This window comes from Ranitomeya variabilis, chromosome 4 (genome assembly GCF_051348905.1).
Source record: "Ranitomeya variabilis isolate aRanVar5 chromosome 4, aRanVar5.hap1, whole genome shotgun sequence".
Classification (NCBI taxonomy): Eukaryota; Metazoa; Chordata; class Amphibia; order Anura; family Dendrobatidae; genus Ranitomeya; species Ranitomeya variabilis.
Window position 1 is genome coordinate 36952790 of NC_135235.1, and position 121896 is coordinate 37074685.

The window sequence follows — 121896 nt, forward strand, 5'->3', positions numbered from 1 at the left end:
AAGGATCCGCACAAGAAGATCTGTGGTCAGTTCTCCAAGATGTTTGGAACAACCTCCTGCCGGGATCCTTAAAAATCAGAGTGCAAGTGACGAGAAGAAGTGATGAAAGCAAAGAACCAAATATTGATTTAGATTTCTCATTTGTTCACTCACTTTGCATTTTGTTAATTGATAAAAATAAACTATTAATATTTCAATTTTTTTTTTTTAAAGCGTTCATACTTTCTTGAATGTTTTCCACACCTACCTAAAATTTTGGTGTACTCTACATATATAGTTATTTCAAAAGCAGAATAGTGAGTGCAGCTCTGAAGTATAATACAGGATGTAACTCAGGATCAGTAATGTAATGTATGTACACAGTGACTGCACCAGCAGAATAGTGAGTGCAGCTCTGGAGTATAATACAGGATGTAACTCAGGATCAGTAATGTAATGTATGTACACAGTGACTGCACCAGCAGAATAGTGAGTGCAGCTCTGGGGTATAATACAGGATGTAACTCAGGATCAGTAATGTAATGCATGTGCGCAGTGACTGCACCAGCAGAATAGTGAGTGCAGCTCTGGAGTATAATACAGGATGTAACTCAGGATCAGTAATGTAATGTATATACACAGTGACTGCACCAGCAGAAAAGTGAGTGCAGCTCTGAGGTACAATACAGGATGTAACTCTGGATCAGTAATGTAATGTATATACACAGTGACTGCACCAGCAGAATAGTGAGTGCAGCTCTGAGGTACAATACAGGATGTAACTCTGGATCAGTAATGTAATGTATGTACACAGTGACTGCACCAGCAGAATAGTGGGTGCAGCTCTGCTCAGCTGCTACTCACTGTGCTGATTGTGGGTGCGGTCGCTGCTGAACCTGCAGTGTGCTCCTGAGCTCCTGAGAACCACCACCTCTCCACCCGGGGACCTGCTCTCTCTCTTACCCAGGGAGGGAGTGGGTTTCCTGGGATGAGTGAAGGAGCCAAGTCCCAGGCTTCTGCTTCCCGGACCAGGCTGGCGGGGGGCAGAAGGAACCAGCAACCAGCCTGCACATCAGAAGATTCGGGGGTGAGACGCTCCACCAGGAGTCGCAGCAATGTGGCTCCTACTCCCCCCAGGTCTGCAGAGACCCAGAGAAGCCGCAAGGCTTCCATGGAGGAGAAGCCTGCTAGCGTGCAGGATGACGGCCCTTCCGGAGGAAAGCTGAGTGCTCACGGAGGTGAGGCCGACCTCACTGAGGAGGGTTGGGTGCTGCAGAGACCCCGGGAGTCTGTGTCCACCTATGCCTCCCGGGTCATGAGCCACCTTCGTGAGTATGAGGAGGCAAGCATGAGATTGAGAAGGCTCCGGGAGGAGCTGCACTGCACAAGCGCAAAAGCTGCAGGCGCCTCCAGACCCAGGAAGACGCAATTCCAGGCAGAGGTAAAGAGGCTGAAGCATGAAATTAATGACCTGGAGGTAAGAAAAGCCTTTATCCAAGAAAAAAGTGGACCATTTAAAGAAAAATTGCAAAATGAAGACCGATTCAGAGAAATGGCTGATAACAGAGAGCAAAGGCAGAAAGGGCTGCAGCCTGGGAGCCAGGTGGATGATGATGATGATGATGATGATGAGAAGGAGGATGACCAGCAGAAAGCCCCACCTGGCAGCTTGCTTAGTCACTCAAAGGCCACGTGCAGCGAGCTCCCTGCTGGACAGGCGACAATGACATCTCGTCGCAGTTCTGCTGGCTCTGGGGAGGACAGTGACATCGACCAGGGAGGGGCACTAATGGCAGAGATCAAGCTCCTGGAGTCCCCAGTGTGCCTTCAGAACTTCCATCTTGGTGATGATTTGCCAGAGGAGGCACCTGGGGGCCGGAAAAAAAAGGTGAAGAAGATCAAACCTAAGCTGCAGGAAGCGGTAAGCTATGTGTATGCCCCCCTCCCTGTACCCCCTGAGTCGGCTGCAGGGTCAGCTCGCTGTATAAGCCCCGTTGCCCAGCCCAGCCCGGGTTCTGCTGTGGATCCGGTGCAAAGGCGCGGGGAGACTACAAAGCAATGTAGTGAGGCGCAGAGCTCCGTCTCTGCTTGTAGTAGCGGGGACGTAGCAGCAGGAGCATCAGCCGAGAGGCTGGACAGTGAGGGCGGCCCGGCGGCGGGCGAAAAATCAGGCCACGATACTGTGGTGCGCTCCCCAGTGGGAGGGGGGAGCAGCCCGGTGTCAGGGGCAGCTCCGGTAGCCTCGGTGCCCCTGAATGCTGTTGCCGCTGATCACTTAGTTGAGAAGCGGCGGCAGTGTGAGGGGGTTACCGGGGCTGGGCGTTCCGGTCCTCCCACCAAAGTCCTGTTCTGTGTTGGCGCCACTGGTCAACAAGATCCTGATGCTAAGGATCAGCGGTGCCTCACAGCAGCGAAAGATCAGCGGCGCCTGGTAGCAACCATGAAGCAGCGGAAAATATCAACTGATGATGCGGAGGGCACACATAAAACCAGGGGTGAGGTCACCTCCAGTTCTGTGGAGGAGACTCAGCCCCTTGTGCCTGATGATTCGGAGGCCAAAATGTCACCCCCTGTTGTCACTGGTCCAGCAGGAGTGAATGTGGTGGTGGGTATGGATGAGGAAAACTCTTTGTCTAGTGGTGTGGTTGCTGGTTTGGTGGAGGGTGAGGAGGTTATGGAGGTGGGTAATGGTGATGCTGTTGGTGTGGATGTGGTCACTGGTCCGGTTGCCCCCCCGGTGGTGGCAGCGCCTGTCAGGAGTTATGCCGCTGTCACCTCCGGGGGAAATAGGGCGTCCTCCTCGTCTCCGGGCTCTGGGGACGGCATGTTGCAACGGCGTCTCCTGGAGGCTCTAAAGAAGGGAGAGAGATCACTAATGGTAGAGGGACGAGAGGTTGATCTATCCTTCTGGATAGAGAGGCATGGCTTCGGGGCCTTCCGAGAGCAAAGAGGGGGGGATACAGTGTGGTCCCTCCCAACAGCCGGGCCGGGTAGTGTGCGTAGGAATGTGGTCCGTCTTCGGTGGAGGGGCAGTGATGCGTGTCCTCCAAGGTCGAAGGTTGTGCAGCTCCTGCTGAGGATGGGCTTCAAGGCGATTGACATCTACGCCTTGATACATCCCTATTCCACACCTGAGTTTGATGTCAGCTTTGTTCGGCCGGAGGGGCTTGAACTTTTCTGGTCGAACTATGAGTTGGCAAAAAATTAGCCCGGCTGGCGAGACTCTGCCGTTCAGGCGGTGTCTCGCCAAAATCAAGTCAAGAAAGTGACCGTGATGACATGTAACGAGTCGCTTTCTTGTTATGACATCATGACGTGGCTTGGCCGGTATGGAGAGGTAGTGGAGATGCCAAAGAAAAACCGTGACGAGTTTGGTATCTGGTCAGGGGCCTGGACGTTTATGGTAAAACTTAAGCGTTCAGGTGGTACGGTTGCCCACATACCATCATCTGCCTTCCTGGGTAGGGATCGTATCCTGGTCTTCTACCAGGGGCAACCGAAGCTCTGTCACAGGTGCGGCGACCCCACACACTTCAGCGCAAACTGCACTGTGCAGAAGTGTGCATTGTGTGGGGATGTCGGCCATCTTGCTGCATCTTGTGTGGAGATTAGGTGCCACCTGTGTGGTGAGTTAGGTCACCCATTCAGCCGTTGTCCTCGCTTCTTCGCTAACGCAGTCGTGACCCCGGTGGGAGAAAGCCGTGAGGCTGATTCTGCTGGGGAAGGGACTAGCAAGGGTGAGGGAGCTGAGGGGCCAAGGAAGAAAAGCAATAAAAAGACGCCTGCCCAGCTAAGGCGTCTAGACAAGCGCAGACAGGATAGGGAGCTGGGCGAGCCTCGGGCTACTGGGGCGGCCCCTGTCCTGGATGCCAGTCTTGCTGCTGAGGCCCCAAGGGATGATGAGTTGGATGAGGAGGTCAGGAGGATCCACAGGGAGGAGAGTGCCACTGCCTCAGAGTCCTCCCATTATGAAAGTATGGATGAGGATAATAGGCAGTGGCTAGAGGACAAGCGTAAGCTCGGCACCAAAAAGAAGAGAAAGAAGGGAGAAAAAAAAAATCTTCTCTCACTCTGACCAAGGTACCTAAGGAAGGAAAAACCGACTCCCCTCTGGTCTTTCTAACCGGTTCCAAGCCCTTGAAAACATCTCTTCCTCTGAGGAGGAAGCGGAGGGTGAGGTTCTGGCTTCGGCGGGGCTCACAGGGGGCGCTGAGTCTCCTCCTTCTGGGAACGTAAGATCTTTGGAGGGAGGGACTGGCCCAGAGTCCGGAGACGAGGACGAAAAAAATAAAAAACGCGTGGAAATGGATACCTCCATGTCATTAAAGAGGGGGAAGGATTCCTCCTCTGAGGCAGAGGATAAGGGGAGTGGGAAAAAGAAAGCCATCTAACTCAATCACCAATGATGGTGGAACCCACTCCGTTGACGCTGGCGTCCATTAATGTCGCCAGCATAAAGTCAAATACAGCTAGATTTGCGGCCTTTGATTTTCTCAGCCGGGTTGAAGCTGACATTTTCTTTTTGCAAGAGACCAGGCTGCCAAACATGGCAGATGTGTTTAAAGCTAAGAGGGAGTGGAGACTCGGGCCCTCCTATTGGTCTCTTGCGGCCGAGCCGTATAGCGGAGTGGCGGTCCTTTTTACCGAACCGGTGGAATGCCGACGGGTTATTGAGTTAGAAATGGGGAGGTGCCTGATCTTAGATGTCCTCATGAAGGGACAAGAGCTCCGGCTCATTAACATCTATGGTCCCCAATCTAAGTGGGACCGGAAGTGTCTCTTTATGAGGATCAAGCCCTACCTTTTTACAAGTCGGCAGGTTGTCTTTGGAGGGGACTTCAATGCTGTCACGAGGCCCCGAGATAGAGGAGGTTCCAGAGACAAGCTGACTTATGATAGCGTCGCCCTTAATAGTATAGCTAGTGAGGCTCGCCTGGTGGATGTCCACATTCGGCACACCCCAGGCCACGAGGGGTTCACCTATCATAGAGGTAACTGTAGGTCCAGAATAGATAGGTTTTATTTAAAGGAGGAAGCTGTCTCTTCAGCAGTGTCTGTTGTTGAGGTGGAGTTCTCCGACCACTGTTTAATTTTGTTTTCTCTGAATGTTACAGAGACCCTCCGGATGGGAAGAGGCTTTTGGAGGCTCAATTCGTCTCTCTTGGAAGAAGCGGAGATAAGACAGTCCTTTGAGGATTTTCTTCAGAGCCAGGTACCCTTACTGGATCTTTGTAGTAGTAGGTCAGAGTGGTGGGAGATGTTCAAGGAAAGGGTGGCGAGACTCTTCCGCCAGCTCTCGAGCCTCAGGAGTCTGAGCAGGTACCGCCTGTATCAGGGTCTGAGGAGGAAACTCGAGCATCTTGTCTCAACTGGAGGTAGCCGCGAGGAGATCTCCAGAGTGAAATCTTTGCTTATGAGGTGTCAGTACGATAGACACGCATGTTTGGTTTTTGAGAGGTATTACGGGAAGTACCGCTCGCCCGACCCTTACAGAAACTGCAAGATGTCAGTGAATAGTAAAGTGGTTACAGGACTGGTCGACACTACAGGGTCCTTGAGGCGATCCAGATCAGGGATCCTGGAGGTTGTCAGATCCTTCTACTCGCACCTCTTGGGGAAGAGGGATCTTGATTGGGATGAGATGTCGGCTTTCCTGGCAGAAGCTGTCCCCGAACCAGGGGTAGACCCCTCTCTTGACGTTTTGACATAAATGATCAGGGAAGAGGAAGTTCAGTTGGCGATTGAAGGGCTTGCCCCCAAAAAATCGCCTGGTCCAGATGGCTTAACATCTGAATTCTATAAGACCTTTAAGGACGTTTTGGTTCCCCTATTGACTGAGGTATTCAATAAGTGTCTTTCCTCGGGCACTCTGCCAAAGTCAATGAGGAGGTCTGCTCTGATCATCTTGTCAAAGGGTAAGGACCCGTCTTGCATTGAGAATTGGCGTCCCATAGCGCTTCTCAATGCAGACAGAAAGGTTCTGGCAAAGGTGCTGTTTAATCGGCTGGTGAAATTTGCACCCCGACTCCTTTCGGGGGCCCAGCATTGCTCTGTTCCAGGCCGCAGCACATTTAGTGCTGTGCTCTGTGTCCGAGAGGCAGTGGAGCAGGGTAGGGCTGGTCACTGGAAGGGGTACATGCTGTCACTGGACCAGGCAAAAGCGTTTGATCGGGTTAATCACGAGTACCTCTGGTCCGTCCTTCTGAGATATGGCCTGCCGGGGGGGTTTGTTGATTGGCTTAAGACCTTGTACAGTGGGGCAGAGAGTTTCCCGCTTGTGAATGGTTGGATTGGCAGCTCTTTTGAGGTTGGGTCCGGTGTTCGCCAGGGTTGTCCCTTGAGCCCGCTGCTGTACGTGTTTGCGATTGACCCTCTTCTTAGGAGGGTGGAGCGTGGACCGTTGGCCGGGATCGGGATGGATCAGGCAGCACCGGAGGCCACTCTGAGGGTGGTGGCGTATGCCGATGATGTCACTGTGTTTGCTTCCTCTCACGAGGAGGCAGGGTGGCTGATGTCAGAGGTAGATCGCTACTCGGAGGCATTCGGGTCCAAGATCAACCGGGATAAGTGTGAGAGTCTCTGGCTGGGAGGAGGAGATCCTGGTTTTGAGCTCCCGGACACCCTTCCAGGACCCAAAGTCTCTGCAAAAGTCCTTGGCATCGAATTTGGCCAGGGGGATTACCCCAAACAAAATTGGGACAGCAGGCTAGAGATCGCCACTCAGAAGGTGAACCAATGGAAGGGTTGGTCTTTGACCCTAAGGGAAAGGGTAAACCTGATCAAAACTTACCTGCTCCCTTTACTGATTTATCTGGGCAGTGTGTGCATCTTGCCGGAATCTCTCTGGACTCGGGTCTACAGTTTGTTCTTCCAACTGTTATGGGGGAATAGACTGAACCTGGTCAAGAGGGAGGTTACTTACCGTACGAGGAGACTAGGAGGGTTGGGTATGGTCAACCCTGTGGTATTCCTTGTGGATACCTTCATTAAGATCAATATCGCAAACCTCTGGAAAGAGAGGGCTCCTCCGTGGGTATTCTCCTGTAGGGGATGGTTTCAGCCTTTCTTCCAGGATTGGGAGACAGGAGGGCAAGTGAAGGATCTTCGCACACCGCATGGACATCTTCCGGCTTACGCTACCTTGGTTCTGAAGGTAATTCGTCGGTGGGGTCTGGGAATGTGGGAGATCAGGACTCTGCCAAGGAAACTACTTGACAGTAGGGTTCTGTTGACCCATTTCCAGAGGCCTCTGGCGCTCAGGGACTGCCCAAGTCGGGATCTTGGGGTGGGTTTGCATCTTTTGAATACTATCAGGATCCCCTCGAAGTTTTGGGACTTGGCTTGGCGCTGCTTCAATGGGAAACTGTGTGTGAGGGACAATCTGAAGTGTAGGAGCTCTGAGGACAGGAATTGTCCTCAGGAGCATTGTGGTACCTTGCTGGAAAGCATGGACCACTTCCTGCTTCATTGTCCCTTCAACACAGAGGTGTACAACAGGGTGGGCGCCTTCATTGGCTGGTCTCGGCTGGCCGGTCTCTCCTATGCGGAATGGGCCTATGGAGCATTCGGAGACCTGGGTGGTCGGGACCGCTGCACCTTATTTCTAGTTAGCGCAGTGGTTAGGTATCACACGTGGAACGCACGGTGCTTAGTATCGACGCAACGAAAAATCCTCCCAGTGGACGATGTGTTTAGGACCATACTCGGTGACCTGGTGAAGGTGCGCTCTCTGGAGTATGGGAGACTGGGCGCACGGAGGGCCGCGCTCCTCTGGAGGGGCTTTTCTTTTAGTGTGCCCTAGTCTGGTCATCTCCTTTCCTGGTGGTGGGCTGCTGCTGACACTGTAGATTTTTGTTTTGTTTGATTATACAGTGATGTAGGGCTGCAGGCGCCGAACTTGAGCTTCGTGTTTTGTAATTATTGTGGTGTGTGCTGCTGTATATATTGTATATATTGTATATGGGGATATAGATTTGGGTGTAGGTGTTAGGTTTGGTGGTGGGAAAGGGGGGGAGGTGGGTTTATCTTGTGGGACTATGGGACACTGGGTTATTTGGGGGAAAAACTGGCACTGCCTGATCTGGCCTATGGACGTTGGACATGGACTGAGGCATGAGACGCAGGACCAGCTCTCAGGTCAGAGCTGTGGGTTGGGAATGGAGGATAGCTTGTAGTATTGTATATACACTCACTGGCCACTTTATTAGGTACACCTGTCCAACTTCTTGTTAACACTTAATTTCTAATCAGCCAATCACATGGCGGCAACTCAGTGCATTTAGGCATGTAGACATGGTCAAGACAATCTCCTGCAGTTCAAACCGAGCATCAGTATGGGGAAGAAAGGTGATTTGAGTGCCTTTGAACGTGGCATGGTTGTTGGTGCCAGAAGGGCTGGTCTGAGTATTTCAGAAACTGCTGATCTACTGGGATTTTCACGCACAACCATCTCTAGGGTTTACAGAGAATGGTCCGAAAAAGAAAAAAAATCCAGTGAGCGGCAGTTCTGTGGGCGGAAATGCCTTGTTGATGCCAGAGGTCAGAGGAGAATGGGCAGACTGGTTCGAGCTGATAGAAAGGCAACAGTGACTCAAATCGCCACCCGTTACAACCAAGGTAGGCCTAAGAGCATCTCTGAACGCACAGTGCGTCGATCTTTGAGGCAGATGGGCTACAGCAGCAGAAGACCACACCGGGTACCACTCCTTTCAGCTAAGAACAGGAAACTGAGGCTACAATTTGTACAAGCTCATCGAAATTGGACAGTAGAAGATTGGAAAAACGTTGCTTGGTCTGATGAGTCTCGATTTCTGCTGCGACATTCGGATGGTAGGGTCAGAATTTGGCGTAAACAACATGAAAGCATGGATCCATCCTGCCTTGTATGGAGCATCTTTGGGATGTGCAGCCGACAAATCTGCGGCAACTGTGTGATGCCATCATGTCAATATGGACCAAAATCTCTGAGGAATGCTTCCAGCACCTTGTTAAATCTATGCCACGAAGAATTGAGGCAGTTCTGAAGGCAAAAGGGGTCCAACCCGTTACTAGCATGGTGTACCTAATAAAGTGGCCGGTGAGTGTATTTGTTTAATTTGTAGTTATTTTATTTAAAACTAAAAAAAAAAAAAAAAAAAGTTCATGTATATAGTCTGTTTGCCATTGTTTATTTTATTTGTTATTATTATTTTGTTTGGTGACCGGACCTGAAGGTCAAAGTAGTTATTATTCTGTATATACTGTATAATATGTGTGAGAGGAGAGAATGAGCGGCTGGACCGGTGTTCAGTATACTGATTATTTTCTGGCTAATATTTTTGTTATGTTTTCTGCTATTATTGTTGTTATGTTTTTCATTTTTATAATAAAAGATCTACAGGATGTAACTCAGGATCAGTAATGTAATGTATGTACACAGTGACTGCACCAGCAGAATAGTGAGTGCAGCTCTGGGGTATAATACAGGATGTAACTCAGGATCAGTAATGTAATGTATGTACACAGTGACTGCACCAGCAGAATAGTGAGTGCAGCTCTGGAGTATAATACAGGATGTAACTCAGGATCAGTAATGTAATGTATGTACACAGTGACTGCACCAGCAGAATAGTAAGTGCAGCTCTGAGGTACAATACAGGATGTAAATATGCAAGCCGGGTACTAATTCCAATGGAAGTAATGTGGTAAATAGCAATTGGATAAAACTTAACCTTTAATAGGTATATATAAAATATGGTTACATAAAATAATGACAAAATAGGAAGAAAACCCCTAGTTGTGCAAGTGAACCCTACCAAACACAGATGAAAAAGGACAATGTAAAAACCAAAAACAAACACAAATGACAGTAAAAGGAGTCACTTGGGACCACCCGTATAGTGGAAACGATGGTTCTGTGAATCTCCTTCCTTCCGTATCCCAAACAGGATACACTATGAAATATATACTGGTCTATGTCCCAATTCTCCAAGGCCCATGTGTGTGGGGCTATACTGGAGATATTAGTTGAAAACCCGTGGTGGATTTCCACAATACCTGTGACCAGTTGTATCTTATATCATGGATACATAAATGTGGCAACCAAAAAAACATAATCATGTATGGTCAGTATGTACCCTAGTAGTCATCTGGGCGTGGTCAGACCTGATCAGTCATGAACCAAAAAACCACATGTATCGCTTGTTGTATAATGGATACTGTCAAAAATTGTAGCAGCATGAAAGGGGCTATATAAGCATTATGTGGCTAAATCAGAAATCACTGTATTGGACAAAAATCCGGGACCATGCCACCCCATGTACACTTAACATAGGCGTCCCTATTCATTACCACAGTGCAGCCACCATCTTGATAATGCAGGCACTATTTAGCCCTGGGCCTCAATATGTGTGTGTCTCACAACATAGAGCCCCACTACCATTATTAGATCTCACCCACTGTTGGAGAGAGTTAACGTATCTCTCAAGAGGATGAGCTTGCCCCTCGTACACATAAGGCGTCTCCCGACGCGTTTCGTCCAATTGGACTCATCAGGGGAGTGAGGAAAGAATGCCGCTTTACAGACCTTCCCTCATCTGTGCTTTAAAAACACTCAGTGCGGCAGCGCGTCAATCGGGCACCGCCCCCAGCGTGTGACGCGCTTCCTGTCCTGTGCACCCGAATATTGAGTACAGCTGAGCAGGTCGTACGGGCTGTGAAACGCTGATCGTCATGGAGATGGAACGCAAGCGCTCCACTCCACCATCAAGCGCCGCCCGGCACAGTAATCATATAGGCTCCGTACTCACATGTTTTTAGGACCATTCAAAATTGGTCTCAAATAAACCGAGTGACACACAAAAAAATGCCCAAGTGTATATATAGTGAGCATATCTGTGAAACTAGGTACATGTATGGATGGACCAACCAATAAAGAAAAGGTCACATCCCTCCCATCAGATATGTGCAGTGTTTAACCCAACTGAGATATCGACCAAGTTCATAATGGATTGCCGAGACCAGATGATGTGGACTGTTGACCAGTACCTATAAACCCCAAAAGCCCATGCCTAGGCGATCAGACCTTATGTGTACGAGGGGCAAGCTCATCCTCTTGAGAGATACGTTAACTCTCTCCAACAGTGGGTGAGATCTAATAATGGTAGTGGGGCTCTATGTTGTGAGACACACACATATTGAGGCCCAGGGCTAAATAGTGCCTGCATTATCAAGATGGTGGCTGCACTGTGGTAATGAATAGGGACGCCTATGTTAAGTGTACATGGGGTGGCATGGTCCCGGATTTTTGTCCAATACAGTGATTTCTGATTTAGCCACATAATGCTTATATAGCCCCTTTCATGCTGCTACAATTTTTGACAGTATCCATTATACAACAAGCGATACATGTGGTTTTTTGGTTCATGACTGATCAGGTCTGACCACGCCCAGATGACTACTAGGGTACATACTGACCATACATGATTATGTTTTTTTGGTTGCCACATTTATGTATCCATGATATAAGATACAACTGGTCACAGGTATTGTGGAAATCCACCACGGGTTTTCAACTAATATCTCCAGTATAGCCCCACACACATGGGCCTTGGAGAATTGGGACATAGACCAGTATATATTTCATAGTGTATCCTGTTTGGGATACGGAAGGAAGGAGATTCACAGAACCATCGTTTCCACTATACGGGTGGTCCCAAGTGACTCCTTTTACTGTCATTTGTGTTTGTTTTTGGTTTTTACATTGTCCTTTTTCATCTGTGTTTGGTAGGGTTCACTTGCACAACTAGGGGTTTTCTTCCTATTTTGTCATTATTTTATGTAACCATATTTTATATATACCTATTAAAGGTTAAGTTTTATCCAATTGCTATTTACCACAATACAGGATGTAACTCTGGATCAGTAATGTAATGTATGTACACAGTGACTGCACCAGCAGAATAGTGAGTGCAGCTCTGAGGTACAATACAGGATGTAACTCAGGATCAGTAATGTAATGTATATACACAGTGACTGCACCAGCAGAATAGTGAGTGCAGCTCTGGGGTATAATACAGGATGTAACTCAGAATCAGTAATATAATGTATGTACACAGTGACTGCACCAGCAGAATAGTGAGTGCAGCTCTGGGGTATAATACAGGATGTAACTCAGGATCAGTAATGTAATGTATGTACACAGTGACTGCACCAGCAGAATAGTGAGTGCAGCTCTGGGGTATAATACAGGATGTAACTCAGGATCAGTAATGTAATGTATGTACACAGCGACTACACCAGCAGAATAGTGAGTGCAGCTCTGGAGTATAATACAGGATGTAACTAAGGATCAGTACAGGATCAGTAATGTATGTACTCAGTGACTGCTCCAGCAGAATAGTGAGTGCAGCTCTGGAGTATAATACAGGATGTAACTCAGGATCAGTAATGTAATGTATGTACACAGTGACTGCACCAGCAGAATAGTGAGTGCAGCTATGGAGTATAATACAGGATGTAACTCAGGATCAGTACAGGATCAGTAATGTAATGTATGTACACAGTGACTGCACCAGCAGAATAGTGAGTGCAGCTCTGGGGTATAATACAGGATGTAACTCAGGATCAGTAATGTAATGTATGTACACAGTGACTGCACCAGCAGAATAGTGAGTGCAGCTCTGGGGTATAATACAGGATGTAACTCAGGATCAGTAATGTAATGTATGTACACAGTGACTGCACCAGCAGAATAGTGAGTGCAGCTCTGGGGTATAATACTGGATGTAACTCAGGATCAGTAATGTAATGTATATACACAGTGACTGCACCAGCAGAATAGTGAGTGCAGCTCTGGAGTATAATACAGGATGTAACTCAGGATCAGTAATGTAATGTATGTACACAGTGACTGCACCAGCAGAATAGTGAGTGCAGCTCTGGAGTATAATACAGGATGTAACTCAGGATCAGTAATGTAATGTATGTACACAGTGACTGCACCAGCAGAATAGTGAGTGCAGCTCTGGGGTATAATACAGGATGTAATTCAGGATCAGTAATGTAATGTATGTACACAGTGACTGCACCAGCAGAATAGTGAGTGCAGCTCTGGAGTATAATGCAGGATGTAACTCAGGATCAGTAATGTAATGTATGTACATTGTACACAGTGACTGCACCAGCCGAATAGTGAGTGCAGCTCTGGGGTATAATACTGGATGTAACTCAGGATCAGTAATGTAATGTATGTACACAGTGACTGCACCAGCAGAATAGTGAGTGCAGCTCTGGAGTATAATACAGGATGTAACACAGGATCAGTAATGTAATGTATGTACACAGTGACTGCACCAGCAGAATTGTGAGTGCAGCTCTGGGGTATAATACAGGATGTAACTCAGGATCAGTAATATAATGTATGTACACAGTGACTACACCAGCAGAATAGTGAGTGCAGCTCTGGAGTATAATACAGGATGTAACACAGGATCAGTAATGTAATGTATGTACACAGTGACTGCACCAGCAGAATAGTGAGTGCAGCTCTGGAGTATAATACAGGATGTAACACAGGATCAGTAATGTAATGTATGTACACAGTGACTGCACCAGCAGAATAGTGAGTGCAGCTCTGGAGTATAATACAGGATGTAACTCAGGATCAGTAATGTAATGTATGTACACAGTGACTGCACCAGCAGAATAGTGAGTGCAGCTCTGGAGTATATTACAGGATGTAACTCAGGATCAGTAATGTAATGTATGTACACAGTGACTGCACCAGCAGAATAGTGAGTGCAGCTCTGGAGTATAATACAGGATGTAACACAGGATCAGTAATGTAATGTATGTACACAGTGACTGCACCAGCAGAATTGTGAGTGCAGCTCTGGGGTATAATACAGGATGTAACTCAGGATCAGTAATATAATGTATGTACACAGTGACTACACCAGCAGAATAGTGAGTGCAGCTCTGGAGTATAATACAGGATGTAACACAGGATCAGTAATGTAATGTATGTACACAGTGACTGCACCAGCAGAATAGTGAGTGCAGCTCTGGAGTATAATACAGGATGTAACTCAGGATCAGTAATGTAATGTATGTACACAGTGACTGCACCAGCAGAATAGTGAGTGCAGCTCTGGGGTATAATACAGGATGTAACTCAGGATCAATACAGGATAAGTTAATAATATCTTATGTAGATTAAATATCTGGTGAATTTACAAAATGCTAAAATTTTAAGAATTCAATCAATGAGATGCTAGACTATTAAGATCGATGGGATTTATGGGAACAGTCAAGCAATTTAATTGGATAACTATGATCAGTGGCAGAAAAGGGTCGCTGTGCAAGCAGAAGAAAAAGAAGAATGAATTAAATAGTCTACAATCACTAAGGAACTAATAATAACAATATTTGGTAATTGTGTTTTAAGTGTTTTTATTGAATTTTACATTGTAACCTAAACCACTTGCACTTCACTGCTGTGTTATTTGTAGTTGAACACTCGTCTGATGTTTTCCTTTTTTTCCCCATGCTTCCGTCACTGCCACCTGGCACTTGCACCACTGCGCTGCAATGTTGTCATGTTGTGGCGACATGATAACAGAAAGTACATGCTGCTTACTGGGAACCTGACCTATTCTAAATGTACAGATTGTCCTCTAAAAACAAACGTCGGCAAGAAAAAAAGAAAAACTAGTCTGCTTTGATATAAAGTTTACAGCTCTGTCTGTATATTGGTGCCATTGGCGGCATTTTATTGTTATCTTTACTCAAGTTATTGTATTTTGGGTTAAAAATAATTTTCACATTTGGGTTTAAAAAAAATGTTGCATTTTTGTCTTTTACAAACACTTTACTTTCTAATATAATAAATGCCCTGTTTTGGGACCTGCAGACTGGATTAGGGACTTTTTATTTTCCAGCATTCTAGTATGCTGTGAACGAGGCCCTAATGGTGGTGACCCCACTTTATATGGGAAAACCTGGTGACACGATCCCTTTAAACAATATGGAGTCAACGTCTAATCTCCCCCTAGTGGTGGCTGTAGGCAGTAAGGAGTTTGGCATTTATGTCTCTGGAGGGGATTTGGAGCTCTGCGGCAGAAAAAAAGGGTTTTATTAAGAAATTACTTAATTGTAAGGATTATTTCTATAACCAGTGTCAGATCTTGACAGGTTGAACATTCACATTAATCTAGACTGAAAGTGAGGAAGGGTTTGTATATTTTATATTATAGAATGGCAACTCTATAAATAAAGGGGTTGTCCAGTGCTTTCTGCAGATATCGATGACTTATCTGGAATGGCCCAGCTCTGTACACTGTGTAGTGCCCGTTCTTGGGTCCCTACTAGAGAGCGGCCATTACACAGGGTGGGGCGCCACACTCTTCTGGCCCTTTACCCTGTGTACATTATGGGAGCTGCCTATAGATGGTCAGTGGAGGAGCCTGAAAACTGCCAGGAGCTGACATCTTGCTATGCATCATGTTTGCAGCAGGTTATAACAGCCAGAGGTGCTGTACTAGGTATAAAAGACACTTGTTATTAAGGGGTAGAAAAAAACGAGACTGAAGTAGTCATGAAAAGTCAGGAAGACACTTGTTTATTACTTGTTTTATTAGTTTCATTCATTGTTTGTAAATAGCAGAATGTTTGTAAATTAACCTAATTCACAATGGAAGGTGAATACGATTGTAACTGCCCATGTAATACTTCTGGGTACCAGGAGCAGCTCCATAGTCTGCATGGAGCCATACAGGACAGCAGCAGTCAGTGGACCCCCAGGAGCGGAGCAGGGGTCTGGGGTAGGCTGCGATCCCACATATACACCCTGTATGTGTCCCTTAGGGTCCCTTTCCACTTGCGAGAGAAAAAATGGTCCGTAATCTGGACCGAAAAAACGGATGTAACGAATGCGATTGTCATGCGAGTGTCATGCGAGTGCAATGCGATTTTTTATTGGATTGCACTCGTCCGTTTTCCTCGCAAGTGGAAAGGGGCCCTTATACTAGGTTCAGTGGAAGTGGTGATTAGCGGAGACAATGCAGTTGTATCTCGCAGCTCTTAAAGAATCCAAGTTCCAGTTCCACTGATGCAGTCCCACGGGGAGCGGACATGAAAGACCTTGTCGGATGTGTTGTTACTAACTACAAAGAAGTGACGGTAATTGGTAAAATCATTAGTCTGTAGACACAACTGAGTGTAAGTGAGACACAGCTGCGGCGGCCTGGTCATCAGTGCCCACTACACACCAGACACAGCATCCCCCCGGAGAGAAACCGTCTGCCCACCATAGAAAGTCGCCGAGCGCCTCCACATTTCATCGCCAGGGCAATGTGTGGGTGTTCCACACAGACTGATTTGGGGTTACAGTAGACTATGACACCGCCCGTCCAGTGTAACACATTCAGGATATTAATATAATTAAATAGGACGGAGTTGCAATACCGGACAAGGCCACCTCATTGAGAGCGGCGCTGTGCTGGCTATTTTCAGCTATTGCATTGTTTTTGGGGTACCAGATGTTGAACCCCTATTCTCACAACAATGAAGATGTTAAAAACTTGGATAAAAAGTTCCAAGACTTTCTAATACTGAACAGAGAGGGGAGTCTCCTTTCTGAGCTTTTGGAGCATAAGGCATTGGCTGTGTTCCCATAATGGGTTTTTTTAACGCTGCTTATTTTCATAAAAATTAAAGTAACCTATTTTATACTTAATGGATGCAGAAAATCTGCAACATCAAAAACTCACAAAAGTTAATTCTTGGAACGTTTCCTACGGCTGTGTTCACATGATGAGTTTTTGACTGTTCAGCATCTTCCGGGTCCACTAAGTGGATGGGATTTGTTTTTGTTGCACTTACACTGGCTCAAATCTGCAACATGTCAATTTCTCTTGTGGTTACATTGCACTTTATGTGCAGATTTTCCCAAGACATGCAGCTGTGGCGATTTGGGCTTTTTTTTTTTTTGAGCATGTCGAAATCACTCAGCTAGGACACGAGCATGCCCAGATAACACCTTTTCCGAGCACGCTCGCTCATCACTACCAGAAACAATTCATAGAAATCTATAGGATCAGTTTAGTTTCAGCATTGCCTGGGAACGCAAGGTAACAGCTTTTTCCTTGGGATCCAACAGTTTACGTTACATCTCTGCAGTTTTGAGATTGTTACGTTTGTATCTATAGACAATCCAGCACAATCATCTCCACTGTCCTGAGATTGCAACAATGTATCAGTGCAGGTGAAATGTATCAGCCAAGAGTACAGAGTGTTCAGTAGTTCCCAGGGGATCGCCCAGGGCTCAGTGCACACGGATTTCATGCACTTAGGCTATAGCAAATGTCCGGAGCGTTTCCCTCTGTATATTTCACCGGACCAAGGCCAAAAATGGGTCCTTTTGGCCTCAATCCTGCTAGCTCTTGAGCGTATGTGTCCGTCAGCGGCCATAATCGCAGTGTGTGCTCTGGGTCTACACGGGAGCTCGGCCCTTAGATATAAAGTCTATTAGATTTATGGAACATTGGATGGGATTTACAAATACAACAATGGAAAGTTACATTTAATGGGTCTTGTAATTAATATTTACTACCCATCCTCAGGATAGATGACAATGATAGAAGTGTAATCGCTGGGGGTCTGACCTCCACTGATCCTAAGAATAGGGATCCTCAAAGTCTCCAGAATGAATGGAGCGGAACTGAGCATGTGCGACCACCAATCCCATAGACAGTGAATGAAGCAGCGGTCGTACGTTCACGGAGGAGACTTGGATCCCTCGTTCTTGAGATCTGTGAGATCCTAACGATCATAACATCATCATACGCTCTTGTTGTGGCTTTTTGTCTTTTCTCTTGACATGCATTTTTTTTTAATTGCAGCCACCATTTTTCTTTCATAGACATGTTTTTTTTTTCATGGTTTTGACATTGTAAATCATGTGATTCCAAAAATCTAGATCTAGGATTCGGAATCGCGTGACTTGAAACGTTAAAAAGTAAATAAATAAAACGCGTGCAACAAACAAAAACACAGATACTAAAATAATTTTTAAAGAGGTTATCCAGGATTAAAATATTTTATTTTACTATGAACCAAAAAACTAGCAGGCAGGTAGTTGCTAACTAGCTGGAAACTACCTCCCTGTTCTATCGGACTCATGGAGGGGTCACTGACCGCTCCTCCTGCCGGCGATCCAGCTGATCCACATCGACAGAGCAGCTCTTCTTCCTCCGCTCTGCTCTGTTGATGGGATGTGACTGCTGACATCATACTGATTGACAGCGGCTCCCAGCAGTTATGCAGCGGGGAACCAACTGTCAATGAGAATGCCGTCAGCCGTCAGGACCCATCAACAAAGCAGAAGAATGAGGTCCTGGGAAAGACAGGATGAGGGGAAAGAGAGGGAGAGCGCTATCTAAGCGTAGTAAATGAGAAAATCTTGCTTAAGGATGTTTCAGGGCGCTTCCTTCAGAGGATCCTTAACCCAATCTATATATATAATTGTCTAAGCGTTTTTCTGTCTGTCTGTCCTGGAAATCCCGCGTCTGATTGGTCGAGGCCGCCAGGCCTCGACCAATCAGCGACGGGCACAGCATGGCGACGATGATGTCATAATGGAAATCCCGCGTCTCTGATTGGTCGAGGCCGCCAGGCCTCGACCAATCAGCGACGGGCACAGTCTGCCGCGAATTCTGGAATGATCATTGTCCATATACTACGGGGACATGCATATTCTAGAATACCCGATGCGTTAGAATCGGGCCACAATCTAGTTTGGAATAAGAGGGCTATATAACCAAAGAACCAAGTATCTCTGATGTGGAATCAGATGATATTTTATTGGCTATGTGCAGCAAATAAAAAACTTTGTAAAAGACACTAAAAACTTATTTTAAAAAACACAACGCGTTTTGGCCTTGTAGGCCTCCATCAGGGTCCTATACGGTAGTTATTGCATAAGGCACCAATGCAGATCTCACCAATTTTTCACAACTCCTCTAAAAATGAATTTAGACACCGTCTTCCCAAACCTGAAAGTGAGCGCCGGGGGGATAAGGTCCAGATGTCAGAAATGTCCTGAAATGGAGAAACCCTTTTCTTAATTCTCATAACCAAGATAAGTTTATAGAGAAAAGCGAAGGAGTGAAATGGATTAGTGAGGGCCTCCTTTGGCTACTGACTACTGTCATATTTCGTTTTATGTACATAGCACAAAAAAGAAAGCGTTTCTTGGGGATTAAGTTATAATATACATATTCTAATTGCTAAACGGTTTGATAGATAGCGACTGGTTCCTCAGTTAGCACAACCACAACCATCAGTAATGAAAATGGGGAATAAATAGCTCCTACGAAAATCATATTATTGTACACCTGATGAAGACCTACAAGGGCGAAACGGGTTGTTTTTTTTATAAGTTTTTATTTGCTGCACATAGCCAATAAAGTATAATCTGATTCAACATCACAGATATTTGGTTCTGTGGCTATATAACCCTCTTATTCTAAATTGGGTTAAGGATCCTCTGAAGGAAGTGCCCTGAAACATCCTTATTCACAAAGCAGAAGAAGAAGAGCTGCTCTGTCGGTAGAATCGCCTGCAGGACAGAACAGACAGGTAGCAACCTACAGAAAAAAATAATAATATAGTCTTGGAAACTCCCTTTAAAATATGCACCAAAACAGCTAAAAAAAGTGTATTTATAAGGAAAAATTCCTAATTACCCAAGGCAAATGCAACCTATGGAATGTGCCGTGCCTCCGAACCAATGCTGAGTGTAAAGAAGGGTTTAAATATCTTTAAGTAGACAGGTCAAGACGTTGCACATCAGGATCCCATCGCCATGATCCAGTAATGGATATAAAATGTGGAAACTGCAGGACAATTAATACTTGTGTTTACAAGAGCAATGGCTGGAAGTGACCTCTGCTCCATTTGCACATGGCCTCACATAAAGCCGGGAATCTCTTGTTAAACACAGACAGGAAAAATATTGGATTCAGCGCCAGTCAGCCACAAAAAGGGATCGTCTGTTTGGAGTATGGAAGGAGGGGAGGCTTCAATGAAATAGCAGGAGAGGTAAACATTGTATCCCTGATTTGAATGCTAAGTATCCAGACCCCAATGAATGAGGTCCGACACGTTAATAAGGGGGAAAGACTAAATAACTCGTTCCATCATCGCAACACCCAACTCTAGTGCCGGACCCCTAACTGCGCCTTATCAGTGACACTATCAGCAATATCTGTCTTCTTAGCACATTTCTGTCCATTTCTGCAAGAGCCATCATTAATTTTCCTGGCTGCAGACAATCCCATCATAATAATTACATAGGCGGACGTATATGTGTATATATATATCTCCATTTAAATGCATTCAGGGCAAAGTAGCGGTCGTTAATAAATGTCAAACAAATGGATTCTTTCCCAAACTGGAATTAAAGCATCTGTAAATTTTAGAGAAAGGGAACTAGTGCAGTAATATTTAGGACTTGCCACTTCCATAAAAGAAAATGATAAAAAAATGAAAGTTACAAACATAATAGAAAAGAAAAACAAAGCTTAAAAAAATGTATATAAAATTTTTTAAAATGGTAAAACCAAAAATAAACAATCTGTTTGAGCTTTGCTGGGTATAATGGCAGCTATACTTTTTGCAGCCACAGGTAGGGGACCAGTACTCTAGGGGCATGTCACTTTCAATCATCAGTCCTTGTAACCCCCTTTTTAGATATGTGGGTGAAGCATTGTGTCCCCAAGTGAGTTGGATCCTGGAAGCGTTTGGTCCTGAAGAGCAGTCGTAATTCAACATGGATGGATGATGACGCAGGTAAGTGAACTAAAGGAGCAATGGAGGCTGGATTGCATCTGGAGGAACCGAGGCAATAGGGAAGTCAGAGACTCAGCAAAGGAAAACCGAATAAGCAGAGTCAAGACAATGGCACAATAGAGTAGATATGAAGATGAAGCAGAGGCCAGAAAAGTAATAGAGTTGAATGATGTAGCAGAGCTCAGCAGAACTGAGTGTGTCAAGAGACTCACTTGTAGCAATGTAGCAGAGTCCAGCAGAGCTGGGAATACCAGGAGACTCTTATAGCATAGGAGCACAGACCAGAGGAGCAGCAGAGCTGGATGTGTAAGCAGACCTACTTTTAATGATGTAGCTGAGGTCAGCAGAACAGCAGAACTGAGTATGTCAGGAGACTCACTCTTAGCAATGTAGCGGAGCCCAGCAGAACAGCAGAACTAGGAATGACAGCAGACTCTTTTGTAGCAATGTAGCAGAGCTCAGCGGATCAGCAGAGCTGAATTTGTAGGAGGCTTGCTTTTAGTGATGTAGCTGAGGTCAGCGGAACAGCAGAACGGAGTATGTCAGGAGACTCAATCATAGCAATGTAGCAGAGCTGGGAATACCAGGAGCCAGGAAAGGTGATCAACACATGGATCATGCTTGAATTGCAATACCCGACCTCCTGACCTGAAACAACTGTATAACCTGCCTAAGAATACCACAGACAAAACACTACATACAGTTCCCCTAGCTTAGAAAAATACCTGCCAGACAGCGCTACTTAAAAATGCTATACTGTGCTCAAAAACATGTGGTGTAAAATAACAGAACTCCAGATCTAAAGCACCCCCCAATCAGGGGTACACTGAGGGATTCAATACTTTAACGGGTTAGTTCTACATAACCAATACAAGAGAAGGAGGTGCGTAGAATTCCAAAATGAAGGTTAGCCTAGAATATATGTGGCGCCACAGGGTCCTGGTCGTCGCAGTGGTATTGCTTTCCTCTCGGGGAGAGTGATGCTACGTTTGGAGGCAAGAAAGGATAACTGCATCCAGGTATCACAAACATGCAACGCATTTCATACTCCGGGCCACCAGGGGGAGCTTCTGACCCTATTTATTAGGTCACTCCCTGGTAGTCTGTAGGGAAAGTTAGTCAGTTGCTGGCTGAGCTCAGCTCAATTAGTTCCAGACCGGAGTCTGAGGAGGACAGAAGGACACGGAGCTGTGCATGCCCTCAGAGCTGCAGCTCCCAGAAGGAGACATTGAAAGGCAGAATTGTATTGAAGCGAGCGTGAAGGAAGTTGAAGCAAAGGAGAGGATACCAGGAGGGGACCGGCCCCGCTCAGGCTGCCTCCTTCTGAGGCGCAAAATCCCGTTAGCCAGAACACCGAGGGAGTAAGGACCTCTACGCCTTATTTCAGAGACCGGCAGGACAGCTAATTGCAGGTTACCTATCCGCACCTACACCCAGGAGGCACGGTGACACTTACAGAGCCGGATTATCTAAGAGACCCTATAAACAGGCTCACGTCACCAGTCATACAGATTTTGTCCTATCCTAAATGGGGGACAGAGAGCACATCTGTGAGACCCTTATGTGAAGCCATAGGCAGTAAGGGACTACACCACCGCAGCGCAAGGGAAGGCTACTGATTTCCACCTGGACAAGGGAACTCTGGACTTGCCTCCAAGCCGGCCGGACTCTGCCTGCCCTGTGGTCTGGTGCCCTGGACTGTGGATGCTGAAGTCTTCAGTAAAGGTAAAGAGACTGCAACCTTGTGTCCTTGTTCTTCTCTGCGCCTCTCACCATCCACCATCTACACACTGGGAAGCCCTGGGGACATACTTCACCTGTGGGAAGGTATACCATCTAGCTGGCATAACATCACCCCAGCGGACCCCTTAAAGCAGTGTCGGTCATTCTGACCGAATACTACAGGTGGCATGATGAGCATAAACTCTATCCCTTTAAAGACCTTTCCCCTTTTATACGGACGTCCTAGGGCTACGGACCGGGTCAGCCACCGTGACATCCCCCAGTGAACATTGGATCCAGTACCGAGTACCCCACGGCCCTTGGGGGCGATCCAACTTGGCATCATGAACAGGATCCACTAAACCCCGTAAACCGGGTCATGTGCGCCTAAAGACTGTGCCAGAACTGTGCCTTAACCATACTTTATTGTGGGACTGTTCAATGTAAAAGACCGCCAAAAATTGCTGCCAAAACCGCCGCAATTGCAACGCTGCCAGGAACACCAGAAAAGACAAGTGCACCATCGTGGGTGGGAACTAACTGAGAAGCATGAAAAATAATGGGCGCCCAGTCCAAGTATCTTTGTACCCTGAGGACCTGTCTGTCAGCAGCAGAGATCCGCCTCCTGATCCTAAATGGCGGAAGGAGACCAAGAAGAAGAAACCGCCTCGAAGGAGAGAGCGGGAAAGAAACCAGGACGAAGGGAGCAGCGTGGAGGACGCCATGGCCAGCAGCCCGGAACCAGAGCATGGGGTGGAAGATGAGGATTCCCCCAGCCACCTGGAAAGGAGCCACGGCCAGATCCCACCAGTCGGCCCTGAATTCCTGCAGTCCGGAGTGGAAGCTCTCATCGACCAACTCCTGCAGATGCAGCTGGGCGCCAAAGCCACATGTCAGACGGCACCCGCGGAGGATTTACCAGTGCCACTCCCTGTCCAACAGCCTCCGACACCGACGGAGAAGACCGGCACCGGAGATACCGCAGCGGCAGGTAAGGACGCCAACCCTGCCTCGGTAGGCGATGAACTTTTGATAGGCCCCGTTGCAGCGCCACCTCCCTACGGGTCCAGCCAGATCCAAAACTTGGGGCCATGGGACCAGCCTACGGGGATGGAGCAGTTCCTAAAGGCCCCAATTCAACCTACCAACTTACCTGGGGAGGTATACGCAGAAAAGACTGTTTACCGCTGGGTCAATCCCGGACCTGATCTCATGGGGTTCCCTGGGAGGAGGAAGAGCGAGGGGGAAACCCTGGAAGTCCTAAGCTGGGACGAGTACCCACGCAGACTCAACAGTAAATGGGAGGTAGAGGAAGAGGAATATCAGGCCCAGCGTAGAGCCTTTGACGAGCGGGACTTGCAAACTAAGGCCCAGACCCGAAAAGATTATCAGGCAATCCAGGTCCCACTGAAGCAGGGCACCGTGGTAGCTTTCAGACTACAAAAAGGCTGGGGGTTTATAAAGGAATCCGGTCTCTATGCTGAAATCTTTGTCAACAGGAGGAACGTGGAGTCCCACCTTTGGAAAGGACACCCGGAAAGGGATCTTTACAAAGGAGACCGTGTCACGTACACTAGGCACTTTGGCGCAAAAGGGTGGTACACTTTAAGCATACACAAGTGTAAAGACTCTACATCAAAGCCGTCCAGCTCAAAGACACCAGCCATGCCACCTCGTGCTATAACAGCACCCCCTTGTGCCAAAGCGGCCACAACCACTACCACACCCACAGTAACTCCTGCTAGTACCACCACGACAACCAAGGTGTGCACCATTACCACTACAGGTACGGTAGTGATATCCTTACCGGCTCCTATGTGTACTCGGGGTTCCCAAACCGAACTAATTACCACGAGCAGTTGCACACAGACCTGCATAGTAGGAACTGATAAAATTTACATCATCCCTGGAATCAGACTAGAACCTGATATGCACGAGCGCAGCGTTCAGGTGCTACACCAAGAGCCATAAGAAAAGAAACTCTGAACAAAATGACTGTACATAGTTAACTGTTTGCCTTTTGCTGCTTAAACCCGACCAGGGTTATTCCTTAAAGGGGTCCTCAGTTTTTTAGAGGATCCTATGTTTGCACAAGTTGCCTTAAAGAAGTGTGAACCTTGAACTGAGAATCGTCAAAAACTTTCCACTGTATATAGTTTGCACCTTCTTAAAGGTGCTTCCTACTGGTTTTACAAAAGAAGCTTTTAAAGACACTGTTTCTGATCTTGCTGTGAAAGTTGCTCTGTTTTACAGAGACCTGAAGAAAAACCCGTTTGACGCGGCAGGATTCCAGGTCTGGATACACATCTTGTAGCCAGCCCATGCCCAACGTTGGGGGTTAATGATGGGTCCATCGCATCGTTGCTGCTGTTCTAAAAGTATTGATTGACTTGAGTATTGATAGCACTTACCTCAGTAGTAAAAGAAAGAGACTTGAATATTGTTGGAATCCTTAAAGGGAATGTTTAATTGCTGCACTTTGATAGACTTGTATGTTGCAAGAAAGGAGGTTAATATGTTAAAGAGTTAATATAGTTAATAGTAATGGAAGTAGAGGCTGGAAACTAGATAGAATCATGTTTTATATACAGTAGCTGATATCCTGATGCACTTTTGAATAAAATGAAGAGAATAAAGTAACCCGCGGGGGTCGGAAGAAGATTTTGCACTTAACAGATAGTGTACCCGTGAGGGTCATAGCACTTCATAGTTAGTTAATGTACTGTTTTATTAGATTGTTGCTAGAAGTGGATCCACAAAGTAAATATGTTATGGAACGTTCAAGTGTCCTCACCTCCCATAAAGGGAAGCATCAGTTTATTTTAACTTGTTTTATTGCATTTAAAAATTTGCATGTCTTTTGCTAACCTGTAACTGTTGTTTTCTTTTCCAAGTCCGGGAGTACTGGATTTAACGGGGGGGGGGGGGGGGGAGTGTGGCACCCCAGGGTCCTGGTCGTCACGGTGGTATTGCTTTCCTCTCGGGGAGAGTGATGCTACGTTTGGAGGCAAAGAAGTATAACTGCATCCAGGTATCACAAACATGCAACGCATTTCATACTCCTGGCCACCAGGGGGAGCTTTTGCTCCTATTTATTAGGTCACTCCCCATATATATATATAACTGGTAGTCTGCAGGGAAAGTTAGTTAGTTGCTGGCTGAGCTCAGCTCAGTTAGTTCCAGACCGGAGTCTGAGGAGAACAGAAGGTTAACGGAGCTGTGCATGCCCTCAGAGCTGCAGCTCCCAGAAAGACTTTGAAAGGCAGAATTGCATTGCAACGAGCATGAAGGAAGTTGAAGCAAAGGAGAGGACACCAGAAGGGACCAGCCCCGCTCAGGCTGTCTCCTTCTGAGGCGCAGAATCCCGGTAGACAGAACACTGAGGGAGTAAGGACCTCTACGCCTTATTTCAGAGACCGGCAGGACAGCTAATTGCAGGTTACCTGTCCGCACCTACACCCAGGAGGCACAGTGACACCTACAGAGCCGGGTTAACTAAGTGACCCTATAAACAGGCTCAAGTCACCAGTCATACGGGTTTTGTCCTATCCTAAATGGGGGACAGAGAGAGAGACACTACATCTGTGAGACCCTTATATGAAGCCAAAGGCAGTAAGGGACTACACCACCGCATCGCAAGGGAAGGCTACTGATTTCCCCCTGGACAAGGGAACTCTGGACTTGCCTCCAAACCGGCCAGACTCTGCCTGCCCTGTGATCTCGTGGCCCAGACTGTGGATGCTGAAGTCTTCAGTAAAGGTAAAGAGACTGCAACCTTGTGTCCTCGTTCTTCTCTGCGCCTCTCACCATACTACCATCTACATACCGGGAGCCCTGGGGATACACTTCACCTGTGGGAAGATATACCATCTAGCTGCCATAACATCACCCCAGCGGCCCCCTTAAAGCAGCATCGGTCACCCTGACCGAATATCACAGGTGTCACGAGCATAAACTCTATCCTGTTATGACCTGGTGGTTAGGAGCACCTGGAATGACCTGATGGTCAAACTAGAAGACAGGACAAGCTCTGGGGAGTGGGATCTCTGCTGACCGCAAACTCTAATCCTATCGCACACACTAGAAATAGCCGTGGAGCGTACCTAACTCTCCCTAGACGCCTCTTCACAGTCTAAGAGCTAACTACCCCTAAAGATAGAAAATAAAGCCTTACCTTGCCTCAGAGAAATTCCCCAAAGGAAAAGGCAGCCCCCCACAAATATTGACTGTGAGTTAAGAGGAAAGTCACAAACACAGGAATGAAACAGGTTTTCAGCAAAGGAGGCCAGACTTACTAAATAGACTGAGGATAGGAAAGGGATCTATGCGGTCAGCACAAAAAACTACAAAAAGCCACGCAGAGTGTGCAAAAAGACCCCCGCACCGACTCACGGTGCGGAGGTGCCACTCTGCACCCCAGAGCTTCCAGCTAGCAAGGCAATATCATGTTAGCAAGCTGGACTAGAACTTAGCAAGTACTAATAAATATATTCAGTACACAATGAACAACAAATGAACTAGCAGGGACTTAGCTTCTGCTGGAGTAGACAGGTCATCAGAAAGATCCGAGAGAGATCTGAACCAGTACCGATACATTGACAGCTGGCATGAAGTAACGATCTGAGTGGAGTTAAATAGAAAAGCCAGCCTAGCCGCAAACGAGGGCAGCTGAGGAAACAACCTCAGAACCAGCAGTTCCACTCACAGCCACCAGAGGGAGTCCACGGACAGAACTCGCTGAAGTACCATTCATGACCACAGGAGGGAGTTCGAGAACGGAATTCACAACACTATCCCTTTAAACACCTTTCCCCTTTCTTACGGACGTCCCAGGGCCACGGTCCGGGTCAGCCACCGTGACATCCCCCAGTGAACATCGGACCCAGTACCGAGTACCCCACAGCCCTTGGGGGGAGATCCATATACACTGCTCCAAAAATAAAGGGGACACTTAAACAACAGAGTATAATTCCAAGTAAATCAAGCTTCTGTGAAATCAAACTGTCCACTTATGAAGCAGCACTGATTTACAATCAATTTCACATGGTGTTGTGCAAATGGAATAGACAGCAGATGGAAATTATTTGCAATTATCAAGACAGCCTCAATAAAGGAGTTGGTTCTGCAGGTGGGGACCACAGACCACATCTCAGCACCAATGCTTTCTGGCTGATGTTTTGGTCACTTATGAATGTTGGTTGTGCTTTCACACTCGTGGTAGCGTGAGACGGACTCTACAACCCACACAAGTGGCTCAGGTAGTGCAGTTCATCCAGGATGGCACATCAAAGCGAGCTGTGGCAAGAAGGTTTGCTGTGTCTGTCAGCATAGTGTCCAGAGGCTGGAGGCGCTACAAGGGGACAGGCCAGTACACCAGGAGATGTGGAGGGGGCCGTAGGAGGGCAACAACCCAGTAGCAGGACCGCTACCTCGCCTTTGTGCAAGGAGGAACAGGATGAGCACTGCCAGATCCCTGCAAAATGACCTCCAGCAGGCCACAAATGTACAAGTGTCTGCACAAACTGTTAGAAACTGACTCCATGAGGATGGTCTGAGTGCCCGACGTCCACAGATGGGGGTTGTGCTCACAGCCCAACACCGTGCAGGATGCTTGGCATTTGCCACAGAACACCAGGATTGGCAAATTCGCCACTGGCGCCCTGTGCTCTTCACTGATGAAAGCAGGTTCACACTGAGCACATGTGACAGACGTGACAGAGTCTGGAGACGCCGTGGAGAGCGATCTGCTGCCTGCAACATCCTTCAGCTTGATCAGTTTGGCAGTGGGTCAGTAATGGTGTGGGGTGGCATTTCTTTGGAGGGCAGCACAGCCCTCCATGTGCTCGCCAGAGGTAGCCTGACTGAAATTAGGTACCGAGATGAGATCCTCAGACCCCTTGTGAGACCATATGCTGGTGCGGTTGGCCCTGGGTTCCTCCTAATGCAGGACAATGTCAGACTTCATGTGGCTGGAGTGCATCAGCAGTTTCTGCAAGATGAAGGCATTGAGGCTATGGACTGGCCCGCCCGCTCCCCAGACCTGAATCCGATTGAACACATCTGGGACATCATGTCTCGCACCATCCACCAACGTCATGTTGCACCACAGACTGTCCAGCAGTTGGCGGATGCTTTAGTCCAGGTCTGGGAGGAGATACCTCAGGAGGCCATCCGCCGCCTCATCAAGAGCATGCCCAGGCATTGTAGGGAGATTATACAGGCACGTGGAGGCCACACACAATACTGAGCATCTTTTCCTTGTCATGAGGCATTTCCACTGAAGTTGGATCAGCCTGTAACTTCATTTTCCACTTTGATTTTGAGCATCATTCCAACTCCAGACCTCCGTGGGATAGTAGTTGTGATTTACATTGATAATTGTTATGTTTTATTGTTATGAACACATTTCACTATGCAATGAATAAAGATTTACAACTGGAATATTTCAGAGATATCTAGGATGTGGGATTTTAGTGTTCCCTTTTTTTTTTTGAGCAGCGCATATACCGCTCGCTACATGCAGTTACCAAACAAATTGTCCCTTGTATAGAATAAATTTCACAAGTCAATTAATAAATTGAACATATCATAAATACTCAATTATAAAATGACTTTATCCAAATACATTAAAGACAACACAGAAGACATTTGGACACAAAGTTAAAAATATTCTATGAGAAGAGGGGAGAGCAGAGAGAAAAGTTACCGAAACTACAGACAGTAATTTGTCAAAATGACTGAATAAATTGTAAATAAGTGAAAAAGAAAATAGGTATTAGTGACAGTAGGGAATTAAAGAATAGAAAGCGCTGTCCTACGTGCGAGGCAAAATAACACTGGTGATATTATATGGTCACAAATTGCAAAAGAAAAAACCCAAACACTGAGATACAATATTGGGCAAAAATGTGAGCGAGCTCACCACCCAATAAAGGTAAAGTGATGTGAACAGAGTCCTTGGTTTACAGGTAATCCATCCAGTAGGTAATCTGTAGTGAAACAGCAAATATCTCTGTAAATGTCACGATTCAGGTGAAAGAAAGAGGATAAATCCAAGTGACAAGGTACCTACATGGATAAAACGGATTATAGCGTAGATCCTGAAACTGGATAAAAGGTGAAAAGGTAGTTATTATACTCACAAAACAGCATCTAAAAACAAATGCATGGAGCAATCCACCCCATGGTATACGCAGAATGTGTAACTGAACCCAGGGTTTCGCCTTACAAATAATGGCTTCTTCTGGTGCTAAAAAACTGCATCAGCTCCTTTGGGATTGATGCACTAACAATAATTTCTTTCTCTACATTCTATGCTAAGCTAAACCATTATATTCTTATAATTCATGAATTATAGAGATACAGACTCCAGTTTATGGATGATGGTCACGTTGCTCCTCCTCACTGTGTCCTCAGGGGGTGAGGGGAGTCTCTGTTTCCCAATTCCGCTAATATTGGTGGGTTCAGCTGACTTTAGTCTAATGTATACGGGGGTTCAATCTTCCATCTATCCCCAACAGACGATGTCGGAGAGGGAAGGATAGGTGATGCCTTTGTTCTGCGGGAAGATAAGATGATGGTAGAGATGTCTGGCAGTCGATTTCTAAGTTAGATAGATCTCACAACTCTCATGTAGAAACCTTTGTGGGTATTTCCATCCCTCTGTGCCAGTGTTATGGCAGAACAGAAGTACTAAATTTGGCACAAGGGCATAAGGACAAAAGGATTGCAGAGAGTGGGAAGAAAAGAGTGTCTTTCACTGTGGTGGATGTGATATGACAATAGAAGCCCCCACTGATTTCAATTGGAAATGTGTAATGCCTTATTTCCCCTGCGGTGGCGCTGTAGGAAATTTGAACACTAAGTGATCGCTGCTGGCTCCAGTTACAGGATGCTCATCATTAGGGGACCCTTTTACCAAAAGGAGAGTGTCCAAAGGAGGGAAGCTCTCTGGGGTATTTTTTTCTTATTATTTTAAGGCCAGGTGCGCTCTCATTCAATCCCGTCCATAATAATTAAAACTGATGAAATCACTATTTTGAGCGTTTCGCCTGTTACTGAACTCCGATCCAGGACAATTGTGTTTGTTTACAGAATATTTTCAAAGCAAATGTTACAATTCTCAAATGTGAAAGTAGCGCGGTGCAGATAGCGGTTTCCTCCCCTCGCACTCTCACACAAGGGCCATATTAGATGTTATAATTGTCGGAGATAACATTGACTTTATTCCTGACTCTCAACACTCCCCCTCTCTTTAGGGAGAAGGGTTTCTGAATATGCTCGATTGTCTGAACTCAGAAGGAATGTACAATGTCCTTGCCTACTGGAACATAACAAGCAGCGACCTACTCCCTCTTCAGACTAAAGATAAAATCAGCATTTTCCCATGGATTCTCTGTGACTCAGGTAATTCTCCAAGCTGGAGGCAAGATTATTGCTTAAAGGGGTTATCCAGCATTTATCCACCTTGGAATAGACCACCAATATTAGATGCCTCTCTGAAGGGTTTGTGGCTGTCATGTGATCGCTGCAGCTTCTTCACCGTTTTCCGTGGCTGGCCAAAGCGGTACATTTTGTTGCATCCTTGATATTTCAGCTTTGTTTCATTAAAATGAATGAAACAATCCTGTACCTTTGCATTGCATAAGAAAGGAAGGAGGGCACTCACCGATCTGAAGCTTGATTTTACTTTATTAAATGTTCATTAAAACATCATGGCCGGGAGAGTAAACAAGGAGCTCCTGTGAGCAGTGTGAAGACGACGGCCGTTTCGCGCTCTCACTGCGCTTCCACGGGTCTGTACAGGCCATGATGTTTTAATGAACATTTAATAAAGTAAAGTCAAGCTTCAGATCGGTGAGTGCCCTCCTTCCTTTCTTATGCAATGCACTGATTTTCATGTGATTTCAGGAGGAGCACCCGGTAGCTTGTGGTGGAATTTGGACTGCTTTTCTGCATGAAAGCACTTGATGTGCACAGAAGCTGAAGGTCTCCCAGTGGAAGGTAGTGCCGTCCCTCTTTTCTTTTTCTTTCGTCAAAGATCATTAATCCTATACCTTTGACCACCACTAAGAAAAGTGCAACCCGAGAGAGTACAGTCCAACTTGCAAGACAGAGGCTGCAGCGATCACATGAATGCAACAGGACCTTCCAACACCAAATTCTCAGGAGGCCAAGAGTTTGAACCTATCAATCCAACATTGATGGTCTATCTTAACGGAATGTTCTATTGATGATCTATCTTAAAGTAGTGTTCTATTGATGGTCTATCTTAAAGGAGCGTTCTCATCTGACTTCATGAGCACACCACTCCTCTGCTGCTCATGAAGATTGACAGTTCAGACCAGCAGAATGGCAGCGCAACATGCAAAATTGCCAAGCTGCAGTCCTCTGCAGCATCGTAGAAGGTCAAGGGGACTGAGGTCGGTCAGTTCCACCATAGACTTGAAATAAACTGCACATACAGGAGTCACCTCGGTATTTGTTATCCTCAGCAGGGGCTCCTGTTCTTCTGATAGCTAGTGGCCACAGAGGTGGTAGTAGTATGTCATAGATATATATAGTAGAAGAATTCCTTTATGTAGAGATGGTATTTGGCCAGAGAAAGGGAACCAGCAGATTTAGGCTGGTCCTACACACGAAATAAAAATCAACCAGAATTTTGCTTAGCAAATTGACTATTTAGACTATATGGGCAAATCAGATAAATGGTTGGAAAAGTCTCGCCAAAAGTGACCAATTATTATTTTGATAGCTCGGGATCATGCTCTTCACCTGAATGGGCTAAAAAAAGTGACTAAATGGTGGCACAAGAAAAGTGCACTAGGATGCGGTCTCTTGCAGCACTCTCCAACAGGAGAAAGGCCCCCAATAACCGCTCCTCATCCCTCCTACGGCAAGGGTCATGGACCAATACCTAACCGAAGCCAAAGGAGACCCAATCTTGCTCCTAGCATCTGCCTGGACTGCTAATGAAGCAAGAACTAGGAGCCATCGATGGTTGGATCTCCTCTCAAAAGAGGAGAGCCAGGGTCCGGGGGATGAAATATGATGGCCACACACTTCCCCCATAGAGCAATGAGGAGGGGATCTGTAAGGGACCAATGGTCATACCCACTGGGCCAATCATGTTCACTAACATTTTTACTGACTTTATGTCAGCATGGCCATTAGTAACTGGCACGCACAGTCTATTAATGATTTAGGAGAAATGGACAAATAGAAAATTAATTACTTTAGGAAGAGGACGCTGTACCTGTACATATATAAAATTAACATTTCATACTCACCAAAACTTTCTGTATTTGCAGGTGACAGTTGTAGCAGGGCAGCTCCATTTTGCAAATATACTATGGTGCTTCTATGCAAATAATACATCAACATGACCTGACCACTCAACATTGACCCGTGCTACATATTACATAAACGTCAAAGCATTCATCCTCCATTACATTAATAAGGTCCTGCCAATCACCTGAGGCTATCATCCCTGTCCAGTAACATAGAAAAGCTGACAATTCATGACTCAATGGTAAGTAATGCCCAAGTGTAAGTTATTAGCAGCAGCAACATCAATGGTTGTAGAAATGATATTGATGCCAGGGCACTGGCAAGAAGCTGTTCAGTAACACTGCTTCCTGAGGAGTTTTAGGATGCTTAGGCTTGTTTCACATTAGCGTATCTGTGCGCAGCATATGATCAGCATATGTCATGCGTACATATCTTTAACATGGTGAATGCAGGGACATGCGTACGCATGCGTCATTTCGCGGTGTGTGGCGAACTCAACTTGTTGCATTTTTTGAGGCTTCAGATTTTGCACAATCATGCGCATGTGGATGATTGCAGATGAATGCGTCAAAACAACGCATTACTGTCTATGGGAACGCATTGGTACGCAAGGACATGCGTACGCATGAGTTCGATACGCATGCATACTTCAGGATGATCAGGTCCTGCTGTGCTGATGCACTACTGTCTGTAACGTAAGTATTGGTGTCCATTGTGTTTTTAATTAAAAAAAAAAAAAATTGTTTGGCTCTTAAACAAGTTTAAATGTTCTTCTCTGTTCTTTTCTATAGTGACGATGATTTCATCAGTGCAGTGTATCTTTATATAGAAATCACATGAGACACGCCTATTGGGTGTCTGGTGTCAAGGAAATTCTACTGGAAAAGCATTGAAAATATCGAACGCATGCGCATAAATAACGGAAACGCATGCAAAAACGCATGCACACTTTTTTTGGCATCATGCGTAATACGATGTAGATAAAAACACTGCGTAAACATGCGTTTGCATGTGTTTGTGTATGCAGATGATACGCTGCGCACAGAAGCGCTAACGTGAACCTAGCCTTAGGCATGCATCCATAGATTTTCCTACTCTTTTCAGGCGCGCAGGAGGTCATCAGTAAATGTCTATTGGATCATTTCCTGTTATTTGGCACAATAGATGTTTTGTGGGAGTGGACCTAGAGCCGGATCAAAAATCTTTGCATGCAGTAGTTTTTTCTGTTGGGTACAGCTATGGGTGCCCTACCAATGCACAAAGTGTATAACTTGCATAACTTTAGCATTAGTTGTGTCCTTCTTTTTCTATATAACAGTATCTTTACATAAGACGCACAGTATTTTAAGAAAAAGTTTGGTATTTGGTTTTAAAACCGTCTGGGGCCTCGCAAATGTTTGTATGGTTACATTTCGGCTGGTGCAGCGCTTTATCCAAAACAAATGGTTGACTTCAGCAGCCAGAGAACTCTATGGATGAAAGATTTTCCCTTGCATTTGCAAGTAGGACACATCTTACAGAAAGAGAAGGATGCTATAACAAGTGGAGATAAATATGTACGGAGAAAACAATGTGTGAATGAAAACAAGTAACACATCGCAGTAGGGCAATAACTCTCCAAGACATTTTTTTTGTGTTGTGTGTAGAGAATGACACTGTTCTATAAGTACCATAAGATATAGGTAAACATGCCAGGTTATGGGAAAATCAGCATAACATGCATAGACCTGTAACACAAATACACCTGGGTTGTATTAGCTAATATGACACCTTCACATTGTATTAGCAGCAGGTTAACCCCTACAACTTTACAGCTTTGCTCTGTCTTACACAAAGATATACAGTACAGACCAAAAGTTTGGACACACCTTCTCATTTAAAGATTTTTCTCTATTTTCATGGCTATCAAAATTGTTCATTCACACTGAATGCATCAAAACTATGAATTAACACATGTGGAATTGTATACTTAACAAAAAAAAGTGTGAAACAACTGAAATTATGTCTTATGTTCTAGGTTCTTCAAAGTAACCACCTTTTGCTTTGATGACTGCTTTGCACACTCTTGGCATTCTCTTGATGAGCTTCAAGAGGTAGTCACCGGGAATGGTTTTCAATTCACAGGTGGGCCCTGTCAGGTTTAATAAGTGGGATTTCTTGCCTTATAAAGTTGGGACCATCAGTTGTGTTGTGCAGAAGTTTGGTGGATACACAGCTGATGGTCCTACTGAATAGCCCCTTCACCCCCGGAGCTTTTTCCGTTTTTCCATTTTCGTTTTTCGCTACCCTCCTTCCCAGAGCCATAACTTTTTTATTTTTCCATCAATTTGGCCATGTGAGGGCTTATTTTTTGCGGGACGAGTTGTACTTTTGAACGACATCATTGGTTTTAGCATGTCGTGTACTAGAAAACGGGAAAAAAATTCCAAGTGCAGTGAAATTGCAAAAAAAGTGCAATCCCACACTTGTTTTTTGCTTGCCTATTTTGCTAGGTTCACTAAATGCTAAAACTGACCTGCCATTATGATTCTCCAGGTCACTACGAGTTTATAGACACCTAACATGACTAGGTTATTTTTCACCTAAGTGGTGAAAAAAAATTCCAAACTTTGCAAAAAACAAAACAAAACAAAATTGCGCCATTTTCCGATACTCGTAGCGTCTCCATTTTTCGTGATCTGGGGTCAGGTGAGGGCTTATTTTTTGCGTGCCGAGCTGGCATTTTTAATGATAGCATTTTGGTGTAGATACGTTCTTTTGATCGCCCGTTATTGCATTTTAATGCAATGTCGTGGCGACCAAAAAAACGTAAATCTGGCGTTTCGAATTTTTTTCTCATTACGCCATTTAGCGATCAGGTTAATGCTTTTTTTTTATTGATAGATCGGGCGATTCTGAACGCGGCGATACCAAATATGTGTAGGTTGGGTTTTTTTTTTATTGATTTATTTTGATTGGGGCGAAAGGGGGGTGATTTAAACTTTTATATTTTTTTCACATTTTTAAAAACTTTTTTTTTTTACTTTTGCCATGCTTCTATAGCCTCCATGGGAGGCTAGAAGCAGGCACAGCCCGATCGGCTCTGCTATGCATCAGTGATCATAAGATCGCTGCTACACAGCAGATTTGCAGGTGTGCTGTGAGCGCCGACCACAGGGTGGCGCTCACAGCCACCGGCAATCAGTAACCATAGAGGTCTCAAGGACCTCTATGGTTACAATGGAGGAGCATCGCAGACCTCCGATCATGTGACGGGGGTCGGCGATGCGCTCATATCCGGCCGCACGGCCGGATGCGGTAGTTAAATGCCGCTGTCTGCGTTTGACAGCGGCATTTAACTAGTTAATAGCGGCGGGTGATCGCGATTTCACCCGCCGCTATTGCGCGCACATGTCAGCTGTAAAAAACAGCTGACATGTCGCGACTTTGATGTGCGCTCACCGCCGGAGCGCACATCAAAGCGGGGGTCCCGACATGTGACGTATTATACCGTCACATGTCGGGAAGGGGATAGACTGTTAGAATTTGTATTATGGCAAGAAAAAAGCAGCTAAGTAAAGAAAAACAAGTGGCCATCATTACTTTAAGAAATGAAGGTCAGTCAGTATGAAACATTGGGCAAACTTTGAAAGTGTCCCCAAGTGCAGTGGTAAAAACCATCAAGCGCTACAAAGAAACTGGCTCACAGGAGGATCGCCCTAGGAAAGGAAGACCAAGAGTCACCTCTGCTTCTGAGGATAAGTTTATCCGAGTCACCAGCCTCAGAAATCGCAGGTTAACAGCAGCTCAGATTAGAGACCAGGTCAATGCCACACAGAGTTCTAGCAGCAGACACATCTCTACAACAACTGTTAAGAGGAGACTTTGTGCAGCAGGCCTTCATGGTAAAATAGCTGCTAGGAAACCACTGCTAAGGACAGGCAACAAGCAGAAGACACTTGTTTGGGCTAAAGAACACAAGGAATGGACATTAGACCAGTGGAAATCTGTGCTTTGGTCTGATGAGTCCAAATTTGAGATCTTTGGTTCCAACCACCGTGTCTTTGTGCGACGCAGAAAAGGTGAACGGATGGACTCTGCATTCCTGGTTCCCACCGTGAAGCATGGAGGAGGAGGTGTGATAGTGTGGGGGTGCTTTGCTGGTGACACTGTTGGGGACGTATTCAAAATTGAAGGCATACTGAACCAGCATGGCTACCACAGCATCTTGCAGCGGCATGCTATTCCATCTGGTTTGCGTTTAGTTGGACCATCATTTATTTTTCAACAGGACAATGACCCCAAACACACCTCCAGGCTGCGTAAGGGCTATTTGACCAAGAAGGAGAGTGATGGGGTGCCACGCTAGATGACCTGGTCTCCACAGTCACCAGAATTGAACCCAATCAACATGGTTTGGGGTGAGCTGGACCGCAGAGTGAAGGCAAAAGGGCCAACAAGTGCTAAGCATCTCTGGGAACGCCTTCAAGATTGTTGGAAGACCATTCCCGGTGACTACCTCTTGAAACTCATCAAGAGAATGCCAAGAGTGTGCAAAGCAGTCATCAAAGCAAAAGGTGGCTACTTTGAAGAACCTAGAATATAAGACATAATTTCAGTTGTTTCACACTTTTTTGTTAAGTATATAATTCCACATGTGTTAATTCATAGTTTTGATGCCTTCAGTGTGAATGTACAATTTTCATAGTCATGAAAATGCAGAAAAATCATTAAATGAGAAGGTGTGTCCAAACTTTTGGTCTGTACTGTACTTGCATAGATTTACCTACATATCAGGAAACTGTATCTTTAGAAAATTCATAATATGCATATACTAAGCAGATTGCTCTCATAGAGATATGGGATGTTCAAATACCCCATGGCTGTACCCTTGAAGTCATCAGCAGAATGTAAAAATGCTGATTACATTACCATGATAAGAAATGCAGTAAAGTATCCACCTCTACCTTCCTTAAAAAAATTCATTCACCTATTAAACCCATGTTGCATTTAGATAAGAAAGCTCTCTATTAGTTATTTTTTTCCCATATTTTTATAGCTGTTTGAGCTCTGTTTTTCCAATACAATGCACCAAATCCTTCAGAAATAAGTGGTAAACTACTGGCCACCACTAGAGGGAGCTCAAATTCTTATTGCATACTGGCTGTACATTAAAGTCAGTAATGAAATAGTATGCAGTAAGCTCCCCCTGGTGGTGGATACTGGATATTAGATTTTATTTATGCAGCCAATTTAGGTGATGTGGAGTCCTTAGTATCTCTGAGAAACTAGAAAGTGAATCAGCACAGACAGTTGGACATACTTCGAAAAACAATATTTTATGGTTGAAAATTCCTTTAAGAGAGAAGGGAGGTACATTGTGCTTTTTTATAGCTTATGAAACTTTTAGATAAATTCTGTATAAAGTAAGTATATCTTATTTTGGGAAAACTGGGGACAGTCAAGTGGTTGTCATTATAGGGGTGGTCCATTACTTTTTTTAGGGTCCAGAACTGCAAACCTTACAAGTTATACAGCAATGTGACCAGAGTTTATATATCACAAAAATATCATAAAATAAAGTTGGATGAGAACTTTAATGGCGTCCATAATGCTTTTCACTCAACTTTTCTAGAAAGAGAGATATTTTAAGGAAATTTTAGCAATTTGACAGAAGAGGACGACTCAAGGAATGAAGATTTTCTAACTTTAGGAGGAAATTTCTTGGAGCACCTGCTAAGGGAAGGTTCATTTACCTGGTTCACATGCATGCCCTTTGCATTTATAATCCAGGTGCTTGTCACAGAAGTGCACCTGCGGCTCTTTGTCCGTACAAGGGGCAAGACCTTGAGCCTTCACAAGCAAGAGGCTTATGGCAGGCGGGAAATCTCAGGCCTTGTCGGAGAGAATGGAGAGTGCAGGTAAGTGTTTGTTTTTACATGAATCAAAACACGTGTAAAAGGATTTCAGCACCTGTGTTCTCCCGGGGCTCTTGTTTGGGGCTGCTGCTTGTCAAACCTAAGATCCCTGTGTCCTGTTTAAGCAGATCTTCAGGGTGGGGTCACTTTGACTTATAATAACAAACCAGTGGAGATCGGCCAGGTATATGATGGGAGTTATGGAATGTTTGGGTTACAATCGCTTTGCAACAATGTAGACACTGGAGGAAATGCCTGCACCAATCATATGGGTCGGTATTGAACAAATAATATTTTTAAGGCAAGAAGTTCTGATCTTTACCTCTGTTAAAGGTGTTAAAATGTTCACCAGTAAAAAAAATGTTCGCCAGTCATTCACTCACATTGCAAATTCATTTTCATTCCAAATTTGACAAACTTTCTGCTATTTGTGACAAAACAATGAATCAAGAGCATTGTAAATATCTCAACACAACAAATATAACAAGTAGTTTCTCCAAACTCAGCACAAAATGTCACTTTCACTGACTCCTGCATTCTCAGAATTATCCACCCTCTTCATGACAAGGAACTTTAGTATTTAGTGGAGCACCTCTGGCTGTTATAATATGCTGTAAATGTAATGCACCAGCTTCTGGCAGTTTACTGGGGAATCTTAGCCCATTCGTCATGGTCCATGGCCTCCAGTTCACTAATAGTATTGGGTTGTCGAAAGTATGGTCCAAAAAGCTAGGAGAAGAGATAATTTCCTTGCACAAACAATGGAAAGGATACAAAGTAATACAAAGGCATTGAATGTTCCTAGACATAAAGTTGGAAGCAAAGTTCACAAGGTCAAAGATAAAGGAACACTTGCTACATATAAATAAGCCACAGAAGTTTTGGCATTCTGTTCTGAGGAATGATGAAGAAAAAACTGGAACTTTTCGGGACTGAGGATCCATGGTATATCTGGAGGTGAAAAGTAAGCAGTTGTTGAAAACATGCTGATAGTGAAGCATGGTGGTGGCTTTCTGATGCCTACAATGAAGCATGGCGGTAGCTTGGTGATGCCTTCAGGAAAGCATGGCGGTGGCTTGGTTATGCCTACAGACACAGTGAAGCATAGCAATGGATCGGCGATGCAGTGATCCAAGAGGGTAGCTCAGTGATGCTTCCAGTAAAGCATGGCGGTGGCTTGGTTATGCCTACAGACACAGTGAAGCATAGCAATGGATCGGCGATGCAGTGATCCAAGAGGGTAGCTCAGTGATGCTTCCAGTAAAGCATGGCGGTGGCTTCATGATAGCTACTGTGAATCATAGCAGTGACTCGGTGATGCCTACTGTGAATCATGGCAGTGGCTTGGTGATGCCTACTGTGAATCATGGCAGTGGCTTGGTGATGCCTACTGTGAATCATGGCAGTGACTCAGTGATGCCCACTGTGAATCATGGCAGTGGCTCGGTGATGCCTACTGTGAATCGTGGTAGTGTCTTGGTGATGCCTACTGTGAATCAGTAAAGCATGGCGGTGGCTTGGTGATAGCTATTGTGAATCATGGTGGTGGCTCTGTGATGCCTACTGTGAATCATGGCGGTGGCTCTGTGATGCCTACTGTGAATCATGGCGGTGGCTCTGTGATGCCCACTGTGAATCATGGCATAGGTTGCTGATGCTCTGAGGAAGCTTTGCTTCTTCTTGCACTTGAAATCTGCAGCATAGGCGGGATACATTTAATGAACTATCAGAAAATCCTAGGAGAAAACATGTCTTCTGTAAATAAGATGAAGATTGAAATGCACCTTCTAACAGGACAATAATACCAAGCAAAGTCCATCAAGGCTTGGTGTAAAAAATACTGGAGGATTCTAAAATGACGTTCACAGTCACCTGACTTGAACCTCCTAGAAAATCTCTGGTGTGATGTGAAGAAGGTAGTTGCAGAACAATAAATCCAAGAATATTAGTGACTGGAAGCCATAGCCCATGAGGAATGGGCTAAGATTCCTCAAGAACACTGGTGTCTGGCTGTGCATCATGTCTGCAGCAGGTTATAACAACAATTTTTTGCTTTATCATTTGGTTGATACATTTCAGAATTCCTCATGCTTTTCACCTCACCCAGTGTAGGACACATCTTTCAGAAAGAGACGGATGCTATAACAAGTGGCGATAAATTTGTACAGAGAAAACAATGTAAGTGATATTTCAACATTCAACATTCTGTAACCCGGACTAAGCATTTGACATTTTCTTTTTTCCTTTTTTGTGTTGGTGCTTTAAAACTATTAAAAACCAAATAAAAAGATTTTAAAAAAGAGAAAAAAAAAAAGTGACATTTTCTGTTGAAGTCGGAGAAACCACCTGTTCAGTTAGTCGTGTGGAGCTACTTATATTGTTCTTGTATCATTAATTCATTATAATGATGAGCGTAAGGCTCCGTTCCCACGATGAGTTTTTGGTAAGTTTTTTTTTTATCCTGCTTATTTTTGAAGAATTGCAGGTAACCTATTTTACTGAATGGGTGCAGAAAATGCGCAATATCAAAAACTCACCAAAACCTCATGGTGGGAACGTAGCTTTATGGCTTGAGGAACTGGAAAATCAAGTAAATGTGGCCAAACTGCAAAACTAGACACAGCTCCTGGGCAAAACATTAAATAAATTCTAATTTAGGAAACATGTCAGTGGGAAATCAGGAAGTCGTCTGGTGTCACATTATGTTAAACCTTTGTTACTTTGATTTTTATGATACACCAATGACCCCCATGGTGATCGAGTTAAAAGGAGTCTAATGAACTGAATGATCACGTAAGATGTGACTGGGGTTCTTTATCACCTGAGCCCTCGAGAGGTCCATAGACCCTGGTGAAAAAGTCCTAACCATGGCATGGGACCAAGAAAGTATCCATATAGCTGTAGCATAGGCTTACTGTGGGACTTAATGCAGTTTTCCACCTTTGAGGACATTTTCCTTTAAATTAAATATAAATATTTTTGGCTAAAAATCATTTTTGCTATTTACTTACATTAAAAAAAATGAGTCTTATATAGCCTCCGTGTTGCACCGTCTATTTCTGTCTGCAGAAGGACTTAACTGAAAATCTGCCAGCGAGCTTGTTTAGATGAGAACGTTTGTAGCTCTGTCTTTTTCTGAGCTTTCCTCAGCTGATTTGGGACCATATCAAATATGACGGGAAAGAATAAGCCTGTGAAAGCCAAATGTTCCAAATTTTGAATGAGAACCAATTGCAAAAACGATTTTTAGTCTAAAAACAAACAAACAAACAAACATGGATTTAAGTAAAATAAAAAAAATCCCCACAAAGGTGACCCAAGTCATCAGACACCATCTCATTGCCACAGTTCACTCCTGAGTCTACATTAGTCGAGGTGCCTCACCCATCTCCCAACACTACCATCAATATTCATGCTCTTGTGTGTTGGCTATAACTTACAGTTGGCAAATATTTAGGCTGTCACTATAGTCTTCGAAGATGTGAATAAATCTCTCAACAACTGAAATAAAAAATAAAGAACAAGAATAAAGATGATGGAGGATGATTTTCATTTCTCATGATCGGCGATGGCGGCACAATACGGAGCGGTGCTTGTTTGCTCCACGAGGCCATTACTCACTTCTTGCACAATGCACTTTTCAGCGCGTCATAAAGGGACAAATAATAATATTGCTGATGACTTGGTCAGTGCATGTATCCAACAAACATAAAACCGCCATGATGCCTTATTCCAAGTGCCTGTGAATAACGTACTGCCTAAAAAAATAGTAATAGTAAAAAAAAAATAAACCTGGAAAACCCCTGTAAGGCCCCTTCACGTGTCAGTGTCTCCAGTAGATGTGGTGACACTTTTCACACGTACTTTAGACACTTACACACATAGACCCATTAAAATCTATGGGTCTGTGCACATGTCCGTGTACGTATGACCCACCTGTGGACATGCCCGTTTTTTTCCGTCAGGGCTGCCACTAGGATTTCAGGGCCCCAAGCTGGCAAAAATTTTGGGCCCCCTTGAGACTTCGCCCAGGCTCCACCCCAGCTCCGCCTGTACCCCTCAAACCTTCCACAGTCCCACCACCCACTTGGAAAAACTTCTGCACCACATCCTCACCAATCACACAGTAACAGTTCCCATCGAACACCAGGTCACATACATGGTCATCAGCTTTTGTTTTGACCAAAAGTTTTTTTTAAGCCGCCACCACGACAAGGTAGACTCTTTTGGCCGGGCTTTACTCTACTGTAACTTATTAAACATTTGTTAAAATATCCAATACTATTTTTAGGTATATTTTTTCTTTATTTTTCTTTAAGGGAATGAGTCACATACAATTTTTTAAATTACCAATAATACCACATACAAATGACAAATACCTGTCCACTGTGACCAGACCACATATTAGCATGACATAGTGACCGAATAATACCACATACAAGGGACATATTACCACCACATAGTGACCGAATACTACCATGTACAAGGAACAAATACCATCACACCATGTATCACCAACACATAGTTACCGAATAATACCATACAAGGAACAAATATAGCCATACCATGGCCAGACCACAAGGTACCATTACATAGTGACCAAATAATACCACATACAAGGCACAAATACCTCCACACCTTGATCAGACCTTATATTAAAATCACAGTGAGCGAATAATACTACATACAAGGAACAAATACCGCCACACCATGACCAGACCACATATTACCACCACATAGTGACCGAATACTACAATACTGACCATTGTGACAGTCACTGGCAAGGTGATAGAGGGGAGATATGTGTCACTGCGTTTAACAGCGTCAGTGATATGAAACCAGAGCATTTTTCTCCAGCACACTACGTGTTGTGAGGGTTAATTTGTATAAAAAGGGCTGGTTTTATGTGGACCTTCATAGAGCAGGTGGGAGAAGGTCCACTTTATCTCCCCTGACAGACCTGCCAGGACCTGCGTGAGGTCATGATCACGTGATCAATCACATGATGGGAAAATCACAGGCTTGGATTTAAATAACTGAGCACTACAGGCAGTCTGGGTTTAGCTAGCCTGGAGAGAGGAGTCTCCAGTGGCTTTGTGGCTCGTCGAGTACAGACTGAACCTGTGCTGCTCCAGAGCGGGGTGACGCCCGCAACATACAGACTGTGTTGCAGCATGCTATTTTCCTTTTGTTGTTTTGTTCCTGTTTTAGGCAGAAAGACTGAGTTTTTGTTTCCCCATTAATTGGTTTATACTGCCTGACAATAAATCAACAAGGATTTAAAGAGACGGTGTTCCCATTTTTCCTACCTCTCTGTGCCAGCACATGAGTGAACTACTACACCATTAATAAAAAAAACACAATACTAAACGTTATTATACACAGGAGCTCTGTATATAGTGTCAGTGTACAGATATTACAGTGATCATCAGTGGCATTATACACAGGAGCTCTGTATATAGTGTGTGTACAGGTAATACAGTGATCACCAGTAGTGATGAGCGAATATACTCGTTACTCGAGATTTTTTGAGCATGCTCGGGTATTTTTTAGTGCTCGGAGATTTAGTTTTTATTGCCGCAGCTGAATGATTTACATCTGTTAGCCAGCATAAGTACATGTGGGGATTCCCTGGCAACCAGGCAACCCCCAATAATCACCAGTGACATTATACACAGGAGCTCTGTATATAGTGTCAGTGTACTAGTAATACAGGGATCAGTGGTGACATTATACATAGGTGCTCTGTATATTATATTAGTGTACAGGTAATACAGTGATCACCGGTGACATTATACACAGGAGCTCTGTATATAGTGTCAGTGTACAGGTAATACAGTGATCACCAGTGACATTATACACAGGAGCTCTGAATATACAGTCAGTGTACAAGTAATAGTGATCAACGGCGACATTATACACAGCTCTGTATATAGTGTCAGTGTACAGGTAATACAATGATCAAAGGTGACGTTACACAGGAGCTCTGTATATTACAGAGTTAATACAGTGATCACCAGGGACATTATACACAGGAGCTCTGTATATAGTGTACAGGTAATACAGTGGTCACCAGTGACATTATACATAGGAGCTCTGTATATAGTATACAGTATATAATGTCAGTGTACAGTGAAAACATCGGCTTGCTAATGTAGTCTCTAGTTGAAGCCCTTCATCTTTCTTTTTCTTCTTCATCCAGCACAGATCATCACTTCTTCCAGCCAGGACTCGTTTCTACATAAAATAACAGTTATCTAGAGCCCCAATTCCACAGTACATTCCCCACTTTTTCCCTTTCTTCTACACTACTCAGCTGAATACAGACTTGCATCCACAATTAATACATAATTAGTTATTATGCAACCCACCATTACAAATATAAATTGTAATCCACCACTGTGCCCCCAACAAATACAGATAGCCACTTTCCCCACCCAATAAATCTATAAATTAATACGTCCCTGTACTCTTTCCCCCAATTCAATACCAGTCACTGCATCCTCAACGGCCCCCACTATGTACCTCCAGATCCCCCAATTCATTATATTTACATTCATTATATCATGTCTTCTCTCCCTCCCACCCTCTATTCATAATCAACTTCACTTCCACACATTCAATACATCATTTACTCTGCCCCACCCTAAATTTATCATTATTTGCTGCCCCACCCCAATTCATCATTTCTTGTTCACCACCCTCAATTCATCATTTACTGTCCCCAACTGCCAGTCTCAATACATCATCATTTACTCCCCACACTCAATATTCATCATCATTTGCTCTCCCGACTCCCCCACCTTCACTTCACCATTTGCAATGTCCCTCCCTCACTTTATAACTTGAAGCCCCCCTCACACTCACTTCATCATTTGAAGTCCCCTTCCCCCTACTCACGTCATTTGTAGACCCCTCCCATCACTTGCAGTCTCACTTCACCTCCCCCCTCACCCATTTAATTCATTAAAAAAAAAACAAAAAAAAAACGTTTTTCATGCTTACCTCACTGACGATCCCCTGCTGGTGCAGCTCTGCTTCTGGTGTACTCATAGAGGACGGCGTGTATGCGATGATGTCATCGTGTAAGCGCCGTCACCTGGCTGGGAGTCTAGAGGGCCAAGGAAATGGGAGCTGCACAGCAGTTCAAATTAGTTGGCTGGGAAGCTTTCAAGAAAAACTCCCACTGTGAGGAGTGTGCCATGCACAGAATTTCATTGCACGATGGGGCCCAGTGAGCAGAAGCACAATGGGGGGGGGGCAGGTCCTCCTCTGTACTGCTGCTAACCAGGCCCCATACAGCAGTAAGGGCAGTAATGCCCTGATAGCAACCCTGGTAGCACATCCCGCACACGGATGACAAAAAGTATGTCATCCATGTGCCGCGTACAATAGAATGCAAAATAGAAATGACAGATATTTAGATGTGCAGATAGATAATAGATGGATAGATAGAATCAGTGCTTTGTGTGTGTAGCTTTCTGTACTTGTATTTAGCAAAAAAAATTAACTCAATGGTAAAAAATGTCGTGTAGTCCCCCTTAATTTTAATAACCAGCTAAAGGAAAGCAGACAGCTGTGAGCTGTTAATAGCTCACAGCTGTCTGCTTTCCTTTAGCTGGTTATTAAAAATAAGGGGGACTACATGCCATTTTTTCCATTGAGTTCCATTGAAGCTTCCAAGCCTATTACTAACAGCTCACAGCTGTCCGCTTAGCCTTTGCTAGTTATTAAAAAGGGTGAACCCTTAGAAAAAGAGACATGGGGTTCCCCCTATTTTTAAGGCTAACCAGACAGCTATGGGATGATTTTAAAAAGCTAAGAAGGGCATATTAAACATATGGTAGTCATGGTATGGCTGTATAGATGAAAATGAAACTTTTTTTTTTGCAGAGATCCGATGTGCCAGTCATGATAAATCAAGTAAAATATGAAAATGTAAAGCTGCTGTGGAAAGCATGGTGGAAAGACAAATCATCCTGGACAGCAATGATGACTCCGTATGGAAGGTTATAGATTCCTATTCCAGATCCCAATGTATAATGAGCAGATATGCCATTCGGGAACCTGGAAAAGCTGGATGACAGAGTTGAGAAGATGAGTCAAGGACTAATATTTTTTTTTTAAAGAGGGTTCAGAGGAAATGCTCTGTAATTTTCACAGACTGGTACATGATCAGAGTTATGTATATTATAGTGGAGGGCAGTAAATATAAAAACATAGTCCGCACAGTAGTCGGCTATCTGACAAGCGCTTACTAAGAGCTGAAAAAATCCCAATGTTTAGTCTGTAATACTTGTTCCATTTCTCGCTGACACATTGGAGGATGATAAAGAGCAGCAGTACGGTACCAGCTGTGGGGATAACTCCTGCCATGTGAAATCCCCATGATCAGCGCCACTCTGCTCCCGCAATCTGCAGCCTCATCTCGCAGCTCAGTAACATCCCTGCAGTGAAGAGGAATTTTACCTACTGCAGATTCTGACTATTATAGCTATTCACATGCGTTTCTTAAAGTAGGACTGCAAGGAAAAATATATGTCTGCCCACTGATTTGTGTGGGGAAAAAAATTATTTGGGCTTTCATTTTCTACTTATTTTTTTTTTTTACCTAAATTCATGTATTGTGGGCTAAAAATAATTTTTGCAATTGTGTTTCATTAAATATTTTGCATATTTTTCAACCACTCTGTTTCCTTGCACATTCAACTGCGGTCTGCAGTCAAAAAATAAGCTGAGAGGTGCTCTGAAAAATACAGATAAAGGAGTCACAAACTCTTCCATCCGACCATGATATTGTGCTTACTGACGAATTCTCAGAAAACTCATTCTTCAGCCAGCAGTAGACAGTGCAACACAGCGGCTATAGAAGGCAAAAGGTGCATGCATTTTAATGAAACCCAATTGCAATAATTATTTTGCCCCACTTTTAACTTTTTTACCCAGGTCCACATTTTTTGGGCGAGGGACATGACTTATTGTCACTTATTAACATAAACTCCTCAACATTGAAATCACAGCACCAAGAAGGAAAATTTGTGGAATTGTTATAACAGGATAGATAGACGTGTTACTGATATGGAAATTATGGGAAAAAAAAAAATGGAAACAGCATTTTTAAAACATCTCAATTTATTCATTACGGAGTATGAGCGCAACGTGCAGAAATCCCCGCGCTTACAGCCTCGGCTGCTATCAATGAGGTTATTAATGGTCATCTGAAGTATGTTCTGCTGAGCTGAATGTAATTGGGCAAATCATCAAGATCTGCTGCTGGCGGCTTCCATTGCAATTGATGACCAATGACATCCCAGATGTAAAAGAAAAAACTTATGGCTTTTGGAGGAAGGAAATAAAAAAAAGAAACACACAAAATGTCTTCTTTTCCAAGGAGTTCTAACTTTCCCCCATCCTCCAAAACACTGGTAAATGTGACAGCATTAGTGATGAGCTGCGGTGCTCTGGTACGCACCGAGTATCGTGGGTCCTTGAGCAACATTCTCGAGTCCTCGCCCCGCATGTTTCGCGGCTGTTAGATTCTTGTTGCCTGTTTAGCCAAACCCCGGCAATCTTTTCTAGACAATTATTTTAACACTTTTGAATAACACATTTCTCTGAATACATTTGCACAAAAAAATATGTATTTTATTTAATACATTTTGGTGCGATACCAATGGTAAAATTAAACAAATAAGATGTTCAGGTTATAACAAAGTTTCCATTATAACTAAAAAGTACTAAGTGTGAACCAGAACCTAAAGCCAGAACGAGAGATGAGCGGATATAGTGGATTGGATTTGAATATTACAAAAATTAGCGTTCTCCAAAAAATGTGGATTATTTTGTAATTTATCTCCATATGGATTCAGCCAACAGCTGCCATATTGCTGAACTGTATAGAGGGTTAGCAAAAGGAAGAACATTTAAAAAAAAAAAAAAAAAACACAGACTCACCGCTCAGGCTTCTCTTCTTACCGTCACCCTCCGATCTTTGGCGCATCTTATCACCACTGGTTGCACTGACATCTTAGGCGTTTCCGTTCATGTACGGTCCATCAGCGCACGCCATGGCGTCTTGACGCCCCCTGACTGGTGTGAAGAGGCGCGGGGGGTGAGCATGAGCAACGGTGATGGAAAGAAATGACGAGGACCGGACGGGGAATGGCGAAGAGCAGAGGGTCGGAGTGGTGAGCGGTAAGGAGAGTTTAAGAATTTATTTTTTACACCCTACGTCTATTACATTTTGGGGTCTGGAGAGACCCCCAGAGCATAATAAGGGACATTCAATTCCCAGAGAATAACTTGTCTGCGAATCGAATTTCCCAGAATTTTAGCGAATTTGGATTTTTTCTGAATCGCTCAACCCTAGTCAGAAGCAATGATACAAATATACATAATTAATAGTGATGTTCGAGTCCTCGCGGCTGCATGTCGACAGCCGCAATACATGCAGGGATTGCCTGTTTGTTCAACAGACGCGAGACAACCGCGGGAACTCGAGCATATTATTCGAGCATGCCGATGACACTCCGTTAGCACCCGAGCATGTGGAGAACACCTTATCCAAGCACGTTCTCTCATCACTAGTGTCGAACAGACGCGAGACATGCAACCGCGGGAACTCGAGCATATTATTCGAGCATGCCGATGACACTCCGTTAGCACCCGAGCATGTGGAGAACACCTTATCCAAGCACGTTCTCTCATCACTAGTGTCGAACAGACGCGAGACATGCAACCGCGGGAACTCAAGCATATTATTCGAGCATGCCGAAGCCACTCGGTTAGCACCCGAGCATGTGGATAACACCTTATCCAAGCACGTTCGCTCATCACTAGTGTCGAACAGCCACGAGACATGCAACTGCGGGGACTCAAACATATTTTTCGAGCACGTCGAAGACACTCGGTTAGCACCTGAACATGCTCCGATAACGCCTTATCCCAGCATGTTCGCTCATCACTAATAATAAAGTCTAATAGTATAATAAAGTAACATGAACCAAAGGCTCAGACAATCATCGTCTTGAAAGTGTTCGGCGCTCCAGTTACTTATTTAGAGTTCTGCCTACAGCAACTGAGCTCAGCAGCAGATACTGATCCCGCCACTTGCTCCACTATCGCCATCAAGTTCACTCGCAGCTGTCAAAGGTGTAACTTAATTCCTTCACTTGTCAAAGCTGGAATGATATTTTGCCAATAGGAAGGTAGAGATGACACGGGATTAGAGATGTTTGCTCAGATGTTGATCTTTCAGCTGGAGGCTATCCTTTCCCTGGGACCATGAATGGGGATCACATGCACCTAACCCTCAGCCGTATCAGATGCCCACAATGGCCCAAGGGGCGGCCATTAACCTGCATTTTATTGTTTAATATTTGACCTGTATAGTGACTTTTCTTATTACTTTCTATGAGATCGAGGGTATATTCAGCCATTTTTTACTCATGGTAAAGTTGGATGACAGTCAGTTTTCTCACCATTATAGCACCAGCTTTATCGTGGTTGTCATTGACATATCTGCCAAGTATTGAAGTGATATCGTAATTTTGAATGCTTTAGTGGGTAAATAAATTACAAACTTTGCTTAAATCAATATTATAAGCAAATTGAAGAAACTCTGCATCCGAGAAATCAGCTTTCTCCACTTATGAACCACTTTTTTCCCCTTTCCTCCTGACTTCATTCACTCTCAAAAACTCGGTGATGCTCAAGACAAGATAATCTACCATCATACTGAGGGATAAGATTACAGCTTCCTATTGAAATCTATGGGGAGATGTGAAGGAAGGAGGAGACTAGTGCTGCTGATTTCTGATAATTGTTTATTTCAAGCCAGAGTTGGATTCACAGCTACACTGCTCAGTACAGCTGTATAAGGTCTTTCATGCTGCTGCTGCTGCTGCATCTAGACATGTGCTACATAGAGACAGGAGGGCAGGCACCCCTCATATTTCTGTGTGCTGTTTATGGGAATATTATTTTCCACCCACTAGCTTGGAGACAACTGAGTATTAGGCCGGCGTCACACTAGCGAGTTTTACGGACGTATGAGCTCATAAACTACGTCCGTAAAATATGTATTGCACACGGCCCAATGAATCTCTATGGCCCAGCTCCTATCTGCCGTATATTACGCATCCGCAATATACGGTCTTGTACGGCCGTAGAAAATCGCAGCATGCTGCGTTTGTCACCGTATTGCGCAAAAAAAATCACCAATGAAAGTCTATGGGGGCGAGAAAAATACGGATTACACATTGACCATGCGTGTGACTTGCGAGAAATACGCAGCGGTGTTAGTGAAAAGCAGGTAATTCAATTGCCGGCTTTTAATTTCTCCTTCCCAAACCCGACAGGATATGAGACATGATTACATACAGTAAACCATCTCATATCCCTTTTTTTTTGCATATTCCACACTACTGTTAGTAGTGTGTATGTGCAAAATTTGGGTGCTGTAGCTTTTAAAATAAAGGGTTAAATGGCAGAAAAAATTGGCGTGGGCTCCTGTGCAATTTTCTCCGCCAGAGTGGTAAAGCCAGTGACTGAGGGCAGATATTAATAGCCAAGAGAGAGTCCATGGTTATTGGCCCCCCCCGTGGCTACAAACATCTGCCCCCAGCCACCCCAGATAAGGCACATCTGGAAGATGCGCCTATTCTGGCACTTGGCCACTCTCTTCCCACTCCCTGTAGCGGTGGGATATGGGGTAATGAAGGGTTAATGCCACCTTGCTATTGTAAGGTGACATTATCCAGATTAATAATGGAGAGGCGTCAATTATGTCACCTATCCATTATTAATCCAATAGTACGAAATGGTTAAGAAAAGACACACACATTATTTAAAAGTATTTTAATGAAATAAAGACACAGGGTGTTGTAATATTTTATTATACTGGTAATGCACCTGAAGACCCTCGTTCTGTAAAAAAGGAAAAATAAAAAATAAACAGCAATATCTCATACCTTCCGTCGCTCAGGTCAAGTCCCACGAAGTAAATCCATCTGAAGGGGTTATATCATTTTACAGACAGGAGCTCTGCGCCCTCTGCTGGATGTCCTCATATGAACTCGAGCGTGAACTTTTCCCAGGCTCCAGTTCATGAGGACATCCAGCAGAGGGCGCATCACCACGACTCAAGGTAACTACAGGTCACCCTGCTTTCCATTCATTCCCCGGGGTTTTTACAGGCACGAGCACTGCTTTAGCAGAGCTCCTGGCTGTAAAATGATTTAACCCCTTCAGATGGATTTACTTCGTGGGACTTGACCTGAGCGACGGAAGTTATGAGATATTGTTTTTTTTTTTTTATTTTTCCTTTGTTAGAGAACGAGGGTCTTCAGGTGGATTACCAGTATAATAAAATATTACAACAACCTGTGTCTTTTCATTAAAATACTTGTAAATAATGTGTGTTTTCTTAACCATTTCATACAATTGGATTAATAATGGATAGGTGTCATAATTGATGCCTCTCCATTATTAATCTGGCTTAATGTCACCTTACAATAGCAAGGTGACATTAACACTTCATTACCCCATATCCCACCGCTACATGGGAATGGGAAGAGAGAGGCCAAGTGCCAGAATAGGCGCATCTTCCAGATGTGCCTTTTCTGGGGTGGCTGGGGGCAGATGTTTGTAGCCAGGGGGGGGCCAATAACCATGGACCCTCTCTAGGCTATTAATATCTGCCCTCAGTCACTGGCTTTACCACTCTGGCGGAGAAAATTGCGAGGGAGCCCACGCCAATTTTTTCCGCCATTTAACCCTTTATTTTACAAGCTACAGCGCCCAAATTTTGCACATACACACTACTAACATTAGTGGTGTGGAATATGCAAAAAAAAAAAGGGATATGAGATGTTTACTGTATGTAAACCATGTCTCATATCCTGTCGGGTTTGTGAAGGAGAAATGAAAAGCCGGCAATTGAATTTCCGGCTTTTCACATATCTCGCGCTGAATATAAATACAGTATATATATATATATATATATATATATATATATATATATATATATATATATATATATATGTGTGTGTGTGTGTGTGTGTGTGTGTGTGTGTGTGTGTGTGTGTGTGTGTGTGTGTGTGTGTGTGTGTGTGTGTCTCAATGACATATATATATATATATATATACTGTATAAATGTTTTAACGAACATTTGAGCACATACATCCATTAGCCGGTTTTGCAAGCCTGCGAGAAAATCTCGCAGTACGGATGCCATACGGATTACATACGGAGGATGCCATGCGCAAAATACGCTGACACACCCTGCCTATGGATGACATACGGATCACTATTTTTGGAACATTTCTGCGTATTACGGCCGTAAAATACGGACCGTATTTTCATACGCTGAGTGTGACGCCGGCCTTAGAGATAGAGCCCACTGGTTATCCAGCAGTAGGCAAGGTAGCTTCCTTACTAGATGGAATCTGAGTCACCGATGGCATTATTCTTACCTCCCCTGCTATGAGCACTACTCAGATAGTCAAAATGGTGGCACCACTAAATCCAAAGTGATAAGGTAAAAAAAAAACCTTAGTTCTTGACAGCCCCTTTAAAACATGAAGACTCAGTTTATGAAGTTTACAACGTTCATATACCTCCATTCATACCTGCCTGGATACATAATGGGGACCACCCCCTATTATATTATTTCATTTCTAGACAGCTTTGTCTACATTATCACCCAAAGAGACGACAATTGGGATGGCAAGAAGTGACACAATGGAGTTATAAACACAGTAACAAATGAGATACTTTGTGTCAAGTCGGAAATACAATGAATTTGTATAGGATTTTCGTAAGCTAGCGTGTCCTAACTACGATCGTTTCCCGGCCGAGCCTTTTACTTCTAAAATTGTACAATAGCCTTAAAAAAATAAACACGTGACGGATTCACACCAGGTGGCTGCGGCAGCTGTGGTTTAAAAGAGGTTAAAAGCGAGTACATTCTCTCCCAAGCTCTTTTCTTCTTTGTTTTGAGGCTTCGACGGGGGAGGGTCCCATATGAAAAGGGTTATTGGTTATAAATGTTCCGTAAATTTCCTCGCTGATGGGGAGAGGCCTCAGCTGATGGCTTTGTTAACAGACTCATCGCTGGTTCCTTGAGTGAAAGATGGAGAAGTAATGAGGCAGGTAACAGGTGTGGGAGGGGAACCATAATACAAACACTCCTGGCCGAGGACGAGATTCCAATCCAGTGACTGCAGCGAGCGTCGGGGCTCAGGATCTGTACGTAGGTTCCTCCTTCACGTGGTCATTGACCCAGCGCTGCGTTTCGTACACAAAGAGAGGACGCCATTGTCAGTCAATATCAGACGTTTACTCTGCAGAGATCGAGAAGGTCAGTGACATCGTCACAGATTTAAAGGACTGACTACTCCATTTTCTTTTTTTTTTGTTCGTGAGTTAATTGATGCGAATGGGCAAGAGGTGAAGCACCGATCAAGAAGGTGATGATATAGGAGAAGATGCTGGAAAATAAGTGCAGGTGGTTATGTAACATTGTGGGTGTGTTCATTTCGCCTTTTTTGTTGGATGTGTGATAGATCTTGCATTGGAAAAGCTATAAACGCATTTCAAAGTGAAAACTTACAAACTTCCTCCAATAGGTGGCACTAAAATTATAGCTTTCTTCTTGAGGAGTGCTAATTTTTTTTTCACATGGCTTAAAAGATTCCTTTTGCCAGCGGGCCCTACGCTACCCCTATAGTTCCAAATCAAAAGCTTCTTATCAAGCAAACCAGTACCATGCTTGTATCATGCAGGACCCCAAAGCGGTGCCCTACAAATGAGTGCTCCTTTCACTTGGAGAAGATCCTGGTTTGGCTAATATCTTTAGTAGTATTGCAAGGCTCATGATTTACGTCAAAGTAAAAACTTACAAACTTCCTCTGATAGGTGGCATTAAAAAAAACAGATTTCTTTGTTCTTGAGAGGAGCTAATTTGCATTTTTTTTCTCAGGGGGCATTGTGTGGCTTAAAAGATTCCTTTTGCCAGCTGGCCATATGCTACCGCTCCTGATCCACATCAAAAGCTTCTTGCCCAGCAAACCAGTACCCTGCTTGCATCATGAAGGACCCCAAAGCGGTGCCCTGCACTAGAATGCCCCTTTCTTTTGTAGAAGTCTCTGGTTTGACTAATATACTAAGTCTGTTGCAAGGTTCAATAAAATAGAGGATATTGACTTATAGGATAACTACCCCCATAAAGTGTCAGTAGAGACACAGCTTCCTTTCTTCTGGAAGAAAGCTAATTTGAATATTTTTTTCCCCCCAGGAGCTTTCCTTGGTCTTATTCTCCACCAGCAGAAACAATACCTCCCCTTGCACTATAGTAGATGTCAAACTTTGTAATATAGCTCTTTATATTTGATCATCGAGTTCTGAACAAGGTCACGTGAGCCATATGTCCTCTTCTGGGCATCGTCTAGTGCTGTTTTTAAACAGCACAATGCAAGACGGATTGCGCATGCGCTGTCAGAAACCTGCAACAAATGATGTTAGGTGCAGACAATGTTACCTACGTTGCACCATTTGTTCTGGTGGGAGGACATAGTAAATGAGATGGATGAGAATTTTGCGGTGACGGGGATCGACGGGACTGTTAATGTGCCCAAAACCAGAATTCATCTATCTAGGAAAAATTGTTAAAAGGCAAAACCAACAAAAATCCCTGTAATTTCAATTCAGGTTAAATGTAGATTTTGCTGTGAATTTGTCACAGTTTCCACTCTATATATTACTTATGCACTGGCAGTCTGGGTGTATGGCAATCTGTTACCTTTAGTGCACCGTCCATTACATGTCATAGCATGACTGAGACAAGACAAGGTGGAAACGTCGTTTCAGATAGTCCATTTACCTGAATACACAGAATTTTAGCCAATATACCATCAATCCCGGCACTTTCACAAATTTATTTTTTAGTTCAGGCTGCAAAAATGTTTAGACTTTCCAGCACCGAGGCAATGCAATTCAGGACATAAATGTTTGAAGCCAAAAGGGTCATCATCACTGGTCATAGTCATTACTAGCTATGTAACCAGAGGCTAGAAACTAGAAAAATAAAAGTAAAATAGTTCAGTGAAGCACTTGCAAAAGTATCAGACAACTTTATCTCATTTGATCTGCAAATCGCTTTATGTAGTTTATGCTGTGCTACCTCCCCCCCCCAAAAAAAAGGAAACCAAAAACTCCAAAAATGCAGGACAGTCAGCTCTTCCATTCTTTCTAATTTGCCGTGTAATCCATCTCTAGCAGCAGAGACCCCAAAATTAATTAGCAGAAGTGTGGGCAGGGCTTTGTATTGCTACTGGATGCAGGGGCAGGGCTTTATATTTTCTGCAGGAAGTGTGGGCAGGGCTTTGTATTTCTACTGGATGCGGGGGCAGGGCTTTATATTTTCTGCAGGAAGTGTGGGCTTTGGTTTTTCAACAAGAGGGGCGAGTGTGTTTTCCTACAGGAAGATGGGGTGGGCTTTTTTTCCTCAAAAGAAAGAGGGGGCTATACAGGAAGTGGGTGGTTCTTTGTCTCTCTACAGGAAGAGGTGGCAGGTCTTCGTCCTTCTGTTTCGGCACCCTTGTTTGTCACACTACATACAGTCATATCTTGCTATGCAATCCATCTCAAGCAGCAGAGACCCCAAGATGGATTATGAGAAGTGGGGGAAGGCTTTGTCTCTCTACGGAAAGTGGGAGTGGAGCTTTATTTTTTCTACAGGAAGTGGGGATGGGACTTGGCCTCCCTACAGGAAGTGGGGGTGGGTCTGTTTATCTACAGGAAGTGGGGGTGTGGCTTTGGTTTTTCAACAAAAAGAGGGGTGAGTCCTTGTTTCCCTAGAGGAAGTGGAGGAGCATGGTTTCCCTACAGGAAGTGGAGCATGGTTTCCCTACAGGAAGTGGAGGAGCATGGGTTTCCCTACAGGAAGTGGAGCATGGGTTTCCCTAGAGGAAGTGGAGGAGCATGGGTTTCCCTAGAGGAAGTGGAGGAGCATGGGTTTCCCTAGAGGAAGTGGAGGAGCATGGGTTTCCCTAGAGGAAGTGGAGGAGCATGGGTTTCCCTAGAGGAAGTGGAGGAGCATGGTTTCCCTACAGGAAGTGGGGGTGAGGCTTTTTTTTCTACAGAAAGAGGGGGGTTCTGTCTCTCTACAAGAAGAGGTGGTAGGTCTTAGTCTCTCTGATTCGGCACCCTTGTTTGACACAGTACAGTCATAACTTGCTGTGCAATCCATCTCAAGCAGCTGAGACCCCAAGATTACGAGAAGTGGTGGGGAAGCTTTGTCTTTCTACAGAAAATAGGGTCTGGACTTTGTCTTTGTACAGGAAAAGGGGCAGGTTTTTGTCTACAGGAAGTGGAGACACGTAGTTCCCCTACAGGAAGAGGGGCAGGTCTTTGTCTACAGGAAGTGGAAGCGTGTGGTTTCCCTACAGGAAGTGGGGTGGGGCTTTTCCGCTCTACAGAAGGAGGTGCTTGGCTTCTCTACAAGAAATGGGGGAGGGTTTTTGTCGCTCTGTTTCTGCACTCGTCTGTTACAGTATATACAGTTATAAGTGAAAGTCAATCTTTCATTTGTGGCAGGCAACATATCAGCAGGAGCAATGCATAACAAAGTGAAAGAATAGATGTCCCAGCACCTATAGTACTGGCAAAATGCTGATGAAATGGAACCGTGCACTCAAAACGAGTAAATGACAGGTTACAGAGTATGACAATCAGGACAGTTCTGGACGTATTACATTAGTCTGTGTACTCATATTAGTGTTAACTTGCTGTGCGGGGTGATGGCAGCAAGACCATGCTTTACTACAGGTTTTATGTGAAAGAACAGGTACAGTTTAATCATTAAAAACCATTATAAGGGGGCGAAGAGAATGTAAGTCTCCAGTACACACTCACGATAGTATGGGTAGCACAGCTATATATTATCGACATTATGATCGATTTTCCTCGAAATCTCCTGCTTAAACCTAGATTTTCATGAGCTTCCAAACTTGGTTTTTTTTTTTTAAGAATTCTGCAAATATAAAATTGTGCGTCGTAGACAACCCACCATGGTTTTATAAGCCCTCGATCATTTCGGCCGCGCACTTCTCTACTTAAAAATACCTTCAACATCCCTGAAGATTCAGGCTTTGACTCTCACTCCTCCGTGATGGGGCTTGTCTTAAAAAACAGGATTATGTTTTCTTTAGGCAGCATAAACACTCAACCGAGAGAAGAAAAATACACTATTCAGACGAAAAGAAGTGAAATTCTAAAGCTCTGGAGATTCCTAAGAGATAAAAAAAAAAGAGAAAATGAAAAGACTCTTAAAGTGAAGTTCACTGTGTGATGTTTTTATAAGGGAAAGGAGAAGAATCCGAGACAGTCAAGGTGGGAGAAGACATTGACTTGTTATTTCAAGCCTTTGGCTGATGATGATGATCTTGGTGTTAATGTAGTGGACAGCAGAAGTTTCCCATTCATGTTCTTACAAGGTCTGGCTCAGCCCCGGCTTGTCTTAAGATCACAGGAGGTTAAAAGGCCCAGGTGCACCTGTACTCTAGACCAAACATACAACCCCCGAGAGGCTCAGTCACAGCACAAAAAGGAACCGCTGACAACTCGGTCAAGGTCCTTCTGCAAATACCTCAGATGTCACAGAGTCCTGCTCCGGAAAACAACATGTCCTACAGCCCAGCCACCTGCTGGACACTTATCGCTCTCATATCTTCATTTTCTTTTGCATGGAGTTGTTTTTACTTTACTCCGGAGAGAAGGATATGATCACACGGGAGAAGCCATCATTGTTTTCAAAACAGTAAGAAATGAAAAGCTTCTAGTCCTGGCCACTTATCATCCACCTGTTGGGTCTTCTGCATTGCTGCCAGGATGAGGAGACTGGATAGCGGCCCGGTAAGGTGGCGGCGGTGGCATTTTGCTATTGGGGGGGATGAAAAGAGAAGAAAAATAATTTCTAGGAATTCAGGAAAATTATACAATTTGCTAAAAGGTGAAGACATTGATGAAAATTGCCAAGGAACTTCATCCGCGAGACACATTGTCTGGATTTTTGGATGAGTCCATCTGTCAACTGTGTCCACAAAACCTTTTCTATGTTGGGTATCTCAATCTTCTGACCACCAGCTCAGCCTGTGCCAAACTGACTGTTGGCTATCGGAGGACTTCTCTGTGCCACATATTGGTTATTGATCAGGGACCATTGTGGACCTCTGGAGGTCCTTGTGGCCACTCAACACCTTTCACAATTCTTCAACTTCCAGTCGTCCGGCATATAACCTGTGTCCGGCGCACAAGAATGGTCTTCAACCCAATGGGGCAGTCACACGTCCACCTAATTGAGGATACCGACTGTTTAAGGACACAAAGACTTGTTTATGAATAAGGATTGTGGCAGGGGGGCCAACACCGTGCCTCAGAGTAGGTGCAGACCGCCGTAGATTCTCTCATCTGAGAAAATTGGGCCGGATAAGGAGAAGATGGAGAAGAAAAAAAAAATGTCTCCCTCAGTTCAATGTTTCCACAGACTCATTCACTTGCATGGTCGAGTACGATCCCAAAAAATCAGATACAACTCGGGCTTGCAATTATTTTTCTTGGACTGTTTCGATTTCCTCTATCCAAGGAAAAAATTTGGATATGTGCACGGCCCCATAGAATAACATTCGTCCGAGCGCGATCCAATGTTTTGTCGGACCGATAATAGTTGTCGGCACTTGTCATTTCCAGGACTGAAGTCATTCCTCAGTTGTCCAGAAAAAAAAACCACCTCTGCTAGTTTTGGTTAAGGTTGATTCTCGCTCATGCCTTCCGATGTCTCGTAGAGCTGATTTGGGCCCACTGATATGATGTCAGATCCCTGTCGGCACCCACGGTTAGAGCCGCACTCACCCACCTGCCTGCTGCCCCACGGTCAGTGCCCGGCTCTGACTGGGTGTAATTCTGTATAAGGGGATATTTTTCTCCATTATTCACAGACATAAAATAGTCAGCAGATCCCATCACAAGGAGCCATCATTATGCACTGAAGTATTAGAGACAGATAACACCAGATCTGGTAGCAGCAGCTCGCCGATAGTTTCCAGCATCAAGTTTGTTTTTTTTAGTTAGACAAAGCTTTATGCTCATCAATAATGAACGATGGGGTGACATTAATCCATAATCGACACCCCTTGCGCCATCACTTCCTGCCATGTAACATCATAATTAAGAGCGTTTACTCGAAACACATAGACCCGATATCTGGACATCCACTCTCAGGATTTTATACTTTCACAGTTTTAATGCAATAAAGAATAATTGTAAATTGTTAAAACTTTTATTTTTATTGATAAAGTGTTTGGTGGACTAAAATCTTATTGTTCTGCATATCAAACCCGAGAAATCTGTCTGGAGCTATCCATGCACCGTGCCATATTATTCAGCATTCCTCCTACTCTGCTGAGTTTTGTTTTTTATTGCAATTTTCACACTGACCACTGAGGCTTTTTTAGACTCGTACATCCTTACGAGCAAAGGCAGGATTACAACGACATAACACCTCTATACACAGCTGGTAACACAGGATCCATCATAGGTGATGTCACAGCTCACTTCCTCCTCCTGTACAATGACTGATAACAGCTCTATATACAGTAGATAACAGGATCCATCATAGGTGATGTCACAGCTCACCTCCTCCTCCTGTACAATGACTGATAACACCTCTATATACAGTAGATAACACAGGATCCACCATTCACAATAGGTGATGTCACAGCTCACCTCCTCCTTCTGTACAATGACTGATAACACCTCTATATACAGTAGATAACAAAGGATCCACCATTCACAATAGGTGATGTCACAGCTCACCTCCTCCTTCTGTACAATGACTGATAACACATCTATATACAGTATATAAAACGTGATTCACAAATCACAATAGGTGATGGCACAGCTCACCTCCTCCTCCTGTACAATGACTGAAAACACCTCTATATACAGTAGATAACAAAGGATCCACCATTCACAATAGGTGATGTCACAGCTCACCTCCCTCTCCTGTACAATGACTGATAACACCTCTATATACAGTAGATAACACAGGATCCACCATTCACAATAGGTGATGTCACAGCTCACCTCCTCCTCCTCCTGTACAATGACTGACACCTCTATATACAGTAGATAACACAGGATCCACCATTCACAATAGCTGATGTCACAGCTCACCTCCTCCTGTACAATGACTGACAACACCTCTATATACAGTAGATAACACAGGATCCACCATTCACAATAGATGTCACAGCTCACCTCCTCTTTCTGTACAATGACTGACAACTAGTGTTGAGCGATACCGTCCGATACTTGAAAGTATCGGTATCGGAAAGTATCGGCCGATACCGGCAAAATATCGGATCCAATCCGATACCGATACCCGATACCAATACAAGTCAATGGGACTCATGTATCGGACGGTATTCCTGATGGTTCCCAGGGTCTGAAGGAGAGGAAACTCTCCTTCAGGCCCTGGGAACCATATTAATGTGTAAAAGAAAGAATTAAAATAAAAAATATCGCTATACTCACCTCTCCGACGCAGCCGGGACTTCAGCGAGGGAACCGGCAGCGTTGTTTGTTTAAAATTCGCGCTATTACTTGGTTACGTGAATTCCCGGCTTGTGATTGGTCAGGTCGGCCATGTTGCCGGGACGCGGACCAATCACAGCAAGCCGTGACGAAATTACGTCACGGCTTGCTGTGATTGGTCCGCGTCCCGGCAATATGGCCGCCCTGACCAATCACAAGCCGTGACGTCACGGGAGGCTGGACACGCGCTCATTTTAAAATGGGCGCGTGTCCAGCCTCCCGTGACGTCACGGCTTGTGATTGGTTGCGCCGCGGTCAACCAATCACAAGCCGGGAGGCTGGACGCGCTCATTTTAAAATGGGCGCGTGTCCAGCCTCCCGTGACGTCACGGCTTGTGATTGGTCAGGGCGGCCATATTGCCGGGACGCGGACCAATCACAGCAAGCCGTGACGTAATTTCGTCACGGCTTGCTGTGATTGGTCCGCGTCCCGGCAACGTGGCCGACCTGACCAATCACAAGCCGGGAATTCACGTAACCAAGTAATAGCGCGAATTTTAAACAAACAACGCTGCCGGTTCCCTCGCTGAAGTCCCGGCTGCGTCGGAGAGGTGAGTATAGCGATATTTTTTATTTTAATTCTCTCTTTTACACATTTTAAAATTAATGTTGTTGCGATACCCGATACCACAAGAGTATCGGAATCCCGGTATCGGAATTCCGATACAGCAAGTATCGGCCGATACCCGATACTTGCAGCATCGGAATGCTCAACACTACTGACAACACCTCTATATACAGTAGATAACAGGATCCACCATTCCCAATAGGTGATGTCACAGCTCACCTCCTCCTCCTGTACAATGACTGACACCTCTATATACAGTAGATAACAGGATCCACCATTCACAATAGCTGATGTCACAGCTCACCTCCTCCTGTACAATGACTGACAACACCTCTATATACAGTAGATAACACAGGATCCACCATTCACAATAGATGTCACAGCTCACCTCCTCTTTCTGTACAATGACTGACAACACCTCTATATACAGTAGATAACACAGGATCCACCATTCACAATAGATGTCACAGCTCACCTCCTCCTCCTGTATGACTGATAACACCTCTATATACAGTAGATAACACAGGATCCACCATTCACAATAGGTGATGGCACAGCTCATCTCCTCCACAATTACCTTTGCACACGCTCATTAGTCGCTTCTATACCAAAGTTAGGGTCAGAGCCTGGTCATTGCTGCTAATGTACATGTGTTATTTCCTGAAACAACCAGAAGTCAGAGTCTGAAAAAGCCCCTTTTGCCGATGTGAAAATTGCAAGATTTCTATTTTTTTATTTGTAACGCAGATTGTTTGTGATATGAAAAAAACAAACAAAACATTGCCAAACATGGTAACAGGTTTTCATTGACAGGAGCACGTCAAACAATATAATGGGGCAGAGGTAACTTTTGTAGATGATCCAATGAGCAATAAGGTTCCAAATAGCCAAAGTAGCATTTTGGAACATTTGTAGGTGTACACTAAATATAATGGCTGCAGATATGAAGCTTTGAAGGTCACAGACATCCCCCTTTATAACGTCACATGGATCAGTAAGGAGCCCATGCTCTCACCACAGCACCTCCTGATGTCATCTGCAAGGTTTAATTCACCCGTTGGTCAGACATGTGCGCCAACTGTCCCAAACTTCACAAGACCTTCCTCGACCACATTCTGCAGTGCGATTAATGACGGCCCAGTTGAATAGAAATAGATGCCTCTTTTAGTAGGTTATATAATGGCTGATATTCCAGTAGGGAGTGATCGGAGCAGATAATTTGTAAGGTGCCCAGTCTATAAGCAGCACTTATATATTTCAGACCGGATCAGGACAGTTTTCTATGATTAACCCTTTAGGACTCGGCGATCAGCAGCACAGACATATGTGGGACTAGCGCAGAATCCCAAAGACTGCACCACAGTGCCCCCTGCTGCTCTGTAGGCGGAATCCTCTTCACTCTCCATTTACTCGTGCCCGCGACTGTGAAAATACCAACCCCACGGGCATTCTATGTGGCTATGAAAAGTGCACAAATTGTGCTACATTTTAAAGGGTATACATTATTTGGGGCTAAAAATTATTTTTGCAATTGGGTTTCATTAAAATATTTGCACCATTGTGATATTACAGGCTCTTTTGAATTTTTGCACGTTGCTGGCAGCAGAATGAGGTAACTGAGAATCCATTAGCCAGCTCATAATTGTGTCACAGTCACAGCACACGCATGGAGAGCCCAACACACAGGCTGTCCATGCATGTGCTGTCACAGTGGCACAGCCGCAACACATGCAGCTGCGGCACCGGACAGCTGACCAGCCGCAGCGCTCCAGGTATCCAGGCTCCCGCTGCGGATTATTCGGCAAGCGCTATAGCTTGACCCGATCAAATTCGCTCAACTCTAGTTGTGACATCATAACACCTATGATATCATCAGATCCCACCAGCCTCCATCTTCATCTGGCCATTGCCAAAGCTGAAGTCAGCCGACAGGTGTTGGAACAGGGTGTCAGACCCTCCCCCCCCCCGACAACCTGAAATTGATGACCTATGCTAAGGATTGATTCGATATGTGAGGAGTCTGATTAATCCCTTTAATTGTGCAATATGTAGTTAAAAAAAAAAAAAAGTGGTCACACCAGGTAGACTTTGGCCAAAAGGACACCTATAGAAATGTATGGAGCGCTCGCTGTACATCTGTAGGCTTTGGCTCACTTGGGGGTCTTCACCACATACTTGAGGGTCTGGTAGTAAAAACGTGACCGCATTACTCCCATCTGATACACAGTCTGAAGTGATTAGCAGAAGCCACCAATGCTCTTCCTTGCCGCTTACCATGTCCTACGGATGTACACACGTGGTCAAAATTGTTGGTACCCCTCGTTTAATGACAGAAAAACCCACAATGGTCACAGAAATAACTTGAATCTGACAAAAATATAAAATAAAAGATCTATGACAATGAACAAATGAAAGTCAGACATTGCTTTTCAGCCATGCTTCCACAGAATTAAAAAAATAAAACTCATGAAATAGGCCTGGACAGAAATGATGGTTCCCCTGAAAATAATGTGACAAAAGGGATCACGGTGTGTCCACTATCTAGCATCACAGGGGTCTACAATCCTGGAATCAGTGAGTGGCCTGTATATAGGGCTACAGATCCTCACTGTGCTGTGACATGGTGTGTATCACACTCAACATGGACCAGAGGAAGCGAAGGAAAGACTTGTCTCAGGAGATTAGAAAGAAAATTATAGACAAACATGTTAAAAGTAAAAGTTATAATACCATCTCCAAGCAGCTTGATGTTCCTGTGACTACAGTTGCACATATTACTCAAATTTTAGATCCATGGGACTGTAGCCGACCTCCCTGGACGTGGCCGCAGGAGGAACATTGGTGACAAATCAAAGAGATGGATAATACAAATGGCAACAAAGGAGCCCAGAAAAACTTCTAAACAGATTAAAGGTGAACTTCAAGCTCAAGGAACATCAGTGTCAGATCGCACCATCCGTCGTTGTATGAGCCAAAGTGGACTTGGGACGACCAAGGAGGACACCATTGTTGAAAAAAAATCATAAAAAAGCCAGACTGGAATTTGCAAAACTACATGTTGACAAGCCACAAAGCTTCTGGGAGAATGTCCTATGGACAGATGAGACAAAAATGTAACTTTTTGGCAAGGCACATCAGCTGTATGTTCACAGATGGAAAAATGAAGCATATCAAGAAAAGAACACTGTCCCTACTGTGAAACATGGAGGAGGCTCTGTTATGTTCTGGGGCTGCTTTGCTTAATTTGGCACAGGGTGTCTAGAATCTGTGCAGGGTGCAATGGAATCTCAAGACTATCAAGGGATTCTAGAGAGAAATGTGCTGCCCAGTGTCAGAAAGCTTGGTCTCAGTCGCAGGTCATGGGTCTTGCAACAGAATAATGACCCAAAACACACAGGTAAAAACAACCAAGAATGGCTAAGAGGAAAACATTGGACTATTCTTAAGTGGCAGTCTCAGCCCTGACCTAAATCCTATCGAGCCTCTTTGGAAAGAGCTGAAACATGCTGTCTGGAAAAAGCAACCTTCATACACGAGACAACTGGAGCAGTTTGCTCTTGAGGAGCGGCCAAAATACCTGTCGAGAGGTGCAGAAGTCTCATTGACAGTTACAGGAATTGTTTGATTGCCTCAAAAGGTTGTGCAACAAAATATTAAGTTAAGGGTGCCATCATTTCTGTCCAGGCCTATTGCATGAGTTTTACTTTTGTTGTTTTAATTCTGTGGAAGCATGGATGAAAAGCAACGTCTGACTTTCATTTGTTCATTTTCAAACTGTAAAGCGCTGCGGAATATGTTAGCGCTATATATAAAAATAAAGATTATTATTAGATCTTTTATTTATTATTACTTTTGTCAGATTCAAGTTATTTCTGTGACCATTGTGGGTTTTTCTGACATTAAGAGGGGTACCAACAATTTTGACCAAGTGTGTATGTAGAAACTACCCCCCAGAGAACCAACTACGTGGCCGGTAATAACTCAGGTTTCCTGCTATGAATAATTTCAGATATTTAATAAAAAAACAAAACAAAAAAAAAAAAACACAGCCAGAATAGTTATTTATGGTCTCAAATTTTTTTTAATGTGCGTTTGGACCAGGATAGTCAGAGAGCAGGTTTGGATGAGATCGTAAAGAGAAGCAGACCCAGAATCCAAAAGTACACATCCGTCCGCAGCCCCTAATGCTGTTATATACTGCTAGAGAAAACGCGAGGCGGGAAATGATAAATGGAACAGACACCAAAATAAATAAAAAACCCAGACTGCAAAATAATAAAGGTCCGGAGGAGACTAAAACATTCCCCACCCCAGGTTACGTGGAGACGACTACAGCAGATGACATCTCGCATCCATGGTCATCAGATGTGCAAATGACGGAGGGGGGACTGTGTGCGCATCGTTTAAGGAGTCATTAGAAGTCAAATAGGCATATTTGCTGTAAGCAAAACAAGGCATCTCTTCCAGGAAACAGACATGTCTACCCTCCCTGCGATACTTCGATATGTGCAGGAACAAGGCCTGGTCCGTACACTCCCAGGAGACACGCTACTGCCAAGGTGCGCATTATAGCAGCACGTAGTGGGGCCTCTGCTGACATTTTAGATCATCTTGTGGGGTCGTCTTTAAACTTGGAACAGAGAAGACATCATTAAAAAAAAAAAAAAAAAACTTAAAAAAAAAAAATGGCTGCAGGAGGTAAGTTAGCCAAAAAATTAATCTCCTAACGAAAAAAAAAAATAAAAACAATAAAAAAAAAAGAGTCTCTAGCCACCAAAGTGGAATAAGTGCTTTATCATGTGCGTGATGACAACGGCCTTGGTGACTCTGTTAAGGACACTACAATTGGAAAACTTTAGTAAGAAGTTACTGAGCTCAAGGATTCCGGGAAGATTTCCAAGCGCCTCGTTGGGTTACTGCTGTAACAGACATTTCTAGATATTTATGCACACGGTTCGGTGCAGAGATGATGGCGCTAACTCCAGTTAAAACCAAAAAGGGCCATTTCCAGCCTGGCACATGTATAGGAGAAGTCCGAACAGCATTTTACTCTGGACCTAGACACTACAGTAGTAAGTGAAGCCAATGAGGTGATGGTGTACGGTGATCACTGGAGCCGGAGCCATGGTGTACGGTGGTCACTCGAGCCATGGTGTACGGTGGTCACTCGAACCGGAGCCATGGTGTACGGTGGTCACTCGAACCAAGGTGGTGCTCGGTGCTGACATTCATGTTGACGCAAATCGAGAGATCGATGGTCAAAACTGGTTAAGAACGAGACATTCTATTGGTTTGTTCTGCGCGTTGTATTAGGTGGAGGACAGAGGGGGTCTCCTCATGCTAAGAACAGGTAGGATAAAACATTAAAAAGTCTGAGGACATCTCAATAACAGTGCCCGGAGCTTCTCTGAATGGTGTGCTTTGGTAGTGCTGCTCGTTAGCGGCTCGCCCTCCTTTCCTCCTGGCGCTTGGTGATGATGTATTTGAAGAACTCGTACACAGACCACGCGATGGCCGTGGAAGGCATCTGATAGATGACCCTGGCCTGAACCCCTCGGAAGTAGGCAGTCACGCCGCCTATTTGGTAAACCGTCCTGAAGGCATTTGCCATGCCTGTGATGTGTCCGCTTGGGGAGTTCAAGGCCAGAGATTCCTGCGTGTTCAGCAAGGTCTTACAAACGTCCAGTGGTGTGGTGGCGGCGGCGGCCACCGCTCCCGCACAGGCCCCGGAGACCATGTGAGAGGTCGGGTTGTACTGTCTGTGAGGATTTAGTTTCTCCTGCAGGACCTCGTACGCCATGAAGTGTATGGCCTGGAAGGGGATGTTCATAGTCAGTTGGGTTGTGTAGCTTCGGTAAAAGGCACCAGCGCCCTCGTTCCGCCACACCGCCCTCATACAGTCAGTGACTCGCCGGTACGGGGAATTGTACATCTGCATCCTCTGCTTGATCACTTTGGAGAACAGAACAAGGATTCCGAGGGCGAGGCAAACACCAAATCCGGACAGGGCCCAAGTGAAGAAGAAGAAGAAAAAAAAAAAGTTAGAAAACAATCACTGGTTGCACCTTCCATGGAAGAAAAGTCTCAGAAATTAAATTCTCCATCTTAAACATTCCCATTAAGAGAGTTTTCCAGGACTATATAATTCATTTTGTACTACGGACCTAAGGACTATCAGTCAGGTAGTTGCCACACACCTTCCTGTTGTGTCTGGGGCTGATCTCTCCCGCTGATTCTGCTGACATTATGTTGACAGAGCAGCAGCTTCTCTTCCTCTCTAGAGTGTGACTGCCACCGTCATGCTGATTGAGTCGCTCGCCTATTGCTTAACTGCTGGCAGTCTCGCCCCGTCAACAGGGCAACTCAGAAGAGAAAGAGCTGCTCTGTTGATATGGAGCAGCTGAATTGCCTGCAGGAACAGCCTCAACTTTTTCCTTAAGCCTGTGTACGGGAAATCCCATCCACTATGCTGTAACATCTGGATGCTGATCACGTATGCAGCGTCCAACCCACAGAGTTTACTGATGGTCTGCACATACCCTTATAGGTTTTAAGTAGTTTTTTGTATTTCTAATATTAAACAAAAATCTTGCAATTTACACACTCACCACTAGGCCAAATACTAAACTAATACTTCCTGCTTTTCATACTGTCATTATGCACAATAGACTCAGATCCTATTTGTTTGTATAGAAGTCTTATGTAACCATGTGCAATCTGGCTAAATGTCATTATGAAGGGAGAGGTGAGCTGTGACATCACCTATTGGGAATGGTGGATCCTGTGTTATCTTCTGTATATAGAGGTGACATCAGCCATTGTACAGGAGGAGGTGGTGAGCGGTGACATCACCTATTGTGAATGGTGGATCCGGTTATCAGTCATTGTACAGGAGGAGGAGGTGAGCTGTGACATCACCTATTGTGTATGGTGGATCCCGTGTTAACACCTCTATATACAGTAGATAACACGGGATCCACCATTCACAATAGATGTCACAGCTCACCTCCTCCTCCTGTACAATGACTGATAACCGGATCCACCATTCACAATAGGTGATGTCACAGCTCACCACCTCCTCCTGTACAATGACTGATAACACCTCTATATACAGTAGATTTCAGTCATTGTACAGGAGGAGGTGGTGAGCTGTGACATCACCTATTGTGAATGGTGGATCCGGTTATCAGTCATTGTACAGGAGGAGGAGGTGAGCTGTGACATCTATTGTGAATGGTGGATCCTGTGTTATCTACTGTACCTGTATATAGAGGTGTTATCAGTCATTGTACAGGAGGAGGAGGTGAGCTATGACATCACCTATTGTGTATGGTGGATCCTGTGTTATCCACTGTATATAGAGATGTTATCAGTCATTGTACAGGAGGAGGTGAGCTGTGATATTACCTACTGTAAATGGTGGATCCTGTGTTATGTCCTGTGTATAGAGGTATTCTCATTGTAATCATGTCTAATGACAGACTGCTAAAAAATCTTCTGTACAGGACAGGAAGTATAAGTCTAGAAGTAGCACTAGAGAGCAGTGTGGCAAATTGCAAAATTTCTGTGTTTTCTCTTTTTCCTCTAGTCTAGACAGCGCTCTGAACTGAAAAAAAATAAAAACCCTTTAAAACCATTTAACCTAAAAAACTGATTTATCAATAGTTTATTTTGATGACAAATTCCCTTTAACGAAGTGAGGCCTGTGGAAGAATCTACCAGCAGCACAGAGCATTTCAGAGAATGGACATGCCTGCTATTATGGTGCTGTGATCTGTGTAGCTCTGAGATCATGTTATGGAGGAGGGAGTCATTAATAAGACTACAATCAATAAAAATAGGGAGACTGAGTCTTTGAGCAGAAGGAAAACTCCCCCAGCAGCACAGAGGGTTTCCAGGAGAAATGTGCGGTGAAGATGAGAGCTGTTCACACATGATGTCAGTGTAGACAGGCCTGCTTGCAACCGGGGCGATATCATTACGGAAAAGGACACATTCAGACTGTAGGAGATTCCAGCATGGCTCTGTATCAGGGGAAGGTGGACCGGACCTTGGGCTATATGGTCCCATAGTGCTTATAGAGATTCTGATACACATAGTAGAAATAATCGGGGGCCAGTAGCCCCTTGCCTGTGGCATAGACCGGGATTGTACATGCTACACTCAGCGCTGCAGCCGCCGGGTGCACTAACTTCTCACCTTCTGCCGGATTCATAGCTGCATCGTGCAACAGTGTCGCTACACATCCTGCGGCCCCTGGAAGACAAAAACTGCATCAAGTGAGGGAGAGCGGCGTCACAGCAAAGGGTTAAACTCATCAGGGGAACTGCTAGCTGTGATCACCCTAATCTGTCGTCCAATCACACAAGAGCAATGCACTCTAAGCCCAGCCCTCGAGGATCTACGGAGGAGTTGGAAGCAAATACCCTTAAAGTATGGCATCCCTCAATCTATGAATAATACACATTTATATGTGGCTGCCAGGGGCACTCTCCATACGGAAGGGACCTACAAAACAATGCCTGGTACCATATTAGCTTCCAGAAAGGAACCATCTCCAGCCACATAAAAGCCAGAGGTCACAGGTATCCGGTGGGGTTAATAGTCTTTAGTGGACTCTCCCAGCATCTTTGTGTCAGTTTGATACCACATATAGAAAAAAAAAACGCAGAAATGCAAGACTTTCATTCTCAAAGGTAGTGACGGCGGTGGGGGTCTCACTGTACAGACCCCGACAGCCAAACATTTTATAGAACTGGAGGCGTCCTATCCTGGTGGTAAGCTGGTACAAGGCATTGGTCATCACTAGGTTTAATGGCCAACAGCCGGCATTAAGGGCTTTCACTTATGTTATACCATTCATTATAAGACGTGCATTTCTTAAGTGGGGGTCAGTCCGAGTGTGAATTCACCTTTGATCACCATTTCAGAATTTTTGTCTGAATCTAAAAGGGGGGGGGGGGGGGGTTACCCGGCGCCGCTTGCTTCCACATCGGAAATGATCCAAGTCCAATAACGTTATAACCCCACGCACATTGTGCACAGGGTCATAACGGCATTGGCGGCACAAACTTAAAACACGGATGTGAGCGGCGCCCAGAAAGCTCCAATGTTGCCTTACTCATCTCGCACTGATGGGGAGTGCCATCATGTCCTCTTCCTATAGAATTACAGAATTCGACAATAAGACATTTACGGACAGCACTGTTTTCTTCCTGCAGTAAGACTAAATATTACATCTTCCAGAACATACATGCACTGAAATAGAGCGGCCCCTCTAGTACACGGCAGCTGAGTGGAACGGTATGAGGGATCCATAGGCCCTATAGCCGCCATATAGTGCATCCAACGTAGCATGCAACATGATGCAGATCTCTGCGGCAGACTCCCTAACCGGCAGAAAATCTAAAGCAGCAAATTACTCTGTAGATTTAGTTTTGGAAATGCAGAGGCTCAAATACCCTCCAATATTTCTACAATCCTCATGAATGGGCCATGCACCCCTAAATATCAATAATAGGAACACATATCCCCCTGACATTCTCACTTACCCCTGCACTCACACCCAGACACAGATATTCCAGCATTTCCTTAGTACTGGTTGATCTAAAATGGTCAGTTATTCATATTCTTACTAGCAATTATACTAATTATCTATCCAGCGATGGTCATAGCTGGGAGTCCTACAGATCACTAAGCCAGAGGCCAATGCCCCTATACATGCTGAAGTTGGATGGAGAGCTGTGTGCTCGCTGATCCTCCATTCACAATGATAAGGCTATCCCCATAAAGGGATCTGTGGGTTCCCACCAACGAAACATTTATCACCTTTCCAATAGATAGGATTTTATCACCTATGGTGGAAAAAAAAACAAAAAACCTTAACTGGACACCAGCTCTGATGAGGTCTGCCTCTGCCTGTATAGACAATTTTGCTGCTGGAGGAGAAACTTAGCATTCAAAGATACAGCTGAAGAGCGGGTCCTGTAAGGTGGACGCCCGCCATAGTACAGCGCTAGGATAACCATCACATTATGGTCGGTTGTGATTTGACTGCTACAACCACATAACCTGAAAATAAAGACGCTGTGACACTTTCTTGCACAGTAACTGCATGAATAGGGTTGGCTGCAGAACCCCAAACAGAAGCCATCACCCCATACAGCAGCCACCCCCATGATACAGAAGCAGCAGCCACCCCTGCCAGGAGCAGCCACCTCCATATGGCAGCAGCCACCCCCGCCAGGAGCAGCCACCTCCATATGGCAGCAGCCACCCCCGCCAGGAGCAGCCACCTCCACATGGCAGCAGCCACCCCTGCCAGGAGCAGCCACCTCCACATGGCAGCAGCCACCCCTGCCAGGAGCAGCCACCTCCACATGGCAGCAGCCACCCCTGCCAGGAGCAGCCACCTCCACATGGCAGCAGCCACCCCTGCCAGGAGCAGCCACCTCCACATGGCAGCAGCCACCCTGCCAGGAGCAGCGATACGCAAAGTAAAATTTTTTTTATGGAGGACACATAAATTAGTATTATCATACGCCATCACTTTACAACAGGAGGCCCCCTGTAAGACATGATGTCACTACCAATCAGTGCAGGTTAAGTAAGAAAAGCACATTATTTAAAAAAGGAAACTAACATTTGGGGTCAAGCAGGAGTGCCCTTATACCCCACTGAATCAAGAACAGATTGACAATGCATACTATCTAGTGATGAGCGAATATACTCGTTGCTTGGGAGATCTCTGAGTATTTGTTAGTGTTCAGAGATTTAGTTTTCATCACGGCAGCTGAATGATTTACAGCTACTAGCCAGGCTGAGTACATGTGTAGGTTGCCTGGTTGCTAGGGAATCCCCACATTTAATCAAGCTGTCTAGTAGCCGCAAATCATTCAGCTGCTGGGAGGAAAACCAAATCTCCGAGCAGTCATAAATACGTGCCCGGGAAAACCTGAGCAACGAGTATATTTGCTCATCACTAATACTATCCACTCAGAACCCCTGGTATAGGGTATAGAAAATTCTATCTTGATATAAAATCCATGATGGATCTCAAAGGTGAACATACACTAAAGAGTTTTCCAAGAAAATGCGTTTTAATATTCCAGATGAAAAAAAAAAACAAAAAAAAACCTCCGTTACACTCACCCCACACTGCTCCAACAATGCCTCCTGCCCGATATGGGCCCAGTGTTTGTTGAGGAACTGCAGAGGTGACACCATGACTGCAGTCATTATTCGGCTCAGCGGTGACGTGCAGTTAGCCGACACACGGCAGGTCAATGACTGGGAGCAGCAGAGGGTGAGTATGTCAGAGTGTGTTTGGTTTTTGTTTTTAACAGATGATGGGGATAAAAAACACTTTCCTTGCAAAACTCCTTTTGCAATAAAACAAATTCAATTCTCCCAAATCCCGTACTATAAAACGCTACATTTCCTGGTTAATTATTTTTAACTTTTTCCTGAAACCTGGGACCCTTATGTGACACAGAAAAAAGATGCACTCCGGCATGGACTCGTGCGCCATTACAACGAGCAGGGTGACCGATGACCAGCGCCCACACACGTCCATGTCTCATGCCACAGCACCGCTCTGCAGAACACAGTCAGAGCAGCTATGCGGAGCCGTGTGTGTGAGCGCCCTCCGCCTGGTGCCGCTAACGGATCCTGCGCAGCAGTAAAGTCACATCAGCGTGAGCTTCGAAGGAACAATATAGTCATTGATCGACCTCCGAGCTCGCTGCAGCTCCTTACAACACGACAGTCTTGTGATTACACCACCCGGGGGGTTAATGTTCATTAGACACTCGGCCACGTGAACTTTGGACACACTCAAGATGAAAAATTAACCAGCGTTCCACTTCCACGGCTCAACTACATAACGGACAACTCCTACTACGACTAAGAGGGCAGGTTAGGCTACGTGGCACGGATTACGGAAAGTTGCAGATATGAGATCCTCTGTACAAAGTCTCCAGTAACAGGGATACAAATTTTAGGAAAAAAAAAAAAAAATGGTAAAAAAAAAAAAAAAAAAAGCACAACTGCTGAGCATTATGCAGGACAGGAATCATCAATACCATTAGCTATATGGCTATTCCCCCCGGGGCGGATAACATCACTCAGAGTCTTTTTTAGTTTTTCGTAGCAGGCAAAATAGAGAGCGTGGGCGGGGCCAGCGCCTGTGGCTGTAACATTCATTCCTCGCATCGGCCTCCAGAATCCTTCTGTGCGGATGATTTTGGATAAGGCCTCCATGACGTTGCGGTAGCGTGCGGCGGGATCCGGCTGTAGGCTCTGCATGCGGGTCTGCAACAAAAAGAGAGAAAGTTATAACCAATCCCCAGCTACACGCTTCCTGCAATATCGCCATCTATTAGATATATGTATCATAAAGTGAATGTCAAAATTTCAGCTCTAACACCGGCACCCACACCCAGCTCCTGCCCAACACCACCCTGCCACCTGTGTAGCTCTGCCATAGTTTTACTGTTACCTGTCAAAACTACAGCAGTGACTCTCCACTTACAAAGATGTTTAGGGCACATGATAAAGTTATTGGTTTAGTTTTATACAAAAAATGAGGGCCAGCTCTGATCTCTGCACCGTAACGCCCCATACAGCTGTGTGCCCACCACACGCCAGCTCTGATCTCTGCACCGTAACGCTCCATACAGCTGTGTGCCCACCACACGCCAGCTCTGATCTCTGCACCGTAACGCTCCATACAGCTGTGTGCCCACCACACGCCAGCCCTGATATCTGCACCGTAACACCCCATACAGCTGTGCCCACCACACGCCAGCTGATATCTGCACCGTAACGCTCCATACAGCTGTGTGCCCACCACACGCCAGCTCCGATCTCTGCACCGTAACGCTCCATACAGCTGTGTGCCCACCACACGCCAGCTCTGATATCTGCACCGTAACGCCCCATACAGCTGTGTGCCCACCACACGCCAGCTCCGATATCTGCACCGTAACCCTCCATACAACTGTGCCCACCACACGCCAGCTGATATCTGCACCGTAACGCTCCATACAGCTGTGTGCCCACCACACGCCAGCTCCGATCTCTGCACCGTAACGCTCCATACAGCTGTGTGCCCACCACACGCCAGCTCCGATCTCTGCACCGTAACGCCCCATACAGCTGTGTGCCCACCACACGCCAGCTCCGATCTCTGCACCGTAACGCCCCATACAGCTGTGCCCATCACACGCCAGCTCCGATATCTGCACCGTAACCCTCCATACAGATGTGTGCCCATCACACGCCAGCTCCGATATCTGCACTGTAACCCTCCATACAGATGTGTGCCCATCACACGCCAGCTCCGATATCTGCACTGTAACGCCCCATACAGCTGTGTGCCCACCACACGCCAGCTGATATCTGCACCGTAACACCCCATACAGCTGTGTGCCCATCACACGCCAGCTGATATCTGCACCGTAACACCCCATACAGCTGTGTGCCCATCACACGCCAGCTGATATCTGCACCGTAACGCCCCATACAGCTGTGTGCCCACCACACGCCAGCTATCTGCATGGTGCGTTACAGTGCTGATGTAATCGAGACTGAGCAGTTACGGCCACCACTGACACTGGGAAGAGATGATCGCCGGTGTGACGGGCGTTGCACCCCCAACGATCATTGATGACCTATTCTAAGAATAAATCATCAATGCTAAAGTCCCGGACAACCTTTTTAATTTTGTCTGTGGTCATAAATCTGCAGCCAGGAGCTCAGAAAAAGATATATTAAAGTTACAAACTCTCCCATAAGTCTGAACCCACCGATGTATTCTTGGTTATCCCTTACTGAAGCGAGCAATAGATAGTATCAGAGATTATAGAAAACAAAAGCTGCAACATTTGTAATTAAAATTATTTCTACCTCAAAATAAATGCATTCATGAAAAAAAAAAAAAAAAAAAAAAAAAAAAAGATCCCCAAATGGTAGACAACCCCTCTAAGAGATCTGACCCCATCACCACATGCTGGAGATAGCAATCAAGGGCGAGCGGCGTTGGGTCACCTTCAGTTCTTCCTATGGAGACACCTGTTGCTGAATGTATAGGGCCTGCTGCAGCTCCTGGCAATGCTGTGAAGATGACAGGTCGTTCTCAGGATTGGGGGTCCCAGAGAACGGACCCCCAGCAGTCAGTAAGCGAGGTCACATCCTAGTGACATGCCATCGGATAGCAATCCAATGTATCACGCCATGGAACAGATCACACCGATAAACATCAGGGGGCAAATACTTCCACAGATGTCCCGTTACGATGCAGTGACATGCGAGAGGCAAATAATGAGCCCCTTTAAGAGCAGCGGTACCCAGAGTTACAGGACATACCCCCCCAGTGTGGCAGTCACATTGGTGGTCACCCAGCTTTCCCAGATGCAGGCATGCCCATTTCTGCACAGGGATGGCAGATCTTTACGCCTGACTTTCTCACACTTGCCGCTTCCCTTCTGCCCCCGGTTGGCACCGGCTGCAGCTTCACTATAATCGCCCTCATTGTGTGCAGCTTTCCCAGTATCGTTTCCCAGTAAAGCTCACACATTTGTTCAGATTAGTGCTGGGATCCGGTTACCCGCTGCTTTTACTCTGCGTGCAAACGCCAAACCGGTTTATCATGAAAATTAACAGTGATCGTGCCCGCGGACTAATTACTTAACGCTATAATGATGGCACAAACACAGAGTCTCCTGCTGGCAGCACCCAGAGAGCTTTACAAGATGGTGATGGGCGTGCCGCACACCCACATGGGTGCCAGCCAGAGGTGCAGCACACAAACAGGGCAGTGCCAGCAGATTCTACACACCCTGCCAACCCGTGCAGGATGTGGCCTGAGACCAGGAGGCCACCGCCTCGTACTGACACTATGGGCACGCTGTCACTTGTAGCTGCCTGGGAAAGATGGCCGCCAAGCAATATGGGGGTGCGTCTTTATAAACAGTCTAAGGGTGCAGTCAGCCATATAAATCAGAGCGCGGTGCATGGACGGGCCAGCGGCTCTCCCCACCTGAGCGCGACAGCTGCATGGAGATACATGAAGCAGTCACGCTCGGGTTCAGAGAGCTGCCGGCCCGTCCGTGACTTGGATTTGGCAGGACTTGTGTGATCCCCTCCTCTGATTAAAGGGGTCTAAAAGGGAAAGATACGGCCACATCCATAACTCTCCTCTGGGAAAATGTAGCCTTAGTGACAAGGCCAAAAGGTGGGCACCAGATAACACAAGGTGGCGACTACAGAGATAGCAGCTGCCCCCAGGCCCTGGCTCTTCTGGAGGCGACTACTTCCTCTGATTCCAGTAGAGAATTGATAGCCGGCACCTGGTTACACGCTTTGCATTGGTGCCCAGAAGCTTCGCCTCTAAAGAAATGCAGACGTCTCCCCTCCAGCAGCTCCCCCTACATAAGCAGGCGCAGCCTCATACAATGCGCATTTGTTAATTTGCCATTGCTGCAGGGGAAGAGGCGGTTGTATTTGGTGCCGATCTGCAATACCTGTCGGATCTCTGATGTTTCCAGCAACAACAGGAAATCCGGACCCCGAAAAGTATAAAATGTACCGTCCGAGTGACCGACGCATTTCACAGTTCTGCGACTCTCACTCTGCATTTCCACCTCTGACCAAGATCTCCGCCTGCGGTCACTGAATAGAGACATCCACTCATCACCGGCCACAATGGTACCTGCAGGCCCGGGCGATCCTCACTGATACATTGTAGTAAACCATCCGGAGGTGCACATTAAAATAAAAGTATGGGTTTTGAGGAGCGTTCCCATTCACTGAGGGTATGTGCACACGATCTGGAGTTGCTGAGGGGGTAGGACTCTGTGCACGTATGCATCAAACCAGCAACATCCAGATGTTACAGCACAGTGAACGGGATTTCAAGAAACCAGATGCCCACTATGTGTCCACAGACGCCCATGGATCACTCGCGGAAACAGACATGCGGCGCGTCTTTCCAGACAGTAGAATGTCAATTTCTTGTGCAATACCGGAATGACCGAGGGTGCTGTGACACCGGGATGTATTGTAATAGCTGTAATACCAGGATGGCGGGGGTGTAATAACAGGATGATGGGAGTGATGTACCAGGATGGCGGGGGTGTAATACCGGGATGATGGGAGTGCTGTACCGGGATGATGGGGTGTAATAACAGGATGATGAGAGTGATGTACCGGGATGGCGGGGGTGTAATACCGGGATGATGGGAGTGCTGTACCGGGATGATGGGGTGTAATAACAGGATGATGAGAGTGATGTACCGGGAAGGCGGGGGTGTAATACCGGGATGATGGGAGTGCTGTACCGGGATGGCAGGGGTGTAATACCGGGATGATGGGAGTGCTGTACCGGGATGGCGGCGGTGTAATACCGGGATGATGGGAGTGCTGTATCGGGATGGCGGGGGTGTAATACCGGGATGATGGGAGTGCTGTACCGGGATGGCGGGGGTGTAATACTAGGATGATGGGAGTGCTGTACCGGGACGGCGGGGGTGTAATACCGGGATGATGGGAGTGCTGTACCGGGATGGCGGGGGTGTAATACCGGGATGATGGGAGTGCTGTACCGGGATGATGGGGGTGTAATAACAGGATGATGGGAGTGCTGTAACGGGATGGCGGGGGGTGTAATACCGGGATGTTGGGAGTGGTGTACCGGGATTGCGGGGGTGTAATACCGGGATGATGGGAGTGCTGTACCGGGATGGCGGGGGTGTAATACCGGGATGATGGGAGTGCTGTACTGGGATGGCGGGGGTGTAATACCGGGATGATGGGAGTGCTGTACAGGGATGATAGGGGTGTAATAACAGGATGATGGGAGTGCTGTATCGGGATGGCGGGGGTGTAATACCGGGATGATGGGAGTGGTGCACCGGGATGATGGGGGTTGTAATAACAGGATGATGGGAGTGATGTACCGGGATGGCAGGGGTGTAATAGTATCATGATGGGAGTGATGTACCGGGATGGCGGGGGTGTAATACCGGGATGATGGGAGTGCTGTACAGGGATGATGGGGGTGTAATACTAGGATGATGGGAGTGATGTACCGGGATACCAGGGGTGTAATACCGGGATGATAGGAGTGCTGTACCGGGAAGGAGGGGGTGTAATGTTAGGATGATGGGAGTGCTGTACCGGGATGGCGGGGGTTGTAATACTTGGATGGCGGGGGTGCTGTGATACTAGGATGGCGGGGGTGCTGTGATGCCGGGATGTGCTGTGATACCGGGATGTGCTGTGATACCGGGGGTTGTAATACCAGGATGGCGGGGGTGCTGTGATGCCGGGATGTGCTGTGATGCTGGGATGTGCTGTGATACCAGGATGGCGGGGGTGCTGTGATGCCGGGATGTGCTGTGATGCCGGGGGTGTAATACTAGGATGGCGGGGGTGCTGTGATGCCGGGATGTGCTGTGATGCCGGGGGTGTAATACTAGGATGGCGGGGGTGCTGTGATGCCGGGATGTGCTGTGATGCCGGGGGTGTAATACTAGGATGGCGGGGGTGCTGTGATGCCGGGATGTGCTGTGATGCCGGGGGTGTAATACTAGGATGGCGGGGGTGCTGTGATGCCGGGATGTGCTGTGATGCCGGGGGTGTAATACTAGGATGGCGGGGGTGCTGTGATGCCGGGATGGCGGGGGTGCTGTGATGCCGGGAGTGCTGTGATACCGGGAGCATGGCAGACCCCCAGCTCCGACAGGAGGAGGGTCCGCTGAGCGGCAGGCAGTGATCTAGCGGCAGGCAGTGATCTAGCGGCAGGCAGTGATCTAGCGGCAGGCAGTGATCTAGCGGCAGGCAGTGATCTAGCGGCAGGCAGTGATGGCCGCCCCCTGCTGCGGACACGTGGGCCCTTCCCCTCGCGGCTCTCACCTTCACGCAGTCCACAGGGTACATGAGGCAGTGCTCCATGATCCCGGCCACGGCCCCGGCCAGCATGTGCGTGCTGACTGTGGAGCCCTCCGGCAGCGCCTCGTACTCCAGCTCGTCGCCCTTGGCGCTCAGCTCCCGGGGCCGGCCCATGCTCGGAGACTCAGCAGCGAGGAGCTCGGTGTCTGCGCCACCAGCCGGCCATCCACGCTTCACCCAAGCTTCCAGCACCCGGGCGGGATCCCCGGCGGTCGCGCCCCCTCGTTCTTTCAGCACGGCCTCCAGCTCCATGTTACAGTCTACGGGCAGCTCCCGCCGGCCGCCGCCGCTGAGGGCCCCCGAGCGCCGCTGCTGACCCGACACAGCCGTGGTGGCGCCACCGAAACGCCCGCAAACTCGGGGAGGCCCCCCTCAAAGCGCGCGCACACCCACTCTGCGCCCATTGGTTGGCCACAGCAAGGAAGGCGGGCACTGTTGCATATTCTGTACACGGATTTGTCGAAGCTGATGCTAATCATCACTAGTCAAGTATTCATTGGCTGGGCGCGTCGCCCTTTAGCGCCCTATTTGTTTACTGCTTGTTGATTGGTTAAAAAGGTAAAAGTGGCGGGGACAACTGTGATTGGCTGAGATGGCTGTCAGTTTTAAACCATTTTTTTCTTGTTTCTCTGCCCGTGTGGTTGTCAGTGGTCACATGTCTGGTAGTCTGTCACTGGGAGGGGGCGGGACCGAGTGCTGGGAGTACTGGTACTGTAGAATGGACCAAGGTCAGGGCTGCAAGGGCATGGTGGGAAAGACGCCTGCTGATTGGCTGGAAATCAGATCCGTGCTTAACCCCTTCAGGATGCAGACAGTTTTCATTTTTTGCACTTTGTTTTTTTCTCACCTTTTTTCAAGAGCCAGAACTTTTTTTATTTTTCAGAATGACACTATACCCTTCCTGGTATAATCCATCCATCCTGGTATAATGACCTCCATCATTGGCCCCTTCCTGGTATAATGCCCTCCATCATTGGCTCCTTCCTGGTATAATGTCCACCTTCCTATTATAATGCCTCCCATCCTGAGCCCCTTCCTGGTATAATGTCCTCCATCACTGGCCCCATCCTGGTATAATGCCTTCCATTATGGGCCCCTTCCTGGTATAATGCCCTCCATCATTGGCCCCTTCCTGGTATAATGTCCACCTTCCTGGGCCCCTTTCTGTTATAATGCCTCCCTATGGCCTTTCCTGGTATAATGTCTCCTTCTAGGACTTGGAGAAACAGGTAGGTTTTCATCACAACCTTCCAGGTAAAATCAAATAGCTTTTACTGAAAATAGTTAAAACATGATTAAAGAAGAAGATACCTTGTAGCCTGGCGCGTTTCTGGCGCAATGCAACGTGACGACGCATACTGTGCCAAAAAAACACAACGGGGGCAGCGGATGCAGCTTTTCAACGCATCCACTGCCCCATTGTGATATCCGGGGAGGCGGGGGCAGACACGATGCACCAAAAAACGTTACATGTAACTTTTTTTGTGCCGACGGTCCAACACAACACAACGCATCTGTCGCACGACGGATGCGACGTTTGGAAATGCGTCGGTAATGCAAGTGTATGGAGAAAAAACGCATCCTGCAAGCAATTTTGCAGGATGCGTTTTTTCCAAAACGACGCATTTCAACGTGCGTCGTACGACGCTAGTGTGAAAGTAGCCTTAGTCATAGGGTATCACAGTGAAGTAATCACAAGATGTATAAAGACGCATTAAACTAATCACTATTGTGCGTATTAGTAATTATAATAACCATCAGGTGTGTGCTCTTAAAAGAACCTGTGGTTTCCAATGCAGTTAACCCCATTAATGCTGTATGTGTGTGCCTGCATACAGTTCATAGCAAATAGCAACATTTACAATATGCCGAAGAGGAAAAAAACTACCTTTTCTCCATAATGTATAATGTTCCCCATACTGGGCCTCTTCCTAGTATAATGTCCCCCATCATTTGTCCCTTCCTGGTATAATGTTCCCCACATTGGGCCTCTTCCTAGTATAATGTCCCCCATCAATGGCCCCTTCCTGGTATAATGTTCCCCATACTGGGCCCCTTCCTGGTGTAGTGTCCCCATCATTGGCCCCTTTCTGGTATAATGTTCCCCATACTGGGCCCCTTCCTGGTGTAGTGTCCCCATCATTGGCCCCTTTCTGGTATAATGTTCACCATACTGGGCCCTTCCTGGTGTAGTGACCCCCACCATTGGCCCGTTCCTGGTATAATGTCTCCCATCCTGGGTCACAATATAATTCAGCTGAATGTGTGTCCAAGGACGCACATCCAGGTAAAATTGTCATCGGCAGGCCCCCTCCAGCTCGGAACCGGTCATTATGCCCCTGCCGATATCGCTAGGTGACACTGGTCTGGGCGGTAAGGATTAAGTGTTAGCTTTTTTATTATACTATGGACACTTTAGCATTAAGCAGGGGTTGTCCCAGTAGTGGACAAGTCTCTTTGAATGGCAATGTCACTATTGACAACAGCATCTCAAGGGTTAAAGTGCAGCTTCGCAGCAGTTTTTCTTGGGTGCTCGCTGTACAGAATGGGGTCAGGTTCTGAGCCTAATCCACATGTATTGGTGCAGTTCTGCCCCTCATGCCATCGACAAAGGGCAAATTTCCTTCCAATTAAAGAAACATACCCTCCAACTTTCACGAGTGTCAAAAGTTCCCAATCTTTGACCCAAATCATTTTTTGCACCTTTTTTTTTTTTTTTTTTTTTTTTTTTTAATGAATTCTTTATTTAAAGTATTTTTTAACAAACAAGGAAAACAAAAGAACATGACATCTTTTTTGTGACGTAAAATTCTAGGAACAGAAAACAGACTTAATGCAGATGATGAATAATGAAAGCCTCATAGTATGTTCTATTTATTCCATTGTCAGTAGGTTAATTATGGGTCCTGGCTTTGGTTACATGCCTGAATGGAAGGCTCGGCATAGGCTGGGTTCACATTGCGTTCCTGGCGTCCGTTAGACGGCGGACTACGTTACACCGGGGAATAACGCGGTGTAACGTAGTCCGTTAACGCCGCAATTGAATGCAATGTCGGACGCATCGCTAGCGCACGCCCACAATGGGCGTGCGCTAGGGATATGCCGTCATTGAGTGACGGACCCTGAGACGCAGGCTGCAGCGTTTCCGGGTCCGTCACTGCTAGCGCAGATAGAACTAGCAGATACTCTATCTGCGCTAGCGCGATGTCAATGTCGGCACTTGCGTTAACAGCAGCCCGTTAGCGTATGTGCTGAACGGGCTGCTGCTAACGCAATGTGAACCCGGCCTTAAGGCCCCGTCTCACATAGCGAGATCGCTAGCGAGATCGCTGCTGAGTCACAAGTTTTGTGACGCAACAGCGACCTCAGTAGCGATCTCGCTATGTGTGACACGTACCAGCGATCAGGCCCCTGCTGCGAGATCGCTGGTCGTGTCGGAATGGCCTGGACCTTTTTTCGGTCATTGAGGTCCCGCTGACATCGCTGAATCGGTGTGTGTGACACCGATCCAGCGATGTCTTCACTGGTAACCAGGGTAAACATCGGGTTACTAAGCGCAGGGCCGCGCTTAGTAACCCGATGTTTACCCTGGTTACCAGCGTAAATGTAAAAAAAACCAAACAGTACATACTCACCTTCTGATGTCCGTCAGGTCCCTTGCCGTCTGCTTCCTGCTCTCACTGACTGAGTGCCGTACAGTGAGAGCACAGCACAGCAGTGACGTCACCGCTGCGCTCTGCTCTCACTGTACGGCGGCAGTCAGTCAGAGCAGGAAGCAGACGGCAAGGGACCTGACGGACATCAGATGGTGAGTATGTACTGTTTGTTTTTTTTGGTAACCAGGGTAAACATCGGGTTACTAAGCGCGGCCCTGCACTTAGTAACCCGATGTTTACCCTGGTTACCCGGGTGCTGCAGGGGGACTTCGGCATCGTTGAAGACAGTTTCAACGATGCCGAAGTCGTTCCCCTGATCGTTGGTCGCTGGAGAGAGCTGTCTGTGTGACAGCTCCCCAGCGACCACACAACGACTTACCAACGATCACAGCCAGGTCATATCGCTGGTCGTGATCCTTGGTAAATCGCTATGTGAGACGGGGCCTTTAGTATGCAATATTCCAATTGTCTACTCAGATCCCAAGGTCTCTGCACACATCAGGTGTCTCTTTAAGATGCTAAATAGGACTGAGAATAATAAGTCTCTACCCTGCAGATACAATGTGCTAAACAACCAGTTGATAGTAAGTGGCAACACCGGTTCCTTAGCTTATTGTGTGAGCTGTGAAGTCCAACCTGATCATCAAACCTTCTTTGACCAGGACCATCACTGAGAGGGGGGAGAGCAGATGCTGAAACCCATCAAGAGTATAAAAAAAAGTGCACAAAGGCGCATGAATAAGTGTGGAAAATATGTGCGCAGACTATGGATGCAGAAATGCTGGAGGTTTAAATTAAGAAATCTGAACCAACTATGCAACAAGTGAACCTACACTAAGAGCCAGTTCACACTGCCTGTCCCTTGCGCAAAACATAAATACCTTGTAAAAAATCCCTGCTCCCTCCTGATTCTGCTGCTTTTATCATTTTTGCAATGTATCGCTCCATTGTAGAGATATTCACATTTTCTGCTTTTGGAGTGCAACATGTGATCTCTTGGGCCTTTCTTTAGACTCTCATCAGGGAGCATGGACTGCACCCTTCTCTCTTAGTGCAAATCGCAGCTTGGCAGCTGATTTAGCAGTCTCAAATACTGTCAAGCTGTGATTAGCAGCATCTGGGAGGTAGGGATGAAAGCACCCACCCCCAGAGAAGACCCCGAATAAACGCCCAGTTGGTCTGCAAGCAGAGATTTCACATACTGCGCTCAAAAAGCAACAAATTTGAATATCTCTGCAATGGAGCAACACAGAGCAAAATGGAAACAAGTGGAACAATCAGGGAAACTCGGGGGTTTTTTCAAGGTATTTAACTCCGTTTTTTTTAGGAAATGACAGGCCTTCTTTAAATGACAGCCGATCAGCTACATGCAAGCCGATCGGCGGTGATTTAATACTCTTTATATAAGACGATTGCACGTCTGTTGGCACAGGACCATTGTTAACATGGTTGTTGTGTGAACATAGATCATAATGTTCTCAGCAGCACATGTCTATTTGCAAGCCCTCTTAATAATCTCAGTACCCGATGAGCATATGTTTTCCTCATTGGGCGATTATGATACTCATTAAATCAGTTTTCCGTAGATTGCTCCCTCGGGCTACATAATCACTTTGGCCTTGACACAGGTCGTGCAGCCAAAGATCGCTCTGTGCCGCTGCGACATTGCAGCATATTTCTGGTGAATGGGGGCCCCTGGTGTACTACCAAGGGCGGACATATCTTCGGTGCAACTTTTGCAGCCACGCAGGGGCTCCGGAGGTAAAGGGGCCACTACTACCTCCAGAGCAGGAAGAACTGTGCATTATGATGAGCTATTGGACTGCAAAGGGCCCATATAATGTTGCTGTGTCCGTCAGTGGATGCTGCAACAGGCAAGTCACAAAAAATCCAACTGGTTCTGAAGTTTTGCGACTTGATGCATTTGCAATATACTATGGGTCACAATGCAGCAACTGCACAGGGCGATATTGGCGAAGTGACCTATATCGCTGTCACCATGTGGCCCCAGCCTAAGGGCGCAGTCAGATGGCCGTATAACACGGACGAAGATCACATCGCAGTGCACGGACCGTCCGGCGGCTCTCCTGACAGCTGCATAGAAATATACAGGCTATCACGCTCGGGTCAGGAGAGCCGCTGGTCAGTCCGTGCACTGCGACGTCCGTTTTCCGTGTTATATGGTCGTCTGACTGTGCCCTAAGTCTAACATCGAGATGCTGAAAACGTTTTCCAGTTCTCCTTCCATTTGATATTTTTCTACAATCGTATCCAGCCTCCGCAATCCTCCGAGAGTCCGGACTCCATGCTGATACATTGTACCTGTGCTGATACATTGTGGCGAACTCTCAGGGGAGGGATTTGTGTTGCTGATGTATTGTCTTACAGAGGATTAGTATTTGCAGATGATACTAAGCTCCATAAACTAATCAACACAGAGGAGGATAATATAATATTACCAAGGGATTTGGAGAAGCTGCTGGGAAATTACCGTAGGTTTAATGTGATAAGTGTAAGTTATGTACCTGGGAGGAAAGAAGAGAAAAACTTCCCGTAAATAAGACTTCGGGTACGTGTACACAGCATTTTTAACGCCGGCGGTGATTTTTCTGATGTCTTTTGCGGTGGGAAAAAAAACAGAATTTATGCACAGTAATCTATTGTTTTCTATTAATAATTTTTTGGAGTTTCTTTAGCGCTTTCTTTAGGCAGATTCTGAGCTGAATCCACTTGTAAAAGGCGTCATGTGCACATACCCTTATGTTACAATCACACATGGACCCATGGGGTTTAATAGAACCACTCACAATTCAGTTTTGTTTTTTTCAACAGACCGGCATGTCGTATCCTCATCTGTTTTCGCAGCTCTGACTCGACCAATCAGATCTATGGGAATCCATCAAAACATAAGTTATCTGTTTTACATCAGTGTTCCATCACTTTTGAATTCATTTTTGGCTGATCCATAAGGTAATAGGGGGGGGGGGGGGAAGAGGTCAGACTGTTTACTTCTTTCACTTTTTAAAAAATGGATGACACATGAGCGAAAAATGGTCTAGTAAAAACTGAAACATGTGTGACTGTACCCAAGGCCACGTTCACACATTGCGGGTATCTTTTTCTGCAGGTGAAACCTGCTCTCTCAGGCTGCTGTCACACTAGCAGTATTTGTTCAGTATTTTACATCAGTATTTGGAAGCCAAAACCAGGAGTGGGTGATAAATGCAGAAGTGGTGCATATGTTTCTATTATACTTTTCCTCTAATTGTTCCACTCCTGGTTTTGGCTTACAAATACTGATGTAAAATACTGACCAAATACTGCTAGTGTGACGGCAGCCTCAGCAGTAAGGCTACGTTCACACTAGCGTTGTGCGCCGCTGCGTCGGCGACGCAACGCACAACGCACGCAAAAACGCGTCAAAACGCACGCAAAAACGCTGCGTTTTGCGACGCATGCGTCGGTTTTTGCCGAAAATCGGACGCAAGAAAAATGCAACTTGCTGCGTTTTCTTGGTCCGACGCTTGCGGCAAAAAAGACGCATGTGTCGCACAACGCAACACAAAAAAACGCATGCGTCCCCCATGTTAAGTATAGGGGCGCATGACGCATGCGTCGCCGCTGCGTCGCCGACGCAAACCCGACGCAAATTAGCTTAACGCTAATGTGAACGTAGCCTAAGGAAGCAGCTTATAAAAATCAGATTTTGCTCCGTAATTATTGGCTCTTGTGCATGCTCATAAAGTTTAGCAAAAAAAAAAAACAAAACCCATGATGTGACTTCCTTAGGTTTTTGCACCAAAACCCGATACCTGCGTTTTTTCACTTGTTCATTGCTTTCTATGTTTAAAAAAAAATCTACAAAACTGCTGAAAGAAGTGACCGGCTGCAGCTTGTAAAAACAAAGCAGTTTTCCAATTCAGTCCTCAAAAAAAAAAAAAACCCCAATGTGTGTGCGAGAGATTTCTGAAATCTCAGAGGTTTTTCTGGTACTGTAAAACGCGGCTTAAAATTTACATAAAAAATGCAGCAAAATAAAAACAGCAAAAACGCAACGCTATTTGGTCAGTATTTTCACAAATGTAGAAGTGGTGGCGTGTTTCTAGTCTACTTTTCCTCTGATTGCTCCACTCCTGTTTTTGGCTTACAGATACTGATGTAAAATACTGATCGTGTGAACGTGGCCTTAGAGGAATTGGTGAACAGTAAACTTATTTTAGAAAACCAGTCCCAGGCAGCTGCTGCTAAGGCCAATACCTTCATGGCATGCTTGGAAAGAGGCATGGATTGGGGTCAGAGCAGGGGCACTGGGTGCAGCATTGGGAAGGACTCGGGTAACCTAGGGTGGGCGCAGATGAGGCGAGGCCCCTCACACTGCAGTCTTCCACGGTCGGTGGTCCCATCAGGGCTTACGTCAGCACTCCGTGAAAACGGATTTTGTGCCCATGATGCCACCAGGGCCATGTACTATATTGGCACAGGCGCGGTCATCGGGGCATCATTTTGGGGTATACGCCTTCTGGAGACGACACCCAGACACCGCACAGACCACCATGTCCGGACTGGCCTGATCCTAAGCCTCCATTTTAGGTTTCACTAGGACTAATCCCCCATCCTGGGTTATTGTGTCCAGAGACTTAATGGAAATGTTTTAACAAATACTCAAAAGTGAACTTTAAGGCTTGGATGAAGTTTTCCTTTAAGACTTCCGATGGACAGCACTGGGGAGGAAGCCTCCAGCCTGCAGCTGTTATCCCTGGGGCCCTGTGTGGGTCTATCTGTGGCCCCCACTTATGTGACACCCTGCCCGGAAGCCGCCGCCATGGTCCATGTCACGTGACTACAATGTTCAGGCACGATGTTGTAAAGACAATAAAGTTTTTGCGAAAAAAAAATAAATAATAATCTGAAGACGTGGTAGCGGAGGCACGCAGTGATGTGCGGCAGTGCCGGCTCCTGACTTCCGGGTGCGGGGGTTCTGCGGGCACCGGGCGGCATGGGACTCTGAGGTAGCGGGCAGAGGATCGTGACACTGGCCGGAAATTGATGCCCTGAGCTACAGTGCGCGGTAGGTTATATAGTAGTAGAACTACAAGTCCCAGCATATACTTCCGATCTCCTGGCTATAAATATATAACATTATTATTATGATTTACATTCTCTCCTCCCCCTCCAGCTCCCTTACAGCAGGTGACCTCCACCCCCTTGACGGAGTTGTGGGGCGCTGAAGCTGTCACTTACTAATACCCCTTTTAGCTTAAAGGGATTGTCACATGAAGGAGACCATTTTCTAATTGTTCCCTCCAGCTCCCTAAATGTCCTGGGGTGCAAGTGCTCCACCCATAGGAGCCCCAAGGGACAAGCGGCCCCTCCACCCACATAGGAGCCCAAGGGACAAGCGGCCCATCCACCCACATAGGGGCCCCAAGGGACAAGCGGCCCCTCCACCCACATAGGAGCCCCAAGGGACAAGCGGCCCCTCCACCCACATAGGAGCCCCAAGGGACAAGCGGCCCCTCCACCCACATAGGAGCCCCAAGGGACAAGCGGCCCTTCCACCCACATAGGAGCCCCAAGGGACAAGCGGCCCCTCCACCCACATAGGAGCCCCAAGGGACAAGCGGCCCCTCCACCCACATAGGAGCCCCAAGGGACAAGCGGCCCTTCCACCCACATAGGGGCCCCAAGGGACAAGCGGCCCTTCCACCCACATAGGAGCCCCAAGGGACAAGCGGCCCCTCCACCCACATAGGAGCCCCAAGGGACAAGCGGCCCCTCCACCCACATAGGAGCCCCAAGGGACAAGCGGCCCTTCCACCCACATAGGAGCCCCAAGGGACAAGCGGCCCCTCCACCCACATAGGAGCCCCAAGGGACAAGCGGCCCCTCCACCCACATAGGGGCCCCAAGGGACAAGCGGCCCATCCACCCACATAGGAGCCCCAAGGGACAAGCGGCCCCTCCACCCACATAGGAGCCCCAAGGGACAAGCGGCCCCTCCACCCACATAGGAGCCCCAAGGGACAAGCGGCCCTTCCACCCACATAGGAGCCCCAAGGGACAAGCGGCCCCTCCACCCACATAGGAGCCCCAAGGGACAAGCGGCCCCTCCACCCACATAGGAGCCCCAAGGGACAAGCGGCCCTTCCACCCACATAGGGGCCCCAAGGGACAAGCGGCCCTTCCACCCACATAGGAGCCCCAAGGGACAAGCGGCCCCTCCACCCACATAGGAGCCCCAAGGGACAAGCGGCCCTTCCACCCACATAGGAGCCCCAAGGGACAAGCGGCCCTTCCACCCACATAGGAGCCCCAAGGGACAAGCGGCCCCTCCACCCACATAGGAGCCCCAAGGGACAAGCGGCCCTTCCACCCACATAGGGGCCTGTTAAGTCCTTCTCAGTCCCTGGCTTACTGGAGGTAAGCTTCCAGGTAAATGACACGCAAACAAAGTATTGTGTGATCATATACAGGGGAAGCTCAGGAGCGCGTCTGACTCACTGGTCTTTACCCCTCCTTTATATAGAAAAAAAACATACATTTACAGACATGCGTACAAGCGCTTATATTTCACATTCCTTTACAAGCAGATCTATACTATAATGAGGTATTCTTTCTAGTATGTAGGTAAAAGGTTACACTATCAAAAGGAATGCGTCCATAAAAAGGAAATGTCAACATTGCTCTAGTTTCTTGCTGATAAGCCAGACGTCTCAGCAGAAAGACACAATGGATTCTTTCAGTCTAATCTCTACAGGCCCCAAGGGACAAGCGGCCCATCCACCCACATAGGGGCCCCAAGGGACAAGCGGCCCCTCCGCCCCCAGGGTGGGATCCCCGAGTTGCAGGCGGCCCCTCCGCCCCCAGGGTGGGATCCCCGAGTTGCAGGCGGCCCCTCCGCCCCCAGGGTGGGAGCCCCGAGTTGCAGGCGGCCCCTCCGCCCCCAGGGTGGGAGCCCCGAGTTGCAGGCGGCCCCTCCGCCCCCAGGGTGGGAGCCCCGAGTTGCAGGCGGCCCCTCCGCCCCCAGGGTGGGAGCCCCGAGTTGCAGGAGGCCCCTCCGCCCCCAGGGTGGGAGCCCCGAGAGGCAGGCAGCCTCTCCGCCCCCAGGGTGGGAGCCCCGAGTTGCAGGAGGCCCCTCCGCCCCAGGGTGGGAGCCCCAAGTTGCAGGCGGCCTCTCCGCCCCCAGGGTGGGAGCCCCGAGAGGCAGGCAGCCCTTCCACCCACATAGGAGCCCTGAGGGCCAGGTGGCCCCTTCAAACCCAGGTGACAGCCCCAAGGGACAGGTGGCCGCCCCAAGGGACAGGTGGCCCCACTGCTGGTTGCCCCAAATGACAAGCTGTTCCTCTGCCCCAAGAGTGGTAGCCCTGAGGGCCAGGCGGTCCTGCTGGTCTAATGTCTGCACCTGCCAGTGGCCGCCTCCTGGTTATCTCCGGCCAGCATCTGCTGCCTGTTATCTGTGCGGTTAATGTTCAACGCTTCTGTCACTCTTAGCTTATAACAGCAAAATGACGGCCATGTACCAGGTGTGACTCTCCTGTACTTCCCAGCCAGGACGGCGGGAGGAGGTGGCAGCGATGCTGGTATATGTGACTCCACATCCCTGCGGCACACGGCGTAAGAGGTGACATGTGGACACCAGAGGCGAGGAGCAGCTGACGGGATCCTATGGCCAGGTAATTACCGTAAACGCAAAAATGATGGCGTGTGGGGGCTGCAAAGGGGAAATCACTGCACCCAATCCATAAGAAGACCAATCCATAAGAAGACCAGACCACTCCAGGTTTTCGCTTACAAATACTGATGTAAAATACTGACCAAATACTGCTAGTGTGACGGCAGCCTAACGCCTCTGCTGTTGTAAAAACTCAGCATGTCAGCTTCACGCTGTCGGGGCATGCTGGGAGTTGTAGTTTTGGAACAGCTGGTTGGGGAACATGAATGTGGAAAAGGGTCCATTAGCGGACATCCTGGGTCATTGACTACTTGGGCTTTTACAATCTTTCTTAGATGATCTTGAAAAGATCCGTAGTTTCTCCCATAAACTGTCAGAAGGAGCTCACTGATGGGTTCTCAGTTAACTCCTTTTCTAGTCAGCAATACAACAGTACAACATTGAGCCTATAGAAGGCAAATAGTACAACTTTTTTAATTAAACCAAACTGCAAAAGTGATTTTAGCACCAGTTTCATGCATTCAAGTAAAAATAAAAATTGCCCCCAAATGTTATCGAGGAAGCTGGAGTGTTTTACTAATGATCTATTTGTTTGTGTGTTTCAGGATCAGTTTCTCCTGCTTGTTTCCCGTGTCCTGGCACTGCAGCCTGCCCTCGGTCACACAGTTCTCCCGGCAGCGAGTGGCCATTCTGGTGATTTTTATTATAACCTTCCTGGTTATTCTGGTGACTGTTGCAGACCCCACAATCTGGGGCGGCAGGGTGGTCCTTGATCATCAGTTTAGGAGGTTAGTAATATGTTTTGTAATTTCATATGTCGTTCAATTAAGCGCAAATAGTTTTTTTTTTTTTTTCGTTTTGCATGGACAGATTATTTTGCGTGATTTGCCAGGTCATGGGTTACAATAGGGGCATTTTTTTCTTAAAGGGATTCTGTCTGGGCTAAATTATGTAATGGAGTAATTGCACCTCCATGTAGGGCGGTCTACCCCGAGAGCAAGCGTACATGTAGTTGTAAAATCTGCGACTACGTTTTAATAAAACGATCTTTGACATATTATGCAAATGAAATGTTCGGTGCACTGTGGGCGGTGTGGAGTTCATCCCTCTGCTTCATTGATTGACAGCCACATGCACAGATCGCCCCAGAATAGTCTTTCTCCTGAAGTCGGCTATCTGCCCCCTTCCTGTTGAGACCATCCACTGACACTGGGGAAATTGGCCAGGGCACAGAGCCGCTAACAAAAAGCGTCTTCACTCTGCCGGATCTGGCGCATCCCTGTAGTATAAGGTAAAGTCTTTGGGAGAGATGGTCACTGGTTAGATCTCATCCGAACACGATCTTGGATTTGGAATATGAAAAGGATTGTTTCCGTTCACTGACATCTTGAATTTCATGTGCAAAGCAAATAAGAAAGTTCCGCAATGTTCATGGATCCATGAAGAAACCATTATACTCCCGTAATCCAGCACCAGTTCACTGCCAAGTAACAGGTCGTTGCTTTAAACGCTTCTTGCAGCTACAGTACAAGACCTAGACTTCTATCCGGGCATCATATTAATATTCCGGGCACAACAAGTAAAGTTCTACTTTCCGATTCTGCCGGGAGAGGATACAGGAACTTTTCTTCTTCTTATCACCCACATTACACCATGTTGCTGTCACCTTATTCCCTATGCAGCCACCAGTGACTCCAGGGAGAGGATACAGGAACTTTTTTTCTTGTTAGCACCCACAATACACCATGTTGCTGTCACCTTGTTCCCTGTGCAGCCACCAGTGACTTCAGGGAGCGGATACAGGAACCTTTCTTCTTGTTATCACCTCCTGTTACCAATGCCTTCTCACATTCCCAACGTAATTGTTGAGACCATGAGCAGCTTATACCTGTAATCACACACAGAAATTAATCAGATGTTTCAGAAATATTTCCTGACTATATGGCGACATGTGCACATAAATAAGTCACATCTGTTAATACTGACGCTATTATTTTTAGTAGGATTTGAGGCAAATTAATTAATTATGCAAACCATTTAGATCCATCCTAGAAAAATAAATATGACTTAAGAAAATGTCACTTTTCCTGAAATGTCTTTTAGTAAATACTTGTACCTTCCATGAACTCTGCATTGTGCTGTTCCTCCATTATTCCTCTTAGAAAAGTGTGGCTATGTCGACATCCCACTGTGATTCACACACCAAATAATGGCGCCAAGCTGCCAGCTCAGTAATTTGCAGGAGAAACCGGCTCTGCGCATTTCCAATAACATATGTCCCTGTATAAGTATATAAGTATTTACTTGAGATATGTCGGGTAATCCGACTGGTCCATTTTCTTTCTTATTTTTATCCCTGTGTTTTAGCAGCCACAGCGGTTTAATTTTTCAGCTAATTTATACATGTAAGGCTATGTTCACACATTGCATTTTTGCTGTGTTTTTTTTTTTTTTTTCTTCAGGCAACACCTACTCTCTATGCAGTAAATAAGCTGCTTACAAACAGCAGGTTTTGCTGTTTCTATTGTCTCTTCTGCATGTTGATAGTTTAGAGCCCCCAAAAAACATGATGCAACCTCGTTAAGTTTCTGCAGCAAGACCTGATACCTGTATTTTTGTTTTCTGCGTTTTTCCACTTTCTATGGCTGAAAAAAAAACACTGCAGAAAGAAATGACATGCTGCAGTTAAAAATGTGTGCATGAGTTTTCTGAAATCTCGTAACTTTTGCTGATACTGTACAGCGCATCTTAAAATTTGCATTAAAAAATGCAGCAAAAACTCTACTTTTGTACAATAAAATCCCCTCCTCCCCCTTCCAAAAAACGAACAATTTTTGTTTGTGTCGCAACATGCTGTGTAATGTTTTGTTTTTGGTTTTTTTTTTGCAAGCTTTGTTTCTTTGTTTCTTTGTGCCATGAGTTGACGTTTTCATTGGTTCCGTTTTGGGGTACATTTAATTATTATTTTTTTTTTTATATAAATCGCTCTTCATTGCATTATTTTAGTGTCTTAGCAACTAAAAAAACGTCATTCTGGCATTGTTTTTGTCTTTATTTTCACAGGTAAAAGTGTGACACATCAATAGCTCGGCGATTATCAGTTGTCATTATTGTTTTCATAAATGTTGGTGGGGAAAAAAATATTTTGTTTTTTATTCACTTTTTTTTCGAATATTTACTTTATTTAACCTTTTTATTTTATTTTAGTCTTACTAAAGGAATTTGAGCATAACGCTGACGGGGGTGGGAAGGTTGATGTCAGAGGGAGGGTTGATGTCGGAGTGAAGCCCTGCCCTTTGTTTCACCACTTAAATTTTGTCGTTTCTATTGTCGGCAGCATCTTGGGGGTTAAACTACAGGGAGTAGAGTCTTCACCAATGTCAGCCGGGCTCCTGGAGCCCTGATCAGCATGACGTAGATATCCGTTATGGAGCACTTATTAACCAGCACTCATAGGGGATATATATAAATGCATAATATGTGGCGTTAAGGGGTCTAACGCTGTGTTGGGGTCTGTTCACATTGTGCGTTGTTGTCCTAGCACATAATGATACTGTTACTGATCTGTGCAATGAACCGTGGGCCGGAGCCTTGCCGCCAGGTGCTGCCGTTCCCACCGCCTCCCCGCAGCTGTCTCCAGGGTCATGGTGGTGACGTCCCATGTTCCTTCAGACTTGTTGCAGTGATTCCCAGCTCGGCAGCTGCTGTTCGGAGGCTTGAAAAACTTTGCAGATGATTAAAGTCTTTAGGTATTTACTCGTCTCACCCGTGGACTCATTAGACATTTTTTTTTCCTCTCTGTCAAAGATAATTTGGTGAAAACCATAATCGGGGTCAGACATCAGAGGGCGAGACAATGCGATGGAGGCTCGTGCAGATTACTGCTGTGCACCTGTCGCTGGCCAGATTCACAGCAGAGGAGCTGACCCTTGTAGTGTCTGCAGGTCGCCTCACCAGGACCAGTGAAGGCACATGGATGTCATAGGGAGGGGATCCCAATTCTGCATCCCCCGGTGTTTGCATTTCCAATGTTGACCTTATTTTTCAAGACTTGTCCAGAAGTTGGATACCATTGGGCCAAAGTTTGACCCCGACAGATGACCGCCCGTTCTGGTCTCATGAGTGCTCTCACACACAATTTCTGGGTTTTTGTCACTTTTTGAGGATTGACCACAGAGTGTCAAGGGGATTGAGATTTGGAGCATTTCCTGGCCATGGACCCACTATTTAAATGTTTTGTTCACGGAGCCACTTGGTTATCATTCCTGACTTGTGGCATGGTTTCCATCATGCTGGAGAAAATATTGTTCATCACCAAATTTTCTCCTCAATGGTTGGGAGGAGTTGCTCCTGGAGAATGTTTAGATCCCATTCTTTATTCACGGCCATCTTCTTAAGTGATCCCCTTCCATGATGGCAGCGTCCCCTTTTATTCTCCGAACAATTAGTTTTCCAGATTTTCCAAGCAGTCTGAAGGGGGCTTCGTCAGAGAAAATCACTACCCCAGTCTCCTGCAGCCCAATCTCTGTGCTTCCTACAGAGGGTCAGTCTGTTTTTGTTGTTCTTGGAGAGAAGTGGCTTCTTCGCTGCCCCTCTGACACCTTAAGGCAGTTTAGCGATCAAATGAAATCTGCGGGAAAACCCAAAAATCTTCAATATTCCTGCTGCGCCGCCATAGACGAAACTACACACATAACACACTGCCCATTAACTTCTAAGGTCTGTGTGTACATTACAGGATAGGACCGTTCCTCCAGAACAAGAGACGTTCATTGTAACCGCCCAAGACAGAGACCCTGAACAGTGGACCCCTCTATTTACTCAGCCTTCTAATGACCGTTCTAAAAATGGGCAACCAGTGTGACTGGTTTCTGTACTTCCAGGCAACCTACAGTACAGACCAAAAGTTTGGACACACTTTCTCATTTTAAAGATTTTTCTGTATTTTCATGACTATGAAAATTGTTCCAGGCTGTGTAAGGGCTATTTGACCAAGAAGGAGAGTGATGGGGTGCTACGCCAGATGACCTGGCCTCCACAGTCACCAGACCTGAACCCAATCGAGATGGTTTGGGGTGAGCTGGACCGCAGAGTGAAGGCAAAAGGGCCAACAAGTGATTGTTGGAAAACCATTCCCGGTGACTACCTCTTGAAGCTCATCAAGAGAATGCCAAGAGTGTGCAAAGCAGTCATCAAAGCAAAAGGTGGCTACTCTGAAGAACCTAGAATATAAGACATAATTTCAGTTGTTTCACACTTTTTTGTTAAGTATATAATTCCACATGTGTTAATTCATAGTTTTGATGCCTTCAGTGTGAATTTACAATTGTCAGTCTTGAAAATACAGAAAAATCTTTAAATGAGAAGGTGTGTCCAAACTTTTGGTCTGTACTGTACATAAATACTGTAATGTATGGGAAGAGGAGGCGGGTCTTTGTCTCTGTACGGGAAGAGGAGGCGGGTCTTTGTCTCTGTACGGGAAGAGGAGACGGGTCTTTGTCTCTGTACGGGAAATGGGGCAGGTCTTTGTAAGGGAAGTGTAGGTGGGTACTTGTCTCCTTACCTGAAGTGGGGCAGCTCTTTCTCCATGGGAAGCGGAGGCGGGTCTTTGTCTCTTTACAAGAAGTTGTGGGGGTGTTTCTATACGGGAAGTGAGGTCAACTCTTTGTCTCTATATGGGCAGAAGGGGCGGGTCTTTGTCTCTGTATGGTAAGCGGGGAGGCTCTTTGTCTCTATGGGTAGAGGAGGCAGGTCTTTATTTCTGTATGGGAAGTGGAGGCTGGTTTTTGTCTTTTTACGGGAAGTGTGGGCAGGTCTTCGTCTCTGGGAAGAAGCTGAGGCGGGTCTTTACCTCTATGGATAGTGAGGGCCGGTCTTTACCTCTGTACGGGAAGTGAGGGCGTGTCTTAACCTCTGTATGGGAAATGAGGGCAGGTCTTTACTTCTGTACGGGAAGTGTAGGCAGGTTTGTTTACGGGAAGTGTAGGAGGGTTGTTTGTTTACGGGAAGTGGAGTCGGACCTTTGTCTCTTTATGGGAAGTGGAGGTGGGTCTTTGTCACTTTACGGGAAGTGGAGGCGGGTCTTTGTCTCTTTATGGGAAGTTTAGGCTGGTTGTTTGTTTACGGGAAGTTGTCTCTTTACGGGAAGTGGGGGTTGGTCTTTGTCCCTTTACAGGAAGTGGGGGTCGGTATTTGTCCCTTTACAGGAAGTGGGGGTCGGTCTTTGTCCCTTTATGGGAAGTGGGGGTGGGTCTTTGTCCCTTTACGGGAAGTGGGGGCGGGTCTTTGTCTCTTTATGGGAAGTTTAGGCTGGTTGTTTGTTTACGGGAAGTTGTCTCTCTACGGGAAGTGGGGGTTAGTCTTTGTCCCTTTACAGGAAGTGGGGGTCGGTCTTTGTCCCTTTATGGGAAGTGGGGGTGGGTCTTTGTCCCTTTACGGGAAGTGGGGGCGGGTCTTTGTCTCTTACTGCCCCTGATCTCCTGTCTGTTACACTGGATATAGGTGTAACAGAGAGGCCAGCTTTTGGTTCAGGGCATTAAGTCATTTGACAATGACAGGAAAATTACATAATTGGAAAGTAAAGCAAAAGACGTTCCAGTCCCTATAGTGCTGGCAGAATGCTCATGAAGAGGAATTGCCTACTCAAAAAGATTTGTTGGCAAGTGAAAATAGCAGGAGAATCTGGAAAGCTCCTGGACCTTAGACTAGTTTGTGCACAAAAAGCAGTTTGTACCATGTTGGAGGGATGACGGCAGTAAGACCATGCTTTTCTACTGGTTTTCTATAGGAGGACATGCTTTAATTCAGTGGCTATAATTGTGATCAGTGATATCCTAACACATTCTCCACCTCTGTCATCACCTGATTATAGTCTTTCCATAGTCAAAATTTCCACAAAAAGAAAGTAACACAATAATTCCGTTCATTTCACGACTGTTTTAAGCGTCTGCCCCTCCATAGAATGGAAATGCCGATAATTGTAGAAAAATGGATTAAAGGCTCCAGTATTACAAAACACGGTTATCCAGGCGGCAGACGGAGCCGCAGATATCTGCAGTTTTTGCAGCATTCATTTCCAGACGTGTTAATACCCTCGTTATCCAGCAATGGGGTCTTAATGATGCTGCGCCTACAACAAAGGGATTAGAGAAGAACCCTTGAAGAGACCACCACAAAGGAGCCGAGACATGATGTAACCACAGATTGTGTAACATCTAACGAGCCAGATGTGGCCCGGGTCTAATGCGATCAGCAGAGCCATCACTTCCCCGCGCTGCGGTTTGGTTTTCCGCTCGCAGGAACAAGTTCTGTTACAGAATAACCTGATTGCGGTTTTACTTACCAGCTACAAGACGGATCGGCCCATGTCAGTATGGTCACCCCAGAACGCTGGGACGGTGGGCCGTAATGCCCGTCCTGGCTGCCAGCAGCGCTCCCCAGGCTGCGGGCGCTATTCCTGGGAGGGAATCTGATCCTAACGAGGTTACGTCCTCTCCTAATGAGCATTGTAGACTTATTATCTCCCCACAGTCACTCGCTTAACTGGTGAGTCCATTTTAATTTCTGCTTCCCAAGCAAAACCAGCGTCCCTGCTCGCTGCCGGATGATTTCACATAATGGATGAGCCACGAGCAGCAGACAGACACTCCGTAGATGTAAGCGGAATATAATCTCCCCCGCTAGGACCCTCGACGGAGCGTTTCAGGCTTCGTCAATACCTGTCGTGTGCATTAGACCCATTAGCCGATCCATACAATCGGATTAGTTGTCTCTAGGAGTGATCATATCCATCCGCAGTACGAGGAGCGATGCGTCGTCCTCCGGATCACAGAACAATAGAACCATGTTCAAAAAAAGTCCAAAAATAATCCACAATTCTGGTTTTGTAATCGGCCCATAAATTTTCAACGAGGATTTTACCGAAAACTTTCATATGTGCAGTGTATTTTAAGGTGGGATTTATTGGGCAGTAAGTGGACAATCCACAGATAGGAGACTGGCAGGTTTCCCCCATTTTCTAGTGCTGGTTCATATACACGCAGCCCCCCAAATAGCGGATGAAAGGGGCCGAGTGTTTGCTCCTGTACTGCTCAGGGGATAGGTGATCTGCCATAGTTGCCCCCACTACAATGCCGTGTGTCCTGTTCTTCTCCTGCCTCCTCCATGTCACCGGCTCTTTTCTTGCAGATATCTGGACCAGATCGAAGACTTGGAGGCCACCGACACAGAAGACGCAAAGTTAAACTATGGGATCATCATTGATTGCGGCAGCAGCGGCTCGCGGGTGTTCGTCTACTTCTGGCCGCCGCACAATGGAAACCCGCACGACCTCCTGGATATTAAGCAGATGAGGGATCGCGGCAGCAAACCTGTGGTGAAGAAGATCAAGCCAGGTAGGTACCGGGAGCAACCTGCCGGCAGTCTGCAGTCCGCATGTCCAGGGGGGATTGTGCAGCTGGAGTGTGTCCCACTATGGTTGCTGCAGACCCTCTTTTTGATATACCATCTATTATTGATATAAAACACTGCCATCCTTTTGATCAAGTGGTTCTGCAGCAGCTGACGGGCGTCTTATGAGGCTCTACAGCAGTTGATGGGGGTAGGATGAGGTTCTGCAGCAGCTGACGGGCTCAGGATGTGGTTCTGCAGCAGCTGACGGGGTGCAGGATGATATACTATTATTGATATAAAACACTGCCATCCTTTTCATAAAGAGGTTCTGCAGCTGCTGACGGGCGTCGTATGAGGCTCTACAGCAGTTGATGGGTGTAGTATGAGGTTCTGCAGCAGCTGACGGGGTGCAGGATGCGGTTCTGCAGTGCAGGATGCGGTTCTACGGCAGCTGACGGGGCGCAGGATGGGGTTCTGCAGCAGCTGACGGGGCGCATGATGGGGTTCAGCAGCTGACGGGGCGCAGGATGGGGTTCAGCAGCAGCTGACGGGGCAGGATGGGGTTCTGCAGCAGCTGACGGGGAGCAGGATAGGGTTCTGCAGCAGCTGACAGGGCACAGGATGGGGTTCTGCAGCAGCTGACGTGGCGCAGGATGGGGTTCTGCAGCAGCTGACGGGGAGCAGGATGCGGTTCTGCAGCAGCGGCCTGGGCGCAGGATGCGGTTCTGCAGCAGCGGCCTGGGCGCAGGATGCGGTTCTGCAGCAGCGGCCTGGGCGCAGGATGCGGTTCTGCAGCAGCGGCCTGGGCGCAGGATGCGGTTCTGCAGCAGCGGCCTGGGCGCAGGATGCGGTTCTGCAGCAGCGGCCTGGGCGCAGGATGCGGTTCTGCAGCAGCGGCCGGGACGCAGGATGCGGTTCTGCAGCAGCGGCCGGGGCGTAGGATGCGGTTCTGCAGCAGCGGCCGGGGCGTAGGATGCGGTTCTGCAGCAGCGGCCGGGGCGCAGGATGCGGTTCTGCAGCAGCGGCCGGGGTGCAGGATGCGGTTCTGCAGCAGCGGCCGGGGCGCAGGATGCGGTTCTGCAGCAGCGGCCGGGGCGCAGGATGCGGTTCTGCAGCAGCGGCCGGGGCGTAGGATGCGGTTCTGCAGCAGCTGACTATTCTATGTCAGGTGGACACTGCTTGTCAGTCAGCGCAGATGGACATACTTTTTGCTACAGTGATCTTACAGATGCTTCTGCAGCTGGAGACAATCGGCTCATCACCTCTGGTGCTCGGCTCATCTCTGTTCGTCCCTGTGATGTGTGTACAGATATCCTGATTCCTGGTGATGCCGGCCTGTGACTCCAGCCTCACGATAGAAGCTGATTTTTGTTGTATAATTGGTTATGTGCTGCCCCCTAGTGAGTATTTTGGGATATTGCAAAGATTTGTTTTGTCACATCAGGGTTAGTTCATGCATCTATAGCTGTAGCACCAGTATTTACTACCAGCCATTGAGTAGATCTACAGTTGTGTGAAAAAGTGTTTGCCCCCTTCCTGATTTCTTATTCTTTTGCATGTTTGTCACAATTTAATGTTTCAGATCAGCAAACAAATGTAAATATTAGACAAAGATAACACAAATAACTGCAAAACGCAGTTTATAAATGAAGGTCTTTTATTATTAAGGGAAAAAGAAATTCACACCTACAGGGCCCTGTGTGAAATGGTGATTGCCCCGTAAAATAACTAGTTGGTCCAATCAAGCGTTTGCGATAACTGGCAATGAGTCTTTTACAACACTCTGGAGGAATTTTGGCCACTCCTCTTTGCAGAATTGTTGTAATTCAGCCACATTGGAGGGTTTCTGAGTATGAACCAATTTTTTAAGGCCATGCCACTGCATTTCAATCGGATTAAGGTCAGGATTTTGACTAGGCCACTCCAAAGTCTGAATCTTGTTTTTAAGCCATTCAGAGGTGGACTTGCCGGTGTGCTTTGGATCGTTGGCCTGCTGCATAACCCTGGCTGGACATTCTCCTTCAGGATTTTTTGGTAGGCAGCAGAACTCATGGTTCCATTTACCACAGCAAGTCTTCCAGGTCCTGAAGCAACAAAACAGCTCCAATCCATCACACTACCTCCACCATATTTTACTGTTGGCATGATGTTCCTTTTTGAAATGCTGTTTAACTTCTATTTCAGATGTAATGGGACATACACCTTCCAAAAACGTTCAACTTTTGTCTCGTCAGTCCACAGAGTATTCTCCTAAAAGGTCTTGGGGCTCATCAAGATGTTTTCTGGCAAAACTGCAACGAGTATTTATGTTCTTCATGCTCAGCATTGGTTTTTGTATTGTAAGTTTGGCATGCCGGCCATTTTTGCCCTGACTCTTTCTTGTGGTGGAGCACTGACCTTAGCTGAGACGAGAGGTCTGCAGTTCTTTGGACTTTGGATGTTGTTGTGAGGTCTTTTGTGACCTCTTGGATGAGCCGTCGCTGTGCTCTCAAGGTGCTTTTGGTTGGCCGGCCACTCCTGGGAAAGTTCACCACCGTTCCATGTTTTCGCTAACTGTGGATAATGTGGGGGGGGGCGCAGTAACTTTGTCACACAGGATCCTGTAGGTTTGCATTTCTTTTTCTCTTGTTAATAAAGATCTTCATTTATAAACTGCATGTTGTGATTACTTGTGTTTACTATTTACATTTGTTTGATGATCTGAAACATTTAATTGCGACAAACATGCTAAAGTATAAGAAACTGTATACGCACAGACTTTCTTGTGGTAGACAACTTCTCTCCGTTCTTCTAGGGATTTCTTCAGTGGCAGCTACACCGGAAAAAGCAAGCGACTACATGAACCCTCTTTTAGCCTATGCAGCATTGTATATCCCGAAAGCGAAGCACAAGGAGACTCCTCTGTACATCCTCTGCACTGCGGGCATGAGGGTCCTGCCGGAGAGGTGAGGAGCTGCTTCTCTGCATTGCAGCTGCGTAATTAATCCTATATATTAAAAGATACTGGTATATTGATGGTCATCAGTAGCCGATCAGAGGAGGTCTCCCACCCGGCACCCCCAATGTTCAGATGTTAGCAGGCCCCATGTTGACTGGATGTGAACAGCACAGCTCCGTACACTGTGTAATAGTCGTTCTTGGGTACTGCAGATCATCTCACATTAAGTAGCAGATGAGCGGCAGTACCGGAGAACAGCCACTACAAAGTGTCGGCTCCAACGTTTGCATCTGGCCGGCGTGGGACCTGCTAACATCTGATCAGCAGTGTACCGGGTGTTGGTCCTCCACTGATCTATTTTAATTTTTTTTATTTCAGTATTTACGTCCTGGTTATCCCCCCCCGTTAATTTCTTCTACTATTTTTAATCCCTTATTTCTACCCATGCATGGTTCCCCGGTCAGTCAGCAGACCGCCATCCTCCAGGATCTGGTGAGGGACGTCCCCCAGGAGTTTGACTTCCTCTTCTCAGAAGCTCACGCGGAGGTCATCTCAGGAAAACAAGAAGGTACGATGCCGATGATTAATCCCACTGTGGTATGTTACCGGTGAGGCTGGTGACAATATGGCCCCCCTAATATGTGCCACGTTGTGTTCCCTCCACTGCAGGCGTTTACGCTTGGATCAGTATAAATTCTGTGCTGGGGCGGTTCGACCACGTCGTAGAAGGTAAGTGAAGATCTGCGAACAATGGGGCAGATTCACGGTAATCAGTGAATGTCCAAGCGTCCGGACCCCCGTCATCTGTATAGGTGATTCCTAATCCTGGGCACAGCCCTTTAATTGTTTTCTGTTATCAGCCATTATACGTATATGAGGCTGGACAACTGGCAGTAAGGTCAGAGGGGAAATGTCTGCCCCCACGTATATGGCTTTATCCGGCACATCTGCAGCGCTCTGCAGTCGGAGGACTTGGAGTGTGATGTTTCTGATGCTCCTTTTTTTTGTAGAGGAAGATGCGGTGGTTGCAGTGACGATAGGTACACAAGAAGACGCCATTATCCGCAAGAGGACGGTGGGCATTATAGACATGGGTGGCGGATCCCTGCAGATCGCTTATGAGGTTCCTAAAACGATGACCTTCCCCTCTACAGAACATGTAAGTGTAGGTCTCGCATCAGATCCAAAGGTCCAGCAGAATAGTGAGTGCAGCTCTGGGGTATAATACAGGATGTAACTCAGGATCAGTAATGTAATGTATGTACACAGTGACTGCACCAGCAGAATAGTGAGTGCAGCTCTGGGGTATAATACAGGATGTAACTCAGGATCAGTAATGTAATGTATGTACACAGTGACTGCACCAGCAGAATAGTGAGTGCAGCTCTGGGGTATAATACAGGAAGTTAATGAACTTTTTACGTACTTGTAATTCTTTGTTGTACATTTCAGGAGGAAGTTGCAAAAATGATGCTGGCAGAGTTCAACCTGGGTTGTGATTTGCAGCACAGCGAGCACGTGTACAGGGTGTACGTCACTACATTCTTGGGCTTCGGGGGGAACTTTGCCCGTCAACGTTATGAAGACTCCGTGTTCAATGAGACTGTGACCAAAAATAGGTATTTTATACCCAGTCATTGGAGTGTTCGCAGTTATTACAAAGACTAATTAATCAAGTATAACATTTATTTGTGTAATTTCCTCAGTAGTGATCACTAGGCCATCTCTTTATATAATCACTGGCCAGATGTGGCTCTGAACGCTGCCTGGCTAGGTGAATGGAGGGATCTGTATCTGCAAATGGCCGGGGGACACCTTCAAGACATTTCATTGCGGATTATGTAGACATGCTCTGCATTTCTTTAGTGGGAAGGGATCAGACAAGTGTACTGGGTAAAGTTTTTCCCTTTTATCAAGACCATTCGTTGGTTGGCCTGATGGAAGGAGCTGGCCGTATCCCCTGTAGGTGCAAACACGACCTCACCAGCGCCGCTCGAGTCCCTATGTAGAACTGAGTGGCATCTGACAATCCCTTTAATACACTAACTGACATATCATCTTTTGCTGCAGAGCACTGGGAGAACAGAAGGGCATTAATCCCAGCTCGCCGTACTTGGACCCATGTTTACCAGTTGGACATAAGGACAAGATTCAGCGGCAGGAGCAGGATTTCCATATGTTGGGCAAAGGGAACTGGGATGGCTGCCGGCAGCTACTGGAACCGCTCTTATCCAAATCTAATGACTCTCAGGCCTATCTGAATGGCGTGTACCAGCCGGCCATCGACTTCTCAAACAGTGAATTCTACGGTTTCTCAGAGTTTTACTATTGCACAGAGGACGTGCTGCGGATGGGAGGCGTGTATGACAATGAGAAGTTTTCCAAAGCCGCCAAGGTACGTGGCAGTGACCCAGCGACCGGCCCTTCAGGCCACGTGCACATGTTGCGGAAAGTGGTGCGGATTTTTCCGGACTGATTTTGGTAAATCCGCAGGTAATCCGCACCGCGGAATTACCGTGATTTTTTGTGCGGATTCCTATTATGGAGCAGGTGTAAACTGCTGCGGAATCCACACAAAGAATTGACATGCTGCGGAATAAACCGCTATGTTTCCATGCGTTTTTTTTCCGCAGCATGTGCACTGCAGATTTTGTTTTTCATAGGTTTACATGGTACTGTAAACTCAAGGAAAACTGCTGTGAATCCGCAGAGGCCAATCCACTGCGGATTCGCAAGCAAAATCTGCAACGTGTGCACATACCCTCAGAGCGGCGATGTTAGTTCATGTTCCTCTTCTGTTCTTATTAACAGGATTATTGCAGCATGCCCTGGACAACACTGAGCGAACGCTTCAGCCAGGGTCTGTACTCTGGCCACGCCGACCTGCACCGACTAAAGTACGTTTCTCAGGACATGGCGCTCCCGACCGGTCTGTCGTTTAGATAAATACTTTATCAGTAAAATATCAATACTCTGCTGTTCTGAATGCATATGCATTTCCTGGAGGTATAACAGAGGAACAGCTCCAAGCACATGTAGGGAAAAAAAATGCAAGCATTTACTCAAACACACATGTCCAAAGATATAGGACAGGTTCAAAAGGAACTTAGAAGCTGCCAGAAATAATTTTTACTCCCATGCTGATACACGATCAGCTACATTCCCACAATGAGTTTTTGGTGTTTTTTTTTTTATTTTTTACATATGTATTTTTTGCATATTTTCGAATAAATGCAAGTAACTTATTTTAACTAGATGGGTATTTCCTGAAGGAACTACAGATAGTGCTTTGGAATGGTGCCCGGGTTGCCCCAGCAAGACTTTCACACTTGGGTGCCCCTCAGGCGCTGGTTTGGTAGTTGTAGCCACTCTGGGTCCGATTTGGCGGGCGGCGCCACTCTGGGTCCAATATAGCGGGCGGCGCCACTCTGGGTCCGATTTGGCGGGCGGGGTTACTCTGGGTCCGAATTGGCGGGCAGCGCCACTCTGGGTCCGATTTGGCGGGCGGCGCCACTCTGGGTCCGATTTGGCGGGCGGCGTCACTCTGGGTCCGATTTGGCGGGCGGCGTCACTCTGGGTCCGATTTGGCGGGCGGCGTCACTCTGGGTCCGATTTGGTGGGCGGCGCCACTCTGGGTCCGATTTGGTGGGCGGGGCCACTCGGGGTCCGATTTGGTGGAAGGGGTCACTCTGGGTCCGATTTGGTGGAAGGGGTCACTCTGGGTCTGATTTGGTGGAAGGGGTCACTCTGGGTCCGATTTGGTGGGCGGAGCCACTCTGGGTCCGATTTGGTGGGCGGGGTCACTCTGGGTCCGATTTAGGGGGCGGGGTCACTCTGGGTCTGATTTGGTGGGCCGGGCCTCTCGGGTTCCGAATTGGTGAGCGGGGTAATCTACTATATAATTGTCTAAGGGCACTTCCGTCTTTCTGTCTCACAACACCGCTACGTCATCATCTCGTGAGACCGCAATGCACTCTTGGGACCGGAGCGCGCAACAAGCATCGGGTACCGGCCACTCCAGGTGCAACAAGCATCGTGTACCGGCCGCTCTAGGAGGTGCAACAACCATCAGATACCGGCCGCTCCAGGAGGTGAGTATGTAACTTTTTTATTTTAATTCTTTTTTTTTTTTTAACAGGGATATGCAGTATACTATGTGACTGGACAATATACTACGTGACTGGGCAGTATAACTACGTGGCACTGCGCTGTATACTGCGTGGCTCTGCGCTGTATACTGCGTGGCTCTGCGCTGTATACTACGCGGCTCTGCGCTGTATACTACGCGGCTCTGCGCTGTATACTACGCGGCTCTGCGCTGTATACTACGCGGCTCTGCGCTGTATACTGCCTGGCTCTGCGCTGTGTACTGCGCGGCTCTGCGCTGTGTACTGCGCGGCTCTGCGCTGTGTACTGCACGGCTCTGCGCTGTGTACTGCGCGGCTCTGCACTGTGTACTGCGCATTCTGCGCTGTATACTGCGCGGCTCTGCGCTGTATACTGCGCGGCTCTGCGCTTTGTACTGCGCGGCTCTGCGCTATATACTGCGTGGCTCTTCGCTGTATACTACGCGGCTCTGCGCTATGTACTGCGCGGCTCTGCGCTGTGTACTGCGCGGCTCTGCGCTGTGTACTGCGCGGCTCTGCACTGTGTACTGCTCGGCTCTGCGCTGTGTACTGCGCGGCTCTGCGCTGTGTACTGCTCGGCTCTGCGCTGTGTACTGCTCGGCTCTGCGCTGTGTACTGCGCGGCTCTCCGCTTTATACTGCGTGGCTCTGCGCTGTGTACTGCTCGGCTCTGCGCTGTGTACTGCTCGGCTCTGCGCTGTGTACTGCACGGCTCTGCGCTTTATACTGCGCGGCTGTGCGCTGTGTACTGCTCGGCTCTGCGCTGTGTACTGCGCGGCTCTGCGCTGTGTACTGCTCGGCTCTGCGCTGTGTACTACGCGGCTCTGTGCTGTGTACTGCGCGGCTCTGCGCTGTGTACTGCGCGGCTCTGCGCTGTGTACTGCTCGGCTCTGCGCTGTGTACTGCGCGGCTCTCCGCTTTATACTGCGCGGCTCTGCGCTGTGTACTGCGTGGCTCTGCGCTGTGTACTGCGCGGCTCTGTGCTGTGTACTGCGCGGCTCTGCGCTGTGTACTACACGGCTCTCCGCTTTCTACTGCGCGGCTCTGCGCTGTGTACTGCGCGGCTCTGCGCTGTGTACTGCGCGGCTCTGCGCTGTGTACTGCGTGGCTCTGCGCTTTATACTGCGCGGCTTTGCGCTGTGTACTGCATGGCTCTGCGCTGTGTACTGCGTGGCTCTGCGCTGTGTACTGCGCGGCTCTGCGCTGTGTACTGCGCGGCTCTGCGCTGTGTACTGCGCGGCTCTGCGCTGTGTACTGCGCGGCTCTGCGCTGTGTACTGCGCGGCTCTGCGCTGTGTACTGCGCGGCTCTGCGCTTTATACTGCGCGGCTCTGCGCTGTGTACTGCGCGGCTCTGCGCTGTGTACTGCACGGCTCTGCGCTTTATACTGCGCGGCTCTGCGCTGTGTACTGCACGGCTCTGCGCTGTGTACTGCGCAGCTCTGCGCTGTGTACTGCACGTTTATACTGCGCGGCTCTGCGCTGTGTACTGCGCGGCTCTGCGCTTTATACTGCGCGGCTCTGCGCTGTGTACTGCGCGGCTCTGCGCTGTGTACTGCGCGGCTCTGCACTGTATACTGCGTGGCTGTGCAATATACTACGTGGACATGCATATTCTAGAATACCCGATGAGTTAGAATCGGGCCACCATCTAATAATTATAAGACTACAGATAGTGGTTTGGAATTGTGCTGTACTGTCACTTTAAGAGCTGATATTATCTGACAAAACTTGTGACCTGGTGAGCTGATGTAGATTTCATAGGCGTTGGCATAGTAACTGTGTCTGACTGCGCATATCAATGAGCTAATCAGCCAGGTGGCAGTTATTTTTAGAAAATGCCTCAGAAACCAGCCCATTATAAACGTATTGGAAAATTTCTCTATTGAAACGCATTGAAAGACTTTTTTCAAACACAAATTGCGCAAAAACCACAAATCCGATCGGCACGAAAAATACTTAGCACACCTCTTGGGGACGCTGGCTTCGAAATGACACCTCACTGGAGTCTGTGAGTTTAGCGGTTCGGGCCGCATTACGTGCGGACTGAATAATAAGAATAAGAAGTTTACCACGGTGGAATAACAGTATAGTGCTTTGTTCCAAAGCACTATAATAACTAGATGGGTATTTCCTGAAGGAACTACAGATAGTGCTTTGGAATGGTGCCCGGGCTGCCCCTGCAAGACTTTCACACTTGGGTGCCCCTCAGATGCTGGTTTGGTAGTTGTAGCCCCTCAGGGTTGAGGATTTGGTGGGCGGGGCCACTCTGGGTCCGATTTGGTGGGCCGGGCCACTCTGGGTCCGATTTGGTGGGCCGGGCCACTCTGGGTCCGATTTGGTGGGCCGGGCCACTCTGGGTCCGATTTGGTGGGCCACGTCACTCTGGGTCCGATTTGGTGGGCCACGTCACTCTGGGTCCGATTTGGTGGGCCGGGTCACTCTGGGTCCGATTTGGTGGCCCGGGTCACTCTGGGTCCGATTTGGTGGGCCGGGTCACTCTGGGTCCGATTTGGTGGGCCGGGTCACTCTGGGTCCGATTTGGTGGGCAGGGGGCACTTACTTTTGCACACGGGGCCGGGGCGCACTTACTTTTGCACACGGGGTCGGGGCGCACTTACTTTTGCACACGGGTCCGGGGGGGGCACTTACTTTTCACACACGGGGCCGTGGGGGCACTTACTTTTCACACACGGGGCCGGGGGCGCACTTACTTTTCACACACGGGGCCGGGGGCGCACTTACTTTTGCACACTGGGCCGGGGGCGCACTTACTTTTGCACACGGGGCCGGGGGCGCACTTACTTTTGCACACGGGGCCGGGGGCGCACTTACTTTTGCACACGGGGCCGGGGGCGCACTTACTTTTGCACACGGGGCCGGGGGCGCACTTACTTTTGCACACGGGGCCGGGGGCGCACTTACTTTTGCACACGGGGCGCTCTTACTTTTGCACACGGGGCGCTCTTACTTTTGCACACGGGGCCGGGGGCGCACTTACTTTTGCACACGGGGCCGGGGGCACACTTACTTTTGCACACGGGGCCGGGGGGCACTTACTTTTCACACACGGGGCCGGGGGGCACTTACTTTTCACACACGGGGCCGGGGGGGCACTTACTTTTCACACACGGGGCCGGGGGGGCACTTACTTTTCACACACGGGGCTGGGGGGCACTTACTTTTCACACACGGGGCCGGGGGGGCACTTACTTTTCACACACGGGGCCGGGGGGGCACTTACTTTTCACACACGGGGCCGGGGGGCACTTACTTTTCACATACTCTGCGCTGTATGCTGCGGGGCTCTGCGCTGTATGCTGCGGGGCTCTGCGCTGTATGCTGCGGGGCTCTGCGCTGTATGCTGCGGGGCTCTGCGCTGTATGCTGCGGGGCTCTGCGCTGTATGCTGCGGGGCTCTGCGCTGTATGCTGCGGGGCTCTGCGCTGTATGCTGCGGGGCTCTGCGCTGTATGCTGCGGGGCTCTGCGCTGTATGCTGCGGGGCTCTGCGCTGTATGCTGCGGGGCTCTGCGCTGTATGCTGCGGGGCTCTGCGCTGTATGCTGCGGGGCTCTGCGCTGTATGCTGCGGGGCTCTGCGCTGTATGCTGCGGGGCTCCGCGCTGTATACTGTAATAATAATAAGACTACAGATAGTGCTTTGAAATTGTGCTGTACTGTCACTTTAAGAGCTGATATTATCTGACAAAACTGTGACCTGGTGGAGTTGGTAGGCGTTGGCATAGTAACTGTGTCTGACTGCGCATATCAATGAGCTAATCAGCCAGGTGGCATTTGGCAGTTAAGTTATTTTTAGAAATTGCCTCAGAAACCAGGCCATTTTAAACGTATAGGAAAATTTCCCTATTGAAATGCATTGAAACAATGCTTTCCAATGAGGGGGAAACAATTTTCAAATGCAAATTGCGCCAAAACTACAAATCCGATCGACATGAAAAATACTTAGCACACCTCTCGTGGACGCTGGCTTCGAAATGACACCTCACTGGAGTCTGTGCGTTTTACGGTTTGGGCCGCATTAATTGCGGAAAAAAGCCTAATAATAATAACTAGATGGGTATTTCCTGAAGGAACTACAGATAGTGCTTTGGAATGGTGCCCGGGCTGCCCCTGCAAGACTTTCACACTTGGGTGCCCCTCAGATGCTGGTTTGGTAGTTATAGCCCCTCAGGGTTGAGGATTTGGTGGGCGGGGCTACTCTGGGTCCGATTTGGTGGGCGGCGCCACTCTGGGTCCGATTTGGCGGGCGGCGCCACTCTGGGTCCGATTTGGCGGGCGGCGCCACTCTGGGTCCGATTTGGCGGGCGGCGCCACTCTGGGTCCGATTTGGCGGGCGGCGCCACTCTGGGTCCGATTTGGCGGGCGGCGCCACTCTGGGTCCGATTTGGCGGGCGGCGCCACTCTGGGTCCGATTTGGTGGGCTGGGTCCGATTTGGTGAGCGGGGCAATAATGATAAGACTACAGATAGTGCTTTGTAATTGTGCTGTACTGTCACTTTAAGAGCTGATATTATCTGACAAAACTTGTGACCTGGTGGGCTGATGTAGAGTTTATAGGCGTTGGCATAGTAACTGGGTCTCACTGCGCATATCAATGAGGTAATCAGCCAGGTGGCAGTTATTTTTAGAAATTGCCTCAGAAATCAGGCCCATTATAAACGTATTGGAAAATTTCCCTATTGAAATGCATTGAGACACTTTTTTCAAACGCAAATTGCGCCAAAACTACAAATCCGATCGACACGAAAAATACTTAGCACACCTCTCAGGAACGCTGGCTTCGAAATGACACCTCACTGGAGTCTGTGAGTTTAGCGGTTCGGGCCGCATTACGTGCGGACTGAATAATAATAAGAACTAGATGGGTATTTCCTGAAGGAACTACAGATAGTGCTTTGGAATGGTGCCCGGGTTGCCCCAGCAAGACTTTCACACTTGGGTGCCCCTGAGGTGCTGTTTTGGTAGTTGTAGCCACTCTGGGTCCGATTTGGCGGGCGGCGCCACTCCGGGTCCGATTTGGCAGGCGGCGCCACTCCGGGTCCGATTTGGTGGGCGGCGCCACTCCGGGTCCGATTTGGTGGGCGGCGCCACTCCGGGTCCGATTTGGTGGGCGGCGCCACTCCGGGTCCAATTTGGCGGGCGGCGCCACTCCGGGTCCAATTTGGTGGGCGGCGCCACTCCGGGTCCAATTTGGTGGGCGGCGCCACTCGGGGTCCGATTTGGCGGGCGGCGCCACTCCGGGTCCGATTTGGCGGGCGGCGCCACTCCGGGTCCGATTTGGCGGGCGGCGCCACTCCGGGTCCGATTTGGCGGGCGGCGCCACTCTGGGTCCGATTTTGGCGGGCGGCGCCACTCTGGGTCCGATTTGGTGAGCGGGGCAATAGTTATAATAACACTACAGATAGTGCTTTGAAATTGTGCTGTGCTATCACTTTAAGAGCTGATATTATCTGGCAAAACTGTGCTGGTGTGGTCATGTACAGTTCGCAGGCGTTGGCATAGTAACTGGGCCTGACTGCGCATATCAATGAGCTAATCAGCCAGGTGGCAGGTACATTTCAAATTGCCTCAGAAACCCGGCCATTATAACCTATGGGAAAATTTCCCTATTGAAATGCATTAAAATGAGGGGAAAAAACATTTTCAAACGCAAATTGCGCCAAAACTACAAATCCGATTGACACGAAAAATACTTAGCACACCTCTTGGGGACGCTGGCTTCGAAATGACACCTCATTGGAGTCTGTGAGTGAAGCGGTTCGGGCCGCATTACGTGCGGACTGAATAATAATAATAATAACTAGATGGGTATTTCCTGAAGGAACTACAGATAGTGCTTTGGAATGGTGCCCGGGCTGCCCCTGCAAGACTTTCACACTTGGGTGCCCCTCAGGCGGTCCGATTTGGTGGGTTGGGTCAATCTGGGTCTGATTTTGTGGGCGGGGTAAATCTAGGTCCGATTCGGTGGGCGGGGTCACTTTTGGTCCGATTCTGTGGGCGCGGCCACTCTGGGTCCGATTCGGTGGGCGGAGCCACTCTGGGTCCGATTTGGTGGGCGGGGCACCTTAGGGACCAATTTGGTGGGTGGGGTCACTCGGTCCGATTTGGTGGGCTGGGCACCTCAGGGTCTGATTTGGTGGGCTGGGCACCTCAGGGTCCGATTTGGTGGGTGGGGTCACTCTGGGTCCGATTTGGTGGGCGGGGTCACTCTGGGCCCGATTTGGTGGAAGGGGTCACTCTGGGTCCGATTTGGTGGAAGGGGTCACTCTGGGTCTGATTTGGTGGAAGGGGTCACTCTGGGTCCGATTTGGTGGGCGGAGCCACTCTGGGTCCGATTTGGTGGGCGGGGTCACTCTGGGTCTGATTTAGGGGGCGGGGTCACTCTGGGTCCGATTTGGTGGGCCGGGCCCCTCGGGGTCCGATTTGGTGGGCCGGGCCTCTCGGGTTCCGAATTGGTGAGCGGGGTAATCTACTATCTAATTATCTAAGGGCACTTCCGTCTTTCTGTCTCACAACACCGCTACGTCATCATCTCGTGAGACCGCAATGCACTCTTGGGACCGGAGCGCGCAACAAGCATCGGGTACCGGCCACTCCAGGTGCAACAAGCATCGTGTACCGGCCGCTCTAGGAGGTGCAACAACCATCAGATACCGGCCGCTCCAGGAGGTGAGTATGTAACTTTTTTATTTTAATTGTTTTTTTTTTAACAGGGATATGCAGTATACTATGTGACTGGACAATATACTACGTGACTGGGCAGTATAACTACGTGGCTCTGCGCTGTATACTGCGTGGCTCTGTGCTGTATACTGCGTGGCTCTGCGCTGTATACTACGCGGCTCTGCGCTGTATACTACGCGGCTCTGCGCTGTATACTGCGTGGCTCTGCGCTGTGTACTGCGCGGCTCTGCGCTGTGTACTGCACGGCTCTGCGCTGTGTACTGCGCGGCTCTGCACTGTGTACTGCGCGTTCTGCGCTGTATACTGCGCGGCTCTGCGCTGTATACTGCGCAGCTCTGCGCAGCTCTGCGCTTTGTACTGCGCGGCTCTGCGCTATATACTGCGTGGCTCTTCGCTGTATACTACGCGGCTCTGCGCTGTGTACTGCGCGGCTCTGCGCTGTGTACTGCGCGTGTCCGTGCTGTGTACTGCGCGTGTCTGCGCTGTATACTGCGGGGCTCTGCACTGTATACTGCGGGGCTCTGCGCTGTATACTACGCGGCTCAGCGCTGTATACTGCGCGGCTCTGCGCTGCATACTGCGTGGCTCTACGCTGCGTACTGCGCAGCTCTGCGCTGTATACTGGGTGGCTCTGCGCTGTGTACTGCGCGGCTCTGTGCTGTGTACTGTGCGGCTCTGCACTGTGTACTGCGCGGCTCTGCGCTGTGTACTGCGCGGCTCTGCGCTGTGTACTGCGCGGCTCTGCGCTTTATACTGTGCGGCTCTGCGCTCTGTACTGCGCGGCTCTGCGCTGTGTACTGCGCAGCTCTGCGCTGTATACTGCGCGGCTCTGCGCTGTGTACTGCGCGGCTCTGCGCTGTGTACTGCGCAGCTCTGCGCTGTATACTGCGCGGCTCTGCGCTGTGTACTGCGCAGCTCTGCGCTGTATACTGCGCGGCTCTGCGCTGTATACTGCGCGGCTCTGCGCTGTGTACTGCGCGGCTCTGCGCTGTGTACTGCGCTGTGTACTGCGCGGCTCTGCGCTGTGTACTGCTCGGCTCTGCGCTGTGTACTGCGCGGCTCTGCGCTGTGTACTGCGCGGCTCTGCGCTGTGTACTGCGCGGCTCTGCGCTGTGTACTGCGCGGCTCTGCGCGGTATACTGCGCGGCTCTGCGCTTTATACTGTGCGGCTCTGCTCTCTGTACTGCACGGCTCTGCGCTGTCTACTGCGCGGCTCTGCGCTGTGTACTGCTCGGCTCTGCGCTGTGTACTGCGCGGCTCTCCGCTTTATACTGCGCGGCTCTGCGCTTTATACTGCGCGGCTTTGCGCTGTGTACTGCATGGCTCTGCGCTGTGTACTGCGCGGCTCTGCGCTGTGTACTGCACGGCTCTGCGCTGTGTACTGCACGGCTCTGCGCTTTATACTGCGCGGCTCTGCGCTGTGTACTGCACGGCTCTGCGCTGTGTACTGCGCGGCTCTGCGCTGTGTACTGCACGGCTCTGCGCTTTAAACTGCGCGGCTCTGCGCTGTGTACTGCACGGCTCTGCGCTGTGTACTGCGCGGCTCTGCGCTGTGTACTGCGCGGCTCTGCGCTTTATACTGCGCGGCTCTGCGCTGTGTACTGCGCGGCTCTGCGCTGTGTACTGCGCGGCTCTGCGCTGTGTACTGCACGGCTCTGCGCTTTATACTGCGCGGCTCTGCGCTGTGTACTGCACGGCTCTGCGCTGTGTACTGCGCGGCTCTGCGCTGTGTACTGCACGGCTCTGCGCTGTATACTGCGCGGCTCTGCGCTGTGTACTGCACGGCTCTGCGCTGTGTACTGCGCGGCTCTGCGCTGTGTACTGCGCGGCTCTGCGCTGTGTACTGCGCGGCTCTGCGCTGTGTACTGCGCGGCTCTGCGCTGTGTACTGCGCGGCTCTGCGCTGTGTACTGCACGGCTCTGCCCTGTATACTGCGTGGCTGTGCAATATACTACGTGGACATGCATATTCTAGAATACCCGATGAGTTAGAATCGGGCCACAGTCTAATAATCATAAGACTACGGACAGTGGTTTGGAATTGTGCTGTACTGTCACTTTAAGAGCTGATATTATCTGACAAAACTTGTGACCTGGTGAGCTGATGTAGATTTCATAGGAGTTGGCATAGTAACTGTGTCTGACTGCGCATATCAATGAGCTAATCAGCCAGGTGGCAGTTATTTTTAGAAATTGCCTCAGAAACCAGCCCATTATAAACGTATAGGAAAATTTCTCCATTGAAACGCATTGAAAGACTTTTTTCAAACACAAATTGCGCAAAAACTACAAATCCGATCGACACGAAAAATACTTAGCACACCTCTCAGGAACGCTGGCTTCGAAATGACACCTCACTGGAGTCTGTGAGTTTAGCGGTTCGGGCCGCATTACGTGCGGACTGAATAATAAGAATAAGAAGAAGTTTACCACGGTGGAATAACAGTATAGTGCTTTGTTCCAAAGCACTATAACTAGATGGGTATTTCCTGAAGGAACTACAGATAGTGCTTTGGAATGGTGCCCGGGCTGCCCCTGCAAGACTTTGACACTTGGGTGCCCCTCAGGCGGTCCGATTTGGTGGGTTGGGTCAATCTGGGTCTGATTTTGTGGGCGGGGTAAATCTAGGTCCGATTCGGTGGGCGGGGTCACTTTTGGTCCGATTCTGTGGGCGGAGCCACTCTGGGTCCGATTTGGTGGGTGGGGCACCTTAGGGACCAATTTGGTGGGTGGGGTCACTCGGTCCGATTTGGTGGGCTGGGCACCTCAGGGTCTGATTTGGTGGGCTGGGCACCTCAGGGTCCGATTTGGTGGGTGGGGTCACTCTGGGTCCGATTTGGTGGGCGGGGTCACTCTGGGCCCGATTTGGTGGAAGGGGTCACTCTGGGTCCGATTTGGTGGGCCGGGTCACTCTGGGTCCGATTTGGTGGGCCGGGTCACTCTGGGTCCGATTTGGTGGGCCGGGTCACTCTGGGTCCGATTTGGTGGGCCGGGTCACTCTGGGTCCGATTTGGTGGCCCGGGTCACTTTGGGTCCGATTTGGTAGGCCGGGTCACTCTGACTGACAGCAGGATAAGGGAATGGCTGATAACAGAGAATAGACTGACAGCAGGACAAGGGAATGGCTGATAACAGAGAGAATAGACTGACAGCAGGGGGGAATTGCTGATAACAGAGAGAAATAGACTGACAGCAGGACTCGGAATGGCTGATAACAGAGAGAATAGACTGACAGCAGGACAGGGGAATGGCTGATAACAGAGAAAAATAGACTGACAGCAGTACGGGGAATGGCTGATAACAGAGAGAAATAGACTGACAGCAGGACGGGGAATGGCTGATAACAGAGAGAAATAGACTGGCAGCAGGACGGGAATGGCTGATAACAGAGAGAAATAGACTGACAGCAGGACAGGGGAATGGCTGATAACAGAGAGGAGCTGATATTATCTGACTGACAAAACCTGTTTTCTAGTGGGCTCGTAGGCGTTGGCATAGTAACTGGATCTGACTGCGCATATCAATGAGGTAATCAGCCAGGTGGCAGTTATTTTTAGAAATTGCCTCAGAAATCAGGCCCATTATAAACGTTTTGGAAAATTTCCCTATTGAAACGCATTGAGACACTTTTTTCAAACGCAAATTGCGCCAAAACTACAAATCCGATCGACACGAAAAATACTTAGCACACCTCTCAGGAACGCTGGCTTCGAAATGACACCTCACTGGAGTCTGTGAGTTTAGCGGTTCGGGCCGCATTACGTGCGGACTGAATAATAATAAGAAGAAGTTTACCACGGTGGAATAACAGTATAGTGCTTTGTTCCAAAGCACTATAATTAATGGGTGCAGAAAATGTACAACATCAAAAACTCATCATGTGAACGTAGCCTTAGAGATACCAAAGGGTGGGTTGTAAAACTAACTGGATTTGATAATATGATAGTACATAGATGCTTTTATATATAAGAAATGAAAATTAAATGTCCCCATCATATAAAAAATCGAAAAATTACTTTAAGAAACAAAACTTAAACTCCCATACAATTTGTGATGATAAATAACCTTTAATATTTTTTCAGTTTTGAAGTTTTTCCTTTTGTTATACGTTTTCAGTAGCAAAACAACCACAACGACTCGTCCAATGAATTGTTGACATCATCTGTAACGATTGTTTATATAGTGGTGAAAAAAAATGAAACTTTCAAAATATCGATATACATTTGAACTCCAATGTTTCTTTATGGAATAATGGCATCTACATAAAATACAGCTCATCCCACCGACGGCAAAAGTCTCTTGTAGCTGAACAGAAAATGGGGGGGGGGGGGGGGAAGAAGTTCTGACTGTTGAGCAGAAAAAAAAAAAACCAATGGTTTTATGCAGGTGATGACAGTGGATCTGCACGTGAACTATCCCACATTTCTGCTCTCCAGGTATCAGTGCTTTAAGTCTGCATGGATGCATAAAGTGCTTCACGATGGTTTCCACTTTCCTTCCAATTACCCGAACCTGAAGACGGCCCAGCTGGTGTATGACAAGGAGGTGCAGTGGACGCTCGGAGCGATGCTCTACAAGACCCGCTTCCTGCCACTCAGGTACGTGATCTATACATATAGTCTTGGCTCTGACATTTGATGGCAGACTCCCTGGGGCACGGTCTGAAGATCCGCAGCAGCAGCTGTTGCCTGGAGTCTACGTTCACACGTTGGGTGCAGATTTCTAAACTAAAATCCACAGCGTTTCTGCAGCTAAATCCATGAACATTTCACACCCACAATGGTCCGAAGCCTGAGATGCAAGGAATTGTTTTTCCATCCTGCCAGCAAAGATTTGCTAACAAGATAGTGGCTGTACAGTGACAAGGAGTCGCTGTCACAAACCGCTCCTTATACCTCAGCTTCCTGGTATGGACAATGTCTGCAGACAGCCGGAGGCATCAATCAGACGACTATAACGTGGGCACATCTTAGCATCTGTCTTACAGCCCGATAGCGAGTCTGCTGCCCCAAACTAACCGCATAGATCTCCAGGATACTGAGATTAGATCATAAATCCTGCAATCAGGAGGGACGGCCATCCTTAAAGTATTATTCCCACCTTCATACATTGGTATTGTTGACAAGTGCTTGTAAATGCAAGCAATTTTTAATCCATCCTTGAGATACTAATACTTTTCTAATTTTGCTTACAACTCCTTGCCTTGGAGACTGACCATCGCTGCTAGACAGCAGAACAGGTGCAGCGCGCTATTGTGCTTTGATGCCCTGTTTTGAAGCTGCCAGGATCGCTGGAGTGCGCTGTTGTCTCCTAAACCTGGCAGCCTCAGCGCAGTGCTTACAAGCTAGAGAGAAGCTGTGGTCGGTCTCCTAGGTGACAAACTAAACAGATGGAAAAAAGGTTAGTGTCTCAAGAACAAATGCAAATTTCAATAAGCGGAAAGTTGCAAAAAATGCTTGTATTTACAAGAATTGACAAGATCCATCTCAACTGGGAATATAACACTTTATTTAGATCCTAAAATCGCTAATGCAGCCGTCTGAGTTCCAGATGTATTGGTCACAGATATCGCCCCCCTTGATCACAAGTCTTTCTTCTTGCAGGGACATCCGGCAAGACGGCTCTCGCCCGGCTCACGTTAGCTGGTACAGGATCTCGTTTGTCTACAACCACTACCTGTTCTTCGCCTGCATCCTGGTGGTGCTGCTGGCCATTATTCTGTATATATTCCGCCTGAGACGCATCCACAGGAGGCTGGCGCGGGCCTCCGCCCTGGACTTGTTATTATTGGAGGAGGGGGTTCACGTGTTGGCAGAGCCTGCGCTTCCCAGATAATGCCGGTCCAGCACATTGGGGGTTAACGCTAACTATGCATTGTACGGCCCAATTCAGATGTTCGTGTGTCACCGTTCATGTACAGACTGGCATTGGCTCTCCGAACCTGAATGTGAGCCTGTCGTGTGTGTAGCAGGAGATTAGCGACCAGTCTGCGCGTCACGGCCCAAACACGGACGACTGAATTCGGCTTTACGTGATTTCTCTTTTGCTGATAGTCTTTTATCTCCTTTGTGTCATGGTCACCAGTGTCACATTTACACACAAGTCCGCCATTACAGTGGCTTGCAAAATGATTCCCCCCTGTGGCTTTTTACCTATTTTGGTACATCACAACCTGCGTTTGAATTCCTTTGTAATCCGATTCGTGTGTGATGCATCAGCACTAAATAGTCTAAGTTGGTGAAGGGAGAAAAATATAGGCATAAGCTTGATTTACAGGATCAAGTAACTAAGATTGTCATGTGCATATGTGTTCACCCACAGAGGCTACAACACCATTAACAATAGGCAGCACTAACCAAAAACCACGAGGACCAAGGAGATCTCCGAACTAGTGAGGGACAAAGTTGTTGGAAAATACAAGTCAGAGTTGGGTTATATAAAAAAAAAAGTCCATCCTAATTTCTGATGATCCCCCGGAACCTCATCAAATGGTAAAAAAACTTGGCCAACAGACCTGACAAGAGAGGGTCGCCCACCAAAACTCTCAGCCTGGGCAAGGAGGACATTAATCAGAGAAGCAGCACAGACACTAAAGGTAACCCTGAAGGAGCTGCAGAGTTCCCAAGCAGAGACTGGAGCATCTGTCCATATGACCACAATAAGCCGATCACAGCACAGTGGTGGCCTTTATAGAAGAGTGGGCAGAAAAAGCCTTTACTTACACAAATTGTAAGGCTTGAGTTTGCCAAAAGGCATGTGGGAAGCTGCTGTGGTCAGACGAGACCAAAATTCAACTTTTTGGTCACCAAGGTGAACACTGTCTGGTGCCAAAACAGCACAGCTCATCACCCCAAGAACACCATCCCCACAGTGAAACATTGTGGAGGCAGCATCATGCTGTGGGAATGTTTTTTGGCAGCAGGGACAGGGCACATGGATGGTGCGAAATGCAGGGACATTCTTGAGCAAAACCTGTTTCAATCTGTTAGTGATTTGAGACTAGGACGGAGGTTCACCTTCCAACAAGACAATGACCCAAAGCATACTGCTAAAGCAACATTCTGGTGGTTTAAGGGGGAATGTGTAAATGTTTTGCAGTGGCCTAGTCAAAGCCCAGACTGTAATCCAATTGAGAATCTATGAAGATTGCTGTTCACCAGAGGAAACGATCTAACTTGAAGAAGCTGGAGCCGTTTTGCCTTGAGGAATAGGAAAAATCCTAGTGGCAAAATGTGGGAAGCTCATAGAGACTTATCCAAAGCGACTTGCAGCAGTAATTGCCGCAAAAGGAGGCTCTACAAAAGTATAGACTGTAGGGGGTGAATAAGTAGTTATGCACACCTGAAGTTTTTACTTATTTCATCCTATTTGTTGTTTGCTTCAAAATAGTTGTAGACATGTTCTTTACATGAACTGATGCAAACCCTAAAAAAGGTGAGATTCCGGGTTGTGAGGTAGCAAAACACAAAAAATGCTGGGGGGTGAATAGTGATGAGCGAATATACTCATTGCTTGTGTTTTCTCTAGTCACCTTCCACGACGGCATATGGAGGTTGTCTCTTTGCCCTAATGGGGAACAGGAAACACAGAGGTTAAAAGGACCTCCCACTTGCCAGTGTCTTTCCTGTTCCCCATGGGACAGGGAGAGGTTTTCCATGTGCTGTAGTGGCCGGCGGCTACGGTACCTTCACAGGCGCTGCCTGTTTAGCCGGGCAGCAGACGGTCGCTTCATGCCTCCTCCTTGCGCTGCTCCCGTCGTCCTGCTCGCAGGTCCTCGGGACCCCCTCCCGGCCTTCCCGCACCCCCACGAGGGCAAAGCAGGCCTGGGTTCCCTGACCGGGCTCCTCCTGGAGCTGCCCGGCGTCCTCCTCCTCCATGCTGTCGGCTCGGCGTTCCGGAAGTGACGGCAGCTCTCGCGCGTCACTTCCGGTTTCTCCATACACCGAGAAGCCGGTACTTCCGGTTTTCGCCGGCCGGCGTGTCGGACCATAGAACTCCCTCACCTGGATCCTGGAGGGGGAGGGGGATTAATCGCTGGAAGCAGGTGCTAGGATGGCGTCCATAAAAGCCTGCTGAACCACCACTGAGGTAAGGCTATTTTCCCCAGTATGGATGGTTCTTCATGCCCCGTATCTGCGGAGCCCAGCGCCACCCCTGCCTCTGTGAGTGTTTGCAGGGATGGGATCCGGGAGGAGTGTAGCAGGGGTTAGAAGTCCTCACCCCTCTCTCCTTTTATATTTTTCAGGGAGAAAAATCTGCCCCTAAAGGTGCCAATAGGAAGAAGTGCCCTGTCTGTTCCCTTAAATGCCCTCCTAACTGGGATAAGAAACTCTGTTAGTCATGTACTGACAGGGTAATAAGAGCTGAGCAGCCATCACTGTTGGATGAGATTCGCTCACTGGTAAAACAGGAGGTACAATCTTCCCTGGCAGCTTTTACACCTCCACCCCCACCTCCGCAGCCGCAACCTCATTCCCCGGCTAAAAAGAGGAAGATCCAGGTTGTGGAATCCGACTCGGATT

General features: G+C 47.1%; 2 protein-coding genes across 4 annotated transcripts; one reads left to right on the top strand and one right to left on the bottom strand.

The window, feature by feature from the left end:
* Positions 1-65996: 65996 nt before the first annotated feature.
* SLC25A28 (solute carrier family 25 member 28) lies at positions 65997-80285 on the bottom strand. Of its 2 annotated transcripts, XM_077258357.1 has the most exons (4): positions 79856-80285; positions 74023-74251; positions 70139-70195; positions 65997-67891 (listed from the first exon to the last, which is right to left on the bottom strand). In XM_077258357.1, the coding sequence occupies exons 1-4, from the start codon at positions 80141-80143 to the stop codon at positions 67377-67379; spliced, it is 1089 nt and encodes a 362-aa protein (XP_077114472.1). In that variant the 5' UTR covers positions 80144-80285; the 3' UTR covers positions 65997-67376. The 2 variants fall into 2 exon arrangements, with proteins under 2 accessions (XP_077114472.1, XP_077114473.1); XM_077258358.1 differs by lacking the exons at positions 74023-74251; positions 79856-80285 and adding an exon at positions 73091-73980.
* An 8162-nt stretch (positions 80286-88447) lies between these two features.
* ENTPD7 (ectonucleoside triphosphate diphosphohydrolase 7) lies at positions 88448-119658 on the top strand. Of its 2 annotated transcripts, none has more exons than XM_077258339.1 (13): positions 88448-88615; positions 91095-91220; positions 91825-92007; positions 99407-99612; positions 102405-102555; positions 103013-103116; positions 103218-103277; positions 103559-103707; positions 104001-104167; positions 104619-104943; positions 105360-105445; positions 117811-117972; positions 118978-119658. In XM_077258339.1, exons 2-13 carry the CDS (start codon positions 91213-91215, stop codon positions 119207-119209), a joined length of 1833 nt encoding a protein of 610 aa, XP_077114454.1. In that variant the 5' UTR covers positions 88448-88615; positions 91095-91212; the 3' UTR covers positions 119210-119658. The 2 variants fall into 2 exon arrangements, with proteins under 2 accessions (XP_077114454.1, XP_077114455.1); XM_077258340.1 differs by having other exon boundaries at positions 88519-88615; positions 91099-91220; positions 118978-119498.
* The last annotated feature ends 2238 nt before the right edge of the window (positions 119659-121896 follow it).

Bases quoted from the DNA above. Each gene is read 5' to 3' on its own strand.
- ENTPD7 (XM_077258339.1), top strand. The intron at 92,008-99,406 runs GTTAGTAATATG...CTTTTCTTGCAG, and splicing joins CTTGATCATCAGTTTAGGAG to ATATCTGGACCAGATCGAAG. The intron at 105,446-117,810 runs GTACGTTTCTCA...TCTGCTCTCCAG, and splicing joins GCCGACCTGCACCGACTAAA to GTATCAGTGCTTTAAGTCTG.
- SLC25A28 (XM_077258357.1), bottom strand. From the start codon at position 80,143: ATGGAGCTGGAGGCCGTGCTGAAAGAACGAGGGGGCGCGACCGCCGGG. The intron at 74,252-79,855 runs GTGAGAGCCGCG...TTTTTGTTGCAG, and splicing joins ACCCTGTGGACTGCGTGAAG to ACCCGCATGCAGAGCCTACA. The intron at 70,196-74,022 runs GTATTGATGATT...TTTGTCTTCCAG, and splicing joins GAATAGCCATATAGCTAATG to GGGCCGCAGGATGTGTAGCG.